General features: G+C 39.5%; 1 protein-coding gene across 1 annotated transcript; it reads right to left on the bottom strand.

Annotated features, from left to right (window-relative positions):
- Positions 1-31,352: 31,352 nt before the first annotated feature.
- ST8SIA4 (ST8 alpha-N-acetyl-neuraminide alpha-2,8-sialyltransferase 4) lies at positions 31,353-137,402 on the bottom strand. Its single transcript, XM_063295391.1, has 5 exons — positions 137,177-137,402; positions 119,373-119,504; positions 98,913-99,170; positions 84,128-84,421; positions 31,353-34,872 (listed from the first exon to the last, which is right to left on the bottom strand). Exons 1-5 carry the CDS (start codon positions 137,287-137,289, stop codon positions 34,590-34,592), a joined length of 1,080 nt encoding a protein of 359 aa, XP_063151461.1. The 5' UTR covers positions 137,290-137,402; the 3' UTR covers positions 31,353-34,589.
- Positions 137,403-144,179: the final 6,777 nt, after the last annotated feature.

The raw sequence follows: 144,179 nt of genomic DNA, 5'->3' as shown, positions 1-144,179 counted from the left end.
GAAGAATAGTATGCAAATACAGAGAAAGCTGAGAATGAGTAAAACCGTGCCAAATACAAACTAAAAACCCTCGCTCAAAACATAATCCCGCCCCTCGCCCTGCCATTGCAAACTCCCCCCCTCCAGGTGCTGGTAACCGCTTCTACTGATGTCCTGGGAAAATAACCTTGAATACATGAGATAACCCAAACACATTCCAAACCAGCAGCCAACAGATAACAACCCCACGAGATGGAATCCTCCTCCCTTCCCAGATGAAACACGTAGCAGTGAAATGACATGCGAAACGTTACGATGTACCAGCAACATTGGAACGGTGAACATGACATAAGGGATGCTTAACATGAGTGCCATGGTCCACATAAAAAAACCCTATATTTATTTCCTTTTTAGTGAATTTAAATGTAACTGGAATTGAATAAAATGATTTAAATAGAATTCACACAATTACTCCCTATATCTTTTTTAATTTTTCCCCTTTGGTCACATTTCAAATGGTAATTAGTAGCAACTTCTGTAGTAGCCCAAGGTTTTCAGTGGGCCATATGTACTTTACGATCAAAAGTTGCACACTGCTCTAGTTGGTGAACATCAGGGACCTATTAAGAAGAAATTGGCTCATGGAAGCTGGGAGTATGCTCTTCTGCAAAAGGAAGAGTTGGCAATCTTGTATGTTATATGATAGATTATATAATTAGAAAAAAAGGAAGTACTGTGTTTCTAACTGGATGGAATGAAGGGACTTTCTGTATACCTCCAAGTCATTTTTTTGATCTGGTACTTCAACTTTCCCAAATTCTTTCAGCAAAAAATTTCATTTCTCTTATAGTTAAAAGTTTTTTAAATTTGAAAAATAAACAACTAATAATTTTCATCATTCTAGGCTGCAATAAACTCAGTGGAGTAAACTCAGCAACAATTCAACAGAACTTATCTATGAACTGCCCAGAGTCCCCCGATGGGAGGAGATGGGTGGGGACAAATCGGATAAATAAATAAATAAATAAATAGAATAAAATGCAATTGCATAATCTGCCACTTGGACTTCCTTGATGCTTCTTTTCTCTGGCACATCCCCCTCCCAGATACAGCCCATGGTCTGCAAAGAATATTTGGAAATATGGAAGTGTCTCTTCTGGTCTTAATTATGGCCAGTTCTATAATTAGGCAAAGATGGGAGCCCTGTGGCCTTCCAGATGTTAGTGAACTACAGTTCCTGAAGCATTGCCAATGGAAAGGGCAATGGAGAATTGGATTACACCAAGATCTGGAGGACTACTGTTTCCCTATCTCTGCATTAGGCAGACAGAGGCAGTCCCCTCAGGCAGCAGGTGTTCAGTGGTCTGGAAAAAGCAATAGAAACAGCAGATCTTGCCCTTCTTCTGTTCCACAGGGGTATTTAATCCATAATCCCTCAGTCTCTATCACCAAGATTGTGCCACAGAAATTTGATGACAAATCATCAAATTCAGCAGTACAATTTTCTAGAGCTTTTCATTTTTTAATCAAATAAAAAGCAAACAAGGTCTATTGAGCTTCCACTGAAACTAACACAGTTATTTTGTTGAAACCTCTCCTAGCACAACCTCAAAATCAAGATATTTAGCTTTGGCTATTGCAGTGAATTCTCTCCAACCCCCAAAGCTGCTGCTGATGATAACGACAATGACAACGATGATGATGAAGTATGGTCCCATCATCAAACAGTTTGTCCATCAATGCTGCTGGAAGACAGAATCATATTGTTCCAGGCAGCTTACCCCAAATCCCCTTGCCTGCTTCCTCAAGTACAGTGTTGATGGACTAGTTGGTAGATGGAAAGGCAGCTCAGTGTTTTTCTCGGGCTATTTAGGGGCTTTGCTGATTCTTTCTGCTTGCTGTATACTTGTACTATGCTCAGTGCATGGGGTTTATGGGAGATAAAGAATCTAAAAATTTGATATTTAAAAAGAAAATAGGAGAAGAAATCTAGATAATTCCCTTGATGTTGATGTTGAAAAAACAGATATTCACTCTTTTCCAGTTGCTTAATATCTGCTTGCATTCTTAATATTTTATTAAGAATGCAAGCAGATGTTAAAGTGATTAAAATAAATGACGTTATTTATTATGGGGTAGGAGTGTTACTAATTACATTATTGTGAATGGGATGAAAATGAGAAGTTCAAAAGGGACACAAGCAGCTGAAAAAAAACTTTGTTGAAAATCTGTAGCTGGTGATGTTTTTGGCTGTGCCAATGTAAACTAATCATGAGGATGTTGCAATAAATAATAACTTTTTGCTGAAAGAAAGAATTAGATATTACAATCTGGCACTGCTGTGTATTTAAAAAGCAACTGAAGATGGGAATACAAAGAATTCTATATTAGTTGATGAATGTTATAGAAATGAAAGTTGGAGTGAAAAAGAAAATTAGGAAAGTGATATCATCAGTCAATGATGTGGAAGATGCAATACACAAATTGGCAGTTGCGAGACCAGACACTTAAAAGAAATAAAGAATATACAGTATGTGTGTGTATGTGTGTGAGAGAAGAGTGAATAAATATATTTGTATTTGCAAAGAGTCAGCTATTGAGAAAAGAAAGCAATAAAGGGGACATTCACACTAAACACTGCCGGTATAATTATACCATCTTTAGGGTCATTCATGTGGTATGAGAAATCAACCCTCTTCAGGCACAGAAGGTTGCATGAAGAGAACAAGAGGTCTATGGCACTTCAAAGTTTTCCATTTTAACCCATCCCATATTGATGGGGAAAGTCCATAGAGAAGAGCCCCATGTAGGCAATATAAACACCAGAGCAATCACTAAGTAAGCATTCTGGTTATTCTGTGTCTTCAGAGGCCATGAGGCTTAACCAGTTTAGCAGGGTGGTGGTGTCTCCTTCTTTCCCTCCACAACCCAGACATTTTCCTCACCATTTTCAAGTCCAGGAAAAAAAAAAACTTAATTGTTTTCTTTTTTAAATAAATAAAACAATATAACTCATATTTTGGGAAGCCTCCTCAGCTTTAATCCTTCATATCATTGCACCAGCAAAGTCATGCTCTGTTTAAATGAGAGATAGTTGATGATATGTCCACTATTGCTTCGAAAAAACAGCTCAGAAGGAGGACAGAAGATGCAAATCAACATGGAGATCAAATTGCAACTTAAAGCCTTTCCCCTTTGCTGGGTTAACAAGCCATCCGCCCATTTTTGAGTGAGCAGAAATCTATGCCATGCTGGCCCCATTCATTTAGTGAACGAGCCACAAGGGGATTCATTTGTTCAGCTGGGAAGATGTTTGGCAGGATTCTGATCGAAAGGGTACAAGAGGCGACAGCAGGGAAAATTTGGGAAATGCGGATGGCTTGATGTTGGACAATGACTTGATTTCAACAAGTCACTGAGAAATCTGTGAGTATAAGAATGTATCTTGATATAGAGAAAGCATATGATAGAGTGAATAGGCTTGAATTATGGAATGTTTTGTGTGAATATAGAGTTAAAGGTTGGTCCTGTTTTAACTCTGAACAGAGAATAAGAAAAAAGTTGTATAATGACCCCTTGGTTCCTTAATGTATTTGTAGCCTCTGCTATAACATAGAAGCTGAGTTCAAGAGCTGACTTCCCCTAAAGAATCCAAGCAGGGTCTTCAGCTCTTAACAGCGATTAGTCTCATCAGGACAGCTACCAAACCTCCCACCAGCAGGGGGGCAGTCTAAGGAGCAACTACTTTCCCTCCCGAGATGTCCAGTAAGAACATGAATATCACACCTCTAATTGTGAACTCTTTTACGGCATGTACTGTATTGATATGATTTGAAAAAACCCACAGACATATGAACAGTAACCCAAAGGAATCGTAGTAATTTTCTACAACATTAAGCTATACAAGTCTTCTTAAGAGATGTACTACATTTCTATAGATCTCCTCCCCACCCATCCCCCAAAATATGTTCACAATAATTTGTCTTGGCAAATGTCTTGTGTAGCAGTTCTTCTCTCACTCCTCCAAGTTTTCTCTTTTTGTGCTGGACCTCCAATCCGCTTCTCTCAGCTTTTCCTCTTGGCTCTCCAAAAGAAACTTCCAGCTTTCATGTTCCCATTGGCTGAACTGCCAAGGGGTGTTCTGAACTTCTTTGTATAAAACTCCCTGCCCTTTCTTTTTTACCTGTTACTCATGATAGCCTTTCTGCCAGCAGAGGCGCACTCCTCACTCTGCTGGTTTCCAACACCCTTCCTTCTTTCCCACTCTCCCCCTTCTCTTGTTACATCCAAAACTGTTGGAGGTTTCTGAGCTTGCTCTTTCTCTTCCCTCTCCCAAATTAGCTTCCTCCCTCCATTCTATCCTCTAATTGTCTTTAGGATTGGGGCTATTTAAGTTATGACCTGCAGGCAGGAAGAGCTTCCCGACAACATCTCCCTACCCATCTTAGATAATTCTGTGTTTTGCACCTTGCAAGTAACAACTTTAATTTTCTTTACTTGCACCAACTTTATTGTAAACCTTTGGGTTGAATATTTATGGATAAATGAATAACAAATGGTTATGTTCTTAAAGGAATATGAACTGTATTTATTTGTATATATTTTTGTATCTATGCAGTGTGTGTGTGTGTGATTGCAAACAGAGTGTGTATACTTTGTATGTATGCAGACAATGCTATGCTGTTGTTTGAGAACCCAAGTTATTTGCAGCAACAGTTACAGTATGAATCTTGAGTTGACAACAAACAGAATGGGTAAGGACACAGGCTTAACAAAGAGATTTTCCAAATATGTTAGGCTGTGAATGGGTGGGTTGTTATTTCCAAATGAGGAAATGGCTGAGTGCTTGTTTGGTTGCTGCTAATGTTTGCTATTTGCTAATTGATCACTTTTAGTAGCTAGCCCCAGGTTTTGTTGTCTATTTAAATAAGTATTGCTAGTAGCAGTGTTGCTTTGGCCTCCATTCGCTTCCTCGCTTCATTCATTTTCTCAACTTCCTTACTGTGGCCAGCCAGCCACAAACATTAACTTTGCCCTCTCTTGTGTGAAAGAAGGAAAGAAAGAAGGAAAGAAAGAACAATTTTTCTATGCTGGTCTTCCCACTGCACTGGGAACTCAGTTCTCTCTGAATATGGGGTCAAAGCTGATCATATGCACTGATAAGTTTTGACTCAAACTTTACTTTTACATTCTGCATGATTGGGGCAAGTTGGAGTCTCTCCATATTAGTGAGTTAATTTATGCAGACACTGGTCCAAATTTATATTTCTTTTAAGAAAGAGAGAGGACAAGATTATGAATGCCATTTGTTCTACACTAGCCCATTTTGCTGCCTCTGCATTATATTGCTTGCAAGCTACAACCAAGAAATGAGTGTTGAGGGGGGCCTTTCCAGGAGAGGCCAACCTTACTAAACACCTTCTTGGTACCCCAGAAAACTCAGGGAGGGATCAGAGGCACCAAAACTACACCATCCCACAAGGGCAAGAGGGTTCATTCTTCCCAGGGCTGCCCAGAGAAAGCTGGAGTTTGCTGGTATATCCTGCCCAGCCTAGTGCACTTCGCAGAGTATAGTGTTGAGGTGCTCTTTCCAGGAGGGGCTAAGCAGCTGTGCCAGCCCTCCAGGCGCTGCAAAAATCCAGGCTTACAGGCAGCAGCAAAGCAGAAAGTTGTGAAATCCCCTCCCTTTGAAGTGGAAATATAAGCTGGAAAGCTTTTTAAAAAAACAAAGAACAACCTTTTAAAACAGTTTTTAAAAGTTGGGAGTAGGACACTGCATTGGTTAGCTAACTTCTCTGTAGACTAATTCTGACACACAGGTCAGTTTGGAGGCTTGTTATAGGGAGGGTGGTATCCTTTTTCATTCCTCTTCACTCCTCCCTAAAGGAAGGGTTACAGGGACATGTTTAAAAAAACACAGAATTATTATGATAAAACCTGAAAAACAGCTGATTAAAACTTGGGAGAATTAATAGATCTACCTTCCATCTATTTTCATCTCATTGTGTATGTTATGTGGGAATGACCAGGGGAAGAGCCACAGCATACGGTCTGATAAACAAAATCTGAGCCTGAAGGAGGAAGTGAGGGGGAGAGAAAGCATCTCAGAAGGGACCCTCCCTAGTTTTTGGGACAGTAAAGGTAAGGGAGGGGAGAGGTCCTTTGAGACATGCAAGATTGATGTCAGCCCTTCAAGGTAGTCCAGACAAGAAGTACCAACCATGAATACCAATACTACCTTTATTGTAAGGTTACACTAACAGAATCTTGCAAGTCTTGTAATGAATAGAGTCTGCTGGTAAGACTGTGAGAGAATGTACTATCATTCTCACTGATGGCCAGAGTTTAACTCATGGCCATCTTCCCATCATCTTCTGATCCAATGTTACGTTTACATTCAAAATGGATTCAGACAGCAAAATAGGCTTTTATTTCCTACAGATTATGATAGCACTGCTGGGATGTCACTTCTCTTTTCTTGGAAATGGCTTGTAATCATCCTGTCTGTTTCTTGCTGAGCAACTTGCATCGATTTCTTTTTGACAGAGATCTTTTTCTACCCTCATGTCTTTCTAGCATGCACATATTTTCTGTGCTGTTCCTGGCATGGATCTCATTCTTTATTTTTCTCTTGCTGTGACAATCACAACAACAGCACCAACAACAATAATCAAGGTTATCAGTTTTAAGTTCCAACAATGACCACTGCAGGATTTATACGGAGTTGATGAGACTAAAGTGAATGTTTAAAAAACAGAGGTCAATGTATGAATTGATGTATGGATGTGATGGACATGGTGGTAGCAAAGATGGCTTGCAAGGATAGAAAGGCATGGGACATTGGGTATAAAGTAGATTCACTTAGATTTCCTTCCTTTTTTTATCTCCTGATTTTAATTTTTTAAAACTTATTACCACTCGCTGTTTTCCATGCTTTTGTGACACCGCTTAACCTGAAAGGGAAGAGCATTATGAGCGTATGTATGGTGGCATTTTACAGCTGATTCACATCGTCCTCTTAATGAGAAAAAGCACAGACCACCTTTTGATAGAGCATGTTTGACATGCAAACACTCCCAGGCCAATCCTTGCCCTTTCTACAGGATTTAGAAAGATCGGTAATAGGAGGCCCTGGGAAGAGTGAAGTCAGCCTTGGTCTCTGTTGGCACCTTTGCCAGATGCTGTAGTTATGGCTTGAAACTCCCTTTGTAGCACTTGTTCTCCTTTTATCTAGCTTTCCTTGGCAGCAAAGACAAGATGTCTGTACATAGCTGATTTAATTTCACAGAATTTCTTCTCATTTATTTATTCCTAAGATTGTAGTTCACTCTTCTTCCAGGAACTCAAGCAGATAAATAGTTCTTCACCTTCCGTTTTCCCATATGACAGCAGTGCTGTGAGGTCAGGCTGAATGGAGCAAAGACCTTCCTTTCATGATCTTCCATGGCTGAAGGAGGATTTGAATACTTCTCCCTCCAATCCTAGCACAATACTTTGTGTACTGTTCCACACTGGCTCTCCTTCATAGGATGTGGCTTTTCTCCTGGTAACTCTTGGGTCTGTGCAAAACAGTAGCAGCTGCTAGAGCTCCAAACTGAACCCTCATTATTGGGTTTGTGGTACATGGGGACAGAGAGAGTTTAACTCTTTCCTCTCCTGCCATGGTCTTGATGATGGCTTCTACTTTGAAGCTATTATTTTTATTGGACAGAAATCTACCAATGATTAAAATCCCCTCCTCATCTCCTACTATCATTTGGACAATCATCTGCTTCCCCATCACTGCTGGAGCTGCTATTTGCATTTTTTTTTTTGTAAGTACCCATTACATGCAAAGACACATGTTATGTTATTATTGCTTTGGCCCTTAGACAATCCACATACTAAGAGATACTTTATTTTTTTAAAAAAATAAATGTACCAGTTTGGTACCTTGCAAGTTTTGATTTCTTACTTCACAGGCAGGCCTACTTTTTAAAGAAAATGTTCTTCATTTATTCTGTCTTTCATTTATGAGTTTTTAAAATAATTATTGGCCTCTTAGGTTGCTAAATCTCTGAGGGCTCCATGATCGCTTCACTTCGTTGAGTGATATATTTTATCCATGAATGAATTCCACCCAGCTTATTTTTTATCAGTTACATATTGAATGTTCCATTTTATCTAGAGGAAAAGAATGTTAAATTTCATCACTGCTGTCTGATATCATCTTGTTCTTGTGATGAGATAAAGAATTTACAGGATCCGTATAGGCTATGAGCTATACTTTAATGCTCCGAAGATGAAATACCGTAACTAGCCGTAAAATATAGAAAATAACCCAATTTAACCTATTAAAATACAATCTCTGTTGTTCTTGCTTCAGTGATCTTAAAATAACATGATGAAGTCAAAGCTTTTCTTCTTGTTCTTGCTGTTAATTGAGCCATGTGCATTTCCTCTTAAACAGAGGGAAGCAGTGAAACAAACATTATTGCTTTGAAGATTTTTTTAAAGAGCCTATGGTTTCTGTAATCCTAACGTGACTATCAGTGACAGACCATTGATATGTGTTTTTCTGTATCTCTGTCAGGAAAGTTAAACATGCATTATCATGATTTGCTGCTTAAAATATACTGAAGAAAGCATTAGACACACATCAGCTACTTCTAATTACTACTTAGAAAGCTCCACTAACTCTTTTCTGTTTGTGTTTAATAACCTCTAGTAATAGTTTTATATTATCTTCAAATTAAAATAATTTTCCCTTTTTTAATACAAAAGACCCCATTGTAAATAGCTGAAATATGTGATACAGAGGCTAAATTTTACTTGCTTTTCTGCATTAATTTGCTTTGTTATTTTTAGATTACCTGTAAGCCTAAACCTCTCCTTCTGTTTGGCCTAAGTTCTGCTTCCTATGATTCTCTCTCTCTCTCTCTCTCTCTCTCTCTCTCTGTATGTATGTATGTGTTCAAATCCTAGCTGATACCTACCTCACCAGTAGGGGTCCTTGGGCAAAGACCCCCTAACGCTTCACCTGCTTACCTCAAATATGAGAGTGATAAGAGACTCATGCAGGCTCAGACATTGCCCTAATTAACAAGGTATGCATCAGCTGTTGGGGAACCAGGACAATCTGACAATAAGTGGGCTACTGGAATAAACCATACATGGATGAGACAAGAGAACCTGGAATTGATGGAATGCTACTACAACAACAGACCTAATGAGATATATGAAATGCATGAGGGAACTATGGATGGACAGAAGACCTACATCCACACTAACTGAGAAACAGCTAGTTACCCAGTGCTTCAACGTAGTGAAGAGGAAGCTGCTCTCACAACTTGAGATAGACCAACTACACATTATACCCCAGACTCAAGAAAACCTGGAAGAACAACTGGAGGTGCAGCCAACACCTGAGGCTGGAACGTCACTGCCACTCTCTCCATTGCAAAGCACAGCAGCTGATAAAAGGCAAAAGATAATGGACAAACTAGCTACAGTCAACTCTCAAGACCGATTACCAAGGCTCAGTTGAGAAGCACCATCAGATAGAATGCTAGAAAATACCAACAAAGACCTCACGACAATCCCTACTACCACCATAACTCAAACCAATGAACTGGTATCGCTACAGCTGCTGTAATCCTGGGGATGCTTGGCTACATGATCAAGAAGAACAGCAGTACATACCACCTCCCCTGGAAAATGAGGTTGGAGGCTGAGATCAAGGCAACTTGGAGAGAAGTTAGTCAGCTGGTGGAACTGTGGAGAAGGGTGTGGAGATTAAGGATAAGACTTGGCTGCTGAAAAAATACAAGGGCCTGACTCCATCTGAAGCCCTAGAGACTGCTAAACAAAGACTCACAGCACTGGCTACTAGGCTAAAGAGATACACTAGAGAAGCAGAGGCCAAGAAGATAAATGCCCTGTTCGCCAAACAACCATCCAAGGTGTACTCCCAGCTGTAGTGCAACAACACAGTAACAGCAGAGCCACCAACAGCAGAAACTGAACAGTACTGGAAGAACATATGGGAGAAAGAGAACACATAACAACAGTGGTTGCAGGAGCTGAGAGCAGACCACAGCAATCTCCCAGAACAGAAACCAGTCACTATCACAGTAGCAGACATCCAACAGCAGGTTAAGAACATGAAAAGCTGGGCAGCACCTGGCCCAGACATGATCCACACCTACTGGCTAAAGAAATTAACAGCAGTACATGAACGCTTAGCAGCACAGATGAATCAGCTGCTAACAGACTGGCTAACACAAGGTAGGACAGTGCTGATCATGAAAGACCTGCCTGCCAATAACCTGCCTTCCCACAACATGGGAAGTCCTATCAGGCATCATAGCCACCAAGTTGCAGGACCATATGAGCCAGTGCATGAGCACAGCTCAGAAGGGCATTGGGAACAACACCAGAGGCCCAAAACACCAGTTGCTCATAGATAGAGCAGTTGCCTGAGACTCAAGGTCTAGATAGACCAATTTGAGCACAGCCTGCAGGAAAGACTATGACTCAATGCCCCACACATGGATCTGTGAATGCCTGGTGCTATACAAAGTCAACAGGACACTAAGGACCTTCCTCAAGAACTCAATGGGACTGTGGAAGACAACACTGGAAGTCAACTCAAGACAGCTCGCACAAGTGGCCATCAAATACAGCATATACCAAGGTGATGTGCTGTCCCTGCTGCTGTTCTGCATAGGTTTGAACCCCCTCAGCCAGATAATCAAAAGGACTGGATATGGATACAAGTGCAAGAATGGAACTAACATCAGCCATCTCCTCTACATGGATGACATCAAGCTGTATGCTAAGAGCGAACAAGACATCGACTCACTAATCCACCTGACACGGATCTACAGTGAGGACACTGGGATGTCATTTGGACTAGAGAAGTGTGGCTGGATGGTAGTAAAGATGGTAGTAAAGAGAGGGAATGTAGTTAAGACTGATGGGGTGGAACTACCAGTGGGCCACATAGCAGACATACAGTCCAGCTACAAGTAACTTGGTATCCCACAGTCACATGGGAACCACGATGAGGAGGCAAGGAGGACAGAAAAATTCAAGTACCACCAAAGGATATGACAGGTCCTAAAGAGCCAGCTCAATGGGAAGAACAAGATTCACACCATCAACATGTATGCCCTTCTAGTCATCAGATACCCTGCTGGTATAGTTAGCTGGCCAAAGGAGGAAATGGAGGCTGCTGATGTGAAGACCCAAAAGTTCCTCACAATGTACGGAGGCTTCCACCCAAGTCCAACACCCAGAGACTGTATACCAGCCGGAAAGAGGGCAGGCGGTGTCTGATGAGTGTCAATGCCACTGTCCTGGATGAGACCCAGAGTACATCAGTAAGATGGCACCCAAAGATGAGCTGCTGAGAGAATGCCTGAGGCAGCAGCAGACATGGAAAGAAGATCAACCAGAGGACGTGCCGTGGCAAGACAAGACCCTGCATGGGATGTACCATTGACAGATAGTTGAGGTGGCTGATCTTGGGAAATCCTACCAGTGGCTGGAAAGAGCTGGACTAAAAGCACAGAGGCACAAGCAGCTCAAGAACAAGAGCTGGACTAAAAGACAGCACAAGCAGCACAAGAACAGGCACTAAGCACCAGATCCATAGAAGCAGGGGTCTACCACACCAGACAGGACCCAAGGTACAGACTGTGAAGAGAGGCCTCAGAGACAGTCCAACACATAGTGGCAGGGTGTACAATGGAGGCAGGGACAGCATACACTGAGAGCCAGTTTGGTCTAGTGGTTAAGGCACCAGGCTAGAAACCAGGAGTCTGTGAGTTCTAGTCCTGCCTTAGGCATGAAAGCTGGCTGGGCGACCTTGGACCAGTCACTCTTTCTCAGCCCAACTCACCTCACAGGGTTGTTGTTGTGGGGAAAAGAGGAGGAGGAAGGAGTATTAGGTATGTTCGCTGCCTTGAGTTATTTATAAAAATGATAAAGGCAGGATAGAAAATAAATAAATAAATAAAATAAAAAATAAAATACACTGAACGGCACAACCAAGTAGTGTACAGGAACATCTGCACAGTGTATGGCCTAGACCTTCCCATGTCCAGATGGGATATTTCACAGAAGGTCATGGAGAATGACAGGGCTAAGATCCTGTGGGACTTCCAGATCCAGACGGACAGGCAGGTACTGGCCAACCAACCAGACACTGTGGTAGTAGACAAGGACCAGAAGACAGCAGTGGTGATAGATGTAGCAGTGCCAAGTGACAGCAACATCAGGAAGAAGGAGTATGAAAAGCTGGAGAAGTACCAGGGCCTGAAGGAGGAACTAGAAAGGATGTGGAAAGTGAAGGCCAAAGTGGTCCCAGTGGTGGTAGGAGCACTCAGGGCTGTGACTCCTAAGCTGGGAGAGTGGCTCCAACAGATCCCAGGAACAACATCAGAGCTTTCTGTCCAGAAGGGTGTAATGCTAGGAACAGCTAAGATACGGTGCAGAACCCTCAAACTCCCAGGCCTCTGGTAGAGGACCCGAGGTTGAGGAAGACACATACCACCCCTATGGGTGAGAAGGGAATTTTTATATATGTATGTTTTATATATAAACAGCACAGTGACCTGGATATCTGCTAAACCTTTGTATTGTCCTGCTCAAAATGACCAATGCACGTGTCTGCATGTATATATGAGTGGCAAGACTGATTTCCTGGACTATTCTAAAACTTATATACTCTGTTCTGTGTATTTTTTCAAAGTGAGCTAATTAATTTTTTCTTGATAAATGTTGTTGTTACTGACACTTTATTGAATCAGACAGGTCCCTAGGACAGTTTAATCGTTAGAAGTCTCATAGATTAAAATAGGTCATCCTGGAGAAAACCTATCCATGTGGTTGCTAAGAGTCAACATCAACTTGATGACATATAATCATCATATAAAATAGGGCTGAACTACAATACTTTTGCTAATTGCAAAGTAAGGTGGAAAATATAACATAAAATAGAAAACAAGTCTGACTTTTTACTAAAACCACTACAGTGGTCTTTTTCTTTTTCCCGATCAATTGTGCAAGGCTCACCTTGTAACTCATCAGGCCAGTTATTGGGTGGCAACCATTAATTGTAGACTGTAAGATTCCCCAGTCGTCCTCCTCCTATAACTACTGCTTTTGCAGGCAGAGACAATGAAATCAATTTTTCAGATCTTAAAGTGTCCACAATATCTGAGTGGCAGACTGCTCTGAGCTTTATAGTTTACTGGCTAATTAGTAGATGTGACTGATAAGCCCTTCAAGATCCAAGTTAGGTTCAGAGGCTTTGATCTATAACGCTCAGTATTGTTTAAGGTTTAATTATTTGATAGAATCCCTTTTTCCAGGTACATCTAAAGTCATCTGTTAAAATCCTTCTTTAAATGCCTCTTTATTCTCTTGGAAAATGGCAACAGATTAAAAAAAAACATCTTGTGGTGTACACCTGGGTATTTAAATTGAACTCTTCTTTTATCTGTTTTTGAGCAATTATATTAGCTATTTAGATTCACTGATTGAATCCCAACAGTTTAGTGTCATGCTGCTTTTACTTTGGTTTTATTTTTATAGTTTTACTGTATATTGTGAATCTGTTTTCATTGGAAATTTATTGTGTTGCATCATGTAACTCTTAGAGAATTGTGTGGATAAGATGTTTATATATTGAAAAATTAAAAAAATAAGTCAACCAGTTATTATAAAAGTATAAATTGATATAATAGATATAACATATAATAAAACAATAGAACCACAAAATCAATGCATGATAACAAAGGAAGAAAGAACAACAATGGTCATGTCCCACACAATGTACTGTTATTTAGTGATTTCTCAGCAAATTCCCAACCTCAAAAATTAGTAGTGCTGACAGTCTACAGAGCCTTTGGTATACCTCTGTTGTGAAGATTAAAGAGATGCTAGACTCTGATCAAGAAAGAGAAAAAATTGCTTCCTACCAAGTCATAGCAATGGATTATTTAATTCAATATTAACTACAGCAGGATTGACTATAACCTTTTCTTCCAACTGCAAAGAAAGTGGTGCAGCCCAATCCAATCCCCAAGCACCTTCCAAAGGCTTTTGAACTGAAAAAGAAGAAAAGCATAGCATAGTACTAAAAATGAGAATGAATAAAGAATGTAAGAATCAGGAGAGAAGGAAGGGAGGAAAAAGAAGATGTCTTGCAAACAATGGAATGAAATCTTCCTTTTCTATTTCTTTCACTTAGTTCTCATATATTTCTACAGCTTAGCTTCTTATTAACCTCATATTCTCAACTGCATAAAAACATAGTTCTCGGTGCACCACTTTTTTTCCAACAGCACAAAATGTGTCTAGTTGCACATTAACAAAAACTCAGGTCTACAGTTCTGTGGATTAGCCTCTTCTGGCCTACACTGACCAGCAAAGCCTTCTGAAACATGCACTTTTATTTAAGCTACAAGCTTCTGCCATTAGGACCAGCCCAAAGCAGTCTTAAGACAGGTGTGTTCTCATCTGCCACTTCACCCACATAAAATGGCAACTGAATCTTACTACAACACTAGTTTAATACATCATCCATCCCACCTGAAAGCAACAGGCTAGCTTAGAGGGCTCAGAGCAGGCTGCAAAACATATATAGCTCTTTCCCCCCAAATCCACCTCCTTCTTTCTACCTCTATTAGCTATCTGCTCAGCTTGCCTAATGTTTGGGCTCTCATAGTCCCCATTATATGACTGTGATTTTCTCCACCATACAACATGCCCTCTTCCAACTCTTTTCTAATGTATGATTAAACTGTAGTACTGGAGTTAGTTATGTTATTCCATCTTTGATTAAAAAAAAACACATTATAACTATTATCCTTATGTTTGGCCATATTTCACTGCTATCTAAGAGAGCCAGTTTGGTCTAGTGGTTAAGGTGCTGGGCTAGAAACCAGGAGTCTGTGAGCTCTAGTCCTGCCTTAGGCATGAAAGCCGGCTGGGTGACCTTGGGCCAGTCACTTTCTCTCGGCCCAACTCGGTGCAATGTAGACTAGCCGCCTCGTGGTGCACCCCTGGCAACGTGACTTGTCAAGGCTAAATAGTCTACACATCTGTCTGCTGGACCTCACAAGGATTTCCCAGCAAGAAAAAGCAGCATGAACACTGAACTGCTATGCCATACGATAAAAAAAAAAGTGCTATCTAGAGCCAATGTGAGATTGAAATAAAATGAATGTGGTAAAGCTAATGCATTGAAAAATGCAGTATTTCAACTGCTTACCTTTCAAATATCAAGATGTTACAGTGAAAGATGTCAACTGTTTTGAGTATATATTAGCTTCAGTACAGCGTCTACGTGTTTATTTCAGGAAACAGAAATATAATTTTACAGACCTAATCAATATTTCACACATTTTCCTTTGATTTGAGCAGTGTTCTCGGTAGTCTTTAGATTCTACCAACCATAGTGCAGTTAATGTTCCAACTGTGGATTGTGGCAGGTCCACTCATTACAAGATGAGATCATATATGGGTATGATCTCACACTCATTTCTTATAATTTTTTAGCTTGCAGACAATAGCTTGGGCTTTGGGAAATAAAACCAAGGACTTCATACATATTGCTGCAGGTAAAATGGAATTTTCTCCTGGTAAGTGGTCAAATTTGGGGTACTCCCTCTTCAAAGAATATTTGCTTACTCCAAACACATTTCTTTTATATGCTCTTAGTGCATATTGTTCATTTTAGAACAACACCTTCTTAAAGACTGAGTGTATACATTTTAGCCCTTGCAAGCCCTGGCTAAACACAAGGAAATGAAGGAACCTAAATTCAAATGTATTTGAAAATAATAGAACCCTAAAAAGTGATTACATGCTTTAATACAAATCTAAACTTTTTTTTTTTGCTTATTACCTTTTAACATAAAAGAATGTTAATGGGAACGATGTGCTTAGTGAAATAAGGCATTTCTGATTTCATTCATTCAAACTTTTACTTCAGAAATGTATCATTTGATTTCAAAAGATACAGGTTTTTCTTTATTTTGTTTCATGAATAAACATGATTATTTTGCTTGGTGAGATGAGAATATTCAGATAGTGAGAAGTAACTGAAGACTCATTTTATGTGGAAGAATAAAACAAAAGCTGCTGATCAAATGCCCAGGGCCAACTTTCCAGCTAATGTAATCTCATAGATACTTAATAGTTTGCATTTGGCATGTATGCAAAACAACCACCCTTTTTGTAATCAACTCTTTTTTCTTAGTCTGAAGCAATCAAGACCAAGTAATCCCTGTAAACCACTTAATTTGTTAAACTAAGCCATCTGTTCATCACTTCTATAGTGAAAGAAGTTTTTTAAAAACCTAAAATAATTTAGTAAAGCTTAGTTGACTAGAGAGAGAAAAAGGGCTAGTCAAGGGAATCATAGTTTCTCAAAACTGAAATTCCTAATCCAACCTTGCAGAATAGGAAGAAATGCACAATATCATTTCCCTCATTTTCAACTTTTTGAATCAGTCCAAGGAAGGACCAGATGTCCAGAGAAACCAGTTCAAGTCCTAAGATCTGTTCTGTTCCTTTCCCTGTTCCTTTTTCTCAAAGCTTTTTATATATTTTGAAAATATAAATGGAATGTGTATATTCCACTGACTTGCATATGTATGTATATATTTTTGTATTAAAGGCATTTGACCTCAAGAGGTAGACACAAAGAATAAAGCTCATAGAACAAAAAGTCTATGAATGATTGTAGAACTCATACTAAGCACAAGGGAAGAGCTTTAAGATCTCAGTTGATTCTCCAAGGAAATAAAGGTTATCTCTGTGATCCAAGAACAGCAATCAAAAAAATTAGTTGGTTTAGATATTACTGTAGTAGTCAAAGGGAAGGAAGGTGTTGAAGAAATATCTCTTGTGACAGTTTTTCTTTATATCATTTGAGCAGGTGGGTCAAAAAAGTTAAGATTGTGATTATGCAATCAAAGACCACCCCCCTTTTTACATGTGTCACACATGCAACAACATTAAAAGGGGCAGGGCTTTGTTTGCATGATCACAGCCACCATCTCGATGTTTTTTCCCTCCTCATGGATGCCTCTGCATTTGACAGTAATATTCCAATTAAAATCAGCTGTTTCAATACAATACACATGTATTGCAAATCTTTTCATAGATAAAGGTATCTTAGCGAAGACTCATTAGGTCCATAGGAAAATGGCAGTCTCTAAGAATATTGCGAGAAAACTCCCTGAGGAACGGTCATTTGCTGAAGAATAGTGTAATTTTGAGCTTATATGTAATAGCAAATATCAGTCACTAACCACAGAAACTAACACTTATGGGTTATATTAGCAGCATTATTGAGTGGCAGCATCCACAGGGAGGGTCCAAATCTGCAAGATGGCAGGGATTTTACCATATGTTTGTTCGTTTATTCATTCATTCATTCATACACTGACCTGTATACTTCCCACTCCCAGAATTCTGTGTTGTGTACAAACAAGCAAAATACAATCACAAAGAATAAAAATAAAACCTAAGCTAAGAGGCCATGGGTAAGACATAGCCTACTTATGTAACCTTATGTAACCTTTCTAAATTCATTTGCTCAATTTTTAAATGAACTATATACATATTCTGGTCCATTTACAGTATGTGTCAATTTAAAGATAAAAATAAATTACCTTGTTATTTTAAAAATAAATTACCTTGTTCAAGTGAGGTGAGGTTCATTTGGACACCTTACATGGGTAAAATCACCACTGTAACTATATGTCCTTTATAAATCAAGCATATGAAAAATGGTGCTGAACAATTAATATCTTAGCTAATCATTTTGTATCAGGAAGTTCATAAAAATAAATGTGTTTTTTAAAGGTTCGGCATTACAGAGGCAGAGACCAAAAGTTTGGAAATAACATTAATAAACTACAAGACATAATAATAATAGGCCTTATCCGTGAATGAAATCACATTGAAGCTTAGCAAAATAATGGCCAATTATGACTTTCTGAATGCGTTGTCATTTAAAATAAAAGGCAGTGGATGGGAAAGCAATTTTTATGTTTATTCTGGCACCATATAGCTTCTTAATTAATGGTAGAGCCAGGAAGCACAATAGAAGCAATTTCGGTGTTATTATATAAAACAAGATTTTAAGAGCTGTAATTTTATTTTTTTTTCTTGTTTTTTTAAAATTAAACTTCTCTATTATTCAAAAATAATCTGGCCTCAGTTATTCCTCAGAAAGTCCATTCAACATTGAATGTTCAACCCCAAAACTGATTGGTGTTTTTCATAAATGAATGAAAGAACAAAAGCAATTTTAGGTAAATTAGATCTTTTTTTACATTACATTTTGAAATACCTTCATTTTGACAGTTGAATGAGCTTCTGTAAATTCTGTATTTTCACTGAGCTGCCTGCAATAACTACAAAACCATCTGTCAAATGCCTACACTGTACAGCAAATCATTAAGACATAAATTAATATTTCAGTGATTAGATAGGTTTAATCAATACCATCATTTTTAAAAATCCAGACTATAGAGAAAACACGACCAGAGGGTTACCTTGGAGTTATGATATTTCTTACAGTTAATTGGAGATATAACCACCATCACACATCTTGAAACAGCCACTTGGTAATGAATATCATACAGTAGCTCAGTGGTAGAACACATACTGTACTTTCCATGCAAAAATATCTTTGGCATTTTCACATCAAAGGATCAGGTAACAGGTGAGACGATAAGCATCTGCAAGAAATGCTTTAGAACTGTTGCCAGCTAGAATAGACAGCTTCAAGTGTCAACTATACTACCCAATGCCAAAGATGGCAGCAACTGTAGTTAAGGATATGTGACAAGTGTAAGTAAGTGACTCTCTTTCCCAATTTAATATTGGAGCTGATACCTGTTCTTGAATGTTCTATATGTGAAATTCAATATTTGATTGTGCTATGGCTATGATGCAGCATGGGACAAATTAAAGCACACGTAAACCTGTAATTTGGAAGCATTGTAATTAAAGATCAAATCTCAAACAAACCCATGCATCCTAACTCTACTATTAGCCATCTCTCAATGAATCACTCTGGAAGCTGTACAGAAATTGGTTAACATGAGTTCTGCCTTCCTATTCAGCAACTTGACTTCACTGCAACTAAAACTGAATTGATTTAAAATCAACTCTCAATTTTGAATTTCAAGGCCTCTAGGAGAGCATTTTATTGAATTCAAATTATTTCAGCTTTAAACTGGAAACATTAGTTTCACATAATTAAGGAGTAGGAAAACTCTCCAGCTCAAGATTAGTGAATCATCACAAAACCTAGACGGATTAGCCTCACAATGTTGAGTCAAATAAACTTCCAAGAAACCATAGTAAAAGCTATCTGAGCATCCAAAAACTGCAGCTTCTAGATCTTGTCTAGTTTGAGTTAAAGCAAGAACATACATGAAAATTCTGATATCACAATAAGCCTGATAGCTCTGTATAAATCCTGCCTGTGCTGGGTGCACTGTCATTGCAGGAATACACTGTAATCAATAGGCTGTAGTAGTTCTTAAAATCTTGGCATCCACATTTATCAAGAAAACAGATTTATAAGTAGAACAAAATCCTTGCCTACAGGGCTGCAACTGGGGGGGGGGCAAGCAGGGGTGTGTGCCTAAATGAACACTGGGGAGGGGAGGAATCAAAATGGGCACGGAATCCATGTTTGCCCCGGGTGACATAGACCCTAGTTGTGGCCCTGCTTGCCTATCTTAGAAATAACTTTAGTATTGCCTCATTAAAAATGAAATGCTGTAACTGATTCAAAAAAGCTTCACTATATGCTTCTGATAAATAAAATCCCACATTTATTTTTATACTGACCCACTGGAAAATCCTCAGGGCCATGAGTCTTCCCTGATTTCACAGATTTAACTGTGTAGTGACAATTCCTCGAAGCAAGCAACCTAGTTCTCTGATAAGTATGATGGAAGGGAAGGGAAGGGAGGAAGGAAGGAAGACTTTATCTCATATTTTGTTGGTAAATATAGTTCAGAATATTTTTTTAAAAGGTTGATGAATGAAACTGGAATCTGTATACAACATTCCTTTTGTATGCCTAATAGAAGGCACAATATCACATTGCTTAATTTATTTAATCTAGAATCCAATAATGTTCTGGATTTCTCTCTCTTTTCCCAGTGTTGTCTTGTACAATGTAATCAAAATTCTATTTTGGAAGTGTAAAGCTAATTAAGCTCATGTTTGCCTACCACAACCCCAGAAAAAGCAGAAAAGACTTCAAATCTTTAAATTCCGCTTTGGAAGGCTCAGTTTGCAAATCTGCTTCCGCTTGGTAATCCAACTGTAGCTTTGTGAAATTTATCAATGATTAGAACCTTCATATAGTACTACCTGTTACCAAGTGATGTGGCCCTCACCAACTCTCACTTTTTCCTCACCACAACCCTGTGAGAAAGTGGCTGAGATTGACAATGTCCTCATGTATCCAAATGCCATCAAACTTCCTCCCTCCTTCTCTCTCTCTCTTTCTCCTGTCAAAAGAATTAGGTCAGTGCAGAAGTTCCAAGCTTTAAAATTGAATTTCATATTGTTAAGCTATAATGTATTTCCTCAAAGAGCATCTCTGACTTTAAAGAGGCCTTTGAATAAAAAAGCTAGTATCTTCAGAATTCAGTTACTGTATTGCTTGGGCACTCTGCTGTACGAACTTGCCAGCATGAGCTCACACCCCATCCATTTGTCCAAACTTCACAACTTTGGCATGCCAGTCTAACAACAGCTGAAAAGGCATCTCCTCTGAAGTGAATAGCATTTTAGGATCACTCCCTACCAGGCTAAAATTGTAATCAGAAGTCTTATTGTTACTTCAGCTGGAGCACACATATGTCTCCCCAAGTAGCTGTGTCTTTTTCACAGTCCCCTATGAGCCACCTTGCAGCAGACAGTGCAATTATAGGCAAAGACCAAGAAATGCAATCATATGTTCAGGCTGCTGATTAAAAAGTGGATATTGTTTCCTTTCAAAAGCATCAGCTGCATTGCTTCAGACAGGATATGGCTGCTTGCCTTTGACAAGGCCTCATTCAGTTAAATACAGAAATCTTTCTGGAATGCTAATTAAGGGATTGAGGCAGGACAGATTTATTGCTGATGTAGTCTTACGGCCGATGATATAGATATGTACGAACTGTATGGGATATGAAGATATGTATGGGACAATAAAATGGAACAGCAATAGAATCAAAGCATTCTCATCTAAATGCTGCTTTTCAGCTAGAATCCTATTTGTATATATAGGTAGGTGATGTGGTAGGCCACATATTGTTTAAATGGTGAGGCACAGACATAGATAACAGCATTTTTTCACCTGCTGGTGAGCTTAGTCTAGAGGTGTTTTACCTAAAGCCTCTGGGTCACACAAGCCCCACAAATCAGAGACCATCTGACAATTGTCACCAAATTGTAGATCCGTGTTTTTCAAACTTGGCAACTTTAAGATGTATGGACTCCAATTCTGGGAGTTGAAGTCCACACATCTTAAAGTTGCCAAGTTTGAAAAGCACTGTTGTAGGTTGTAATGTGACAGAAGGAGAATTTATTTAATGCATGGCTGGAGGTAATCATAAACAATAATTTAAAGTTGAACTTAAATGAAATCAAACATTCACAAAAATGAATGATTGATTTCCAGTCCAGCCCTGAAAAGGCCTATATCATACCTGGGCTTTTCTCACAGTTTTCTTGATCTTTGTGTGTCCGCAGGCCAATTCTGGGGAATGCCTATAGAAGCTACATCCCTCAGGCACTAGTTCCTGTCTCTGCTTATGGCATTGCTTAAAAAAGGGTTGGTTCACCCTGAAATGTGGTATGACTCAAGGGTGTTTGCAGCAGGGAGATGTTGCAGACTAGTTAAAAGCCAGTGTAAGAATGATGATCAAGTAAAACAGTACTTAAATGACCTACTTAATAGACAGGAAGTACTATGATACTTGGAGGGGCATACTGCCAAACAAAGCCTGCAAGCACACATAATTTTTATTTGTTAAGAAAGTCTGTTGAGTTCATTTGGGACTGAAGGATATATTTGAAATGAAAATGATGCTGAAATTTGGCTCTTTAATTTGCAATACTCTAACTTCCTATTTTTAAAGTTAAAGCCTCTGAGAACTGTTTTGATCATGGTGGGATATAAATATAAACCAATGCTTAACTATTTCTTTGTCAAAAATATAAGAAGTCAGCTGGAGCTGGCAGATTTGTCTGCAGGGAATTTTTGCCCACTTTGGGGTCCCAGGACTGAGCAATGGTCCTGGTGGGTGGGACTTTCTATCCCAACTGATATGGAGGGTACCACATTGGAAAAGGCTGTTATACATTTATTGCCCTTTTGAATTCTAGTTTAAAGCTCTCCTGACCTATTTAGCCAAGGATGACCTTGTTATCCAAGGATGTACAGTACTTTCCTTCCTAGATGAGATGTTTTCAAACTCTGCAAAGCAGCCTATTGTGCCATTGATGGAAAACCCAAACCTTTATTGATTTCACCAATGCTGCAACCCGGAGTTCACTTGCATAATGTTTTTTTCCCTCTTGCTGGACTTTTGCCTTTTATGGGAAATGGTGAGGAGAACACCAGCTGAGCCACAAGCAACAAAGTCAGTTTTGATATACTGGATGTCATGACTTCTAGTGTCATTTGTGCCCACATGGATGAATAGGAATCAGCACATCTGACGAGCCTCGTCGGTTTTTCCAATCACATCTCAGATTGGGTACTTTGGATACATGTCTTGTTGTTTAAGCCTAACCCTGAAGGCATGTGTGCTTTCTGCTTGAGGTGGCCACAGTGACTTCTACCCTCTTCCCAGAATATGCAAATGATGCCCATGTGCACCTTTGAAGGAGAATCTTTTTGGTGTATCATATATAAATTGTATACAAACATATTCTGGCCTCAGCCACTGTTTTGTTCTGTACAGAATAGGCCATGTGTTCATTGTTAAAAATAAATGTAAAATCAATAGTAAGAGCAATATATTATCTCTTTTTAAAAAAAAAATCTATTCGTTTTCTAGAAGCATGAAACATTTTGAAAAGAGGATGGTGACTATCTAGAAAGGAATGTAACATATAATTTATGTTCCATTTCACACCTAGGCCAGAAGAGGTCTGGGCTGTAGTAATAGCATGAGTTTTGTATACTGAACATTTTTTAGAGGAATGTAGCAGAATGTGGCACTGTTTTCTTTCTCCCGGGCAAACTATTTGAGCTGTATTTTCAAGCAGCAGTGATTGACATCCCCTGCTGGGGAATATATGTCCAGATTCTTGTCAGGAACAAGGAATAATACACCAAGCTGGCAACCTCCTGTGAAGCAAAGACAGAAACTACAAGAAAGAAGCTGCTTGCTGGAATGGAAGCAGAAAAAGTCTCACCATTTCTGTATCTCCATTATTCTAAGATGGCTCTGGCCAACTACCTGAATCCCAATATGCAAAAGTCAGTTATGCACTTTGGTGCCACTAATTATGTTTCTTTTTTATCTAATGTTCATTTCTTTGGGATTATCAATTTCCTTTGCTCTTTATCTCTTCAGTTGTCCTCTGTTTCTTTTGGTGACTTTATCTTCTGTCCATATCCCATCGATTCCTACTCATTTCAGTCATTCATTTCCTCCTTTTCTCCTTCTCAGGTGCCTCCTTTCTCTTTCAATGACCATCTTTCTTTTGCTGTCATCTCGGTGCTGATTAACTTCAAATCCATATTTCTACTTCCTCTGATTTATCTTTGCAGGTCCATTTGTCTTTTTTTTTTTCTTTCAGTCCTTTTTTCTGCTAGATATCCTGCTACCAACACAGTTAATATAGATAAGGACAAATCAGTTAATAATGTTTGCCTACCAAAAGGCAATTGGTTGAAGCTGCTGCCCCACCTTCTCTTGCTCCTCTCCCAGATACTGTGCATTTACCATTTATTTTTATGGGGCTCAGAGATGTGCTTAGAAAGGAAAATGAGGATGGTTGGTGCTTACCTTGGTAATTAGCAAACTTCTCATTCTCCCATTTTGCTTAAACAAACAAACAAACGAACATTCACACAATAAAAATAGGAGCCTGGAGGCCACTAAGGTATCTGTAGACATACTAATGCCATGGGTACCATACTGCCTAAGTCAGCAGACAGGCTGGGTAAGTTATTCTTTCCTCTGCAGAAGCAAATGAATTAAACTAAACTGAAGATGGCAGTTTAGTCTACTGGACACTGTGCATAGTAGTCAGGTCAAATAGCTTATAAGAAAAACTACCAGGGACATGTGTGAATGAAGCAAAAGAATGATATGTTATTAGCTGTGCATTAGCAACCACATCTGTGAACCAAGAGCCTTCAAGAGAGAAGAAAAATACGGTACTAAAAGAATTAATGTTAAAATAAGTGTAATGTTATACCTGGACAGTGATAAACAGTCTCTACATTAGATATAGTTGTCTCATTCTTAGAAAATGATGGATAGCTCTGTAATTTCTCTCTCCACACTAACCAGCTTCAAAAATGATAATTTCTTTGAAAAAGCATTAGGCACAGGGAGAAAAAAAAATCTGATTGAATCATGTATTTTAGAAGAAAAGGTGACATTAATTCTCTAATTTAGCAAAATTAAGAGTTATCTGAGGCAGCCCATCATTTTATACTGTTCACTCATTTGTCAGCCTAATGGATACTTAAATATTCTTTTCTCTATTGCTCCAAAAAGCTATGGTGTAAGCAAAGAATGCTTAAAGTTAGAAAAGGGATTTTGCTCAGAATGCTGCTCTTGATTCTTGACAAAGACTGGGAATATTACAGAAGCAATCAATGCTGTTCGATACTGATTTTTGGCTTCGAATTGCACTCCATTCTTTAAGAACTCCTGGCATACATGATCAAATCTGACTTTCACAACTCTTCCTCTTCTGTGCATAATAATTAGGTTTTGGGGGTTTAAATATCATTGGCATGACCTAGGAATCACTTTATTAGTGGTTTTGTGAGTGTTTAAGAGATGTTTGTGATCCTCATACGATAAAGCTCATCTTCAAATGGCCAGGTTCTCCCCAACAACTCATGTGCAATTACCTGGACAGTTTTTCCAGAATTATTTTAATAGGCAGTTGAGATACTCTGCCCCTTAGACAGCTAATATGGGGAATCTTAATGCAGACATGTGCTCTTTGCTGCAACTAACATTTAAATAGAAAGCCTAATTAGAGGCATATTAGGTAGCGTAAAAGCAGGAATATAAAAGTGTCAAAAAAGAATCCCTACACTAACTGTGACTACATATATAACCTCCTGGAGTGAGAAAATGCAAAGAGGCAATGCATATAGAAGTGAAATTGGATGATGCTACTACACCCTGGCAGCTGTACTGTGCAATGCCCACGACTGTTTTCTCCTGATTGTTATTTAACATCTGTATGGATCTGCTGGGGGGTTATCATCAGTTTGGGGGTTGAGCTGATGTTACTGAGCTCTACTTCTCTATAACATTTGAATCAGAATGATTGTGCATGTTCTGAACCAGTGTCTGAATGCATTGAAATGTTGGAGAAGACCAAGAAATTGAGGCTGAATCCTGATAAGAGCAAAAACTTGTAGGCATGTGGTTCCTAAATATGAGCATTTATTAGTTCTAAGCTAGATTGCATTCCTTCAGAGAACTGATAGTTCTGTTGGAGGTGTTCCTAGGGTTTTCACTGAGAGCCCACATGACTTTAGTGTCCAAAATTACTGTTAACTTTGGTTGTATAACAACTACAACTGTTCCTTGAGAGGGATAGCCTGGCAATGTTAATGCACTGTCAAACTCATGTTTAGACTACTATAATGTATCCCAAGTGGTGCTACTTGTATGCTTGTTCTGAAAGTAAAGCAGGAACAAAATGTGGAAGTGAGGTTGAGTGGAGCACTTGGCCATGTACACAGTGTGCTTCTTTTGAAGCCACTGCACTGGACACGTTAGCTACTGAACCAGGTTCACAGTTTGCTTTTGACATATACAGCCCTACAATTAGGAACAGGTTGGTTGACAGACTGCCTTCACTATTATAGGCCTGGTCAATCACTAACAACAGGAGAGTTCTTGCTGATCTCCTGACAGAGTGCCAACTTGTCATTATTCATAGGTGAACCTTCTCTGTGATGATAGTGCCTGTCCTCTCCCTCTTGTAATTTAGGAGGCATCTATGATTATACTTTTTGGATTCCTGTTGAAAACCATTCTCTTCACCTTAGTTCTTCATCCAGGTCTCCCTTGGATAAATGGTTGTTTTTGCTTTCTTCTCCCTGCATCTTTTAATGATTTGTTTTTAAAGCATTGCTTTAATGTATCCTTTTTATTATTTCAATTGTAAATCATGCAATTGAAATGGGAACTTGTATATAAACGTATCAAATGAATGAATGAATGAATGAATGACTTAAATGAGAGCTAATGTGGTGTATTGGTTAAACTGCTGGACTAAGAGTGGGAAGACACAGGTTCTAGTCCTCCCTGAGGCACAGAATCCAGCTGGATGACTTTGGGCTAGTTACTCTCAGCTGTAGACCAGGAAGTCAAAAATATCTGTCCACCAACCTGCACTGGACCAGTGTGGTAGTCCATGACCTTCAACAAAGAGGACCATCTGGAGTGGATTGACTTGGGTCATTGTCATCATCACCTCATGCCTACATGCAGGTTATGAAATTGCCCGTGGTATTTGTTTCCTCAAAGGAAACTTACAGAAACAAAGAATATTGACCATATGCATTCTTCCAGATAGAGTTCTCATAAGAAAAAAGAAAAATGGCAGCAACTGGAACTTGCTGTGCTTTTGGTCACCCCCACCCCCTACTTTTTACCACCTCATATTCTTCCTGCAGCTACAAGTTGTGTGCCTTACATGCATGCTGGGCATTGCACTGCAATATTTAGCATGTATTTTCTGAGCTACCACTGTGTTTTAGAAGGCTGCTGCTTCCACTACAGTGCCTTATACACAAAACTGGTATAAAGTGTTCTAAGCAAATGTTCAAAGGAGAGGCTAAATTACTTGTCAATGAATTCTTGAATGTATTAAGGCTTCAGAACCTTAATGCATCCAGAGCCTATAAAAATAATACACAGAGGTTTTTAATCACACTGACACTTATGTATGAATAAATGAACTGCATTCCATAAAAGATATCAGACTGGATCTTGATGTTAGTGTGCAAAACATTTCATGTATTCTAAACTAGAGCATTTTGAGTATAAATTCCACTGAATCAATTGTCTTAAGACTCTACAAAACATTATGATTTTTAAAATAGTATTTCTCTTTTTGGATATTTCATATACAAATTCCATTAATGCCTTCCTTTCAGAAAAAATAACAAACAATAGGACTGGAAAAGGAAAGAAATTGACTTTATTTTACAAGTTTTACAAGTAACAAAGAATTAAACAGCAACTCCGGTACACAAAATAATATTAAACTGCATTAAACAAGATGATCCTGACAGAATACATCTCAACAGTGCACACAAATGAGACCTGGTACGTTTAATAGCAGTAGTACTGTCTAGGAAGGCAGTTTCTGCAAACATCCTTCCTCTAATATATACAGTTAAAACAATTGTGCTTTTGCCTGTTCAGGACAACAGTGCTCTTTTTTATAGGATGAAACAATAAGGATGGGGAGGAAAAAAGGATATAAAATTGCACAGCCCCAGTGGCATGTACCATTTCATGCCCAGTGGAGAAAAAGAGGTGCTTTGGAGCCTTATAGTTATTTTAACTTCTCTCTCCCTTGGATTGAGACATACCTTCAGTTATAATCAAACTTTTGGGGTGTTTTGTATTTTAAACTCCTTTCCAACTTCATTTGCAAAACCACCACAACAAAAGAGGGGTTGAAAGGTATACTGAATGCTGTGCAGATCTTTGAAAAGATACTTTCCTTCAGCGAAGGTTTGACTGTTCCAGTGAACCTTTCCTTCAAAGTGCCACAGTAGTTCATTTGGCAAAAATGGCAGCTCTTCCACTAAAGTGAAGTGGCTGATCAAGTCCATTTTGAGCAAGCTTACCACAAGGTTTTGTGGGGACAGATGGACTCACTCCCTGAGGCACTTCACATCGAGGAAGAGAGATGTGCCTCAGTGGGGAAGATCAACTGCAATCTGCTTGTTCAGATGTAATGAATGCAAAAAACTGCTAGGTTTTCACCTGTCTTAATAGATGACTGTTCACTGGACTAAAACCTAATCCTTGGTCTCCTACATAGCTACACAACTTTTATATCTGATGAACTGAATGGAAGTTTCAACTGGCATCAAAGTCACAGAGCAGAGTTTTAAGAATTGTTGACAAGATTTTGAGTGTCCATGTCTCTTTATCTGCAAATTGAAAACTATCTGTAAAATGTGATCATTTCAGTTTAAACTAGACACCTCTCAATTAGCTGTGGCTAGGTTCCCGACTAGGACATGCTTTGAAAAAAATGAATGTATTCATTAGTCATTGCTAGGAATGAAGGAGAAATGTATTTGATCAGAATTATATAAACTTCCCAGTGCATACCCTTGAAAGTTAAACATAAAATAGAATAAATCTGTGTGCTGTAACTGGTGCTTTTACAGTTTTGCAGGGAAATACACAACTGAACATTGCACACAAACTATAATTATTCAGGAACCCATATAGAGAAATCATTTGCAAAAAAAAAAAGAGTATATAATATACATGAAAAATACGGATCTGGAAATGTATGAATTTTGGAGCATGTTTCATTTATAAAAAATTAAAAAACTGATGCAAAAATATTTAGAAATGAACTTAACCAATACTGAAATATTTTCCAATTTCTACACATGGCTATTTTAAATTAACAAGTATAATTATCAAATTTTATTTATCAAGTTACTAATTTTTACTACATTGTTTTATTTCTTGCATCAGTTTGTGATTTTTTTTAAAGTATTCCTACACATTTCCTTGCAAAAGTTTTCTACTATATTTAGACACACTTTTCCTAATATAGGCATCTTTTGCAAGTGATTTATTTATCTCAATTTCACCAATATAGTGAACTTTCCCAATATAGGTATTATATAGTGTACTATCCCTAGTATACACTTTCTTATCTTTTCTTAATTTTTTTTTTCTGAGCTGCTTCATAAAAATTTTTTGGATATTGTTATACACATGAATTTTAGCCTCCCTATAAGTTTGGATAATGTAAGTTGAACAAATCTGCAGTAAATTGTAAATCAAATTTATTCTGCATTCTATTGCTTTTAATGCATCTATTTCAAGTAAACATGACTTAATCTAGATTCAGTTAATTGTATTTAATTTTGTGAATCTCTTTTGTAGGAGTTATAAAATAGGTATATATCAGGTAGGCCCCAAACTAAATGAAATGTTCAGAAGATTTTACCTTTTAGAAACAGAGTGAGAGAGGGAGAACATTCCAAGGGAAAAAAACAAAAACAGTAAAACCTTAATTAACTGGATCTTGATGAAACAGACTTTACATGGAATGGACCAACTTTTTACATTGATTAACATCATTTGCATAATGATATCATTATGCAAATAATATAAATTGACACAAATAATGTACTTTTCATAATTTACATAATGGCATGTGAGAAATCTCTAATTTAACAGACATTTCTTAATAACCCCTTCCCTGTTAGTCCATTTAAATGAGATTTCACTGTACATTTATCTTCATTAATCTCAGAAACTCCAGAGTTCCTAACAGAAACACCCTCCAATTTATAAACACTGATTTATGATTTACATTCATAAGAAAAACATTCTTGAATGAACACAAATTCCCTTTCTAATTTCATATTTTAAGATTTCTCCACAGATTTTGCATCAAGTGATCCAATTTTGCCACTGGATAGTTGGTGATAGTGCTGGGCAATAATAATGGGAAAAATATTGGAGGGTCTATTCATTCCGAATCCAGGTAGTAAAACATGGGACAGAAAAGAGTGAAAATGAAGAGAAATTACATTTTATTCTTTACAAGCATCTGAAGATGTCACCTATTATTTCAATACATTATTAGTATGTATGACCAAAAACTTTCTGTATATTTTCTGATTACCCTTTCTTCTCCTGAAGCTCTAGCCAAATTTTCCCAATTAAAAATGGCTGAAATTTCAGGAGATCATCAAATTTAGTAATATCAATATCCCATGGGTTTGACAGTCTCTATTTTTATTATTTTATTTTATTAAATTAGTTTTTAATTTAAATTTGGAATCCTGTGGATGACTTGTGAAACACTGTATTTTAGGGTGCCTGCAAGCATTTCTAATCCTACATTTTAGATGGTGGTTCTACTTAAACAGCTTTCAGTGACAATGTAGGTCTGCATAAGGGAAAAACTTGCTGTAGGAGTTGCATCACAAGAAAGAATAGTAATTGCAAAGTAATCTTAATTTCAACTCATATAAAAAACAAAGCTCAGGACAAAGACATCAGGCAGGATCTTAGACAAGATTTTTCTTAAGATCAGCAGACTCACAATCAAGAAGAGGCATGGCTGTTCTATGGGCTGAATTTATCATATATAAAATAAGAAGGGAAGGTGAGCAAGTTGACAATGCCTATAAAAAAGATGACAAATTGATTTATAGATAATTTCAAACGTAATACATTAGGTGAAATACATATAGAATCTGAAAGATACTGTGTTCTTAAGAAACTTTCTCATAGTTTCAATTGCTTCCATTATTTTTAACTTGGAAGCATTTATTCTGTTTTGCTGTTTTTATAGTCCAAGTCTACACATGTTTATGTATTTACTCTGTCTTCAATGAGGCTCATTTTACACATAGGATTGCAATGTCTTAGAATGAAAAGAAAAGTTGATTTTTTAAAAAAAATGTAATATAGCAATATATATTAATCTATTTTGAATTCTACCTTTTTGTTTTCGATTTGGAAAATTGAAATTTCCCTGAGATGAGAAACATAAATGGGGTTCTAATCAGTATTTTAGCCCTTTCTTTATAATGGATAGATTGAAATAGTCTGCATAAGGAAAGAACAACACAAACCACTGACAGGTGAGTATTAAGATTCAAGGTAATGCAAGATGATTATAAAGGCACTAGTCTCAACATCTGTAAGATGGTTGCCTGCAAGTTTCAAAATTTATAGGCTGTCAGCCTATTCTGATTAGACTGCTCTAAAATTGCATTTTAAAAAATGCATGCATCATTCTTAATAAAGTGAGTAGTGCAGCCTGCAAAAATATCCTTTCATTTTTATGAATTAAAAAAAATTGCTACAAAAACCAGTAGTTAACATTGCTGACACTCTTTTTAACGTATTTATTTTCTTACTGTGTTGAAAACAAGTGAGTTTGCAAATAACCATAAATACAAATTGAACTGTTTTGGTTAGGAAGATCAATCTTATTTAGTGAGTGAACAAGAAAGAATGTAATTCGCTCACCTCATTCCAAATGCCTCACTGAAACCAAAGTTTGTGCTGGACTGAGTGGACTACAACTCATGCCTACAAGTTTTGTTTTGTTCTGTTCTTTTAGAACAAGAAAAGGAAAAGAGCTACCCATTAAAACATACTGCAGGAATCAAATACTTTTTCTAATGAAAAAAGAAGCAGCAGCTAAATTCTTAGTATTGTGATGTATACTTTTTTCACAAATGTGCTACTCAAGTTCAGTAACACCAACAATGGCATAATGTACTGCTGTGAATTGTTTACCATTCTCATCCAATTTACCAAGCTTAAATAACTTCTTTGCTTTAGTCAAAAAGAAGAGTAATAACAGTTATAGGATAGTCATCATGGGAGAAGACAAATGTCTGAGCTATCCAAAGACATTTCACTGATTGTTATGGAAAACAGGATACTGGACTAGACAGAATATTAGAATGATCCACCAAAGTTTCTCTTTTGGTCTTCTGAAGGGACAGTGATGCCTTGTCAACTCATTAGTAAGTGGAAGAGATGAATAGCTGATCTTAATTAAGGCAGGTTTTAATCTAGAAATGAAGTAAAACCTTAAAGCGGATTGTTTAAGCAGCACAGTGGGCATCTATTTTTTGTACACAGATAGGTAAGCAGAAAGGAAACAAGTGAAAATAGAACTTAGGGCCTGAAAGTTTCTTGCATGAGCTCAAGATTTTTCCAAAGGTGAGGAAATGACATTAACAGCCCATTCTTCCTTATATATTCTATTTCATAAAATCCAATTAAAGTGTATTCTGTGTTTGCTTTTCAGCAGTGTTTCTCCTTTTGCTCTTACTTAGAAATTAGGGCTAAATGAGGCGACAAAGAAATGGTACTTTGTTCACCCTGTTGCAATTTTGACATCACTCTTTAAATGTGCTTCAAATACTAAGGTTTGCAGCGATTCCATTTACAACCCTGCTTGACGGTAGTGGTTCCACTAATAATTCTCTTTATAAAACCTTTCAGAGCAAAGGGCAGCAACAGAACTTCTTCAAAATTGTACAAGAAAAAGAAGCTTCTAAAAAGGAGAAAGGCAAAGGAACTTAGCAGTGAGGTTTTTCATTTACGATTTATCAGAATATTATAAGTCAAGAAAAACAGGCATATTGTCCAGCACTATAATGAATATATTGTATAGCAACTAATGATTAGTGGGGAAAACTGCCAGTACAGCATCTGAACTAGGTATTAATGTTCTTTTCATTATTTCTATTATCCTAATTAGATTAATGAAAATTATGGGCATATTCTAATTAAGAAGGGAGAAGAATCTGTTTTGCTCTGTTTAAAATATTCAATATTCAATACAATATTCAAAAACAGAACCAAGTTAAGGAATTTGTCATTCAAACAGAATCTAGCTAAGTTAACAGGAAACAGAGATGATCGAAAGCAGTTTCCTCAGCAGCACAGCAACACAGTGATAGCACTAAATGCACATGTTTCTGTCAATACAAGGAAAATAAACGTACATCATCAATTACAAAATCAGCATAATCTTTGGTACCAAATGTAAGGGCACCTGCTTGTTAATGGCATTCTCTTTATTTGCCATACAAGAAAACAATCTTGCTTTAATAACTGCTCGAAATATCAAATGCTTTGAGGGTGATAAATTTATGCCCTAGGGCCAAACTACATGGATTTCTTCTCCATTTAGCTCATCCTTTATCAAAGCATTGGCAGGAGTTGGTGATAGTCAAAAAAAAGTCAAGATAGTGGCTGCAGCCATGCAATCAACATCTTACCCCTTTTCTGACAGCCCCCATCCCATGGATACTCCTGAGCTTTAACATATGATCTATTATCATGAATGTGCTTTAAAAAAAAACATGCTTAAGATAGTTGTTTTTAACATGGCAGTTTGAAGAGAAAGCCATGTGAAGCCCTGAGCCAGGACGTGTTCCCAATCAGATTCCAGGGTACAAGCCAACCTCCCTTTGAAAATCTTTCCTTTTGTTGCTGTTTGAGGCAAATAATATTTGAAAGTAGATGCATGAGCCCAAACCTGGAATATACATGCCATCTGGATCAGGACCTCACAGCTGCTTTTTCTTTAAAACAGAGGAGACCAGGAAGGATGTTTTTCATTTGAAAGGATATTTATATCATTCCCTCCAACAGAAGCACATAAAGCAACTGGGAGATTCTAAGCCCTAGTAGTCAAGTTATACTGCTTGTTATACTGCTCAAAACAGCCTCTCTGAGATGACTCTTCCACCACTGTCCACTCTGTATAAGAGGAGGATATATGGTTTAAGTATCACTCTTGCAAGCTCCACATCTTCCTGGCAGTGGTTAATGCTAGTATAGAGCATCTTCCGGGGCCTGCAAAACCAGGGGAATGGCTCTGCATATTACAGCCTCAAGAAGGCCTCACATGGAGGCTGTTTTAGCTGCAATGCATATACCAAGCTTAAGCTGAACAAGATGGTACAATACATATTTTAAGTTTCAAGGTTTTTTTTAAAAAATAAGACATTCTTCTAAGACCACTTCTTGAAGTTCACTTAGAATGTCCATATTACTGTCTTTTCAAAATCCCTTTCAGAGTTCCAATACCCAAACACCATGAGAAATGCATGACAATTTCAAAAACAGGAAAGAAAAAGAAGAAAGGGTTATAATACAAAGCCAGGCATTCCTCTGACTAAGGATGTTTTGCTTGATCTTTGAGACATGATCCACTGCTCTCCCAATTCCACCTTGATTTTGGTTCCTTTCATTTCTCTACGGGCACATCCCAGTGCCTGGATATTCCTTTGGACGTCGCCTGACTTTGTGTGGAGGCAAATGAGCAGTGAGCAAATCATTTGCTTCTTTAACAAGTGATGAATGCATTGTTGGATCTTGTAAACACTACTGATTGTATACATTCAAGATTTGTTCTTAGCAAAAGTGGCACTTACTTGAACCATTGCACTCAAGATTTAGCACTTCAACAGGTAAAACATTAGCTGGTAATAGAGTCTTGATGCACTTCCTTATTCTCTGATGGCTTGGTACAGTGCACTGGGGTATATCCACTGCTTGGATCCCATTGCTGTTCTATAAAATCTGAATTTCCTGTACTTCTCTTTGTACTTGACTTGTGCATTATTGCTGTATACATTTCCCTGTTGTCAATTTAAGTGCTCCTCTATTATGCAACATGTTCAGTGTTTTAAACTCTAACGGCATCCTATGGGGACTGGCGTTTGAAAAGTACCTGTACTTTAGATCATCATAATAATGATATTTGACTGGTTTTCCGTTTATATCCTTTGGGAAGGGCCAGAATCCGTAGAGGTGAATTTCATCACAGAATCTCGTTGCGAGGGTATACATAAGGAGTCCTGTGCTGGGTCGCTTGATGTAAACTTTGTTGGTTAGCCAGTAGCTGTAGAAGAAGTTAAAAAGCAAACAGAAGTACGTTTCATTATTAAGACGCTCCATTTCAACTTCAGCAAGAACTTAAACAACACAAACTACACACATATCTGCGTTAAACTATTTTTTCCTCAAAATATGCTTTTTAAGCCTTTTATATCGAAATAAACATATTAAACTGCATTTTGATACTGTTTCTGAGACAAGAACTTTGTGGTAACATTGAAGTAGCAAAAACCTAATCCACAAAGTCTGAGAGATGGCAACCAAGTCACGTGTAAGAATTCATCAAGGTTTAATTTTAAGGGTCACAGCTCAGAGATGGGAGCATTTGCTCCCAACAGCAGGTGTTTGTATATTGAATTAATACTTAACTGAGGATTTCTAACTATTCCCCCCCCCAATAAAGCATGAGCATCAAATATAGTTACATATCCAGAAAAGGGCAGATATATTAAAAATTAAATCATGCTACTGGCTTAATTTATAAGAACAACATGGCTCTTATTCCCCTGTTCACTAATTTGTTCTCTGTCCCACCCACGTTATTGCCCATAAAAAGAAGTACTTTCAATACAACATGCCTCCCAGCAAACAAGTTTAAAACAGCAGCTCTGAGAAAGTCATATTGCTGGAAATTAACAGAATCATTGTTATTCAGAGTAAACAACACAGCTATAATATCCAGCTCTATCACTGGTCTAGCTTAATCTAACAAACATCTCTGGTCTCTGAGTTCCATAACCAAAAATATGCTAAATGGTCTTAGGCAAGGTCCATTTCTTTCAACTTCATCTATGCACCTCCATCATCTTGTACAATAAATCATTGCTGTATCTCGTATTTCCCCTGAGAAACAGAAATATATCTTCTGTTGGGAACTGACAGCTAAACTGCTGCCTGAGGCAAACGATTAAAGGCCGGGGTAAGGGGTGTTCACAGGGGATGGTCAAAAAAGTCAAGATGGCAGCCATGACAGTGCAAAGTTTCATCAATCTTTAATGTGGTACTGTTATGGTGGTCTTTTTTTTTTTAACCATATCCTGCAGATGCCCCTGGCTGGGTTGAAGCAGATTCAGAGTAACAAGAACTTTGGGATTGATTTCTTGCTTTGGCTCAGGATTAAAGGAATCCTGTAACTAGAATTCAGTCATCTTATTCCAGAATTGACCTAGAGTTTTAAAGCAAGACTAGGAAAGTCTTCCTGGAAGGGCCACCATCTCAGTGCAGAGTTTTGTCTCATAAATGAACAGTGCTGAAACTGCTGCCTATGTATACTCCTATCCTGCATCAGTTCACTAGATGAAACAAGATAAAAGCAGCCGTGGGGATCCCAAACTAGATCAGAACTGCAGCACTGGGTGATGAGGAGTTGAACCCTTACCCTACTGGTCTCACATATACATCTGCCCCTCATCCTCCTCGCAACCTACCATTTGGGAAAAGATATACAGCCACCATACATCTCTCCCCATTTAGGTAGACAGTAGCTGGTGAAAGAATCTGTATCAGTAATATGGTCAGAGAAGAAAAGAAAGATCTATCCCTGCCCCTGCTCACTCCCCTCCCCCAATTGCTGCAGGTGGGGTCTTTGTGGCTGTTTTAAAAGGAACTGAAGGATATTGAGATAGTCAGTTTGGTCTGGTGACTAAGAGCAGAGAAACCTGAGTTGTAGCCTTGCTTTATGCATCAAAGCCAGCTGGGTGACTCCACGCCAGTCAGTCTCTCTCAGACCTAGGAAGAAGGCACTAGGCAAGCCTACTTTCAAAAATGTTGCCAAGAAAACTGCAGAGACTTGTCCTTGTAATCACCAGGAGTCAGGGCTGACTGAAAGCTATGGAAGGCATGAGTACAGATACCGACTCCCTTTTTATATTCGAGTCTCTCAGCTGTTGCTTTTACAGTCTGAATGTAGATAGAGAAATCTCTAACTTAGAAACATACTTCTGCTCATGCAAGAATGCTTAAGCACACAGAAACAGATTTTGTGGGAAACCAGACCTTCTCCAATCGAATTAGCGATTTTTCTAATGCAATGGCACACTCATTTCTTGATTTTCAGAAATGGTTCCTTCTTAATATAGCAACAATAAAAAATTGTTTTACTATCTTTAAATGTCATTAATCACATGTCTGATAGATTTTTTTAAAAAAAAATTGTATTAGTTGTGAGTTGGATCCTTAAAAAGCAACTGTTGTAGCAACAGGGACAGATGGGGATGGGTGAGAATGAAAAGACTATGTGGAGGATTTGCTAATTTTAAACTTATTTTGTTCTTTGCTAAGGGAGATAAAGTATCCTGTCTAGCAGCAAATCTTTTAATAGATCTTATAGGATGACTTTTTCTAATTCAGCTAGAATAAATCTGAAATAACTGTATCCTGCAGTTATTTGACACTTAACCAAAAACTTGTCCTAGAAAATGCACACGAACACATATAAATTCAAGCCTGCTAATGTGCCACAAGATACATGTGGAAATTTGTTGTTGCTGTTGTTGCACAATATGAAATATATAAAACTATACATAAATAAGTGTTCTGGATCACATTTGATTTTTTCCAAAGACCAGTTGTAATTGCTTTCAAAAGCAGCCATTAATTATACTAGTAAATCACTCATCAGTCAAACTTAAAACAGACTAATAAAAGCCAATAAAAGCCAATGGTCAGTAGAGTTCTGATGCATGTATTGATAGATCTCGGGTACATATTGCAATACTTTTAACTTTGAGAGAAACAGTTTGCAGACCTTCATTATTTTGTAGCCTGGACAGAACTCTTTCTGACTGCCATATGTGTTTGCATGACAGAGATGCTATGATCTTTCCTTAACAGAAAAGGGCAGAAAACTGTTCTTGTTCAAGCAAGAACTATGTAGTAATGACAACTTCTTGCCAACATTGGCCACACACTGAGTTGAAAATGTACTGAACCCCAAGCAGTAATGGAAGGTCATATTTAACACCAGAATGTAAAAAGGTCAACCATATGTGGATATGGATTCCTAGTTGGGCCTCAAATTCCCATGAGGAACTAGTGTTGGAAAAGGTCACTGTTACTCTGCAGAAGCTGGATTTTTGATGTAGCAGTTGCAGCATGAAAATCTCAGCTTGCCAGGACACAACAGAAGTTATTTTTATGGCTCAAAACCTCCTGATATTTATTTCACCAGGAAAGAATAAAATCAACAGCCCTCTTTTGTGTTGTACCAACTACTGTACGCTTATGTAATGGTTGCCTATTCTAAAACACTATCAGACTCATGAGCAGGAATTCAAAGATATCTGATTTATTAAAGAATAGTATGCAGGATCACAGAGAAAGCTGAAAATGATAAAAGCGCACCAAATGCAAAATAAAAACCCTCGGTGCAAATGAAATCCCTCCCCCCCCCATAGAATCTTCCCAAGTTCACAATCCCAGGTGCTCCTAACGGTTTCTGATGGTCTGCGGGAAAAGTCCTTGAACAGAGAACATAACCCAAACACATTCCATTGTAATAAACACAGATACAGAGCTTGGTACAAGGTTTCACAGCAGCTCCCTCCCAAACAGAAATGCGCATCAGCGCCATGGCATGTGAAACGTTACGATGTATACTGTACATTGAAACAGTGAACATGACATACTGCCCCCCCAAAAGAGAGAAAAGACTAAGCAGCAGGCTTTAAAGGGTAAGCAAGGTGGAAACGGCAAACTAAATCAGGAGCATTAACATGGCAGGCAGACACCCATTCAGGATGAGGAAAGTGTTTCTATTGGACCAGATACTGGAGGGTGCCTCGAAGCTTGCAAGAATCAACAACCTCCTTGACCTAAGTGCTGTTGGCTGTCAAACATGATTGGAGCAGGAGGAGGAGGTTGAGGATGCCAGAGGGAGGAGTGGTGGACAGGCCTGAGCAAGCTGCAATGGAAAACAGGGTGCAAGCATTTCAAATTGTGAGGCAGGTCCAATTTAACAGTAACTGGATTGATAAGACCAACAACAGGGAAAGGACCAATGAACTTGGGAGCAAGTTTTTTAGAGGGTTGTGGTGACTTGATAAATTTGGTAGATAGATACACCTGATCCCCAATCTTGAAGTCGTGTTGCAAGGAACGATGCTTATCGGCTTGAAACTTGTAAGCTGCCTGGGCATCAGCCAAAGCTTGTTGAATCACCGGCCAGGAATCAGACAGCTTAACAGCCCAGTCCGATACAGAACATGTTTGGAAAGGGGGTTGTGGCAGTTCAGGGATGGGAACAAAGTCATGATCAGAAACCACATGAAAAGGGGTTTGCCCGGTACTTTGATGGACAGCATTGTTGTAAGCCACTTCAGCAAAAGGTAGTAACTCCACCCAATCATCCTGATGGTAGTTAATGTATGCTCTAAGGAACTGTTCAAGAGTGGAGTTTAAAATCTCAGTAGAACCGTCAGTCTCAGGATGAGAAGACGTGGACAGCGCTTGTTTGGTGCCAATCAATTTTAAAAATGATTTCCAAAACTGGGAAGTAAACTGTGTCCCGCAGTCACTGACCAAACGGGAGGGGCTACCGTGGATATGGTAGATGTGGATGAGAAATGGGCCAATTGTGGGGCCGACGGGATGGACACACATGGAATGAAATGGGCTTGTTTGGAGAAAAAATCTTTTACAACCCAAATGACAGTTTCCTTCTGACTGGGAGGAAGATCCACAATAAAATCCATAGAAATCTCACCCCAGGGACAGGACGGGGTGGCCACTGGCTATAGAAGCCCCTATGGTTCCCCCCCCCCCCCTTACATTTTGACATGGCACAAACAGGACAGGAAGCAACATAGTCTTTTACATCACGTCTCAAGGTAGGCCACCAGAATTGACAATGAACCAAATGCAATGTTTTGACAAAACCAAAGTGTCCAGCAAGTTTATCATCATGGGAATGCTGTAAAATCTCAGCTCTTAAAGTTTCGGGTACATAAAGGTTGTGTTCCACCCACGCCAGACCGTTTTCAAAAGAAACAGTATCTTTATTAGCTAGCAACCAAGTGTCAGATTTCAGAGCCTGGAGAAAGTCCTTCTGTAACTGACAAGGAACTTGCACCTTCCGCTTTCCAGACTGGGCTGGGGGCGGGGTTCCCCGCGCTCGGGTCTGGCTCCGAGTGACAGCAACTAAACCCAGTTGTGGTTCAGTGAGAACAGTCCCAACCACATATGCCCCCTGGTCAAAATCCTGAGGTAAATGCGACAAAGCATTGGCCAGAAAGTTTTTCTTTCCTGGGATAAATTTTAACTGGAAGTTGAAATGACTGAAAAATTGAGCCCAACGAATTTGTTTAGGACTGAGATGCCGGGGGGTGCAGAGGGCTTCCAAATTCCTGTGATTGGTCCAAACCTCGAAAGGGCATTTAGCACCTTCAAGGAGGTGACGCCAGGCTTCCAAAGCGGCTTTTACAGCAAACACCTCCTTTTCCCAAATGTGCCACCGGCGTTCGGTTTCAGAAAATTTCCTGGACAGATAAGTGCAGGGTTTTAAGTGATTTTTAGAATCTCTCTGTAACAAAATAGCCCCAACTGAGGAGTCAGAAGCATCAACTTGGACCACAAAGGGGCGTTCAGGATCGGGGTGCTGTAGAATAGGCTCAGCAGTGAAAAGGGATTTCAGTTTTTCGAATGCTGCCTGGCATTCAGGCGTCCAATTCAGCACTGCTCCAGGATGTTTTACCTTGTGTGTCTCCCCCAAGCCCTTGGTACAGAGTAAATCAGTGAGGGGCAAGAGCTAAGAAGGCGCTGAAGGATCTTACCCAGGGCCAAATGTCTGTAGCTGATTATGTTTAGGGCTCTAGCTGGGAAAATCCCCGACTGGTATCAGTCAACCTTAATAGAACGGTTTAAAGAGGGACTCAACCGGGACGTCCTACGGTGGGTGTTGTGTAGAGACGACCCAGAGTCATTGTACGAATGGATCTGTCTGGCAGGCATACCTTTGCTCAGCATACCATCATGCAAGCTAGAAGATCTGAAAGACCACCTGCCATCATGAGGGCACCCAGAAGTGCTGCGACTGCTCCCTGGCCAAGCTATAGAGCCTGGGATGAGGAGTAGATCGGCACTATGTGAGGGGTCAGTGTCTCCGATGTGGACAGGAAGGGTATTGAGCAGCTGATTGCCCAAAAGCCAAGGCTGCAGATCGAGTGGGCAAGCCGCCAGCCAAATTGCCCCCCCCCTCGCGGCGGATGACAGCAGCCAAGGGCGCAGCCGATGCTGAGGAAGTATTCTACTCCTTGCTGAAAGCAAAGCTGAAGATGACTCTAAGGAAATCCACCAATTACTTTTCTTACCCTGTCCCACACTAAAAATGTAAAAACACTACCATTCACTGGCCTCATCATTGAAAGAGATTAGAGAACAGCTGTCAGGACAAAGCAAATTTTGCCAGGCTACTTTCATGCTGGCATGCAGACTGGAAGAAAGCATATTAAAGTGGCTGTCTGGATGAGCCCCAAGTTTCTATCTTCAGTTAGCTGTCTTAGCAAGGCTGGTGCCAATACTTAACTAGTGAACCGATGTTAATGAAAACAGTGCTCCATTTTCTTTCCCTGGACCACTTCCTACAATGAATAACTGTAGGACTTTTAATTTGGTCTATATTTCTCTAGCTTCAGGTTTACCATATTGATGCATCTATCTATCTATCTATCTATCTATCTATCTATCTATCTATCTATCTATCTACCTACCTACCTACCTACCTACCTACCTACCTACCTACCTAATTTGTCCTCACCCATCTCCTCCCGTCGGGGGACTCTGGGCAGTTCAGAATAATCAGTTAAAACAACAATAATAAAATCCACAATATAAAATTACAATAATAAATAATATAAATAATAATAAAAAATAAAAAAAGTCCAAGTGGCAAAAGAATCTAAAGCAGTCCAAGTGTGGGAGGAGTGGTCTATAGCAGCCATCCCCATGTATATCTATTCCCCTCTCTGCCCCAAGCAAGGCCGCAGAACTGGTGCACAGCACGTAGCTGCGCAAAGGCTCTCCTGGCCACGGCTGTCACCTGCTCTTTGAGCAGGAGCTGTGAGTCCAGGAGGACCCCCAGATTACGCACCGGGTCTTTCTGGGGCAGTGCAACCCCATCCAGAACAAGAGATGTTAATGACCCAGATACGGAAAAACCATTAACCCACAGCCACTGTGTCTTACCAGGGTTCAGTTGAAGCCTGTTGTTCCCCATCCAGACCCCTACAGCCCCCAGACACTCAGGGAGGGCAGTCACGGCGTCACTTACTTTATCCGGGATGGAGATATACAATTGAGTATCATCAACATACTGATGATACCTCATCCCATAGTGACGGATGATCTCACCCAGCAGTTTCATGTAGATGTTGAAAAGGAGCGGAGAGAGTACCGAACCCTGCGGCCCCCACAAAGGAAAGGCCGAGGGTTGGACCTCTCACTCCCTATCACCAACAACTGGGACTGGCCCTGGAGGAAGGAGGTGAACCAGCGCAAGACCAAGCCGCCCACCCCCAACTCCCTGAGTCACCCCAAAAGGATACCATGGTCAATGGTATCGAAAGTTGCTGAGAGATCAAGGAGAGCAAGGATGGATGCACTGCCACCATCCTGCTCCCACCAGAGATCATCCATAAGTGTGACCAATGCTGTTTCTGTCCCATAACCAGGCCTGAAACCTGACTGAAAGGGGTCCAGATAATCTGTTTCCTCCAGGACCCTCTGGAGCTGCAAAGCCACCACTTTCTCAACCACCTTTCCCACAAAGGGAAGGTGGAAGACTGGACGAAAATTGTTCAGAACAGTAGGGTCCAGTGATGGCTTCTTGGGGAAGGGGTGCACCAACGCCTCTTTAAAGGCAGCTGGGAACACCCCCTCTCCCAGGGATGTATTAACCATCACATGGACCCAACCACATGTCACCTCCCGGGCTGCTTTTACCAGCCAGGAGGGGCCTGGGTCTAGATGACACGTGGTGGCATTTACTGTCCGTAGGATCCTGTCCACTTCCTCAGGTCCAACAGGATCAAACTGCTCCCAGATAACTGGGAAAGCCCGTTCCCCTGGTATCTCAGATGCTCAGCAAATTCCTCTGCATGACCCTGTAGGTGGGTCACTGAACCCATCTTCCCCAGAAGGGATCGAGTGATCTTAAACAGGGCCGTCGGGCGGCATTCTACAGACGCAATAAGAGTGGAGAAGTATTGATGCTTCACCGCTTTTATCGCCACAAGGTAAGCCTTAATAGTACCTCTAACCTGTGTTCAGTCGAATTCAGTCTTTGTCTTCCTCCAGCAGTGCTCTAGGTGTCTCTTAATCCTCTTCAGAACCCTCAACTCCTCCGTAAACCATGGGGAGTGCCAGGTTCAATGGGACAAGAGAGGCCACCCAGGCACAATCCTGTCCAAGGCCCCAGCCGCCTCCCTATTCCAGGCTGCAGCTAGGGCCTCCTCTGGACCGTGCAGCAGATCACCGGGTATAACCCCCAGTTCCTTCTATAACCCTACCGGGTCCATCAGTCGCTGGGGGCGGACCAATCGAATAGGTCCTGCCTCCCTGTGGTGGGGGGTAGCACAAGAGAATCTCAGGGCCACCAGGGCATGGTCTGACCATGACAAAGGGGACAGCTGTAACCCTCCCCTCAGATCACATTGCCACTGCTCCGACAAGAAAACCAAGTCCGGGGTGAGGCCACTGTCTCGAGTCGGGTCCCAAATTATCTGGGACAGGCCTATGGCTGCCATGGTAACCATGAACTCCCAAGCCACCTCTGAGGCATGCCCCAGGGATGGCAGGTTGAAGTCCCCCAGAACCATAAGCCTGGGGAACTCCACCGCCAGCCTCGAGACGGCCTCAAGCAGCTCAGGCAGGGAGGTTGCCACACAGCAGGGAGGCTGGTACAGCAGCAACTCTCCCAACTGTTCTCAGGAACCCAACTTGAAAAACAGGGTCTCACAGCTAGCCACTTCTGGAGCAGGGCCCCTGAAGGCGACAAGAGACTCTCAGATGACAACAGCCACTCCACCTCCCCTGCCCTGGGGTCTCGGCTGGTGCCATACCATAAACCCAACCAGGCACATTTCCAAAAGGGGCAACCCCCCTTCGGGGCCCAGCCAGGTCTCGGTAATACATGCCAGGTCTGCCCCCTCCTCAGTGATCAAGTCACATGTGAGGGGGGCCTTATTATTAACTGACCTGGCATTAAAAAGCAACAGCCAAGAACCAGGGCCCCTGTGGACCTGCTGACCAGGGCCTGGGTCTGAGCACAGAGGGCCGGAACATGCCATCGGTAACAAACACCAGGGGCATCTTCCCCGAAGATGGCCCGCCCTCCGGCTCCTGCCATAACATCCCCTACCCATCACCATCTCAATAATGTGTCCCGCCCTACAGCCCCCAGTGACTCCTAATCCATTAGCCCCCACTCCTGGATCTTGGGAGTCTCTAAGTAGGGCTCTAAGTAGGGCTCCCTTCTTCCATTCATACATCCTTACAATCAATCACCCACAGGGCAAAGGTAGGCCCTCCAATGCACCAGCTTCCGCTCTCGGCGCCATCAGAGCCCAACCACCACCACCCCATTCACTATGCCCCCCCTCGAACTCTCTCACTGCTCAACAGGGGGGCACTCATTCATTCCTCACCCACCCCCTGTCTCTCACTCATGTTCAACAGAATTGCTTCCTGGTTATAGTTGGGAAAGACGTTCTGATAAACTGGTCCATTATCAAAGGTCTGAGATAGGGTTGAAATTTCCTTATAACATCTATCCATTCATATGTTTTTAAAATATATGCTTGTAGGTTAAAGGGGAAATAACATAATAACGTGCGTATGCATCATGAATGACTATCATTTATATGAATAATAATATCCTTATGTATTATGAATTACTAATCTCATCTATCCAAATACCACACTGGACTCTGTCAACCCTTCTAACTTTTTACATATGCTAAGGGAGACAAGGTAAGAAGTTATCTGCTTAGCAACATACCTCAGTACTCAAATCCTGCAGTCTGGTTTTGCTGATCTGGGTACCCTAGTACATGTACAGATTATAAATCAAGCTGACTTGCATGCCAGAACAAAGAGTAATAGACCATGGTAGTTTTACTGAAATTTTGCTATCATTCTTAATTACATTGATATGGTAGAGGATCATGAACATTAATATGACCAAGGCAAAAAAAAAAAAAAAAAAGAATCAGGTAAGGAATAATAACCATTCCAGTTCATTTCTTTGAATGTTGCTCTACCTGCCCTGAGTCAATTTGGATTGAGATAGAGTATAAATATTGTGAAACAATAACCAACCAAATGTAGAAGCTCAGATGGGGATTTTGGGTCAGTCACTCCTCTCAGTCTAGGTAGCTCTATCCTCCACATTTTCATTGGGAAGAAATGGAGGAAGGAGTGCTATGTATACTACTTTTAACTCCTAGAGGGAAGGCAGGATATAAATCCAAAATAAATGAACACAATATTTCATGGAACATCATAAAAAATATAACATTCAGCCTTGGAAAGGTGCTGACTTCTGGTTCCTGGAATGTGGCTTGGAACCCAAGGCAAGAGGGAGGATTGTCCATGCTTTTGCATTTCACTTTCTTTCATGACTCCAGTCATTCCTTGCAAATGTTGGACTTAACTCAAAAAACAACTTTAAGTGTTCTCTGCATGATTTTGTTTTTTAAGTTTATTTTTATGTAAATCTGTATAGTGTTAATAACATATGTCTTGTTTGGATTTTAGTCTGAAATCAATACAATGCGATCTATGAAACGGTAATAAAGGGAGGACCTGACAATCGATGAACAGATAAAATTAGATTTTCCCTATTTGTTGGCTATATCGAACTGTCAGCAAAATCACTGGAAACAGAAGAGGACAGCCTGTGGCTCCAGGGTCATATGGGACCTGCAAGCTCTTTGGGGACCCCAGAGCACACCCTCAACCTAATTACTGAAAAGTAGTGGTATGATTTTCTGCCATTTTGAAGCAAGCTACATATGAAAACTGTAACATAACCCCTAAAATAGGCTTGATATACTTTGAAATAAAGAAAAACACTATTAACATACAAAATAAAACAAAGCTAAAAATCATAGGGCCACTCACCTGCATCATCAGCCCACCCACTCCAGATTCCTCTAGAATATTAATGAATATTAAGAAAGGCCCAAGCAATCAAAGGTTGCTCAACACTTGGTTTTGGAAGAGAATTGAACTTTTAATGAGTAAATTAAAAGAATTTGGGGCATTAGAAGGTTTCAAGATTAATAAACAGAAGTCAAATATGTTAACAAAAAACATGAAAATACAAGATCAAACAATTGATGAATAAAATGGGTTTTAAGATTGAGAAGGTAAAATTCTTGAGTATAACTATGACAAATATGAATTGTATGTTATTTCAAAATAACTATGTTAAGACATCTTCAGCAAAGGATCGTTACCTTGTCATGGTGCTGGAGCTTGAGCACCTCAATGATGCCATGAGCTAAACCGTGAAGGGCCACCCAAGATGGGAAGGTCATGACAGAGAGGTCAGACTAAATGCGATCCCTGGAGAAGGTAATGGCAACCCACCCCAGTATTCTTGCCGTGAAAACTAAATGGATCAGTACAACCAGAGATATGTCGGTATACCATCGGAAGATGAGAACCCCAGGTCGGAAGATGGTCAAAATGCTACTGGGGAGGAACAGAGGATGAGCTCAACTAGCCCCAGACGTGATGACGCAGCTAGCTCAAAGCCGAAAGGACGGCTAGTGGCCGACGGTGCTGGTGGTGAACGGCGAATCCGATGTTCTAAGGATCAACACACCATTGGAACGTGGAATTTAAGATCTATGAGCAAGGGCAAATTGGATGTGGTTATTGGTGAGATGTCAAGATTAAAGATAGACATTCTGGGCGTCAGTGAACTGAAATGGACTGGAATGGGCCACTTCACATCAAATGACCACCAGATCTACTACTGTGGACAAGAGGACCACAGAAGAAATGGAGTAGCCTTCATAATTAATAGTCCAGTGGCTAAAGCAGTGCTTGGATACAATCCAAAAAACGGCAGAATGATCTCAATTCGAATTCAGGGCAAGCCATCTAACATCACAGTGATCCAAATATACGCCCCAACCACAAATGTTGAAGAAGCTGAAGTAGAGCAGTTCTATGAGGATCTGCAGCACCTACTGGACAACACGCCAAAAAGAGATGTTATTTTCATCACAGGAGACTGGAATGCTAAGGTGGGCAGTCAAATGACACCTCGAATTACAGGTAAGTATGGCCTGGGAGAACAAAATGAAGCAGGACATAGGCTGATAGAATTTTGCCAAGACAATTCACTCTGCATAACAAACACTCTCTTCCAACAACCTAAGAGACGGCTTTATACATGGACTTCACCAGATGGACAACACCGAAATCAGATTGATTACATCCTTTGCAGCCAAAGGTGGTGGACATCTGTACAGTCGGTAAAAACAAGGCCTGGAGCTGACTGTAGTTCAGATCACGAACTTCTTCTTGCACAATTTAGGATAAGACTAAAGAGATTAGGGAAGACCCACAGATCAGCTAGATATGAGCTCATTAATATTCCTAAGGAATATGCAGTGGAGGTGAAGAATAGATTTAAGGGACTGGACTTAGAAGATAGGGTCCCGGAAGAACTCTGGACAGAAGTTGGCAGCATTGTTAAGGAGGCGGCAACAAAATACATCCCAAAGAAAGAGAAAACCAAGAAGGCAAAATGGCTGTCTGCTGAGACACTAGAAGTAGCCCAAGAAAGAAGGAAAGCAAAAGGCAACAGTGATAGGGAGAGATATGCCCAATTAAATGCAAAATTCCAGAGGTTAGCCAGAAGAGATAAGGAATTATTTTTAAACAAGCAATGTGCGGAAGTGGAAGAAGACAATAGAATAGGAAGGACAAGAGACCTCTTCCAGAAAATTAGAAACATTGGAGGTAAATTCCAGGCAAAAATGGGTATGATCAAAAACAAAGATGGCAAGGACCTAACAGAAGAAGAAGAGATCAAGAAAAGGTGGCAAGAATATACAGAAGACCTGTATAGGAAGGATAACAATATCGGGGATAGCTTTGACGGTGTGGTCAGTGAGCTAGAGCCAGACATTCTGAAGAGTGAGGTTGAGTGGGCCTTAAGAAGCATTGCTCATAACAAGGCAGCAGGAGACGACGGCATCCCAGCTGAACTGTTCAAAATCTTGCAAGGTGATGCTGTCAAGGTAATGCATGCTATATGCCAGCAAATTTGGAAAACACAAGAATGGCCATCAGATTGGAAAAAATCAACTTATATCCCCATACCAAAAAAGGGAAACACTAAAGAATGTTCAAACTATCGAACAGTGGCACTCATTTCACATGCCAGTAAGGTAATGCTCAAGATCCTGCAGGGTAGACTTCAGCAGTTCATGGAGCGAGAATTGCCAGATGTACAAGCTGGGTTTAGAAAAGGCAGAGGAACTAGAGACCAAATTGCCAATATCCGCTGGATAATGGAAAAAGCCAGGGAGTTTCAGAAAAACATCTATTTCTGTTTTATTGACTATTCTAAAGCCTTTGACTGTGTGGACCATAACAAATTGTAGCAAGTTCTTAGTGGTATGGGGATACCAAGTCATCTTGTATGCCTCTTGAAGAATCTGTATAACGACCAAGTAGCAACAGTAAGAACAGACCACGGAACAATGGACTGGTTTAAGATTGGGAAAGGAGTACGGCAGGGCTGTATACTCTCACCCTACCTATTCAACTTGTATGCAGAACACATCATGCGACAAGCTGGCCTTGAGGAATCCAAGGCTGGAGTTAAAATCTCTGGAAGAAACATTAACAATCTCAGATATGCAGATGATACCACTTTGATGGCTGAAAGTGAAGAGGAACTGAGGAGCCTTATGATGAAGGTGAAAGAAGAAAGTGCAAAAGCTGGTTTGCAGCTAAACCTCAAAAAAAACCAAGATTATGGCAACCAGCTTGATTGATAACTGGCAAATATAGGGAGAAAATGTAGAAGCAGTGAAAGACTTTGTATTCCTAGGTGCAAAGATTACTGCAGATGCTGACTGCAGTCAGGAAATCAGAAGACGCTTAATCCTTGGGAGAAGAGCAATGACAAATCTCGATAAAATAGTTAAGAGCAGAGACATCACACTGACAACAAAGCTCCACATAGTTAAAGCAATGGTGTTCCCTGTAGTAACATATGGCTGTGAGAGCTGGACCATAAGGAAGGCTGAGAGAAGGAAGATCGATGCTTTGGAACTGTGGTGTTGGAGGAAAATTCTGAGAGTGCCTTGGACTGCAAGAAGATCCAACCAGTCCATCCTCCAGGAAATCAAGCCAGACTGCTCACTTGAGGGAATGATATTCAAGGCAAAACTGAAATACTTTGGCCACATAATGAGAAGACAGGACACCCTGGAGAAGATGCTGATGCTAGGGAGAATGGAAGGCAAAAGGAAGAGGGGCCGACCAAGGGCAAGGTGGATGGATGATATTCTAGAGGTGATGGACTCGTCCCTGGGGGAGCTGGGGGTGTTGACGACCGACTGGAAGCTCTGGCGTGGGCTGGTCCATGAAGTCACGAAGAGTCGGAAGCGACTAAATGAATAAACAACAATGATAAGACATGGAATGAAGTTAAAAAAGATATGTCAAAATGGAACAGCTACAATTGTCACTGTTGGGTAGAATTTCTGTGATTAAGATGAATGTTTTACCTAGAATGTTATTTTTGTTTCAGACAATTCCTATTTTGACAGCTGATGTTATCATTTAAAAAATCGCAGGAGGACATAACTAAATTTGTATAGCAGGGGAAAAACCATGAATCAAATATAAGGTACTACAAGATGCAAAGGAAAAGGAAGATTGGGTCTACCAAATCTGAAATTATATTTTGCTGCCTGTTGTTTAGTTTGGATGAAAGAGTGGGTGTTGTTAAAAAATAGAAGGCTATTGGAGTTAGAAGGATATGATCTGAGATTTGGGTAGAATGGATATATCTATGCTATGCCAAAGCTAAGGTTAAGGTAGATTTCAAAAACCACTATGTCAGGCAGGCCATTCTTAAGAGTATGGAATAAGTATAAATTTAGGTTCTGCTCAAAAACACCTTTGAAGCTTTCAGCGCAAGAAGCATTTTGTAGATAAGAAATGGAAAGTGAACATAAATGGTTAACTTACTGTGATGTACCAATAGAAGCAAATATTTGTAGCTCAGGGTTGAACTGTGGAGTCCTTGGTGCTCTCTGAGCCTTGTTGTTTTCTTGCAGACGTCTCATTGCCAGACTAGGCAACGTCTTCAGTGCGAACAGGGAGAGGGCCTTGCTCTCTGATTATATACCGTGGCTTGCCCTGCTTGTGTTGGTGGGGGTGTTGTTCTTCCCTTGGGAGTTCTTTGATTGGGCTGTTGTTTGCTGCTTGGTTGATTACCTGAGTTAATAGGTGCTTGATTAGGGTGTATTGTGCTGTTTGATGGTTCACCTGGTGTTAATCCTAGTGTTGATTTTTGCATATCTGGGTGTTGACTGCTGGCAAGGGAGTATACTGGTCTTTTGGCTTTTCTATTGTCTCTTTTGAATGGTATGTAAATGTTGTTTACCTCTATGTGTCTGTTGATGGCTGCTTTGCCTGAGTGCCAGGCTTCCAGGAATTCTCTGGCGTTTTTGGATTTGGCTTGGTTTAATATGCTCACAGTTTCCCAGTTGAAACTATGGTTGAGTCTATCCATGTGTTGTGAGATTAAGGAGTTCTCATCGTGTCTTCTGACTGCTAGCTGGTGTTTGTGGATACGCTCTGCTAGTCTTCTGCCTGTCTGTCCTACATAGTGGCTGCTACAGTCCTTACGTTGTATGTTGTAGATAACTCCTGTTTTTTCTTCTTGGGCTATTGCGTCTTTTGGCTTGCTTAATATGTTTTGAAGAGTTTTAGTTGGTTTATATGCTACGGTGATGCCATGTGGTTGTAACAGTCTGTTGGTGGTTTCTGTGATGTACTAGAATTTTCTCAAGGGGATTGTAAAATAAAATCAAGAAAATATTTGACAATAGAAGGATATCCTTGTCAATGGTTTTCTTATATACAATTATCAGAAAGATTTAAAGTAGATATTTTTTTTATGGTTTTGAACAATGTAAGACTGAGTTTGAAACACAATTATGTACTAACATGTTATTGCTAAAATGTATAAACTTTTGTTGAAATATGAGACAGAAGAACAACAAGTGAAAGAATGTATGATAAAATGGGCTAAAATTTTTGGTTACAATATACAAATGGAACAATGGGAAAATATGTGGCTGAAAAGATCGAAATGTACATTACGTTCTAGTCTTAAAGACAATTTTTATAAAATGATGTATCATTGGTATTTGTCACCAGAGAAATTGTCTAGAATGTATAAAGGTATTTCAAATCGTTGCTGGAAGTGTAAACATAAAAGAACATTTTATCATGTTTGGTGGATGTGTAAAAAAGCCAAAAAAATTTGGATACAAATACAGACATTAATTCAGAAGATTTTAAAGAGTAAAATACAATTGGAACCAGAGGCTTTTCTTTTGGGACTAATGGACAGGTGACTAGAAAAAAGTCATGGAACTTTGCTTTTATATATGACAACTGCAGCGAGATTATTATATGTCCAAAAGTGGAAAGGCTGGACACTACCCACAATGAAGGAATGTTTGGTGAAGGTGATGGAACTTGCAGAGATGGCTAAATTAACTTTTTTGATTAGAGAAAAGATACTATCTACATTTATGGCTGACTGGAAATTCCTTATAGACATTTTGCATGAAACAGAAAAAAATGCACTTATGACTTTTGATTTTGATGATTAGAAAAAAAGAAAGGATAATAGAAAAAAATGAGCTTTTTTGTAATCATAGAGTAAGAGATAACTTTGTAATCATACTTGTATTTGCTGCAAAGGAAATTGGAAGCTGCTTCTTTCTATTTCTTTTTATCCTTTTTTTCTGCACTTTTGTTTTTTTCTTTCTTCTTTTGGTATATCTTTCCTTGTTCTTTTTATTCTGAATTAGTTTATGTTAGTTTTTATGTTCTCTTTAAAACTTTTAATAAAATTTATATATTTAAAAAAAAAAACAAGGTTGCCCATCTCTGTCCTCAAAATAAAAACTGGTTCATGGCATATGGAGAAATCTTAGAATGATACACGCAATAAGCTAGCAATAATCTCTGCAACAGCTGCTTCATGATTTAACATTTTCCCACTTGGCTGTTAATGCATATACACAAATGTATGAAGAAATACAATCTTCTGAGTTGGCTCTTATAACAAAATTCAGAGATGAACAAAGGAAAGAAGCACTTAACAAAAGAAAACAACTCCTTTATATAATATATGAATGGGTAAAGTGTTGAAAATCTATTTCAATTTCTGTAATTCTTGGAAACTGTGAAATTCACAGCTACATTTTGCAGCATTCAACCATCTCCAAGAGAATCCAAGGGCATCCAAGTAAGAAAATAACTTGAGGCATTTAACCTGCAGTTTATAACGTACCCTTTACAGAGGCTGATTTTATTCTTAATCAGCCAATACAGTAATACATCATACTCCAATATATCCCTGGCTTCTAGTTTCTGCTTAAAATAATTTTAAAACTGATGCACAGATTGAATTAGTATCTACAATTTCTTTCTAAATTATATGACTGACCTGGTTACTGCATAGCCCTGACATTTTATTAACTGATCATTCAAAGCTGAATACTGGAAAACTATTAGAAAAATAATTGAGTCATAGATGCTTGCACTAGAACTATCCTATGGATAAACCAAGAATTTTTGACCAAGAAATCTTTTTGTCAGGTTGTAGTTTCTTTGGAACGCACAGATTATACTTTGAGTACTTCTTTCCTCTCACAAACAAAACCATGTGGATCCACCTTGTTAGCAAAAATGTGCTGGTTAACTTCACTTACCTCTGATTTCAATCAATCCCACCAATGCTGACAAAATCATCAATAGCTTGTACTTCTTAGTAAAGCTGTACCTAACTGTGTGTGGCAAGAGACTTTTGCTTATGCATTTGCAACCATATGAACATCATTCAGCCTGCAAACAATGGCCACCCTTTTTGCACATTTGGCTGACCCAAAGCATTTTGCTGCAATTTTCAAGTCAAAATGAACAGCATCCAATATTAATAAAATTATGTTTACACCTTGATCTGAATATTTCAAAGGATCCACCCCTACTCTGGCAGTAAAACCAGAAAAAATAATGTATTTGTTATTTAACACTAGGCTGCCTTTAATGATACACCAAATCAGCTGAAAGAAATAGCCACCTAACTCTGACAAGGAGTTGGAAAACACCGGCACATACTCTGAGGCACATCCTGTAGACATATTCCAAAAGATCAAGAGACTTTCTGTGACGTTTTGAGGCTGCCATGATTTCCATTAAGAAAGAAAGGGAGATAGTACATCTTTTAAGAAAAGAGAAATGATACATTGATATGGTATCATTTTTACAATAGAAAATCAAATATAAGTGTTGGGAATTTGAAGACCCTAATATAACAAGCATTTATCAATCACCAGAGGATACACTTGCCTTTTGTCACAATTCGTTAATCTATGCAATAATAGTATATTAAATCATATAATTTGTATCTGGCACTGCATAAAACTCATTTGGTCTTGATATCGTTTCCCTAAGGGGAAAGACATACACTTAATGTAGTACTTTGTTCAGCAATGTTGTTGTTTTAAAATTGGTGTTATTTCTTGGAGTTGAAGCAAATGTGATAGCTTTTAAAATGTGTTTTTGGAAGGTTTTGCAGCCTTTCAATTACCCCAAAGTAATTGGCCTTCTGTGGCACATGTCCATTGAATATAATCATATATATTCTAGTATATAAAGATCATGTGAACCACACTGCATGAAGAAACGTTCTGCAGAAATATCCAATATTGGAGCAGGTGAATGAAAAAGCAAGAGCCACCATCAGCATGTCTTATTTGATGCTCTAATCTAATCTAAGCCCTAATTAATGGATTCTGTGCATAGTTACTTAGAGAAATAAGCTCTTCTGCACAAACGTGTGTGTTATAAGGGGAAAAATGTGAAATATGCAGCCTGGACAATTTATCATCCAGAGTCATATTATTAGGAGTTGAAAGCACAGATTTATCTTGAGCATAAATATTACGATGATCAACACTGGATGCTCTGGATAAACTGACTGTGTAAGAATTCTGAGGCTGCATCTGAGAAGACAGAAACGCTCAGCATGTCAAGCAACCATTATACAGTGTCTTTAAAAAATCAGTGAAAGCACAGAAACCAACCACCCTCCTTGACTAGAAGTGCGTACTTCCATTATTCAAAGAGATGCTAAGTTCAGATAAATTGCTCTTTCTTGATACCTCTAACAGGTGGCAAACCTTGTCTAAGCATTTACATGACATGCTGGTAACTGGTTCATAGTACAGGATATGCCTTTATGGAAACACCTGCACTGGTAACCAGTTGTTTTCTGGACTTTGCTTAAGGAGATGGATTATCCTCTGAAATTCTATACTGCTTTGACCTTGACTATCAGAGTGACTGCCTTTCTTATAATGAAGCTGTCCAGATATTAAGATCACTAAGAAAGGCTCTCTTGGAAATGGCCTTATTTTCTGAAAACCATGTGTGGGAGAGGGCTTTCTCCTATGTTGTGCCCAGGAGAGACTTTGGAAATCTGATGCCCTTCACATGCAATGGACATCTAAGAAATTCCCCAGGAATTTCCCAGCCAATGTGACAGACAAATGAATAAATCCAAAAATTTACAAACATACAAATAAGCCCAGGCACAGACAAGAAATAGACTGAGCAATCCTTCTTACCACAAGGAAATATCTAAATTGGGAAGAGGGAGGGAAGAGAGCAGAACGTTCAAATAGGGAGATATTTTTTAACCATGTTTAAATCATAATCTAGTTTAGGCTGTTGTTCAAATGCCATGCTGCCTCAGGGACTATGGAAGATGATATGTAACGCTTCTGGAGGGCATCAGATTAGATAAGGCTGTTCTAATTCTTTCCTATAGTGACAAAATGCCATATGCACCCATATTTCTTTTAGACTGAAGATTCATGGAAAGAATGCACTTTTCAGTATTGACTGAATACTGAATAATTCAGCATTGACTGAAGTACTTAATAAGGGACCAGGTTAAATAAAGATAAATATAAAGGATAAAAAAATAGACCTCCTTCGACTTTAAGAAATCAAAATTCTGCATTCAAATGCCATTGGGGAAGTTTATTTTATTTTTATCTATTTATTTGTTTTCTATTCCTTGGATTGAGTCAAATGGAGACGGATATGTTGACAAGCAGACCCTGCCATAGCGCGGGAATAAGGCTAGGAAGAAGAAGAAGATACGTTTTCTATCCCACCTTTATTATTTGTATAAATAACTCAAGGCGACGAACATACCTAATACTCCTTCTTCCTCCTATTTTCCCCACAACAACAACCCTGTGAGGTGAGTTGGGTTGAGAGAGTGACTGGCCCAAGGTCACCCAGCCAGCTTTCATGCCTCAGGTGGGACTAGAACTCTCAGTCTCCTGGTTTCTAGCCCATTGCCTTAACCACTAGACCAAACTGGCTCTCTCTGCCAGGGAGGGATGAGGTTATGCTGATGGACTTTGCTAGCCAGGTCCAGGCTGCTACAGCTGAGGGGACCAATGGCCTGCCTGGTTTTGTGACATTGAAAGCAATGCACTCAAGGCAGCTTATATCATGCTTCTGAAGGAGCCCATCATCACGCTTTACTCAAGACTTGTAATGTTCTCCAAACACAATGTTTCCCCATATTGGCTAGTAATTCTGGGAACTGCAGCCCCAGCAAAACTAGAGTATATGAAGTTGGGGAAGGGTTAGTTTACTTCTTTGTCCTTCCTGTCTAATGTTTAATATTAACTGTAAACCTCACCAGGCGAAGAAACTTGCTCTTGTGCTTTGTAAAGCACCCTGAATATATAAACAATAAAAAGTTGCACTATAATAAGTACAAAGATGTAGTAACAAAATATAGTTGTAGATATGTCTTTCAATATAAGTCTGAAGTAACAGTAACAGTCTGTCCTGGACAACAAATGTGACATCATGAAGATGCCCAAACATCTGAATGGAGGCATATGCACGAGTTTTCAGTGAGTAGAATTTCCTCTCCTCAATACAAACTTCTTGGCAGTTTTATTCACTGTTCTCTTTATGCTGTCCCAGTAACCGGAGTTGCCTCTCCAAAAGTACACGGTTTCACTTCCAGCAGGAGACTTTGAAAGCCCCAATGTGCAGTTATGTCATTCATTACTTTGATTGTTGGCCTTAAGTTTATTGCCAGGATAGATGATGTGTTATTGAGGGGATGATTTCACTAGCCCCTGAGTGTTGAGTGGTACAAAATAAATATGTGAAGAATTCCTAATGTCAAAATACAAGCATCACTGAAGCACATTCTCAAAAAGTTAATGTAAAATAAGACAAATAGCACTTTTATCAAAGGTCAGAATGCACTATAATAAAAGGAGATAAAGTCAAACATTCAATCTCTTTTAATGACAAGTTCTACTCAGTCGATCAATACTACTTTCTCCTCTTTCCCATTTTGACCTCAGCCCTGCTAAGCATTTCTGCTAAATATTTCAGGCACAGCAAGATTTCTGTTTTCAAATCAGATACTGGATGAAAAGACCATTAGTATGGCCCTTAATTTTAATGTCTTTGTTTCCTACTGTATCTAAAAAAGGCTAAGAGAATACAGCTTTAAAGATAATCAGAGTATTTTGTTTATGGCAATCTTATGCATGTTAATTTAGAAATAACTTCTATTGTTTCTAACAAGTCTTACTGCTTTAAAAGCTATGTTTATAGAAAATAGGGTATCTTGGAACCAGTGATTTAAAAAATTTTGAGCAAGCATGATTAGTTTTGGAACAAAGCAAATTATAGCGGAAAAGAATCAAATATATGGAGAATGCATGTGCCTGATTTAGACGTGATTTAAGATCTGATTCAACATGTGAACTTCAATCTACATAAAGGACTTAGTCCAATACCAAATTCCATTTAATTAATTGTTAGAAGAGTGTTTTTATGTTAAGAGTGTTTCTGTGATTGCTTTCAAATGCTTTATAAGGCCTACTTCTTATTATAAAACAATATGCCTCATTATGTCATGCCAGCCATCTATGCTACTTTGACTATTCTCCTTAGAGGAGATCTAACAGCAATTAATGAGTAATAAAGTAATTCAAAGCACTGAATTCCAGACCTCATACATTTATTTCTATGTAGAACTATTTCCACTCAGATATGTTTTAGGATGAATCCTATACATTTGTTATTTCCAAGTCACAGAACATTTGGAGGTAAGTTCTCCAGAGTGCCCTAGGAACACAGTGTTAAAACTATCAACTATATATAAAAATAGTGGAAAAGTCTATAATGTAATCTACAAAGCAGTTGTCATACAGTCAGACAAAGCAGATAAAACAGTCAACCTCTGTATAATAAGGGTAAAAGAAGCATCATCGTTCCCTACGGATACAATGCAAGCCATTTAAAACAGACCTTAGTTAGGTCCCAGATTATGTACAGTGAAGCCTTGATTTAATGGATTTCAGTTTAGTGGACTTCAGATTTAATGCATAAAACCTGCTGGATATGAGTTTTGTCCAAATTTCAGGTAATAATGGATCCTGCCCCCAACAATGGACAGTAAACCATTCCAGACAATGTTTGCTGCTTCCCCTCAAAAGGGGTATTCACCGTTATCAATAAAATAGGTTTTTGCATGTTCAAGTATGTTTGGGGGGCTCAAAAAAGTTATCCAATTTGCCATTTAATGGACATTCAGTTTTAACAGCCACCTCTTCCCCCATTAGCCCATTAAACCAAGAATTTATTGTACCGATATTCCCTTAAACTTTTCTTGTAATGAAATGAGCTAAATGTCTAGAGTGGTTTGAAAATAAAAGAACAAATTAAACAATGCTGTTATTAACATAGGGGCCTCCATGTTAACAAATGATTGTTTCATACAATTGATTGTTTCATATGCAGGCCCAAGTCAAGATGCTGGATATTACATTTAAAAATAGAACTTATTCACTGTCACTTTCTTACTTTAGAGAAAAGGCCCCTATAAGATAAATGGTCTTCCCACAGCTGGAACTATCACCTTTTTCCTAGTTGCATTCAGCACTGCTACGGAAACTTGTAAGAGCATTGAACTAAATCAGCAACATCAGATAGACCTTTGAGAAGACAGTAAAGGGCTTTAATTTGTCAAGAGAAGGGCTGAAATAAATTGGATACACACCAAAGTATACTTGCATTCTTGTGCATCTCACACTTACTTGCTTTTAGAGGAGAGTTCTGCTGTACTATTTCCTAAGTCAGCTTCTAACCTATGGAAGATTTCATTTCTTTACATAATAAACTCCCAGTGAAATTGTTAAATCTTGCAGTTGTACTGAACAATGACTTCCTTTTGATCCATCATAATATCTCCCTTGCTCTTGCCAGTAAAGCAAGGGCAGAATCCTTTTGCCAAAAAGCATGGGAAAGACAGTATTAGAAAGCTGAGATGGAGAGAAGGCTAACACATACTAAGGAAAACTTAGAATTTTTCATTTGGCAAAAAGCAATCCTAAACACCCTTCCCTCTAAGGAAACATTATTGATTTCCGTTGCTTTAATCAATGCCTTGCTAACATCAGTCATTATACCAGTATTGACTCCCATTTCAGATCTGTGTACACATTTAACAACCTTGAGAAAGAAAAGGGAGACAGAATATAACTAAAATCATCCTGCTAGACATGGTATCTGGACAGGCAGGGAAAAACAAAACCCTAAACCTGAAGGATAGTGGAGAAGCCAATATGGCTACATGAAAAGTTTAGTAAAGATCTGAAAAGAAAAAAGGACACATAAAAGAAATGGAAAGAGGTCCAGGTAACAAAGGAATACAAGTAAGTACCCCAGAACTGTAGGGATGAAGTCAGGAAAGTGTAAACTGAAAATAAGCTATGTTTAGGGAAAAGATGTAAGGAATGACAAAAAAATATGTTCAAAATAAAGCAAAAAGCTGTTCAACTAGCTGATGGTCTGGCCACATCCTTTTATCTTGGAGAACAGAAGACATGCTAGATGCGTGGAGAAGAAATGGTATCCTATCTTCAATAAAGGGAAAAAGAAAATCCAGCTAAGTATGGACCAGTTCATCTGACAGTGATATCTGAAAAGATTTTAATGCAAATCACAAGGTTATTGATCTGTAAGCATCTTGAAAACAAAATGGTAATTGCCAGCAGTCAATATGGATTTGTCAAGAACAAAACTTGCTAGACTAATTGTATCTCATTTTTTGATTGGGTAATTTCCTTAATAGATTGTGGAAATGCTGTAGACATCAGATATACTTTAACATCAGTGAACCATTTGACAAAATATCCCATGACATGCTGATTAGCAAGCTACTTAAGGGTGGGCTGAAGGGGTTGACAATTAAGTGGATTCTGGAAAATCATACACTGGTATATTGCCTGTTGGATGACTTTATTTATGCAGTAAATGAAGCAATCACCAAACCTTTATGTTACTTGTTCACTCAGATTCCCTTTATATATCAGTGGGAGCCATGTGAAGCTCTGATTACATTCAGTGGCAAATATATGCAATAATCCAGAACTCTGACATCAAATTAGAGTAAAAGCACATATTTACACTATAGTCTAGTGAGTCCAACTTTAATTCCAATAAAATGGGATAGGATTGCAGTTACAGAGCCTTGTAAAGCCTGAAGAAATCAAGCTATACAGCACCCTGCAAAAATCAAATTACTATTCTGCATATAAAAACAGAAACACTTTGGAAGAAATGATAATTAGGATTCAGGGACTGAAATCTAATATTTCTCTTCTTAGCATCCCTCACCAACCTCCGCCAAATCACTACAGGGGTATACAACCCCTTGCAACAGACTCTGAAAGTACACGGAGGGCTTTAAGAATGGTGTGGTATTCTGTATTCTCTCCCTGAAACTAGAGCATTACTGTATAAAAGCAAGGATGCAGTAATATATACATATACCCACACTGCAAGAAAAGTTGGAACTGGTTATTCATCTGTAACTATGATGCCTTAGTAACGGAGCTTGTTTTTATTTTCCTCTATATAATAGAATACATGAAATATAACACTGCAACATTATTATTATTCATCTTATATTTTAGAAATAAGCAAGCTGTCAAGTGTTTCTGGAAGTCCAACTATAAGCTATGTATTTGCTTGGCTGTTGGAAGACTAACTACATAGCCCAGCAATATTAGACACAGATTCACTCTATTGTCTTCTCATCCTTTGAATCTAGAGACTTCATTAAGCTATAAATAATTTCTCCATTTAATTATCCCCCTCCCTCCATTATATACACATAAAAGCCTCAAATACATTTAGTCCTTTGATATAGAGAAGTCTGCCACCTTCCACCACATGAACAGGAAAGTCCATGCATTATTGTTTGATGGGAGTGGGGTAGTGTAATGGTTGCCTACTCCCATATACTCAGTCTCACAAGCCCGAGCTTTAAGATAACTGATTTATTAAAGGAATAGTGTGCAGATACAGACAAAGCTGAGAATAAACCAAAAGCGCGTGAAATACAAATCAAATACTGTTGCTTCAGGCCAACTCCGCCCCGTGCCTCATCGTAGCAACCACCCCATCCCAGATGCCAACCATCGTCATACACCGGCCTGGGAAAGTAACCTTGAATAGAGTCACCAACCCAAACATGCATTCCAGAGATTACAGCCTCGCAGGGTTGGAAATTTCCAACAGGGAAACACGGATTAGAAGAGTGACATGTGAAACGTTACGATGCATACAGGACATTTCAACGGAGAACATGACAGGTAGATAGAGGGTTCTTTCAGCCACGTACGATAGCAGTCCGAGAGAACGAGAGAGAAAGAGGAGCCAATGGCAGAAAATACTAGTACAACTATTAAAATTGATTGCTACACTAACGAAGAGGGAGGGAGGGAGAGGGACAGTGGGTAAAAACAATGTGAATGGATACAGTGGCATTGGTTTTCATTTGAATATTGTGTTGTGAATGTCAGGGTTAGACAAAATACAACAGTCAAGGTCATTCTTTGGAAGTATTCCAATTGTTTTCTTAATTGTTTCTACATCAAGAGTAGAAAGACATCTGTTTCTTTGAAAGGCTGACTTTTCCAGTCAGATAACTATGCAAGCAAAATTCAGCTAACACATACAAATAGCTCTACGTTTTCCCCACATTTGCCTGCTTTCAGTATCTGCCTTCAAAGAAGGATGAAACATAGCCAGGTTTTTAATGGCCAAATTGCTTTACAGTTTTGAAATTAACTCTCTCTCTGCTGGCAGAGACTGCTTTGGCTGAAATGACAGTATGTCTATCCTAAAACACAGCAGTACTAAATTCCCCCAAAGAGTGAATAAAAGGCTCCAGTTAATACTTATCAGGCAACCTGTTGTGGCTGGTAAAACCTAGATCTTCTCTGGATCCTCTTTTTCCTCTGGATATCTATGCAAGGTAGACTAAGCAAGGAGGTCATGTGACTGTGGGATGTTTTAAGTGTGAGCCAGTTGCCAAGTGCCCAAGTGCTCAGTGCCAAGTGCCCGAATCACGATCACGTGATTCTGGGGAAATTGCGATGGCCACAACTTCAAGGATTGATCATAGTCCCCCTTGTTCAGCGCTGTTGTAACTCTGCAAGGTCACTGAACAAGTGGTCACTACGTGATACACTACCTTTATATCAGCTTCTTTAACAGCATTTGCATAATGCAGGTATTTCATTCATCATCCTCCCACAGACTTGTATGGGTTCTAAACAGCACATGTACTTTCCAGTCTTGCAGCATGGGCTGTGCCCAAAATTAAATAAATAAAAGATGAAGTGGAGCAATAAAGTGGGTAAGAAGATGGGCTATAAGTTTCAGTTTATGCAAATACTACTTATTTTTTCCAAAGGTATGTCATAAATTAACATTGTATCATGTGCCCTGGAAATCCTGAAGTATTTGTATGTGCATGCATGCACAGACATGCACACAGTCCGATCACCCAGATACACTGAACCCTTTAACTTGCTGGTATGCTTCATAATACATTAAAAAATAATATTCACTCTTTGCAATACAAATTGCTGTTCCAAAGATTTTATCCAGATATTATACACATTCTATAATGTATTTATTGGGTAAAATTAAGTTTGAAAAAAACTGAGCACAAACCACGTTTTATGAAAGATCAGAGCTCCATAAAAGTAAAGATAAAGCCTCCCTTAAGTTGAGTTAGATTCCTGGTAACTTCATGGATAATATCTATATGATTTCCTTGAAAGTAGCTTGTCACTGTCTTTTCCCAGCATGTTTTTTGACCTCCTATTCTAGAATACAGGCAGGTATTCTCCGGTACTCTTCCACCCAAGAACTAACCAGGTCCAACCCTCCATAGCTTCTGAGCCCAGACCACAGAGTCAGATGCTGCCAGCTGCCATCTGCTAAGATCCCACAGCTTTGGGATGAGATGTAATTAATGGACGTAATTAACTCCATGGCCACTTTTATTCCAATGAAATCCTGGAAAGAAGTTGTATAAAAGGGCATGGTACTATGTCCATTTTTTTCTGCCTGTCTGCCAACAGATAACTTCTGAAAACTGAACAATATAGGACCATATTTGGTGCGGGAGGAAAGCTGCCAAATCAAGATGGAGTTTGATAATGAGCTGGGTCTGGCCAAGGTCTATGGAAAACAAAAACAAAAGCAATACATTCTGATGGGAGAGCCAACTGGGTAGTGCTCAGAATATGGCAGAATATTCTAAGACCCCTTCCCTCTTCCTTCCTGGTCCTAAGAATAGAACATTTATTCAGGGGTTGGGAAGAATTCCACAACCATGCTCTGCATGCTTTCCCTACTTGGTTTTTACACTACCGTTGGTAATCAACCCATTGTGAGAGTTAAAATCTCATCTGGAATGCCCAGGAATTGACTCAAGAAATAGTTACAAAAAATTGCTTGATCACCTTTCCTACACTTGAAAACTAAATGTATGTTTATTTAACTGCATTGAACCCCATTCTTCTATTTAGTTCTGTAATGAGTGCTGTTTCTAATTTAAACAATGGCCAAGGTGAAGCCACCCCAATTGCAGGACTTGGGGGGGGGCAAAATTAATTCTCTATTTCTATCAATATTTTCCCCATCACACATACAATTCCCTCTCAAAGGTTTCATGATATCAGCATGTCAAGAAAAGTTATCTTGTACAAGTGAGAGTAAGTAATAATTGATGGAAAGGTTTAAAAGTAGTGTTTTCCAATGCATGTGGCATGTCCTTTGGAAGATGCACATAAAGGACAAAGTTTCATTCTTCTGGGATGCATATTTGAGACTGATTCGCATATGAATATATATCAAACAATTATACACCATACAGTGATTTTTGATTAAATGCCTGAACTAATAGCATTGGAAAGTACTGTGCTGGAAATGATGCCAATTGGTATGACATTTTAGCTGCGGTTTTGCTATGTGGTAGCTACTTAGTGGCAGAAGGGCATTTGTGAATACATTCTTGATTAGGTCAAGTGCCGCAGTGTCAACTTCCTCCCCTATTAGACACAAATTAGATTAATACTTCATCTTCCCAGTGAGAGCTTCTGCAGGCTCATGAACTGAGTTTCTTACAGCATCCTCTATAGCCTTTTTGAAGGCTGAGGGAGATCTTTAGCATTTGAAGCCACTACAAATGTGGCACTAGTCACTACCCTAGTGGCACCTGAATTTTCTGTTCAGATATAATACCTGAACAAATCTATTGTCCTGTGCAGAAAATGGTGCTGAGATGTCATTTAATAAAGATCTCCTGGCTGAACCAACTGATGGTGTGAATGAACCATAACCGAAGAATGCAGACTTGGTACATCCTGAGAGGCAGGGTATTTCCTGTGCCTGCCCCTGTCTTAAATCCAGGATATGCTGGCAGGTCCCAGGATATATTCTAATTTATAGCTAGACACAATGCGCGGAAGTGGAAGAAGAGAATAGAATAGGAAGGACAAGAGACCTCTTCCAGAAAATTAGAAACATTGGAGGTAAATTCCAGGCAAAAATGGACATGATCAAAAACAAAGATGGCAAGGACCTAAGAGAAGAAGAAGAGATCAAGAAAAGGTGGCAAGAATATACGGAAGATCTGTATAGGAAGGATAACAATATCGGGGATAGCTTTGACGGTGTGGTCAGTGAGCTAGAGCCAGACATCCTGAAGAGTGAGGTTGAATGGGCCTTAAGAAGCATTGCTAATAACAAGGCAGCAGGAGACGACAGCATTCCAGCTGAACTGTTCAAAATCTTGCAAGATGATGCTGTCAAGGTAATGCATGCTATATGACAGCAAATTTGGAAAACACAGCAATGGCCATCAGATTGGAAAAAATCAACTTACATCCCCATACCAAAAAAGGGGAACACTAAAGAATGTTCAAATTATTGAACAGTGGCACTCATTTCACATGCCAGTAAGGTAATGCTCAAGATCCTGCAAGGTAGACTTCAGCAATTCATGGAGCGACAATTGCCAGATGCACAAGCTGGGTTTAGAAAAGGCAGAGGAACTAGGGACCAAATTGCCAATATCCGCTAGATAATGGAAAAAGCCAGGGAGTTTCAGAAAAACATCTATTTCTGTTTTATTGACTATTCTAAAGCCTTTGACTGTGTGGACCATAACAAATTGTGGCAAGTTCTTAGCGGTATGGGGATACCAAGTCATCTTGTCTGCCTCCTGAAGAATCTGTATAACGACCAAGTAGCAACAGTAAGAACAGACCATGGAACAACGGACTGGTTTAAGATTGGGAAAGGAGTATGGCAGGGCTGTATACTCTCACCCTACCTATTCAACTTGTACGCAGAACACATCATGCGACAAGCTGGCCTTGAGGAATCCAAGGCTGGAGTTAAAATCGCTGGAAGAAACATTAACAATCTCAGATATGCAGATGATACCACTTTGATGGCTGAAAGCGAAGAGGAACTGAGGAGCCTTATGATGAAGGTGAAAGAAGAAAGTGCAAAAGCTGGCTTGCAACTAAACCTCAAAAAAACCAAGATTATGGCAACCAGCTTGATCGATAACTGGCAAATAGAGGGAGAAAATGTAGAAGCAGTGAAAGACTTTGTATTTCTAGGTGCGAAGATTACTGCAGATGCTGACTGCAGTCAGGAAATCAGAAGACGCTTAATCCTTGGGAGAAGAGCAATGACAAATCTCGATAAAATAGTTAAGAGCAGAGACATCACACTGAAAGCAAAGGTCCGCATTGTTAAAGGAATGGTGTTCCCCGTAGTAACATATGGCTGCGAGAGCTGGACCATAAGGAAGGCTGAGAGAAGGAAGGTCAATGCTTTTGAACTGTGGTGTTGGAAGAAAATTCTGAGAGTGCCTTGGACTGCAAGAAGATCAAACCAGTCCATCCTCCAGGAAATAAAGCCAGACTGCTCACTTGAGGGAATGGTATTAAAGGCAAAACTGAAATACTTTGGCCACATCATGAGAAGACAGGACAGCCTGGAGAAGATGCTGATGCTAGGGAGAGTGGAAGGCAAAAGGAAGAGGGGCCGACCAAGGGCAAGGTGGATGGATGATATTCTAGAGGTGACGGACTCATCCCTGGGGGAGCTGGGGCTGTTGACGACCAACAGGAAGCTCTGGCGTGGGCTGGTCCATGCAGTCACGAAGAGTCGGAAGCGAATGAATGAATAAACAACAACAAATAGCTAGACACATTGGTACAGGGTCAAATATTAATGCAGTGTGAAATAGTTTTTGTTCAGTTAGATAAATGAAATTTAAAATATAGCTATGTTGTTTCTTCAAAAAATAAGCTACAAATAAAGATAGTTTGAAGATGAATACTGTTTCCTTTCCTTTCTGTCTTGCTCCACCTGCTAGGCATCTGCTGCTCTTTAATGCTATTAAATTACTAATGTAGTTTGGCTTGAGTTTCTCTATGTCAAAACGTGATGGCATTCTTTTGTAACTATTTTTGGTACCTACATAAGATCAAAATGAGAACAGCTAAGAAGAATAGAAGTACAAACTTTTCCTCAAGATGAAATGTAAAATACAACAAACAAACAAACACCACTCTGCCTTTTCTTTGGAGCCCAGTAAGAATTGGACTAGATTACAAGATTCCAGTATTAAATTCACAAATAAGGAGAACCTCAAAAGAGTGTGGGAAGGGCAGTTGTTACGTTTCTGCAGTTTTGAAGTTCTCTGTATCTGAAATCCTATGTCCCTTTCCTGTTATAAGCTGTTGCAGACCTGTAGTGTGCCTGTGCTCCCACGTGCTCTGTGACAGCTTTTGGAAATAGAATCTGAAGCACAGCACTAGTCTGGACCAATTTTTTTAAAAATATATAATTTTTATGAAGAATTGTTATTACAATAGTAAAAGCTAATACAAACTAAACTTAGAGAAATAGAGGCGTATAGAAAAAAAGAAGAAAAAGTGTAGGAAAAAAGAAAAAGAAGAGAAATAAGGTAAGAAAAAAATACATAAAAAAGTGACTTCCAACCTTCATCAATTTGTTTAACTTCCATGTAAGACTAGCCTCGTAGACTCCACACCAGATTTTTCAGCAGAGATTGTTGCTGATAATCATCCAGTTTGGAAAGAGACCACAAGTACATTTTTTTTCACCCATGTTGATGACGACTCTTCTAATTTGTCAGAATTCACTGATTAATCACCACAATTAAACTTGTGGATGGAGAGCTGATCAGCCTCCCCGTTATGCCTTTAACAGAGGGAAAGAGGTTCAGTACTGAATAATAGATTAATAGAAGGAGGAAAACTCATACTTCATCCTACCAATAAAATGGGGAGAAAAGGGGAAGGTGTAACACCTTACTTCTATGTTATATTCAAGACACCTCTGTCGTCCTTTTCCCCCAACACTCTTAACTTTGCCTCCTATTTCTATTACTTCTAACCTGCCCATATCTTTCCCTGTTCATCCACATTTTTCACTGAGTTTAAAAATGTTTGGGGGTGGCTGCTATGCAACAGGAAAATTAACAATACACTCTGAGAAGTGCAAACCCCTATTTGATTAGCTCCCCAGAATTGGTGCTACATTCACTGTACATCGGATGAGCTTGCCAGAGGACCCTAATTACTTCTCTTTCAAAGCACTGATTAATCTTGAAGTTACAGGCCATACGGTATAATTGTCAGGATGATGGACCTTCGAGACACAACTGACATCAGGACTGGTCTTTTTATTTTTAGGCAACAAAAAGCTGCTGAGGGTCTGCATCACATTTCACAGGTACAATGTGATCATTAAGTCTTGTGTACATAAAATGTGCCCTATTGATCAAGCAGATTATTGAAAAGTAAAACAGAACAATCTGCATACCTTTGCTCTGTTGCTACTCTTCAATCAACACATATTGCTACCGTAGCACATCTATGCTCAGAGGCTGTAAATGGTGCCAAATTATGACTGTGAAGTAAACACATCAGGGGCCTTTGGGCTGGTTTGAGCTACTAATCTAAATCACAATGGTAGATGTTAAAGGGTATAATTTACCTACCAAACCTACCATGCTGCAGGGTGCCAGTCCTATAATTTACTGGGTTTCAGTGGAGTTTAAGTTGTAAAACTAACAGTTTGCACTGATACTGTTCTCTTTAGATGTATAAACTGTGTGAATTACAGTGATGTTGAGCATTAATGCACAAATATGATCCACACTTCTTTCACCTAGCTGCTGCTCTGAAAACACTTGGGACTGACCAATGCCTTGAGCTGTCCAGTGTGCATGTGGAATTTGCACACACACCCATAAAGGCTTTCCCAATATCTCAGTGTATATTTCATATACATAACACAGATTATCTTACAGAAGATCACAAGGTAGCACCTGCATTTGAGGTGGTCTATACACACACACCAGATCCTCCACATAAAATCAGCATTGGTCTATAAACTAACATAAGCAATAAGAGCAAAAAGACATATGGTGTATGTCTACAAATATCCTGTAGGTGTATCATTTTAAGAATTAAATTTATGTGGGGAATCATAGGACTGATTGATCTCTTTGCATTTAGAAAAGTAGCATATCATACAGAGAACTTAGGCTGGCACTCTGATTCATAGGATGCTAACTTTTTATAGTTCAGAAGTGAGAGAAACAGAAGAGGTATATCATCTATTTTTTTCTGATCGAGCAAGGTGGCTCTAATTTTATCATGCAGCAGCAGCACTATTTTTTTCTTTCTTTCTTGCATGACTATATACAGAATATAAGAAAAAAGAATGAGACCAATGCAGTTTTAAATAATGCACACTACTTGTTGCTTAGGACTCTTCTGAGTTTATCATTCATGCACAACAAATAAAATTAAGATATCAATCATGTAAAACACATTGCAAATTGTTGGATATTTATCCTGCTATAGCAGTTAATGTATGCACAATAATTCATGCATGCATAATAATTCATCACATTCTGGGATCCACAAAACAGACTTGTAACAGCTGAGTTTCCATCCCTATTAGCATGTAGTCTGGCAGCATGTTCTACTTACTGAATTACAAATTACAGAAGAACAGTAATTGATAAATCATAGGTGGTGTTTGCGAGGGACAACTGACAAAATGTGCGTCATGATGTAACTTCACCCTCTTACATACTTTCATGCAGTGCCATGATACAAGTACAAAAGGGCAGAATTAGGTTGTGATGTTACAATTCTTGTTTTGTCATTTCGGCACTATTGTGTTTAGGAACACAAGTGTGTTTTATAGGGGATTTTAGTGTCTGAAACAGAGACTACATTTAGCCTTTTCCACTGTTGATTACACAGAGAATGTAGTAATGGGAGGCCTGTGAATATTTAGAATTCTGGTATAGACGCAAGATGAGACATGGAAAAATAAATGACTTCAATATAATTGTAGAGCAGTGAATTTCTTCAGTATAATTGTAAAGCAGTGGTCCCACCAGTCATACTTCATGGACTCATATACTGAATTTTAATTTATCATGTCACTAAATCCTGACTTGCTTTTCTTTAATCAGTGTAACAAAAAACCTACAGTATCATTTCAAATATCCATTACACATGCTTAGATTTTAATCAGGTTAAATCATCAGATACAAACATATTGATTTTACTATTACATATCCCACTAGGGCCTTGATGCATTTGCCAACAAGAGACCTGCAGTACATTAAAATAGTAAGTAATCCTTTAAACAATCAAAGGGGATATTCATTTCTGTGAGAGCAAAGCACTCAAGCATGGGAATTGGCAATGGGCAGAACAGCCTGAGTAATATTTGCAAAGCTTTGTATGAGGCTGAAATCCTTTATATCAGTAGTTTCCAAGGAAATAGCAGTGTGCATGTGAATGGTCAGGGGATTGACTCCAACAGGGCTATAGCACTTAGTTTCAGCTGGTAGATCAAACTGTGGAATTGTATAGGCAGCACCATAGTCTCTTATCTAGCCTAAATATGCATACAGAAACACTTAGATACATTTATGATTCTTAACTGTGGCTTGATGTTGCTGCATTTGAGACTCTTATTTGTCCTTACTAGCAAGCTTTTCAATATGCTAGGTCCTTTCCTATTTTTATTTTCAAAAATAGGGGTTTACTCTCAAATCCTACTCATCCAAATACAACATATGTCAGAAGTTTCATCAAGGCCATTGATAAACTGAAGCTTACCCAGAAAAACTCTTTCTTTACTACACTATACTCTTATCTGTGTACATAAGCTCATATAGAAACTTCTTTTCCACAATAGGTAGATATGGTATTCTCTGTATGATAGCGTATGGACAAGCAGTTACTGTACCCATTGTGGGAAGGCACATAAAGATGTAAGTTTTTGTGCTGTTTTTTTTTCTTTTATTCATTAGGGCTTACAAAATGAAGTGATAAGTCATAACAAAGCTGTGCAAAATGGTGATATTGAAAATTACAATGAACAGGCACTATAGCCTGGAATAAGGTTCTGCAAGGTCTACCACTAAGAAAACCTAATCTCTTATACCTGAAAGTTTAATTGTAGGACATGTTGATCCAATGTGAACAAACTGGCATGAATAAGGATAATTCAAATAAGTGTTTAGCATGTTAAGTAAAGTCTGTGGAGTCCTTGGTGCTCTCTGAGCTTAGTTAGGTGAAGTCTGAAACACATAGGCAACCAATAGCTACAACATAAACGAAATAAATCCAGTAGCCTAGTATCTAGCAATCTCTGATGGTCACAGACTACAGCTGAAAAGCTCCATACAGAGTACATTACAATAAAGTAAGCTAGATGTCAGTGTAGACACTGTAGACACTGTAACAGAAAGAACACTTCTTCTGGCATTGGCACATAAGCCTAAATTGCTAGAATAATTTTACAATTATTATGTAGCTTACTTGCAAGATTTTCTATTAACTGATGAAGACTGTTATTGTGAGTATGCACATGCTCATTTTAAGAGACCTGCTTAGAAAATATAGATTCTGAAATCTGAACTCATTCTCAACTTACAATTCAATATCTAGACTCTATTTTTATCTCTTATTTTCTTAGATACTTCTGCTTTTTCCCTTTGAAAGATAGGAAACCTTTTTAGAAACGTTCTTTCTTTTGTAATTTAGAAAGCAACCTTTGAGATCACTAAAAAACAAAAGCAAAACAGCAAATTGCAGACTTCACTGCAGGATGCCAAGTATTACCACTCTTCTTAATCAGACTCACAGCCTGATCCTCAACAAAATCAATGGCAAAACACATTTTACCTTGAGGAGCTAGAGAGATTGAAGGTGATTTATTTAGTAACCAACATTAGATATGTAAAGGCTGGTATGAAATTTCCAAAAGGGAAGGAAAACCATGGACAAATCTATTGCCACTCTGCACCTGCTGTTGAAAACTGTGATCTGCCTCCTTCCAATTATCTTGTACAGTATATCTACAATTATGTCACTGCATTTGTAAATCTATGGGCTGTGTTGATATATACTGCAAACGTATTTGCTATTTTTCCTTTAATTTCTGAAGAGATGCAGGAGCAAACCCACGTACCCAACCCCAGCATTTGTGCATTCACATCCCTGATGTCATATTTAGCAGAACTGCAGAAAGGAGAAACAATAAACTTAAACTAGATTAACTTTTAAATATTCCATGTAATATCCTGGGATCAGAGCATTAGATGCAATTGTACAGAATGCTATTTCATGAGATGCTATATCATGCCTATTGTCCTTTTAACTCCTACACAATTCCTTACAAGCAGCAGAAGTCTAAATGTTTAACAAGGACCTACAATTAAGCCCCTCTTTCTTCTGATTGCCTTTTAATCTTGTCTGCCATCAAAAAATAAACACATGATCTTCAAAAAGCCATTACAAAAAAACATATTGTTCCAATGCTAAAACAAATTTCACATTATCCTCAAGTTCTGAGTCTCTGTGCCGGACTGATATGGTATCCTACAAAATGAATCAGCCAGAGTCTTCTTGAAAAGTAGAGGCTTTTGTCTGCTAGACACTCTGGGAAATGACTCTCAGTCAATATGCATTTGAATCTTAATTTGGGTTTATATAAAACATACTGGGAAAAATCAGCAAATCATAATCTTAGATTTGATTTTTAAAGTAAGCTCAAGTCTAAAAGTCATTCATTCAGTTCAATCTGTATCCCATCTTTTCACCAGTTTTCAAAGCTGTCAGATGAGAAAAGAAGCATTTTGCAGTTTTTCTTCATGTTTGATCCACCGATTAGACCTGTGTTTCAATATCTGTAGTCTATCATAAAAATACAACCTGTGCTTTTGTTAAGACACTAAGACTGTACTTTAAAAGAATCTCCTGGGCTTAGACCTCTATGGGGTGATTGATTTGCATGAGAACAAGGCATGAGGAGACTGGAGTATTCAGTCAAGCTTGACTTTGTACAGTTTCTCTCTTCCAGTGCTATCTAATTTCTGCATCTGTCTGTCATGTTCACTGTTCACTAGAATAGGCAACCATTACACTGTCTCTATCATAAAAAGTCTACATAAACATTTTTTTATTTTTTAGTTTTGCAAGTAATTTTTTTCCTACTATAAAATACCTTATATATTCTTTTCATACACATAGACATGATTTTGCCTGCACTTTCTCATAACATAGAGATTTTTGTGTATCAATTTATTTTTCAGAACACTGCATGACAAAAACTGAGGGAAAAGCAATGCTGGTTTTGGAAGTGTGCTTGAGATAAGTTAATCTCAATGTATGAACAGAACTATTTTTCCCCACATATAAAGCTCTGTATGTGGGGGCATGACATAATGTAACATCTGTATCTTTCTGGTCTGAGAGCTTAAGGGAAAGAGGACTGGATAGACCGTTCTGAAAACTCTCACATCCAATGTAATACGGAAAGAAGGGAAGGTCACAAACTAAAGTTTTTCATTTTTCTCCAAACCCATATTCCCATGGCCATCTTCTATTTTCTCTTAGGGCATAGCCCAATTTCTTTATAATTATCCATAACTCATAAAAACATACGTTAAAATGGGATGACCCAATCCTCTCAAGTGAATAATCTGTGACACAGCTGTTAATTGAATTTTTGCAAAACAATAAAGAAATCTGCCTGGAAAGAAAATAATAAAAAGCTACAGTCTTCCTGATTGGATTCAAGTAACCTATGAGCAGCATTTGATAGGAAGTAAAGGTATTAAATGCTATTGTCTTTTACAAATTATTTTTGGAAATATATAATCTTATTGTAGAAGGAAACAGGATACCCTTTGTCCAATCTCAGGTCAATAAGAATGAGTAGTATCAGTATTGATGGAAAAATAAAATAAACAACCTTTTTTTTTTTTAAAGGTAGAAACAGATGTTTAATTATTTCAGGAAGCAGGCAAACAAAACCAAACTGTTCTTCTTGTTTAATAAACAGAGATGTATATGTGAAGCTGTGGAGATTGTACCTAACCCTATCAATACCTTATTTGTGGCTGCCACAAAAATTGGACCCTCTTTCCCCCCCCCAAAGTTTTAGAAATATAGAAAGCAAAAGGACTGAAATAGTCTACATGCCACTAAGCAAGAAGGAATGTGGAGAAAATCTCTTTAAGGTGATAGAAAGAACAAGAAGATTTATTCTTCATATTACAAGCCAAGTGTGCACAGAAATAGGAACAATCATAGATCTCTTCCTAACTCTATACTTTTCTGTGATTCTACCAGATGAATGGGCTACCTGTTTCCTATCTATTAAAGCACTGTTTCTGAACTATCCTGCTTTCCCCCCCCCCCACAATCCTATTCCATATACCTTATTCATTCTATTGTCACATAGACACCCCTGGGAATTTTATTTCAAAGGTTCTATGAGGTTTACACATTTGGAAGGGAAGCAGAAAACATATAAAAAGGAAGGGATGAAAAATTTTTGATATGAGGCTTAAGCATATTCATCTATGGATTCTCTATATATATTTTGATTGATATTCCAAATGCACAAGGTGGGGTAAGACATGCAGACTTCACCATTTGCTTCAATGGGAGAAATAGCTCTATGATCTCCCCTTGTGTAAACTGTACGGCTGCCATTGATTTATTGATTGATTGCATTTATATCCTCTTACAGTCCCCAAGGACTCTCAGGGATTCATAGACATCTAACAATTAAAACATCAATGGTTGGGTTAAAATTAGAACATGTATCTACAGTATATAAAACATAAGCAACTCAGCAGCCAACAAAGTTTCTGGCAAACTGAAATGCTATGTGCAAATGATAGACTTCTCCCACTGAAACCTAATTTAAAGGAGGTATGAGTGCAATGAATTTTAGGATATTTGTTGTTATTTCATGTACTTGAAAACTTTGTTATCAAATTTAGCATATGTCTCAAAGCTACAGAATTGGAATTACTTTGCAATTAACCTACCTGGCACTGAAATCCAGCTATAAAAAGTAATCATTTTAATTTTACCTTTCAGTTGCAGTTTTAATTTCTCACAGTTAATCACGAACATGGCAGTACACTGACCACCTCAATTAGTTTTGTCAATAAGACCCAGAATTATATAACAATGCTCAGCAAAAAGCTATTAGAAACAAAATGAAAATATTGTGCAATTTTGCAAAGAACACTTGTAATGCAAAGAGGAAAAAGAAGTTCAGCTCTGAAAACTGAAAAACAATTAACCTAAAGCAAAGCAATACCTCCAAAGAACTAGTGATATCTGTCAGTAAAATTATCTTACTGAATATAAATTATAAAAAGACATTACTTCAGATATACTATTACTATAAAATATGGACTAGTGTATTGAATCTGCTGTGTCCATATAGAACTTTGAATTCTCAGTGAATTCTGAGTAATGGTTTTACTGACATAATTTTTAAAGTGCCCTTGCAGTAATCAATTAATGCTGTTTTAGTATTTTAAAAAGGTATCCCGGTCTGTCTTTCTGTATGTCTCTCAAAAGATTTCTTGGAGACAGTTTTCCTGAGTATCAGCATTATAGTGTGAATTAATGATGAATGCTAAGCAGAGCAGCTGAGAAAATTGTAACATGTCTGGTAAATCAGTGTATATTTGGAAAAGAAAAAAAAGTTCAGATTTTGGTACAGAATTAGTAGAGGGACAGGCTGGAATTTATTGAGGCAAAGGCACTCATGGGGTGGGGGAGTCAATATGGTAGTTACAACCACCCAATCAAAGCCACTCAAGCTTGCCTAGATCTTTAAATCATAAGGCATGTAAAAGGGAATGGGGCTCCAGTCTTGCAATCACAGCCACTATCATGACTTGTCTGATTCCCCACTCTGGATAGCCCTGTGCTGAGGATTTCAAGGCTTCTCCCAACAGTTCTTCCAAACATAAAAGATGGGGCTGTTCTCTCTTCCTTACATTTTCATAAAGTGGGAGGGGTTAGGCAATGTTCTTGCAAAAGCCAAATCAAATCTTCATTATGGTCAAAGACCAGCGTACGCAAAAGCCAAGGATTCTCTCCAGGTTTACAGCATAGACCTGAAAGCACACCAGACACCCAAACTTCAAATTAAGTTCATAGGAAACATACTTAAAAAAAAAAGTTCTGTTGCTCAAGAGTGAAATAAATCAGGGGTGTACTACTTCTTTCAGGTCAAGGGTAATTCTTGGCACTTGAGTGACATTCCAGGGCCACATTCCCAAAAGTAGATGGTTCAGGGTCAAGAATGAATAATGCTAGTGTAAAAAGCTAACCTTATTTTGACCAAATTTACATGTGATTAAGCATAGTTAATCTGAATACTTCTCCTTTGCTTAATATTTACCCTCTTCTGTTAGACTAAAATCAACATCTGGGGATAATTTTCATAAGGGAAGAGCTGTGGGGTTTACCTGGGTGGCCATGGTCCATAGGTTGGGCACTTCAGAAATATTCTTTCAGTTCTCAGGGTTAATGTTGAATAGTTTGACAACACTGAAGCATCCAATGTCCCATTTCTTGTTCTTAGACTCTGCTATGTCTTAAAAACATGCCACTATACTGGTGTTGCTTTCAATCCACTCTCAGCCTTCAAGATGATCTGATTATGAAGGGCTCCCCAAAGCATGACGCCTGAAAGTGAACTCTAGGGTTAGGGTGCTGGCTTGGGAATTCTGAGAGTTAAAGTTCACACATATTAAAGTTGCCAAGTTTGAAAAACACTGCACTAGCTGAACCAATGGTCTGATTCTAATACATTTTTCTGTGTTCATGAGAAAGCAAACATCTTCTGTACTGCAGTTCATTTTTTTAAAGCATGCCTTTCTTCTCAAATAATTGATCCAAGCAGGATCCTTATCTTGAAAACAACTGCTTTTGCATCAAAAGATTTATAAAACAAGTTATTCAAGTCCTTTCAAAGAATCGTCAAGGCAGAAGTAAATACAAGATGATCTGAAAAAAAGGGCTGCCAAAAATAATATTATTTTACTACTGATGTATTTAGTTTTATGCCCAACCTCCAAAAAGTAGAACACTCCCAGCTTTGACATCACTATTCCATAAATTAGTAACAAGTCAGTTCTGTTACTATATTCTGGGTTGCAAAAACTGTGCACTGCTTTTTTAAAGCTGCAATCCTTATACAAATATTACATGAAGATTGGCTAAAATATAATTTTATTTTATTGAGAACATCTACAGAACAGCCAAGTTGCTCAGATGGTAAAACTGTGTGTACTGGAGAGACACAAAAGGTCACTTAGCTATAAAAGATAAATATTCTCTTTTCTCCCGAACAGTTTAATGGACTCGCTTAGGCTATTAAATATAAAACGGTGCTGTTTATTTGTTCCCTAAAGTTGTGCAGTTTATTTGTTCCCAATTCATATCATATCTGAGTTCAGGTTGCTAGTTGAGGAAACAAAGCACTTAGGTAGAGCTTTTAAAAAAACACATCCTATGTTCCTTTTATTTTTCTTCTTTTAACTATAACATACATTGCATTAAAGCACATCATAAAAGCCTCTGTGACTTTGCTGACTAACACTATCCTCATTAAACTCTAATTCTTTAAAAATTACTCCATAGATGGACATTCTATGTAAGTGTTCCTATTAAAAAAATACAAGGCAGGGAGTGGTCATCAAACTGAATTGGATGGAAAGTACTTGATAATGTTTAACAAAACTGTGTGTCCATCCCCATCTTTTGGCTAAAATTAATTTATGGGGAGGTACAGTATATTAATTTTAGAATCATAGTGGTGCCAAAAATATGATGTAGACCTATAGCAGCAATTATTTTATCAGCAGGTTGGCACATAGGCACTGTGATTATTGTCCTGCTATGTTAGAACCATGGATTCAATATCCTTCCAGGATTTCAGAATTTTCATATAAATAGAATTAGAGAGTTGGATGGGGTCATTTATTCATTTATTTCCCACCTGTATTATTTTTATAAATAACTCAAGGCGAGGAACATTCCTAATACTCCTTCCTCCTCCTCTTTTCCCCACAACTACAACCCTGTGAGGTGAGTTGGGCTGAGAGAGAACAACTGGCCGAAGGTCACCCGGCCGGCTTTCATGTCTCAGGTGGGACTAGAACTCTCGGTCTCCTGGTTTCTAGCCTGGTGCCTTAACCACTAGACCAAACTGGCTCTTTTTTAAAAAAATAATTAATTAATTGATTGATTGATTAATATTTTTTATTTATGCTATTAAGTCCCACCAGTACAGTACAGGAATCCAAATTACAACATTCTGAGAAATACCTATTTAGCTTGAAGACATTCAGTTGGAGGAGACTCTACTACCTCCCCACGATAAACTGATCTTACAGTTAGGAAAACTTGTTTACCATTCAGCCAAACTCCTGATGAGTAGACTATTATCCCATGTTTCTTCACAGAGAGGATGGAAAGAAACTGATATTTAAAACAGCAGCAGTAGAGGAATCATATTTGCCTGGGTTCATAAATTGCACTGTGCAATTTATATGTGCTGTTTGGTTTTGGATTAGCTCAATATATGAACCCAAGCACTGTGGTCTGTAAACTTGTTTTGTGACTTAGTGTGTGGTTTTAACCAAGTCAATTATGATTTATTCAACATATAATGGTTAAGCAAACCTGGCTTAGTAAAATCTATGAACCTAGCCTTTAGCTCTTCAAAATCCCCTAAATGAGGATTGATACCCCGCTCACCCCCCTCTCTCTTTTTCTTTTATAGGCTCCCCACTGCAGGGCAATTGTTCTCTGTGCCAGCTATTTCTGTGGAGCTAGTAAAAAGGGAGACCCATTAGTCACTTCCATGCCTCCACTTCTGCTAACCAGGAATCTTTAGGACTAGATAACAGTATCTGCAAGTTTCCTTCATTGTCTTATTTCATAAAGCCTGGGAAATTCCTGGGCTGGTGGGTGAGGAACAGAATAGCTTCAGCTGCTCTCAAGTCACCTAGAGTAGGCTTGATGACATATGTTGTCACAGAGTTTAAAATTAGCTTTCCAGCAGCTGATGAACTGCAACCTGAGTATTTTGATTGGGAGAAGAGAAGCAAGTATGAACATTCCAGAAAATTCAACCTCTTTTTTTCCCAGGAATGAGCAGTTTTTTGGCGACAAGGAGCTACACTAGTCTTCGGTGAGGTGGCACAAGTCTAAATGGGATGCAAAGTGGGCAGGCCTATATTACTCAAATGGGCTGTGAGAGGGTTTTCTCATTATTATTTGGCTTGTGGGGAGTTGGGGGAGTTAATTTTTCTTCATATTTATATCATCATCCTACATTTTTATATATAACTCAAGGTGGCAAACATACCTAATGCTCCTGCCTCCTATTTTCCCCACAGCAACAACCTTGTGAGGTGGTTGGGCTGAGAGAGAGTGACAGGCTCAAAGTCACCCAGCTGGTTTCCCTACCTAAGGCAGGCCTAGAACTCACAGTCTCCTGGTTTCTAGACCAGCACCTTAACCACCACACCAAACTGGCTCTTAATTATACATATCATTTAAGGCCACTATATCACTCTGACATCCAAGAGATGAATTTTCATCATGATCACCATTCAGAGCAGTTTTTCTCAACCTTTTGATGATGGAGGAACCCTTAAAATATATTTCAGGCCTCAGGGAACCCCTGAACATTCAGGCTCAAATACAGGCCAGAAGTTACAAAATTATATTTGTTTCATGTGTTGGCCTGTATATATGCATTAACAGTGTTCTTAAACTAAAAATAAAGAATGGAACTTACTTCTTTAATGTAAAGTTGCCCGAATTTGAAATAATTTTTAAAATAAATCGTGATCTCCCAGGGAACCCCTAGTGACCTCTTGTAGAACCCTATGATTCCACGGAACCCTGGTTGGGAAACCCTGATTCACAGGAAACACAGAAAGTTATCTTCCAGCAAGTAGCGTAACTAGTCCAGTACTATCCCTACTGAGAGCAGCAACTCTCCAGATATCTTTTCCCAGAGCCACTAACTAGTTCTTTCCACAGAAAAGTCAGGAAGATGCAAGGCAGGCAATATTTGGGATCTACCACAGATTCCTTTACATACTCTCCACAGAATATATACAGTTAATGCTAACCGTAAACTGGTAACAACAATGATGAGGATATGCTTGCAGCTTTTAAACCTATGCAAGCATTCATTACAGACTTATGGAGAGTTAAAATGTGGAAGGGTCATGGGCCAGCTTATAAGCCCTGCTTTGTGTACCAGGCTGTTCTTCAAGACCTTCACGTAGGGTTCTGAAAAGGGCCTGTACATCAATTTGCTGAATATTCTTTCAAAGCATTCTATGATCTGAAATCCTGTTAAGGCAGGTTTCACAAACTCTGAGAAATCTTGTTATGCAAAGATTTTTAACAGTAGCAAATATAGGAAGGCAAGTCCTCCCCTAGGTCTCACATGGCAGTCAAAGTCTAGTCCAGAGTTCTGCAAAAAAGTTCAGAGTAGTCAACATTGGAACAGGTCAAGAGTCTGGCTAAGGTTGGTTTCAAGGAACAGAGCAGGCTAAATCAGGCTATCTCAGATGTCTCAGTGTTTGAATGAGCTCAAGTAAAGGCTTACATCTCAAAAGCTCCTGCTCTCCACTCAAGCAGTTAATGGTGTTTAGAATGAATTATGGTTGCTGGGCTACTTGTGACTAACAGCCTACTTAAAACAACCACCAAATTCTGAATAGATTAATACTTCCAAGGCACACTTCCCAGCAATCTGGTTCTGCCTGCTCTGTGGCACTTAACTTGGAAGCAGATGCGCTCTCAGTCTTTGTCCTTTCTCCAGAGCCTGAATCCAAGACTGTGGCTGTGAAAGCAATTCTGCTAAGACCGAGCCAGCAAGAGCATGGCTCCTCAGGATTGGGCTTGCCATACTCTATCTTCATGCAGAAAACTCCTCTAAGACAGCCACAACCGGGTATTTGAGTTGCAGGTCCTCTGCAGGTTTAACCCTTTAGGGGTTGCAGATACACGTCTGCATGACGCACTAGTCTCTCACTAGTCAGCTTAATCCCTAATTCAATGCACCGTTTATGATCTTGATCTTGTGTGGGTGTTCTGTGCACCTACTGATAAATAATTTGTCTAATGGGTAACATCATTCTGCCTCTTCACAGCTCCTGTGTTTTTTCTTCATTTAAAAGGCAGGATCTCAGTGGGTACATACATGTCCTTTCTCCTCATCTTGGTAGGCCCAGCAGTGATTTTCCACTTCCTATTGTACTCTTCCTTATGCCTCTTCTAAGTCTAAGCATATCCTAATTTGCCATAAATTGCTTATTAGACAGTAACTTACAGGCTCTTGTTTCCAGCATCTTGCTGTGCACAATAACTGTTAAAGCTTATAACAATATCACTCTGTTTAGAAAAGGAAATTATTCCTCTGATGTGCTGCAGTAAAATACACAATCATCTTCAGTTTACACTGGACCTGATTCACATTAGTCTAGAATGAGGCAGAGTCTGCGCTAGCATTATATCCTGGGGGACTCTCAACCTAGTATCAATCTCATATACACAGCCAGCACATAGACTTTTTATACCAACATTGTGATTGATAATTCATATGACTTATAATTTAGATTCATAAGGATGCCCAACTCAACACAGGCTCTGGGTGGTATACAATTAAAAAAGAAAGCCAATAAACATAAAAATAAACCTAACAGGAGGAACAGCATACCATAGCCAAACAAACACTGCAGACCAAAGAGACACAGCACCAATATATTAAAGAGCTTTAGGCAACAACATCCACAACAACAGCTTTTTAAAGATTGTCTAAAGGTATTGGGACGCGGTGGCGCTGCAGGTTAAACCGCTGAGCTGCCGATCGGAAGGTCGGCGGTTCGAAACCGCGCGGCGGGGTGAGCTCCCGTTGCTAGTCCCAGCTCCTGCTCACCTAGCAGTTCGAAAACGTGCCAATGTGAGTAGATCAATAGGTACCGCTTCGGCGGGAAGGTAACGGCGTTCCGTGTCACCATGCTGGCCACATGACCCGGAAGTGTCTACGGACAACGCCGGCTCTAAGGCTTAGAAACGGAGATGAGCACCGCCCCCTAGAGTCGGACATGACTGAACTTAATGTCACGGGAAACCTTTACCTTTACCTATGCAGTCAGGGTGGTTTGAACCTCCAGCAGAGATGCTGTCCCAAAACGCAGGTGTTGAGATACAGAAGGTGCACTTCTTGGATCCCAAGAGACAAGAGTGCTCCCACTCTGTTGTATCATAGAGGATAGGCAGAAATACAGGTAGTTCTCATTTAGTGACCACAATTGGGACCAGCAACTTGGTCATTAAGTGAAGCAGTCACTAAGTGAAACCATGACTGTGCTTACAATCTTACTTCAGCTTTCCTTTACTTTACAGACCTGCGAAGGTGGTAAATGTGAGGATTGGTCACACGCTTACTTTTTCACATCACTGTTGTAACTGCAAATGGTTGCTAAATGAGGCAGTCGCTAAACAAGGACTACCTGTAATGGAAGAGAGGCAGTCCCTCAGGTAGCCAAGCACTATGCCATGAAGGGCTTTATAGGTGATAACTAGTATCTTGAATTGCACTCAAAGCTTAATGGTAATCACTACAATTTATGTGGCAAAAGTGTTACATGAGCCTACCTAGGTGTGCCCCCAAACTGCTCACATTGCTGCATTCTGTATTAGCCACAGCTTTGAGTGGTCTTCAAGGGCAGCTCCATGCAGAACATGCTTTTGGGCCTTCTGGTGGTAAATAAACAAATAAAAATGTAGGGCAAGTTGCAACAATCCATACCTGAAACTAGTGAGATATTGAAGTGGAAGGTATAATAAAGGAATCAGCAGATGCAACATCTGTTTCAATCTGATGTTTCCTTAGAAGGTGTCCATGTGCTTTAGTTTGCAGAGGATAATTTTGCGCTTGAGGACAATTCCCTAATCAAAAGACTACCCAACTCCAGTAAAGGAATGAAGAACAAAGGAAGAGAGCATGGAATTTTTAAGCTGCCCATCAACTTTAGACAACAAAGTGTATAGACATGCATGTTTTATCAGTCTCAATCTTCCCACTGTGGTAAAATTTATTTAAATATAATATTTTCCTCCTACAGACTAAGAAAGTGACAGTCCGATACATCAGGAGGGAACCATCTTAGGCAAGGTTCTTCTTGCTATTCCCAAGATAGATTTCTGAAAATTGCAGCAGTAGTTATGCAGATCCACTGTGAAGACTGCAGTTTCATTTAGTGTTTCAGAGAATAAAGCTATTACATAAATCGGGATAGTTATTTTTACTATTGATAGGTACAACTGCTTTCAGAATAATAAGTCCTATAAATTTTCACCACCACATAATACCCTATGCATGTTCTTATTTGAAAAGTAACGTTGGAAAAATACTAGTTATATTGTATGATATTCTAATAAACAGAAAGCCAGTGAAAAGCAGAATACAGCCAAAATAATTACTATAACAAGGTGGTTCTCTGTCAAAGAGGCAGTATGCTAAAACTCTTAGGTTTTGGAGAGCATCATTACTGGAACTCATGAATTGACAAAGCTTTTGCTCAGATAGTTATCTAGTCTGAGTGTATAGTACACTGGTCATCTAAGGAAGCATATACTTTTTCTCTGTTATGGATTTTAAGTCAAGCAAAAGAATACTAATATTTTAAATTTTGCTTTTCTGCAGAGTGGTGTTTTCATCAGCTGTGAAATCTTTTCTTTAGCTCAGAAAACTTGATTATCTCCATCCTCAAAGGTCTTGCTCTGGTGTACCCAATCTATTTTTTTGCTGTTTTTTTTTTGTTTTTTTTTTTGCATCCTAACTCTGGAATAGCTATTGTTGCTACTCACTCATTTTTCTTCTCAGAACCAGATGATGATTTTGATTTTTAATCTTCACTTTTTGGTAGAATTGCTTGCACTGTTGCTTAATGGTACTATATGGAACACAGGTCAGTGCAGAGTGCCTACTTGGATCATAGAAGTCAACTACTGCCTGCCCTATGGAAAAGCATTCCCCCTCCCCACTCAAGATTCAGATGACCCTGACCCTGTTAAGACTTTTGCAAGCAACTGAACACCTGTCTGTTTCCCCAGGCATTTGGGTCAATAGGTTTGGTGAGCTCTGCTGTTGTTGATGTGGGTTTTGTTGTTTGTTTTTGTGAGTGGAGTTATTGTTTTATCCATCAGTGCTGGGGGTTGTATTTTGCAATTTTGTGTTATGTTGATATTTATGGTAATAATTTTTCTCGGCTGTTATCTACCTACCTACCTACCTACCTACCTACCTACCTACCTACCTAGATATCTTGTATTTGATTTTAACTGATTTTATGATTGTTCGCCACCCAGAGTCACTTGTCTGAGATGGGCAGCTATAGAAATTGAATTAAATAGATACGGTAAGGTAAGGTAAGGTAAGGTAAGGTAAATAATCTCATATAACAAAGTGACTAATATGATTCTTGATGTTTAAACTAAGGAGGCAGAAGAATAAAATTATTTTATACCTGAAAAAAACAGCTAGGCACCTTACTAATACAATATGAATCTCCTACTATTCAAAATTTCTAAACAGGATGAAAACTCTGAGAAGGTGTAAAGAAAAAAGAGACAGAAGAACAATTAAGGACAAAAAAGCCCAAGAGATATTCCATGTTTCATCTTATATCATATCACTTAACAGATTTTCTTTATGTTTGTTCAATTGCAGAATGAAAGAATGTAGATTCTCAAGCCCTGTTTCATCATAGTAGAAAAAATACATATTGAAAACAACGGCATACATTTTCAAGTCAGAACCTACAATATTGGCAATGGTTGGCTCTGCCACACATTAAAGGGGTGGTGCGGGGAGCAAACAATACCTGATGAGGATTCACATGCTTTTGTATATAAAGTGAAGGAACAAATATCAAATCCAATCAGTCCAATGCTTGCCTTTGAATGGACTAAATAAATGGGAAATGTTTGCTTTCAAACAAGTATGTCTTTATCAAAAATATAATCCATTATGACTAGGATGGAATTATCACAAACCTTTTCTCTCTAGCAGAAATTTTAGTTATGAGTTCCATTGTGCCAAGGACAGACCAGTCTTTTCCAGACACTTACCCTCTGACAGCATGAATAAGTCTCAGTGATGGATAGGCAGTTCGCACTTTCAATTTATTCTTAAGGATTAATGCATTAACCCACTCCACATGCTTCTCTCCGCCTTTGACCATGAAAGCAGGGATCCAAAGGACACTGTCATTCAGCATAGATAGTCTATGCACAAATTTTTCTCTGTCACTCTCATTCCGAAAGCCTCCAAATGCTCTTTGTACAACTGATGGGTTCATGGTAATAAAATCTGATTTAGTTCCCACGTCTGCAGCAAACTCCACCACAGGAGCTAGATTGCACCTGAAGAGGAAGAGATTAATGGAAAAATAAAAATAAAGAAATGAAACATTAACTCAAGTAAAAAGCATGCATGAAATAAAAGCTGAAAATGAAAATGCAAGGCTATTTCAGAGTGAGCAAAAATAGTGATGCCATCTCACAGGTTTAAATTTACCCTGTGCTGAATAAAGTATTGTCCTAGTCATCTTAAAAATCTAGATAGAATCCAGAAGCAATTTCAATTCTGCTGATATCAACAGGTACAGTTTACTTAACTGTGGACTTAAATCTCATTAAATTCTACTTATTTACTCAGTAAATGGACCACCAATCTAAAGGACATTTCTAAATAATTCAAGTAATGAATTCCAAAGAAAGTTTTATTGTGCATGAGATGTAGGCACCACACCAAAGGTTTACAATCTTTTCAGCTGGCATACCATATTCCAGCAAGAGGGCAAAAATGAGATAAATTTGGATGAATGAAAATGAAAGTAACATAGTTCATGGGTTTATTTCTCTTCTGTAAAACTGTAATTCAGTGGCAATTTTTGGAAGTGCATTGGGGACTGCAGCAAAAGTTTTGAGACTACCAGCCATAGGGCTTTGGGTTGTGCAGCTCTTGTACAAAACGGTGTTCCTGTACTAACACAGTGCTCCTTTACAGAAATACACATGCATATGCAATGTGCAGTTAATTTCAGGATCAATATCAACTGCTGCATGAGAATCATCCAGATGAGCATTTTGTGACTGGATTTTCAGAGCCTAATGAATTCAGTTTAGATACTGAACTATGAAAAAAATATAGTTGCCCTCATAATTTGTCAATGTTAACTAGTTATTAATTGATCATGGTCCAATATCAAATATTCCATAAAGCCTAGAATGCAATTATGTACAAGGTAGTTTCTTTTCTTCTTCTTTTTTTTAATATCATACTGCATTTGTTAGCAAGAGGAGGAACATGGATTAGTAGCCTTGCAGCAATCAGCAACAATCCTATCTTCATAGTAAAAGTTTTCATAATCTTCAGATATTCAGGTTTATCCATGCAGAGGAACTTAAACAAGAACACCACAGTTGTTAGTCGCCAAATCCCTGCCTCAGACTTCCTATGACTCCATCCTGACTGCAAAGCTGTTATAGGTCTGTGTGGTTTGTCTTCAAGGATTAGTCCATTCTGTGGTGGTTAATTCTTTTAAAAAGGAAACAAACAAAGCATGCTCAGCTCAATTGTTGGACACAATTTTCCCATATAAGTACATTTTTCTACCCACCTTTCCCAAGTACTATATATATACGTGTTTGAACTGAAAAATACTCTGAGGCAGATGATAATAGACTCAGAGAATTGTGCCCATCTATTCCACAACAAATTCTGTTGTGGTAGATCACAACATTTCACCCGAAATTTATTTTACAACCTTACTCAGGAACCAGGGAGTAAAACCTCTCTATACAATCTGGCTACTTTGTAAAGTTCCTGTGAAAAACTGGATTCTGCTGTTTTCAGCTGCTGTTAAGAGCAACAGATGGCACTTGTTGAAGTGAAGGATGTGAGATACTGGTGAAAATGAAATATTAAATTCTACAGAGGCAAAGGAAGCTAAAAAATTTCATTTGGAATTATGTAAGAAGAGTGTGTGGGTTATCGGTGAGAGATACTAGCAAAATCTATACTTCTGAAAACATGATACTTGAGCACAGAATGAAGATGTACTCGTTGAATTCTTGTGGTGGATGGCCAGCTACTGTGCAAAATTATTAAAGCCATTAGGAGACTATCTAATGTTCCCTCATTACATTTATGAGCTCTTTGTTTATATATCTGACCCCTCTTACACACGCACACACACACAGACACTAATTGATTATGTGCCATCAAGTCATTGTTGGTACTCTCAGCAACCATATAGATAGATTTTCTCCATGATGATCTGACCCTAATCTGGTCTTTCAGATCTTTCAATGGTGCAATCGTCGCCACTAGAACTGAGTCCATTCATACATCAAATATGCATAAATTATATATGTGTATAAATGCATACACACACATAATATACATATATACCCTCAAAATAAATATAGAAGAAATTATGCCACTTCTGACCAAATAAAACAGTTTCACCATAGGTTCCTTGTTAACTTTTCCTGTATACAGCATGATGTATTTTTAATGATTTACTGGGTTTCCCTTGTTTTTATTATGCTTGTTGATTATTTGTTTTAAAAATGGCTTTCAGCTGTATCTGATGCTTTTAAGAATAAATATGTCCATTGACTGTACTGCCAACTGCATTATACTATTTAAAACAGTAAGGAAAAAAAAATAGCAACACTTTTGCTTTTTTCCATAATACATTTTGACACCTTAGACTGTTTTGGTAACATATATTAAGCAAATATGAATATAATTTTTAAATTATGCTCACAGCACTCCCACATTCAGCTGTTGAAAATTCAGGTTAGCAGTATTGTAATGTTCGTTCAGTTTTCACTGCTAATATTTTCTGAAAACCAAGAAAATACACTCAATGCTATTTTTCTTGGTTAAAACCTAAAAATAAAACTAAACTAAACAAGAGGACATAGAGTAAGTCATATATCTTTAAAAGATGAGACTGAACACATAATTCAACTATTCTTGTTATCTCCTCAGTTTTTAGTACTACTGCCAGAAATCCTCCACACAGATTTAATACATCCTGTGAGGATACTTTTGTTTTATTCTATTTCTTTACTCTTTCAGGCATGGGAGACTAGTTTAAAGCTCCTAATAAAAACTGAGGAGTCATTAGCAAGATAAAGAACAGTGAGCTCTGAGCAGTCTATAGGAAAACCAAGAGGCCCCTCCATCAAGTTAGTGAAAACAGAATGCAGAAGCCAGCAAGACCCATGTGGTATAAGCACAGTGATTCCCTCAATCATTGGCTATGTTTCTCCAAAAAAGGCAGCCAGCCGCCACATGAGTGTCCCAGCAAGATCCACGATGGGAGAAGAGGGGAGAAGTAATCATGGGAGGAAAATGACTATAGGCTCCAGAGCCTAATCTCCTTATAGATTCAATGTTTCACTATTTGCAACTTAATCATCTGTGGCTTTGTGCTGAAATAGAACCTCCAGAGATAATGAGGGCAACCTGTAATGTCCTGTCAGGTGCCTTCCAAGGAAAGCTAGGAAGCTGTAGAATTACCTGGGCTAACATAAGGAGGGGAGGGGAGGGGAGGGGAGGGGAAATGTGGGAGCTGCTGGGAAGAAAGTGAAAAGACTAATCTGACAGAGTGCCACAAAAGTATGAGGAGTTACACTAAAAAAATGGTAGTTGGAATGACGAAAGGAAAATGGTGCTGCAAAATGAGAATGAGAGAAAAATATTGTATAATATGTATTTAGAAAAAAAGATAGTTGCAAAGAGAACAAGGAATGGTCAAGATTAAAAGAGTAAACAGGGACCAACACCTAAATCCACACACCTCAACCAGAGTTTATGAAAAATATGAGTACTGCTATAAGCAGTTACTTTTTGTAAAATGCAGAGAAAATGGTAGAGTTCGGCCCCTGGCAATATTTTCCCCACTCCATGAAATGTTGGGGCCAATATTATCTTAACCTGCTACCAATGGTCTAAAAAGGTAGTCTTCTTCAAATTAAGCTCAATTCTTTTATGGAGACACCTTTAGCTACATACAGAAATGCTTCACCACTGTCTTCTTGCAGGGTGTTTTCAACTTCCCTGTTTAACCTCTAGCTCTAGGATTTCCTAGTGGCTTCCATCCAAATACTAACTAGGTCCAACTTTACTTAGTTTTTAAGATCAACAAGGTGCTTCAGCCTTGCTAGGCATCTTTGGCCTACTCAGGCTCATTCCCCAAGACATACTTGGGGAATTAAATTTGAATAATAAATAAAATAAACAAATAATAAACTGCAATGGGATGAAGAAGACATCTATGCTCATTAACAGCTTTACCTCCTCCTGGGTGTGATAGATCTTTATACCATCATATCAACCATGCCCTTTTTGAAATATGTGTAAGTGTTTACCTATCATCAGGGAAGTAAATGCTTGTAATGGAATAAACCCCCATCAAATAAACACTTGTAAAATATGAGAACTCTGTACTGAACAAATTGATTGATAAAATATGCTCTAGCTGTCAATGAAATACAATTTTTCCTCCACTTTTTCACACATTTGCCTTTTTTTTTTTTTTACTATTCTCAAAAAGCCAAAAATTCCCCTAGGTTCTCCTGCCCTCCTGATTTTCTGCATGACTTTCTACTTTATAGATAATTTTCTAATTTCCTTTCCAGACTCTCATCCTGATCTTGCCTTTCTTATCAAGCCTGCAGCATACGTGCGTATCTTACCTTGTTAAAAAAAAATGAGGGGATTAATTTCAAACAAATACAAAACCAACCAACATTTTATATTCCTTGACAATAGAAATGAATGGTACAATAGTGAAGAATTATTCCAAAAGATAAAGTGCCAAAGTACCTAGGCATGTAAGATTTTGGCTGCCTTGATATTTCTCATCCTATTGCTGCAAAAAAACAAATGAATTGTAATCTAAGATTTATATTCAATGAAAGTATAAGCTGATGTATCAACGAACATTTCAAATGGCTGCTAGCTTTGGTTATTGGTTATTGTTTATCTGAAAGATTAAGAAGAAACAGCAAACAATAACTAGATCAAGATAATATATATGGGGAATTCAAAATGTGAGAAATAATAATAATAATTCAATTTCATCCTCCTTTCTGCATAAAGAGCACATATTCATACCATAGTTAATTACAAATATTATAAGATCAAGACAATAATGGAGGTAGTGATAGCTAAGAAGGAATTATAATCTTTTGTGGTGGTGGTGGTGGTGGCAGTGATGATACGGATGGCTTCCTAGCCCTTTAAGGGGCAAGGCAGTGACGTTTTCAGTGTGTTTTTGTATTTATTTTATTTTAAAGTTATATAATATGTGTGATAATTTTCCTGTGTTTCCATCAAATTTCAGCAGCACAATTTGGAGGTTGCATCATGTCTCTTGAAAACTGTTCCCCTGTGAAGGAAACCAAGAAAATGAATATTTCTTACAACTTAAACTTTTTGTGACAGTATGCCTCAATTGTTGGCGATTTCATTGCTAAGCCAAATAACTGGGGAACAGGACCCTTTCCAAGCTGACACTGGGCCTCATAGTGCAAGCTCATAGCACAGATCCACATTGTTCCTCATTAAGTTGTTTCTTGCAATACAGACAGGAAAAGTTGGAACAGATTTGGAAAATCAATGTGCCCAAATTTTAAGAAACTTCAAATATATTCTTTCTGACCTAGGAATAGAGCCAATTCATCAGCAAATATTGTTCTCTGTTGATCTGCATCCTTGAACAAAAGTTTTGTTTTGTTTTTAAATGAATATCAGATTTTGGGGGCTGGTGTTGTAAGAAATTTGGGGGGTCTCTGCTTTACATGATTTGGCCATGCTGTTTTATGGTTCTGTTTTGGTTTCAAGTCATTCGATACATTAATACAATCCTGGTGAGAAATATAGCAGTTTAAATGTGAATATGAATGCAAGGGGCACCTGAAGCACAAGCAATGATACAGAAGTTGCTATTCTTTGAAAACCTCTAGGTCTACTGAGCCTGGAGTTCAGCAAAAAGAATTATTCTATGTAGGTGTAAAGAAAGCAACATTCCAGATATTAAAGAGTAGATTCAAATCATGTGGTCCCTTAATTTTTAAAATATCTTATATTGTAAAAACGAGAAGTTGGAGCAACCGCCCAGAGTCCTCTCTTGAGGGAGATGGGCGGTAATTAAATGTGAAAAATAAATAAATAAATAAATAAATAAATAAAGTTCTATATCGACTCATTTTAATAATCTCAATGTACTGAGTTAATTCTATATTAATATTATATGGATCTTTTCTTTTTGATAGTTTTTTTTTAATGTTAATCAGTTATGTATGTTATCTGATGGTATTATCACTGTCATGTTGTTTTCGTCTTTGTTAAATTTCACTAATTAAAAAAAAATCATCTTCCACTAGGAAAGGTGAAACCGAATGATGCATTGCATGAAGAGCAGAACATTTTCTACAGAATTTGAAAATGAAAGAAATTATTTCCATGTGCAGTATCGTTTGCTAACCACAAAACTTGTTTTTGAATTCAAAAATGAATTGGCTTGGGGGAAAATATCCACATCCTCTTTCAAAATTGTAACTGGAAACCAGAACTATGATTTTACAGAAGTTTTGATTTAATCTTTTTTACAGAACGGAGAAGTTGTGGCCATCAAGGCAAGATTTTTGCTTTGTCATGAGGCTCTATCTTCTTTTTTCATTCTGAATATCATCATAAATATAGCTGGATGCTAAATGTTGAAGCAGATTTTTTTTTTAAAGCCATCATTTTGATCAAATCAAATCTTTATTACAGTCAAAGACCAGCATAAAGAGGATGGGGTACAGTCAATTAAAAAGCATAGAAAAATACATCAGTGTCTAAAAAATAAAACAGAAAGTATATATAAAAACAAAAGTCTAAAAGGAATCTAAAAGGAGGGGTAGGAGCATTAGATCGGTATAGGGGAGCATAAAGGTCAGTATGTGGCAGACTATATCTATCAAATTACAGAGTACTCTAGTATGACGAACTAGATGCTCATTAAGACTAGCTTATGGCACAGGTCATCATCTGACAAATCTTAAGCGCTGCTGTGCAGAACCTGGCAACATTGTATGTTGTAGCAGGGTTGGTATCTGAAAGCAGCAGGGAGGTATAGAATTGTCCTGTGCACCCTGGGTATTTATGCAATGATGATGAGATGAGGCCAGTACCAATACAGGCACTGGAGAAGCACATGCTTCTGTTGTTTCTGTATGTCCAGAGCCACATATAAAGAATCTTCCTATATCAGCCTTCAAGGACAGCTGAGGGGAGGGCATGACATCATGCCAGAGTAAAGGCCCTCCAGTAGTTAGGTACTTTGAGTTTAATTAAGTATGTCATTGGGGAGGCAGAGTACCTGTAGGATTCAATGGCAATAATGGTTGGGGACCTGGCTAGATCCAATTGGCGCTCTGTATCTGCTACACGCTGTTTAATAAGTACTTGGGCCGGATCGGATCCCATACCGCATAGAAGACCTGGAGAAAAGCCCAAGGACAAGATTTTAGTTGCCACAGCCTGTTTCCATGTGGACTGAAAATCATCCCTCATAGTTAATGCGACAAGGAAAAAGGGATAGTCTGAGCCAATAGTTAAGTACGGTCACCCATACTCTAGGCCTGTCTCTAGTCTCAGGGTGACATTAGAGGGGACATAAAGGGCTGATCTCAGAAATTTGGATTGTACAAGTTCCAATGGTGCAAAATTGGAGAAGGGGCCCAGCTGGGCACCATAAAGAAGTTGTGCGATTCACTTGGCTTTGAATAAATTGAGTGCTGCAGGCATATAGTGGCCAACTCTTGTCTTGAGGAATTTAAGGATGGCGGATGAGCTCCTCTGTGCATTTTCAGCAACGTAGTCCCCATGGGCTTTCCTACTGCTGGCAGAATGAAGGATTACTCCCAGGTATTTGAAACAGGAGACCTGCTCAATCTTGGGACCATCTATGCTCCAGGACGTCATTTTGAAATATTTTGAAAACAACTGTTGCACAAATAAATAAATTCAAATATCCTTTGCAGTTAACGTTCCATGTTCCATAAATGCATGTAATCTGGAATAACAATTCTGGTGTTCTTGTTGGCACACTAGACTTTGAAACTGAAGAAAAACATTTCAGTTCTGCTGACAACTGAATAATGATCACTCTGTGCAAAGTTGATCTAATCTAAACAGATTACTAATGTTAATTATATAAATCAGCTGCTGAAATCCATAAAAATATATCAAAATTTATATATTTACATCTGGAGGTTTATTAATAAGGAATTGAAGAATCCATTTTCCTAAGCATGAACTATATAAACCAGGGTTCATGATTTATGTGCAAAACAAATTTGGGCTGCCTCAAGAGCATGAATTTGATTACTAAATGACCCCATTTCTGGATTTCCTGAGAAAGGACTGCTTTGCTAGTTATATCAGCATTGGTTTGGCATACTGGGAGGATTTTGTTTTTTTTGACTAGAGAGATCAGAAATGAAAAACAAAACAAAGCAAAACAACCTCACATTCTCAGTTCCTAGTTGCATGACTATGTTTAAACATAGCTCTCAGACTCCCTCCTTTGTTGAAGGTATACATCTAGCAGTAGTTGGAAATGACATGAAAGACTAAACAAAATGAATGTATACAAATTTCAGGGGGAAGAGAAGGGGCACCATATTTACCCTTGTATTAAAAGCTTATTTTAGCCTCCTGAGAATAAAAACTCTCTATATCCTGATATCCTGGCAAAATTAAAATCTTGCCTGTAAGATTGTGCAGTATATATAGAGAAATAAGTCAACGTAACAATTTTTGTCACTCATTTAATTCTCTTTCAAGCAGTGGCATTATTGGGTCAGGAGTTTAAGACTCCCAAATGCAGCAGAGTTAACTTGTGACCTTTTGGAATAAGTGAAATACTAAAAAATACTGTCTTTGTAATGGTATGTAGGAATGATTTTGGTAGACAGGGGCAAGAGTCGCAGCCAGGGCAATGGCCAGACAAGCGGCAGCTTAGCCCACAGAAGAAATATGGGCATGGCAAAGGTCTCAGAAGGGACCCTCCCTAGTTTCTTGGGCTGTAAAGGCAATGGGGAGGAAATGTACTTTCAAACTTATGTATCCTTACAATAAAAATAGAACTAGTACTTTGGGGTTTGCTTCTTGGCTGGACTACCTCACAAGGCTGATAGTCTTAGAAGACAGAGGTGGAAGGACCAATATTAGATACAGGTCTAAATTATCTAAATTGCACTACTTTCAAATGTATGGGATCTTGACTTGAAAGGTCTCATTTGTAGGGCTAACAGTATTCTCATTTGTTTTTTCTGTTCCCTGAGAATGACTTTTTAAAGATCTGATGACATTCTGAAAAGGCTAGATTTCCATCTGAATAACACATAGTGGAAATAACATTCTTTAAAATTTTGATGTTAATATTCCTTCTTCCAGATCTAAACCACTTCCCAATGATATTGTCAATATTGGTTTTATGGTTTTAAGTAGGTATCTCATGATTTCATTTTCATTTTATTTTGCAGTTTGTATGTAAGCAATACAGATTCTTAAACCTACAAGCGCATTCACCTTCTAGAAGATATACTACAAAGAAATTATATAAACAAAGAACATCTATATGAACAAAATAGAAATGAAAACCTGGAGGCACTGTTAGCCCTGGAGGTCGTAATAATGCTTATATTGGTAAGCTATCCCCTACTGCAGATTGACTGAAGATGATCAGTAGCCATAAGATTCTCACCCATTCAGAATCAATGAACCGGTGAGCAATCAATGGAAATGCTAGTTGCAGAATATCAACATTCCTAGTGCTCTGGCTTCCACAATTTGGTGTAACATGGTGTAATTCTAAAATACTTTGACGGCAACTCAAAAAAGTTGAAAACAGGAAATATTAATTGCAAATATATGGACTGTTTTAGTTACATTGTTGTTATTTAAAATGCAGTTGTAGGACTTCTGGTGGGAACATGGAAGACTGAAGAGCTATGCCCATGGGCTCAGTGGTCAGAACTAACAATGTAGCAGTTTTCAGGGCTCCGGCAGGTTTTTCCTGAAGCCCAGGAGTGTTTTTCTGGAAAAAGGAAAACACTTGTAATCACCCCATCAGTCCTCCGGATGGCTGCTTGCAGCCAGAAGATCGCAAACAGCGTTCGCGTTTGACTGGTAAGACTGGTAGCTTTGTGTCATTTTCAAATCTGATAATTATTTCCTCAGTCTCTTCATCCAGGGTATAGATAAAAATGTTGAACAGCACAGGAACCAAGGCAGAGCCCAGTGATGCTCCCTTTGATATTACTCTCCATGCTGATGTGAAGCCATATATGAGTACTTTATGAGTGGGGTCATTCAGCCAATTGTTAAATCATCCAATTATTACCTCATCTAGCTCACTTTTCACAACTTTATTAATGAGGATATCATGAGACAGTTCCTCTCAGGACCCCGGATCTTGCCTGAGCTTCCATTCTCAGACTTTGGAAGGAAAACTACAGCTATTATAGTTTCACTGTATAAAAAATAAGAACAACAAATGGAAATGATAGATAATAAAGGGTTCAGATGGTAGAGTCATATGCTTTTTGGATCCATTTCTGCCAGTGATCACACAGCAGGTCTGTTCAAAAGCTTCCAAGCTCTTAACATTTCGAGCTAAGAACAAAACACCCTGTGTTCTGTCCCGAGCTCAAGAAAAAATGGAGCATTTCATTTCATGTTGTTTCAAGTGTTCTGCCACAGGGAACAATGAGACTTTGAAACAAGCCAATGCTCTCTCATTTCTCAACTTAAGTCTCCAAATGTGCATAAATCAACATAAATCTCAGAATAATTGAACAGATAGTCAATCTTTATTTTCTCTCCCTCACACATACACACACACACACAAACACACATACACACTTTAAAAAACCTGCATGAACTTATCCCACCTACTTTTGTGACTTCCAGGATAAAAAATATAGGGAACAAAGGCTTGTTTTGAATTCCCTATAGTAGAACACTCAAAACATTTCAAATTTTGTTCTGTTGGAATATACGACGTTTGAAACATAAAGTAACATTTTAATTGGGGCTGTTACATTTCAAGCTCAGAATAAAATGTTTTGTGCACACCTCTACTGCTCAGACAGTAGACATGTTTACCTCTAGAGCTAATTCTGGCTTGCAGCCCAGAAGCGTTCACAAGATGTGATGTTTATGAAGTAACACTATGATACATGCATGTGGTTGGATAGTGTATATGAACAGAGTCTGAGTCACCCCCTTTTCCATGATAAAAAGGAAGATTTTATATTATGTGGAGAGATACCTACCTATCTACTATCTTTAGGAAAAAACAGGAGGGGGCAAACAGCCTTGCGGACAGCAACATGGGTTTCATGTATTTAATGCATCAATTAAATTGTGTTACCCTATTCATGTTCATATATCTCATTTTTTCAATGTTCACCATGGATCCAGAAAAGCAGCCCAAAAATGGGCCAGATCTGGCTTGGGACTATAGAGAAAAATATTCCAGAAAAAAAAAAATCCCCAATGCATCCCTATGGGAAAGGCAGTTGTACAGTGGCTTAGAATGCTGCTACCTGCCCTGTTCGTTCTAACCCATCTTCCTTCTTGGTTAGATGACCCAGAGCAGGGCACATCCATCTTATCCTGTGTTTTCCAGTGCAGACTAAACACCAACAAACACATAAACAACACAAAGGGAAAGCAGAAGTACACAAACTAACAGAGACACAACACGATAATTATACAGAAGAAAATACAGACTCCTCCTATGGCTCCTGCTGGTAAAGGGAATGGAAGGAATTCAAGAAGCCATGTTCTGCATGCTTTTCCTAACTGGTTTTTAACAAGTAAGGCTGCCCTATGAGAAAAAAGAAAGTATTTTCTAACTCTCCATAATATAGTTTGTTAGTAGGGAATAGACCCCAGGGCAGCTTCAGATATGAAAACCAGATTCACATAGAATCTGCCAGCCTACCCAGTTTTAGCACTTCTGGATATGGTGACTGGCTCCCAGAATTCTCAGCAGTGGGCATGTTGCCTGAGGAATTCTGGGAATTGATAATTACATGTCTACAAGTTATTCAGAAAGCGGAAGGCTGATATATCATACACTGAAGATCACAAAGGCATGGAATGCAGTAGGTTTGAATCTCTTAGATACAATGCAGTTGTGCTCTGGCAAATTCACTTCTGCATGAATTGTAGTAATTCCTTGAGGATTCATACTAATCTGGGTTCCCACATACAATACCAACTTCAGATAACGTGTCTAGTACACTGAGAAAAGACTCATATTCAGTGTGTGAAAAGTGACAAGAGTATCACATTTGATTCCAAAGGAAAAGTTCTTGAATTAAACTCTTTGGCTATGAAATGATTCCCTGAGTTATTCCTCTGCCTCCACTAATGCAAAAAGAGAAACAGTATACAAATAACTAGAATCTCATATCTGAATGACATGCATCAGTCTGTTCAGACTAGGAGGAAAGATGAATACATCACAAGACATTCCATTCTGAAACAGAGTAATAGGAGAGTTCCTTCTAAATTATGACAATAGATGGTAGCACTGATAAAAAGTCCAATAAATTCTATTCTATTGTGGTGGTACTACTAGCAGATCCCCAAGAATGCTGTACTGTTTTTTATATGTTTCTGAAATGATCTGTCTAGAGATGATGGATTAAAAACACATGGATAGTGATTATTTACGCTTGTGTCACATAATAGATATATGGTGAAAGGTCCCCTGTGCAAGCACCGAGTCGTGTCTGACCCTTTGGGGGGACGCTGCTTTCATGACATTTTCTTGGCAGACTATAGTGGGGTGGTTTGCCATGGCCTTCCCCAGTCCTCACCTTCCCCAGCAAGCTGGGTACTCATTTTACTGACCTCAGAAGGATGGAAGGCTGAGTTGGCCTGAGCCGGCTACCCGAGAGAGAATCCAGCTTCCACTGGGATCGAACTTGGGTCGCAGGGAGTTTTGGTTGCAATACTGCCACCTACAACTCTGAGCCACGCAAGGCTCCTTAATAGATATATACATCCATATATAAATTTTGCCATTTTTTCCACTTATATATGTTACTCTTAAGATCAAAAAGCATTCTAGAGATTAGATGGATTATGTTACATAAATTGCAGGATTATAACTCATTTGTACTCCAGCAACAATTGACAATAAACGGGGATCTATTAATTGTACTTCAGAAACATCTGCAAGACTGTAGATTCCTCAGCGTAATGGTGACAATAGGGTCTATCAGGCCATCATCCATCCTACATCATGGATGAAGAATCTCTTTTGACTTAAAAAAAGTAACCGCCCAGAGTGCCTCTTTTGGGGGAGATGGGCAGGGGCTAAATTTGAGCAATAAATAAATAAATAAACTAAAACAGCAACATTTTTTTTTTTTAAAAGTGGATATAAATGGAGCAAAACAAGCAAACTGCAAAAGTTCTAGGTCTTTTAAATAGAACTTTCCACTTCCTACAATGAATAATGTTCACTTTGAAAAGATAACTGCCAGAACAGTAGTAATTTACACAGCTTTTAAACTGTACTTATTTATAGAACTTCAAGTATGTGTACAAAGGCCTGAAGCTATGTTGCACCATTTTAAATATGTTAACCTAGAAGTAAACCTACTGAACCATGACATGTCTCGGTGTACAGTATATACTTCGGAAAGCTGAATTAGTTGCATAAATTTCAGTAGTGGAGCAATTCCTTCTGAAAAAAAATCACAAGGAAACAAGGAACTCTCACATCTGATAGCCACCCTTTATTCCCCCCACCCAATTCTTTCTAAGTACTGCAAGAAGCCAGTGCGGTGGTGGTGGTGGTGGTGGTGGTGGTGGTGATGATGGAAAAGATGCTATCTTTTTTTATATTTTGGAGGGAATTTATAAAATAAGTACAAGACTTGCAGAAACTTAACACAATTATTTTACTTCATCCCCTCCAAAATACAAAGAATTACACCATCAAAGATTATTAATACATCAGTAAATTTAGTGATATAATTAGCAGGGGGGCACAGGGTCTGCAAAGATTATGGAAATATGAAGCTTAAAATTGCTTAATTTTGACTGGATTGCTCTACTTCTATAATTTGATATGTATAGGCCTAGCAAACTATTACTTAGAAAAATACAGTGAGCATCAATTATATCTAATTAATTTTATTGGCTCATTTAATTCGCAATGCTTTGTATTTTTTAATTAAATTTGTATTACCTGCATTTTAATTTCTCGCTGACCTTTGATAATGTATAATATTTTATTTTGGAGAAAGTAATTATTAAAACAAAATATATGAACATATTTGCACATGGAATCAGTGCAGAATATAAGCGTTTAGATGTGTGACTTCCAATTCCCTTAATGGGAACTATCTAGCTAATCCCCAGTGCATTTCATGTAAACTTAACCCCATACAGTGCATGTGTAATAAATAAACGTAATTTTCTACTATGATGACTGGCAAGAGGAAGAATATGAAATCATTTTCTTTTTGTGGAGCCAGTTCTCTATCGAAATCATTGTTTTGCCTGTGTAAAGAGCAAAGGCAGATCCTACAAACAGCATTACCAATCTTTCTGCAGTTTCCAACAGTGCAATCTCTCATTCATAATATATAGACAGCCCTGTTCTTTTCATACTGAAATATATTTAACTTTGGGCATCATACAGTGAAAGATATCATCCAGAAATTCTTAGCCATCATTCTAGGTTAAAGCATTTCTGTTCATTACTGCTGAAGCAATAGGCAATCTGTCAAGCAAAAGATAAATGCTCACCTTATAACAAACTCATGGTTGTCAATCTCTTTTCCACACCCACTATCCAGAAGGATGCCAGAATTTCCTACAACAGCACATGTCTTAAACCGACGATTCTTCATTGGAGAAACTTCAGGAAGGAGGCTATGCAAATCCCGAGAAATATTTAGTGTACGGCGTCTGTCTAACACATAGTGGATTACATCTCCAGGCTTGAAACTGCTTTTGACGACTGAGATGTCTCTTTCGGCATCCAAGAATCGAAGAATATTCTTCCTGCATTATAAACAAGAAGGCAAATATATTGTACCTCTTTAAGAACTTAAGAAGATTGTTGTTGGATGAGGCCTGGAGCACAAGAGAACCTGTTGTTCATGTATCACTTCTGAAAGATTTATTTCAGAAGACTGGTCTGTTTCTTTTTGGAAAACTCACCTCTCAACTTTCACAGTCACTTCAAGATAGTTCATACTTCAGTTGCCTAATTCAAATATCAGACAAAATAAACCCCTTGCTGCACGCCAGGAGGAAATCATCATGTAGGACAGAGGAGGAAGGAGCACAAAAGACTCTGATTTTCATTGAAATGATACCAATTCCTAGTTTGAATTTTGTATGGAACCCCCATTTCTGCAAATCCTCCATTTTTCTGATCAGATTCTGGTAGCCAACAAGTTAGTACTCAAAGGGTGGAAACACTTCTTTTTTCCAGCAAGATATGACATTTCTTCAAATGAAGAGTAAAATTTTATTATTTGTGGGCTTTGTAAATTGTAATGAAATTGCATTTGTAAACCTAAGATTAAAGATTACAGTATAATTTTAAAATTTCTGGTCAAGTTACCACACACCCATTTTATTGATTTTTAAAAAATCAATAGAGTAATCAACAGTCTTTGAAGAAAAATCAGATTCAATCATATCTGTAACAAAATAAATGTCACCCATACAAAACCAGGTTTCTACACACAACACAATAAAGTACCTTTAAACATTCCCACTGATTTAACAAATCAGTGTTATATAATGTACTAAATTATAGCTGTATGTACTATATTAATAAGAAGTTACGTCAAGCTGGGGATGCAAGAACCTCTGTTTCTAATAGATGGCTATTTCTCATGTTTTCAGCTGTAGCGCCACATTAATGTATATTTTTTAAAATAAAATTCCTCTCAAAATATATATTTTTCAAGACAATCCTGTAAGATCTACTCAAAGATTAGTTGTAGGATCAGGCTTTATCCATGAAGAAATGACACCACTTTGTTTCTAGAATCCCTACCTCTCACCCTGCCCATTGCCCGAGTCTAGATGCCAACAAGGCCCGTGTGTTGTAAAGGGAAAATAACGCTCCTGAATAACTGCCCCGACAGAGGATTTTCTTTTCTCCTCTGCTTGGGAATGCACTTACTGTGTGCTTCTCTTCTTTCTTGAAGGGGGAAAGTGTTGCTTAGGGCACTGTGTGGCTACTTCTTAGGGATTGGCTTTGGGATACAGCAATAGAAATGAGATTAGTAGTGAGTAGAAAATACAAAGAATCTCTTGAAAGATCTAAGAGACTTCTGCTGAAGTTGAGAGTCTCTTGCAGTCTGTGAGATAATGCAGTGGGTTTCAAGGAGCATGTGGGCTTGCAGCCATATTGCCCTTTCTCTCATCTGCACACATGCACAACATCCTCCTCTCCTTCATCTCTCCAATATGAAGGAAGGAAGGAAGGAAGGAAGGAAGGAAGGAAGGAAGGAAGGAAGGAAGGAAGGAAGGAAGGAAGGAAGGAAGGAAGCCAGCCAGCCAGCCAGCCAGCCAGCCAGCCAGGCAGCCAGGCAGCCAGTTTGGGTGGCGGGGGGGGGGGGGGGACCTCTGCATGAGATCAGTCTAAATCTCTGGCAAGAACTTGGGTGGAAAGGAGTAAAGAGAAGGATACAAAGAAGGACTTGGAAGAAGGAGAGGGGGGAAAATGGGGTATAGTCCCTGCCATTTTGAATTCTAGCTCTACCCATTACTGCCTGTAGAAGGAACACTGGAAACTGACTTATGTTGAATCAGATCATTGCTTAATCTAGTCCAGTGTTGTTACCCTGAAAGGCAGTGTTCCTCCAAAATTTCAGGCAAGTTGCTGCTGCCACTTCTACTATGAATCCAACTTGGTATCTTCTGCAGGAATCCCGTTATAAAGCTTTTCTTTTGAAAAGAGTGTGCTATAACTCAGCATTGAACACTGAAATACAATGTTTTCCAATATGCTCTCCAGCATATCTCCGATTCCTCTAAGTGCATGTCCAGCCCAGCATGATAGATAAGTGTGTGCAGGAGCTAATCTTTGCCAAGGACCTCTGAAGGGCAAAGCAATCTGAGTAACACTTCCTTGATTACTTTTTGATACCTTACCTATCTAGACACAAAAAACGGCCTGAGATTTCCATGAGGACAGGCTGATGAGTCACCTTTCAGAAACAGCTATGTGCCCCAGGAAGCTGTCTAAGATGTGTTATCTCTTCAAGCACCGCACACGTCCTGCCTACCTGATTAATGCCCCATCTTTTAGAAAGATCTGTCTAACTTGACAGTTATTCCTTTCCTAGCCTGTAGCCTTTTAGTAATTAACCTTACACTTGGAACTCAGCTTCAAAGCTATCATCTCCAACAGCCTATTGTTTATCTTAAGCTAGGAGTGGGCAACCTTTTAGTTCCAGAATGTATGTAATAGTTTTTCTGGGGAAGCAAAGATTGCATTGGCAGATGATGCAAAAGGGTTGGGGCTATGTCACACGTGAAGATAGGAATGATTCATGCATGTGTGCAGGTTTTGGGTGGGTGGAGTTTTCTTTTAAAAAAACTACATGAAGCCTGGTTTATGTTTTATACCCACCTTCCCCAAACAGAGTATTCTCCAAATGTATGGACTCCCCAGACAACATGGCCATTACTGAGACTTCTGGAAGTTAAAGTACATGCATCTGGAAGGTGCCAAGGATGGGTAAAAATGGGCTATATCCTGACTTAAAATGGAAGGCAAAAGTACTGATGATTTTTGGGCATTATGGTACTAAAATGTAATGGTAAGATTGAAGGAAGCTTATAGAAGATGCAAAGATGCATGTAACCGGGACTGCAGGTTGCTCATTCCTGTCTTCATGATGTCCTAATTTCCTGATTAGCCAAAAAATCCCTGAAGAGAATCAGTAGTAGCATTACTGGATACTGCAATAACAAGTAGCAGCACTGGAGAAGAGTGGATGCCAGAACCGATAGAAAAATTAATTTAGCTTTTCCCAATCTGGTACCTTCCAAATGTGCTTGGACTACAACTTCCAGATTTCTGAGCCAGCATTATGGAGCTGTAGTTCTAAAACATCCAGAGGACATCACACATTTACTCATTTAAGCTATGAATCATTGAAAGGAAATAAGAGCCTGGCTGGATAAGACCACTGTAGACCTGAATTATCTTCCCATGTCCAGTCCTACCATTAGGAAGAGAGAGAAAGGGAGGCAAAAAGCATTCTCAAGATCTGGAAAGACTGTGTGAAACAGTTTGCTCTGTGTTGTCTAAGCAAGTCTGTTGATTTCAGGCAAACTGGAAGTTGTTCCCCACTCTCAGTAAATTACCAGTATTTAGTCATATCAGCTGTTGTACAAGGTGGAAGTGTTACTTTGTTCTTTTTCTTGGAAGCAAACTAATTTGGGATGAACCAGAAACCTCTTGAGAAATCAGTGATGCAAGCTATGACAGCAATAGTGGTTAATACTTAAGAGGCATAAAACTTGGGGTCCACCAAAGCTTCTGTGAATCTGTCCCAACCTGTTTTTAAGGTCATCTAACTTTATAACATTTTATTTTATTTTATTTTTTGTCCTGCCTTTATTAAAGGTAAAGGTAAAGGTTTCCCTTGACGTAAAGTCCAGTCGAGTCCGACTCCAGGGGGCGGTGCTCATCTCCGTTTCCAAGCCCTGGAGCCGGCGTTGTCCATAGGACACTTCCGGGTCATGTGGCCAGCATGACTCACGGAACGCCGTTACCTTCCCGCCGAAGCGGTACCAATTAATCTACTCACATTTGCATGTTTTCGAACTGCTTGGTGTGCAGGAGCTGGGATTAACAACGGGAGCTCACCCCGCCGCGCGGTTTCGAACCGCCGACCTTCCGATCGACAGCTCAGCGGTTTAACCCGCAGCGCCACCGCGTCCCCCTGCCTTTATTATTTTATTTTAAAACCCAGTAATATCTTGTGGCACCAAATTCTACATCAACTCATTCCATGAAAAAATTCCTCTTTCTGTCTGTTCTGAATCTGATGCTAATCAAAATATTTTGTTTTGATATTTAAGTAAAGGTGAATTGTTTAACATTTAGCAAAGAGAATGGATAAACTACCATGTAGTGATGGCTAACAACTTAGAGGACTAAAAGGAAATGAGTAAAATTTAAAGGATAATTAAAAACTATTAGTCATAATGACCTCATGCTACCTTCAGCTGCATCTACCAGGTGTTGAAGAACAGCTGCAGGCCAATGTTTCATATTCTGCTTAAAAGATTAATATGGGGATCTGATTGGTCATATGAGTAACAGGATATGAGACTAGATGATCTGGCATTGCTCTCTGGTTTGTAAATAACAATCCCAGCAGATCTACAGACTTCACAACAACATATACACTCTGGGAAAAAGAAAGGACCGGTATCCTTACAGAGAGGGCGCATAAGAAAGAATGCCATTAAAACCTCCTGAGCATCCATGTGAAGTGCTTTAAATCACAAGAACATTCCTTACATTCTAACTGAAAGTTGTTTCAAAGTGAGGTATACATACTGTACATACATACATGCATATATACTTGAAACTTAAATATTTCTGAAAGTGGGAAGTAAAATGTTTTTCTATTTCTTTCAGGCCTTCAGTATAGAATTAAATCAGTTTCAGGACAAAAAAAGAGTATGTATGAGGGTCAGAGTAATGAAGCAATGGAGCAAATTGAGAAATATTAAAACCCGAAGTGCCTAGAGCTCCTAATAAATGGTAATAAAGTAAGGCAAAGGTTTCATTTCCCTATTGTTTCACTGATGCAACATAAAGACATTTTTTATCCTTAATGCAATCTTGCACACAAATGGTTTTAAAAGCCTTTCAGGTCCAATATACCTAGATTGGCAAATTGTGAGAGTATTGGAAAAAATGCATTAAAGAGAAAAATAAGCGAACAAACTAACTGCACTAATAGCTGCAATAAGACAATGCAGTGAATTGCGACAGATATGTACAAGACTCCCAGTTTCTGACTCAAAACAGGAAGCTGCATTGTGCTGAGTTAAACCATTGCTCTAACCCAGCAGTATCAGGGATGGAGATCCCTTTTTCTGTCAAGAGTCTTGCTCTTGACAGGGACTGCATGCCTGTTGTCAGTGAGGGGGAATCAAGAGCAGGCAAGGCAACACCTTCTTTGCTCATCTCTCTCTCTCCCACTTCCTCTCTGTTGAAAAAGCTGTTAGAGAAGGAACAAAATGTTTCTGCCATCAGGACAGACAGCTTAGAGAGAGCTTTTGAAATCAAAATAAGCCCTAAAGCAATCAGTTGACCATCTTTAGCCTTATACTGGCAACTGCGCTGCAAAGTCTGATAAAAGTCATTTCCACCCATAGCTTGTGATGAACATGGGTTTTTTCTGTAAGCAAGGCATTATTTCCCCCAAAAGCTCATGGTGGTATACAGTAGGGTCCCTTGTCTAATTTTCTCCACAGAAACAATACTGTGGGGTACATTGAGCTGAGAGATAGTTCAAAATCACCCTGTAAGCTCCCATAACTGACAGTGGTCTTGAACCTGGATCTCCCCAGTCTTAATCCAATACTCTAATCACTGGCTCTACTACACTGTTACATCCCTTCCCTACATTGTCTTCCAAGGTGAAAAACATGGTTTGGTTTCCTCCCTGTCCTGTTATTTACACAACAACCCTGTATGGCAGGTTGAGGTAGGAGAATGACTGGTTAAAGGTCTTTTTATGAATTTCATTGCCAAGTGAAAATTTTCAGACCTCCAATTTCTTAAGTGCATTATACTGTGTGTACTAATAATTGTGCATTTGCAACTGTATTGTTCTTGGCAACCTAGGGCAATTTTTATGGAAAAGAGAGATATAATGTAATGCAGAATAAAGACAGGGCTGTGCCCAGCATTTGAAAGGGCATTTTGAACAGCATGTTGCTGTGAATGAAGGAACCTTCCTTGAAACAAACATTTCAGAAGCTTCACCAGACCTGTTTTGAGGACTTCCAGGTGGTTTCCATATACATCTGGAAACACTTCCCTGCCACTCCCAATAGAAGTATTGTCTCTTCTAATTATTTTGATTGACTGATTATGAGTCACAAAGTCAGTGACAATTCTTAGCAACCACACAGATAGGTTTTTTCCAGGACAATCTGTCCCCAACCTGATTCTTTAGGACTTGCAACAGAACACCCGTTGTTGCTGTAATTGAACCCATCCATCTTGCTTGAATATTTTATACAATCCTAATAAACACATTTACTTCTAGAGAAAAGTTTCCTAGAAGATGCTGAAACAGACGTGGGATTATTTCCATACAAAGCATCTAAGCTAAAGATCCCAACCACCCTGTTGACCTTAATGGCCTCCAGTGCTTCTCTGATTCACAGCTGTTAAGGGTAGCAAGAAAAAATGTGGCCTATTGATACTACAGATGACTTTGTAGGATCGAAGATTAATTTCAAAGGAAGCATATATTATATAATAGATAAATTGTATAATATATTATACAATTATATATAATTATAATATATAATATATATAATAAAATTATATAATATATAATTATATATTATAATTATATAATATTAAATATTATAATGAGAACCAGTTTGGTGTAGTGGTTAAGGCATCAGGCGAGGAACCAGGAGACCTGAGTCTAGTCCTGCCATAGGCACAAAGCCTATGACCTTGGGCCACTCACTCTCTTTCAGCCCTAAAAAGAAGGCAATGGCAAACCACTTCCGAAAAACCTTGCCAAGAAAACTGCAGGGACTTGTCCAAGGAGTCTCCGAGAATCAGACATGATTAAATGGTGTGTGTGTTTGTGTGTGTGTGTATATATATATAAATATATATTACATTACATTATATAATTATCATGGATTTCCTTTGAAATTCATCCTTGATATAAATATTAATAAATATTGCAATATTTATAAATATATGGTATACTATATTACTTTTGTTATGTTATGACATCAAAGTACAAACAGAGCTCAGGTCTTTTTGCTCTACAAGCAGGGACAAATATATTACAGTTCCTCAAGAAGTTTGCATAACCCTACCATTTTCTCATCTTTTAACCTTGAAACTGCCTTTGCATCTTGGAAATATATACATGTGCCAAGAAGTCTCCACCATTCAAGTGCAGTTCAGATTGGAGTTATCAGGCAATGCTACACTTCCTTCAGTCTAAGATCTACCATATGATGATAAGCCTCATCAAGTTGCCTTGTCTTAGGAGACTGCCTTAATGATTACTAAGATAATGTACACATTGCACTCAGTTATTTGAAATACAAAATATGGGTAATGAAGTTGTAGTAATTATGTGCAGCTTCTTCTATACTCTGGCAAACTTTAATTCTGATTGGCTCTCATGACCTAGTCCTTTTCTTGGACATAAATCTTCATTTTTAAAGCTAAGTCATTGTCATGTTCACTGTTTCAATGTATAGTATACATCGTAACGTTTCACATGCCATGGCGCTGACGCGCGTTTCTGTTTGGGAGGGAACTGCTGTGAAACCTTGTACCAAGCTCTGTATCTGTGTTCATTAGAATGGAATGTGTTCGGGTTATGTGCTCTGTTCAAGGATTTTCCCCGCAGACCATCAGAAACCGTTAGGAGCACCTGGGATTGTGAACTTGGGAAGATTCTACGGGGGGGAGGGATCTCATTTACACTGAGGGTTTTTAGTTCGCATTTTGCGTGCTTTTATCATTCTCAGCTTTCTCTGTGATCTTGCATACTATTCTTTAATAAATCAGATATCTTTGAATTCCTGCTTCTGAGTCTGATAGTGTTTTAGAATAGGCAACCATTACATAAAGCTGAGAAACACCAAAGTTGTACCGTTAGCTCCTACCGAGATTAGTTTCTTGTGAGGGAAAATAGTTAATGATGGCCGAGTCTAAGCTCACATCCGGGGGACTTGAGGAGATGGCTAGTTTGATGCCCGAGTCGACGGTCAAGAGCAGAGAACTAAGCCTCACCCCAGAACCTTCAGATTTCCAGGAGGAATCGAGTTCCAGTCCTGAGGTAGAGGAATCTGATGATGGGGAAGAACCAGAGCAACTGGCACCCAGTGAATCGCCTGCAGAGTTGATCACCTGGGATGAAATGGGAGAACCCCAGCCAGGGACGTCCCAGGCGTCCTGGAAGTATCAGTTCCCGCTGACCCCAAACATAGAATCTACCACAGTATCAACAGAGAGACAGCCTAACACGTGAGGGAGGGAGGAATCTCAACCCCCTGAAAGGCTAAGAGTGATGGAGGCCAAAATAGAATCGATGGAGGATATGCTAAGAAACCTGTCTCTGTCATTGGCGGGGGGGGGGGCAGGGGAGGTGTGGAGGAGATCCCAGCTTCAAGCAACCATCCCCTATCCTCCCATCCGGACCGCCGGCGGAGTGGGGCTGGAGACAGCTCCGGGATGAATCTCCACCCTGCAGGGCTCGGCCACCAGTTTCCCCACCCCAAAGAGGGAGAGCTACTGTAACCTGGGGCCCAAGCACTCAAGCAGCCACTGATTTCGCTCCAACATGAGTGGGGGTGAGAGACTTTTCTGTCAAGTTTGATGGGGATCCAACCAAGTTATCTTTCTTTCTAACTAATGCTAAAGGTTACATGAGGCAGTTTGGAGCATACTTCCCTTCTGAAGAGGCTAAGATAACTGCCATTGCCACCAAGTTGAAGGGTCGAGCGGCTGACTGGTATGTTCAATTAAGTGAGGCTGACTCCCCTGCACTTGATTATTTCGAGGACTTCATGTGGGCTTTAAAGCTACATTTTGAGGATCCTCTGACCAAGGCAAGAGCTAAGAAGGTGCTGAAGGATTTTACCCAGGGCCAACTGTCTGTAGCTGATTACGCCCTGGAGTTTAAGGCTCTAGCTGGGAAAATCCCCGACTGGTCTCAGTCAACCTTAATAGAACGGTTTAAAGAGGGACTCAACCGGGACGTCCTACGGTGGGTGTCGTGTAGGGATGACCCAGAGTCATTGTACGAATGGATCTGTCTGGCAGGCAAGGCTGAGCATGCTCAGCATACCTTCATGCAAACCAGAAGACCTGAAAAACCACAAGCCACCATGAGGTGCTGCGACTGCTGCCCGGCCAGGCTATAGAGCCTGGGATGAGGAGAGAGATTGGCGCTACGTGGGGGTCAGTGTCTCCTATGCAGAGAGGAAGGGCATCGAGCAGCTGATTGTCCAAAAGCCAAGGCTGGAGATCGAGCGGGCAAGCCACCGGCCAAATCGCAGCCCCCTCGTGGTGGATGACAACAGGCAAAGGCACAGCCGATGCTGAGGAAGTATTCTACTTCCCAGGAGAGGCTGAAGACAACTCTAAGGAGCCGGCGGGAAATGCCAGACACCTGCCATGAAGAGCACCTGCGGGCAGGTGGTGGAGGATGGGTGCGAGGATGCTATGGTGAGTGCTGACTGTCCCACTTTAGCAGTAAAAGTGAAATTGGGCTCCTGAATAAAAACTACAGAAGTCTGGGCTTTGGTTGACTCTGGGTGTTCCAGGTGTTTAATTCACCCTGATCTTGTTGCTGCTTTGGACCTGCCTAGCTTCCCCCTCCAGCAGCCTTTGATCTTCACACAGTTGGATGGTTCAATGGCGGCGGCGGGGGGGGTGGCAAACCATTTCACTGGAACTGTCGCAATGCAAATGGGCAGCCACCGTGAGACTTTAAAATTCATAGTAGCACCTGTTGGCAATCCCTTGGTAATTCTGGGGAACCCCTGGTTGACCTATCGAAGCCCATAGATAAACTGGGAACACAGAACTGTGACTTTTAAAGATGAGTTTTACCAAGCTCCTACAGCGGAGAGAGCTGCACGTGCAGGGGTTGGAAGGGCTGCAGCCACCACGCCGCGCCCTAACTTGGCACATTTAGAAGGCTTGCCCGATCGATACCAAGACTTTGCAGATGTTTTTGGGGACATGGAAGCAGATCAGCTACCCACCCATTGAAAAACTGACTGTACGATAGAGTTGGTTCCCAATGCTCAATTGCCCAAGCCAAAGATTTATCCAATGACTCAGAAGGAGCTTGAAGCATTACGGGACTTTATTGACAAAAATCTATCAAGGGGGTTTATTGAACCTGCAAATTCCCCAGTTGGCACGCTTCGACTCTGTACGGACTATCGAGGGTTAAATTCCGTCTCAATTTTCAACAAGTACCCTCTTCCGCTCATGAAGGACATGTTAGCTCATTTGTCTAAGGGCAAGATTTTCTCCAAGCTCGATCTTCGTGAAACCTATTTCCACATCCGCATACGAGCTGGAGATGAGTGGAAAACTGCTTTTAATTGCCCATTGGGTTCATTTCAGTACAAAGTCCTCCCTTTTGGGTTGGTAGGGGCGCCCGGAGTCTTCATGCAATTGATTAAAGAAGTATTACATGATCATTTGTTTAAAGGGGTCCTGGTTTATTTAGATGATGTTCTCATTTACACTGAAACCGAGAAGGAACACGAACGCCTCCTCAAACAGGTGTTACGCAAGCTTAGAAATGCCAAACTCTATGCCAAACTTTCCAAATGTGAATTCCACAAGACCCAACTTGACTATCTGGGCTATAGGGTGTCTGACAAGGGCATTGAAATAGACCCTGCAAAAATCCCAGCGATTTTAAGTTGGGAACTTCCCAGCACCTGGAGGCAATTGAAAACTTTCCTCGGGTTCAGTAATTACTATCGGCAATTTATCCAGGGGTTCACTGAGATTGCTTTGCCCCTTACTGATTTACTCCGTACCAAGGGCTTGGGGGAGACACGCAAAGTAAAAAACCCTGGGGCAGTGTTGAATTGGACGCCTGAATGCCAGGCAGCATTTGAGAAATTAAAAACCCTTTTCACTGCTGAGCCTATACTACAGCACCCCGATCCTGAATGCCCCTTTGTGGTCCAAGTTGATGCTTCTGACTCCTCAGTTGTTACAGAGAGATTCTGAAAATCACTTAAAACCATGAGCTTATCTATCCAGAAAATTTTCTGAAACCGAACGCCAGTGGCATGTTTGGGAAAAGGAAGCATTTGCTGTAAAAGCCGCTTTGGAAGCATGGTGTCACCTCCTCGAAGGCGCTAAATGCCCTTTCAAGGTTTGGACCGATCACAGGAATTTGGAAGCCCTCCGCACCCCCCGGCGTCTCAGTCCTAAACAAATTAGCTGGGCTCAGTTTTTCAGTCGTTTCAACTTCCAGTTAAAATTTATCCCAGGAAAGAAAAACTTTCTGGCCGATGCTTTGTCGCGTTTACCTCAGGATTTTGACCAGGGGGCAGATGTGGTTGGGACTGTTCTCATTGAACCACAACTGGGTTTAGTTGCTGTCACTCAGAGCCAAACCCATGCGCAAGCAACCCTGCCCCCAGCCCAGTCTGGGAAGCGGAAAGTGCAAGTTCCTTGTCAGGTACAGAAAGATTTTCTCCAGGCACTGAAATCTGACACTTGGTTGCTAGCTAATAAAGATACTGTTTCTTTTGAAAACGGTCTGGCGTGGGTGGAACACTGCCTTTATGTACCCAAAAGTTTAAGAGCTGAGATTTTACAGCGCTCCCATGATGATAAACTTGCTGGGCACTTTGGTTTTGTCAAAACATTGCATTTGGTTCGTCGTCAATTCTAGTGGCCTACCTTGAGACGCAATGTAAAAGACTATGTGGCTTCCTGTCCTGTTTGTGCAATGTCAAAATGTAAGGGGGGGGGGAACCACAGGGGCTTCTACAGCCCGTGGCCACCCCGTCCCGTCCCTGGGATGAGATTTCTATGGATTTTATTGTGGATCTTCCTCCCAGTCAGAAGAAAACTGTCATTTGGGTTGTAAAAGATTTTTTTTCCAAACAAGCACATTTCATTCCATGTGACTCCATCCCGTCAGCCGAGCAATTGGCGCGCCTATTTCTCATCCACATCTACCACCTCCACGGTAGCCCCTCCCGTTTGGTCAGTGACCACGGGACACAGTTTACTTCCCAGTTTTGGAAATCATTTTTAAAATTGATTGGCACCAAACAAGAGCTATCAACATCTTCCCATCCTGAGACTGATGGTTCTGCTGAGATTTTGAACTCCACTCTTGAACAGTTCCTTAGAGCATACATTAACTACCATCAGGATGATTGGGTGGACTTACTACCTTTTGCTGAAGTGGCTTACAACAATGCTGTCCATCAAAGAACCAGGCAAACCCATGACTTTGTTCCCATCCCTGAACTGCCACAACCCCCTTCCCAAACATGTTCTGCATCGGACTGGGCTGTTAAGCTGTCTGATTCCTGGCCGGTGATTCAACAAGCTTTGGCTGATGCCCAGGCTGCTTACAAGTTTCAAGCCAATAAGCATCATTCCTTGCAACACGACTTCAAGATTGGGGATCAGGTGTATCTATCTACCAAATTTATCAAGTCACCACAACCCTCTAAAAAACTTGCTCCCAGGTTCATTGGTCCTTTCCCTATTGTTGGTCTTATCAATCCAGTTACTGTTAAATTGGACCTGCCTCACAATTTGAAACGCTTGCACCCTGTTTTCCATTGCAGCTTGCTCAAGCCTGTCCACCACTCCTCCCGCTGGCATCCCCAACCTCCTCCTCCTGCTCTGATCATGATTGACGGCCAACAGGACTTTGAGGTCAAGGAGGTCATTGATTCTTGCAAGCTTCGAGGCACCCTCTAGTATCCGATCTGCTGGAAACATTTTCCTCATCCTGAATGGGTGTCTGCTCGCCATGTTAATGCTCCTGATTTAGTTCACTGTTTCTACCTTGCTTATCCTTTAAAGCCTGCTGCTTAGTGTTTTCTTTCTTTTGGGGGGGCAGTATGTCATGTTCACTATTTCAATGTATAGTATACATCATAACGTTTCACATGCCATGGCGCTGATGCGCATTTCTGTTTGGGAGGGAGCTGCTGTGAAACCTTGTACCAAGCTCTGTATCTGTGTTCATTACAATGGAATGTGTTTGGGTTATGTGCTCTGCTCAAGGACTTTTCCCGCGGATCATCAGAAACCGTTAGGAGCACCTGGGATTGTGAACTTGGGAAGATTCTATGGGGGGGGAGGGATCTCATTTACACCAAGGGTTTTTAGTTTGCATTTGGTACGCTTTTATCATTGTCAGCTTTCTCTGTGGTCCTGCATACTATTCTTTAATAAATCAGATATCTTTGAATTCCTGCTCATGAGTCTGATAGTGTTTTAGAATAGGCAACCATTACAGTCATCCTTCACTGCTTTACCTTTTAGATCTAGCTTTTAAGTATATTAGGCTAGGTTTCCTCAAGATGGTCAATTCCAAATGTGTTGGACTGCAATAATTTTAATTTAGCATTTTTAATAGTCATATTGATTAGGAATTATGGGAACTGTAGCCCATCATACATATATCTGGCATCATATCAGGAAAGGCAGATTTAGATAACCCCTTGAGGCTGCTTTTGCTGGTCTACTTGTTTGACATTTTTTACGCTACCATTATTTTTGTTCTGTTAGACTTGAATTGGCAATAGTTTTGTCCCAAAACTATTTTATTGATTTTAAATAAACTTGTTCATAATACAAATAAAAAGACAGCAACAATCAAACAAACCAAGTCATTGAAGTACTATCATTTTATATTTCATTGTTACAATGCCCTGGATGTTCTTGACTAAGTCCTTTCAAATAGATAGTTGTTTAAGCAACAAAAAAGTTACTTTAATATATTTTAGATGTTTAATAAATGGAAGCCAAGTTGTCAGAGAAAGCTCTTTGCTGTTGCCTGCACTGTTCAGCAAGCATTATATCCCACACATTTAGGAATATCAATTTTCTAGAAGAAGGCTTTTTTCCCCACTTTTTAATGCTATAGTAGTTTGGCTTTGTCAATCATTAACAGTAATTTAAAATAGATCTTTGTGCTGCACATATTTTTGTGAGCTTAGACAAATAGATACTAACCCAATTAGAAAGTCTAATTTTAGCCATTATTATAAAGTTCTTGACAGTTTACAACATATTCTGTGTCAAAACAATTGGACAGGACATGTGTGAAAGTATTAAAAAATTGTTTACAGCCTCTCTAAAATTCTTGACTGTGATAGAAGCATAGAATCTACTGTACTGCAAGTCTCGGATAGAGAAATACAGCCTGAAAAAAAAATATTGAAAGTATTTAACTTCCTTACGTGAAATCAGAACACTGAACTAGTTCAGGAGTGGGCAGGGTTTGCTTTTACCCCGAATCAGTCAATCAATCAATCCATCAATCAATCAGCCTCTGAAGGCTACACTGACGTGATGTTGATGTTACTCATTTCCAAAATGAGTAAAACTTTTTGGATCCTTTCTGGTGATATGGGAGATTTTGGGGGTGGAGGCTAGACAAAAAAGAAAACAAGAATGCCAAGTGAAGGCTTAGCTAGTGAACGTTTAGCTCGTTTATTTTCAGTTTTATTCTCACACACAAAAAGCCAAACATTGTGCAACTAAAAAGCTATGTTTTGAGTCACTTGCAGCACAGAGTTAGGGATAAATTTATGAAAGACAGGTCTCAATGTCTGTCACTGAGGGCTCAATGTTACTTATGGGTTGGGGCAACATATAGCACTTCCAAATACCTGTTGCAAAGAAACAGCTGCAGGGACAGCATATGACTCCATATCCCATTTGTGAGTAAAGCATTCAAGAAATAAAATATTAGGCCAAGACGGGCCTTGAACTGATCTAACAGAACTATCCTAATGTTCTTATGTTAATAGAAATTGAACAGATAGTATAGGGGCCCCCAAACTTTTTGGGTCAGTGGGCATATCTGGAATTTGGGCACTCTTATAAAATGGCTGCCTTAGTAGTTATGGCTAGTTATAAACCACACATTCATTAGAAGACAAAGTGAGGCAGTTGCTCCTCTACACTCCTTTTAGTCATCAGTCTGCTTTGCCTTTTTTCAAGGGAGATGGGCATATTTCCAAACAAAGCACACACACACCCCTTTTTAAATACTTTCTAAAACTTCTAATGGGACATAGGTATGAGTCTAGAAGCATTTTTGGTATGTATGGAGTGTCTGTGGACAATCCCAGGTCCTCTCCTTGTCCAGAGAGACCACAGAGACCACAGTGGAACGACTTCTCATCCCACTATGGTCGGCAGCTCTGCTCTCAGCAGAACTGTCTTCAGTTTGCCATTGCTTCCCTGGAAGTGAATCTAGAAGCATTTTTGGAAGTAAAGATGGTAGCTTCCTATCATCATCATCATCATCATCATCATCATCCCTGTTATTATTATTTTCCATCATCATCATCATTCCTGTTATTATTATTTTAAAATAATAAATAATAATTTTAAAAAGTCAAGGAAGACCTAGCAATAAGCAGGCCAAGGGAAGTATCACTGGCATAATGATACCCAGTTGAGAATCTGGGACGTGGGGGTTTTGAACTGCTTGCATTAAACCTTCTTCACTGAGTTTATCAATGGGAAAAAAATCATTCAATTTTTTTTAATATCCTCAAGCTTGCTACTTTTAACAAGACATAATGACGTTGACTGAGTGATTAGACACAACAGAGTGACACAACTTAATATGAACTTGTTTTTTTAAAAAAATATGATTTCTCACTTTAAAAATGCAAACTATATAGCTCAGTAGTTAGGTTCAGATCCCTGAGAGTGTCAAGAAGACAGATGGTCCCAACAAATCTTCACAAACCATGCTTTTAGAAAAGTCCACATATTCCATAGTTGCAGTTAAATTATTGTGAGGAATGAAAATTGAAGATTTATGTTTATATTCTCCTAGGAGTTATTGATTATCAAACAAATGGCTACTATTATAACTAACTCCACCTTATTTTATTTATCCTATGAGGCATCTTTGTAAGAGCAAAGGCTTCATTTTTTAAAAACTTTATTGATCATTTTTCTAACAAGTAAAATCACTTCCTTTAAACAGAATAAATCACAGACAATAAACATGTGAACCCATTTTTATCCGAGCCAACTCTTTACAGCTTAGGCTGATGGTTTAACTGGATCTTAGGCTAATTTGTATAAACAATAATAGCTCTTTATACTTAATTTCTTAACATGTTAAGAAATGAGAACACTACAGAGAATGGCTAACAATATTGCTGTAATTGAATTACATTGCACATCACAAACAAACCATGGTTAAACCATTGCTTAGCATGAAAGTGTAAATCTAGTATTGTTTTTCATATTAATGCCTGGCAATGCCTGGAATCCAATTAGTGTAATTAGAATAATGTATAAAATGAACAGACTGTTATAGAGGGTTTTTTTTCCTAATACTAAAATACTGTCAGGTTTTTATTTTTGGCACTTAAGAAGTTGCTTTCCCTTTCTCATATCAAAGAACAGGGACGTCTGGCTGGAAGGGAGAACAAGGAAAATGCCTCCTGCATTACCTAACCAACTATTTTCTTCAAACAAGCAGCTCCCTGTGAGGCTACAAACTCAATGCAGATTCAATGCAAATTCAATCCCTGTGAGACTACATACTTAATGCACATTTACACACCATTAAAAAGAGACAATAAAAAAGCTAAGAAAGAAACAAAAAGACTAGAACAAATCCATTGCAGCAGCCTATACCCAAATAAGCAGGGACTAACACCAGGCAAACAATCAAGCAGAAACCAATACGCTAATCGAGAAACTACCAAGGAGAAAGCCACACCCCCACCAACACTGGCAGGGCAAGCTACTGTATATAAAGAAGGAGCAAACCCCACACTCACCAGTGCTGATGATGTTACCTAGTGAGGTAATGAAATGTCTGCAAGCAAACAACCAAGCTCAGAGAGCACCAAGGACTCCACAGTTCAACCCTGAGTTACATACATTCTCTTCTATTGGCAGAGTCAACTGGTGTTGAAAGGATGAGTAGGGCTCCCATTAAAATTTTGTTATCCTATATTCTTCTTTGTCAGGAGCCTTGGGGGGGTGGATGATTTCAAAAAACAAACAAAAACAGTTTTGAGAATACATGCAGACCATATTTTGGGAGTGAGGGTAAGAGCTCTGGACAAGTTATTCCCAAGAGCAAAGTCAGGGAAAGAGAATTACAGCCACTGTTTTAAGAATGCTAGATAGTTAAAGAATACTGGGACTTTGGGGAATTATTCTTGATGTCTGTCACTCCCCCTTCCTGCTCCCTTCTAAGTAGAAGAAAGTAGATTTAAGGACGCCTCTTCTCTACTCATCTGGATTTTTGTGGCTAAGAACCCCTGGTTGTTCCACTGTATATGCCACACTTGCATTTAACAAATAAAGAATAAGTCTTCATGCGATTCTTTTTATAGGTTACAAATGTTACCTGTCCCACAGATGAACCTTCACGGCTGAAAAACTGCAAGCAGCTCACATGGTTTTCATCTACACTTAGCTTGAATGTTTTTTGTTGTTTCCTTTTTTCAGAAAAAAAACGGAAATCCCCACCTCTACTAATTATGTTAGAGCCTCTGTGGTTATGCAACTGAAAACAAAATACGACTCTTAACAAAACAACACCCTGGTCCATATGTTTTTAAAGTTTAGCTTTAAAAGGGTTAAGATTAGGTTTTCATAAGGATTAACAAAAATTAAAAACAAAAAAGCAGCTCATCATAATGTATCAGATAAAAACACAATTTCAGTTCAATTTTTCAATTTTATATGATTTTTTAAAAATATTTCAGATACATCTAAGGCAAATTATTCAACAATGCAAAAATAAAAGCTTTATATATGCTTGTATAATTTAAGCATATTAATGAAAGAAATAACCATGCATAGTTAAATATATAGAAATAAGATTTCTCTCTACTTTGCCTTCTTTCACCAATTGTGGTCTTCATCCTCCTACCTTCCACCAACCCAAAACTCTCCGAAAGGAAGCAAGATATACTTTATTGAAGTGATTCACTCCATGAAAGCAATGTGATTTCATTTCTCTGAAGCCAAGCGGTGGCATAATTCACCTCATCAAAGCAATGTGGGCAATTTCCTCCCAGGGTTTTGCCCTAGCACTCACCAAAGAATCTCCAAGCTGGGTGGTTCACAAGTATGCACTGAAACAATCCAGCCCAGAAAATCCTTAGTACATAAAGCAGTCTGGTGGGGGCAAGCAGTGCCTTGTCCATGCCACTCACCAAAGCAGCACACCCTCCGGACTTCTTTGACCTTTGGCAATCACTGTGCAGACATGCCCCCGGCCTCCCCCCATGTGCTGGCCAAAGCTGAGCAGGAAAAGGTGACCAGCATCTTCTCTGCAGCATGTCCAAAGAAGGAAATAAGTTGTATCTCCTCTGCAGTGCTCACCAAAGCTTCTGGCAAGTGGCCCAAGGATGCTCTAGGCCAGAAAGCTTCAGAGCTCAGTAAGAGAATGACTGCAGTTTATGCTTAACCTGCCCAGCCTGAAATGAATTTCACCAGCACTGCAGGAAAAGGCTTGTTTCGGCCTTCTCCTGGAGCACTTCTTAAGAAGGCAGATCTCAGCCTACTTCCATACCATGAGTTCCACAGGACAAAGCTGAAAGGGGCTCTGAAACAGAGCAACGTAAAACAACATAAGTACTTGCTTTTCTCTTTGAAGCAAGAGACCGTGTTGCTTTGTGAAGCAGCTACAAAGAGGTGCTTCATTCAAGTCTTAATCAAAGTGAAGTACTGTCAAAGTTATACACACTTCCGATATCTGCTGTTATTTCTTGTTGATTTATTCCCAAGAGATTGTTCGGGTATTCTGTAACTAGTTAATCCATGTTCTCAATCTCAGGGCAAGGTATATTTAATTTTGGAGCAGCAGTTCATGCAACTAACATTTGATGGCACACCAAGAGACTTCCCCATATCTTCAAGTTCTCTACCTGTACCAATTTTTTATGGAGGTTAGGTGCTATTCACTCAATGCTCAGATCAGCAATTGATAGATAGATCCTTTATACTAGCATCCCATAACATTACAGAACTTAAATCTTTAATATAGAACTACACAGATTGTGAATCAAAAATACTTTAAAGACTTAAAATATCCTGTCCCTTGCTTTCACATCAGAGGAGTAATTTTCAGATCCCTCTAATAAAAAATAGTATGTTCTATTCCTCTGTAGTTTAGCAGAAGATAAACTTTTACCCCAAATCATCAAACTCACCATTAACTATGATCTTGATTATTTCCAAGACAGATTCCTCTCCCCATCTTCACAACACTTTTGGTCACATGAGTACATAACTATAGAGACATCTCTGGTTTCAACAAGTACTTTCTGCTTTTTTCTGATGGCAATTAAGAGGAAGAACTTGGGCCATTCAGTTAACATAGCAAGAGTCATGGGCTTAATATATTAGAAAGAAGGTATATTCTCTGACTTTTGAAACATCAAGAAGTGCTTTGCAAGGACAGATCAAAGGTTTATCCAGAAGATAAAAGGTTAATCTTCAGCAGTGGCTACCAGATGCTCCTAGGAAGTTGATGTGCAGCAAATGCCAAGAGTACCTGTCCCCCCCGCTACATAAATTCAGAGTCCTAGTTAAAAATCAACCACGCACATTCGTTCTTTATCAATATCATTTATGTTCATATTTCTGTTTCATCAGCTCTGATTGAGGTAGGTAGGTAGGTAGGTAGGTAGGTAGATAGATAGATAGATATCCATTCAATTGTGTCTGATTCTTGGAGACTGCCTGGATGAGTCCTTGTAGTTTTCTTGGCAAGGTTTTTGAGAAGTTGCTTGCCATTGCTTCCTTCTTAGGGCTGAGAGAAAATGATTGGCCCAAGGTCACCCAGATGGCTTTATGCATAAGGCGAGACTAGAACTCACAGTCTCCCCATTTCTAGCCTAATGCCTTAATCACTACAAACTGGCTCTTTCTGAAATATTAAATGCATGCAAACATTACATACACACTACGCTTGCTCTTAGCCAAAAGGCTGAGAAGCTATTTTAGTTTGGGACTTTTTATTGTTCTGTCAAAGTTACATTGTGACTTTTTTTCCAAGAGCTTCAAGAACTTCTGTAACTTCAGAAACCCATAATGTATTATAGTCTGAGAGAAGTTCACTTTCCCAAGATTGTTCATGCTCTCTAGAATTTTGTATCCAATGCAGCTGACAAGCATAAATAAGAAAGGTTTCCCAGTCCCACCAAAGCTTTAAGCTACCTAATTATATACATGACTATGTACATATATACATTACTTAAGATACTTACCTTATTTCCAGCACCAAGGAGGAATTGATTTTCCATCTTTCTACAGAATGCTGGAACACTGAAGAGCCACTCTTCTGGTTTATTTTATCGGAGCTATTGACCATTGATCTACTTATACTTTGCTCACCATCTCTGAAACACAATTTAAGAAGAACGAAAGATGGTTAGCTTAAAGATAGCAAGGAGCCTCTTTTGGCATCACTTCACAAATGCCAGCTGCTCCAGGTTTAAGGAAGTTTTGGGGGAAAAGCTTGTTCTTGAAGAGTGACAAAGACACCCCACCACCCCATTTTAATTCCCCATTGTGTCCTTGGCATGGTTAGAAATGAAGAGCGGTAGCTGGGAGAACCAACTAGCTTATGTGGGAAGCTGACAAAATGTGTCAGAACTGCTGGGCTTTACTATTCCGCAGAAGTTTCAGCCCTTCGATCATCTGTGCTAACACAAGATCTATATATATTCACATGGATATAAATATGATCAGTGATTGGATCTAAGTCTCCATGTACAGTATTTTCTTTTGGATGGAAAAAGAAAAGAAAAGATGATATTTGTCTACTGAATCAGTTTTGTATAGAGTGTTATGTAAGAATTCAAACTTTGCCATGGTTTTTCAAAAGGAAACCTGAAAAAAGAAACACTCTCAAATAAAACTGGGTAATGAAAGACAATACATAAAATAATTCTGCTGCTGTTATTATTTGTAGTAGTACATAATTAATATTCTATAACATAATTTTAAGTATTACAATTAGTTTATTATTTTTATTCTTTTTTAAAAGAAACTATTGAATTTTTAACATAAAGATAAAATACAAAGAGAGAAAGAATAAAGACAGACTAAAGAAAAAAGAAACAAACTAAAAAGTACAGAAATAAATAGAAAGAGATACTGAAAAAAGAGTGACTTCCTACCTTTTCCAGCACAACCTAATCATCAAATCCCAAAATCAGAACTTCATCTTTTTCAGTTACAAGCAGAAAGTCCAAAAGCGTTTTCCAAATAGAAACAAAGCTAGACAAATTTTCTCTAATCAATACAGTCAGTTTTGCCACCTCTGCCAGTTCCATTAACTTTATCATCCATTCTTCCATTGTAGGAATTTGTGAATCCTCCACCTTTGTGCATACAAAAGTCTTGCCGCTGTTATATATAAAAACAAAGTCCCAAATTTTGTTTCAAGTTGTTTGTCCAACAGACCTAAAAGGAAAACTTCTGGCTTCAATTGCACATTCATCTTAAAAATCTTTTGAATTTTAATACATATCTGCTCCCAATATTTCTTAGCTTTCTTACAAGTCTACCAAAGATAGACTAGTAAGAAAGCTAAGTGCCTTCACCTTGAGAACATTTCCAGCATACATTTGATAGTCCCTTATATATCTTTGACAACTTATCAGGGGTTAAATAACAACAATACATCATCTTGTAAACATTTTCTTTCAAATTATAATTTAGTGTAAATTTCAAAGCTTTGTTCTACATATTCTCCCATTGATCAAGCATGATATTATATCCAAAAGCTTTGGCCATTTAATCATACAATCTTTAACATATTCATCCTCCAAGTTCATTTGCAATATATAGTTTATACATCTTAGCAATAACATGTTCATCATTAGTACAAAAATCCACTTCAAACCGGCTTTTTTCATTCACAAAAGTATAAGCCTTCTCATTCAAATTAAATCATTCTGTCAGTTGTGCAAAAGTAAACCAATGACAAGTCTAACCCTCCATTTCTAATTCTTCTCTTGTTTTTAACTTAGGTTCTCCTTCAACAAAGGTTAATAACTTAGCATAAGTCAGCCATGTTGCTTTCACAGTCATCTCTCTTCCAAAAACAGCCTCTTGGGGTAATAACCATAAAGGAACTTTAGGAGACAATCTTGCTTTATATTTATTCCAGACTCTTAGTATGGCACACCTAATAAAATTATTTTTAAAATCCATATTAACCTTAGCTTTCTCATACCTTAAATAGCTGTGCCACACAAATCTCAAGTCATGACCTTCCAATTCTAATAACTTCTTGTTCCTCATAGTCACCCACTCCTTCATCCATCGCAAACAACAGGCATCAAAATACAATTTCAAATCAGAAAGTCCTAACCCCCTCTTTCCTTAGTATCTTGTAACAATTTGTACTTAATTCTTGATTTAATTTTTACCTTGCCATATACACTCAGAAATATCATTTATTGTTTATTGTTTAAATGGTATATCCATTGTCAATACTGGAATTGTCTGAAATAAAAATAACATCCTGGGTAAAACATTAATCTTAATCACCAAGATCCTTCCCAACAATGATAATTGAAATTTATCTCACCTCAGGAAATCTTTTTTAACATCACTCCATACCTTAACATAGTTATTCTGAAACAACATGCAATTCATGTTTGACAATGTAACTCCCAAATATTCGACCTTATTCTCAATTTTAAAACCAGTCTTGTTCATCAATGTCTCTTTATCTTGTAAAGTCATGTTTTTAACCAACATCTTGTTTTTTGTTTATTTATTTTAAAACCAGCTAGTGCCCCAAAGTCCTTCAGTTTCTTCATCAGATCCTCAATACCATTCAAAGGCTCTTGTAAGGTCAAAACTAAATCATCAGCAAAAGCCCTCAGTCTATAAACTTCTCTTTTTAACCTTCAGGCCCTTTATCTTTTCATCTTGTCTCTAATTAACCCTTCCAGGACTAAAATAAAAAGTAAAATGGACAGAGGACATCCTTGTCTGGAAACTATTTTTCTAAAAAGTGGACTAAAATATAATTAATTAGCTAAAGAGAAAACAGCCTGATTAAGTACAACTAAACAAAGCCCCAAAGGTACCCACACCAGTTATTTATTTATTAGTAAATACCATACTTCATTTTTATTTTACACAGTGGCTTCTCAAACATACTGAAACTGTCCTTAAAACTACAGGGTTTTTTTTAATTAACTGACAATCTTAGGCAATCATAATTTACTTGCTTGGTTTCAGCTGCTAATGCATTATAACTGCAGTTTGAAGTGTCAGCAGAATTTCCATCAAAAGTGGGAACTCTCTGACTGCTTTGATTTGTGGTACAGCTAGTTCCCGTAACTCCAGTAAGAATGTAAGTGCAACCTGATTGGATCAGATCAAAGGCCTTTATTAATTCCACACCATTATTCACCACAGCAGAGATCAAGACATTAGAGACATTCCTAAAGTATCCCATATGGAAAATAACCCTCATCCTTTGATATTCCAAATCAAGTGATATTTAGAGGCATGCTACTCTTAATATAATGTATAGTTATCATGGCCTGTACCCATTAAAAGACTTCCCCAGCAAGCATTTACTTAAATCCCCTTTTAAATCATCTAAATTGATTGACCTGTTGGTTTTCGCTAATTTCAGTTTGTCAATGAGAATTAAAACCAGACTTATCACTGTTATTTGCCTCAGTTTTTAAGAAACTTTTTGGGAAGTCAGCTTAGGCCTGTCCTACAGCTTTCACAGTAAAGACATACGGAAACATTCACTTCTCTGTTTCTTGTTGCAACATGAACTATGCTGGACCATGTCAGTAAAAATCCCTATTACTAAATCAACCCTATAATAACTGACTAGAGTGTGGCATCCATCTTGGGCTAGAGAGTGGGGCTTGGAGAGGAAGCTATGTCCAGTATGCAACCTGACATAACCCATAAGGCAGCCTATTGCCCTCAGGCATACTGGAAATGTTATTCTCTTACCAACCTGGCTCATGCTGAACATCACAGAAACCCCTTATTCTCCTTATTAATTACTGGAAGAAAGAGGCAGCATGGCTCATGTTGCTCTCTAACTGAAGCTACCCAAGTTCTAAGCATTTATCTTTACGTTCATTGTTGACTTTATTAACAATTAAGTAATCAGATAGGTGTTACTGTATGCAGAAGGGTTTTTGTCCAAAATGATCTTGTATGGAAGTAGACCATGAATGAATTCTAGTTGTAAAGTTTTTTTTAAAAAAATCCTAGAAGAAGGAAATACCTGATGCCTTCATACTGTTGCCATGATGTCTCAATATGAACTCAGAAGAAGAGACTTCACTTTGGTTTTTTCTCCATCCCAGGAGCACAATTATTTTACAATTCTTTTGTTTTTATGCTGGTTTTATACTAATTGTTGTGAGCCATCCAGAGGCTAGGACTGGGGCTCTTGTGAGATAAATATATTATCTCTGATACCTGAGAAAGTCTGGTTAGTTCCTGGAACATAAGAATCTGTCTTATACAAGGTCAGGCCATTTATCCACGTTGTCTTGTATCATGCTGGGTAGCAGCCCTCCAACAGCTTCAGCTAGGGATCTTTTTCACATCCCATAACATGATATTCTTGAAATGGGAGGATGGCCAGGAACTGCATCTGAAGTCTTTGACATGAAAGCTATAAGCACTATCATAAAATAAAAATGTTTTTCCATAAACATCACAATAAAACACTTTGGTTTCTGTATAAAACATATCAACAAAGCAATGCCTCAAAAAGGCAATTCTGATGCAGGGGTATCAAAAAAATCCAACAAATACAATCAAACCATTTTACAATAAAACCGTTTTTTTTTTTTTTAAAAGCAGCTTTAAAACTTATTGCACAGGACAGAACTATTAGAACATCCATAGTAAACAAGAAGCACTGCAGCATAAATTAAACCAAAGGCCCAGTTGAACAGATATATCTTCAGCTCAGTCTCAAAGAGGGAGGAAATTTCACAGTCAAGAAACCTATGGCTGAGAACCAGCTCTTTTGGGTTGCCTTTCAATGAATCCCTTGAAGCGCAGCATCCTCAAGAGGGCACTTCTGATATATTTTGGGCACATATACAAAGGAGAAAGCAGTTGTTAGATAGGCAGGGCCTAAGCCATACAGATCTTCATATGTTGTAATAAGTAGTTTAATCTTAGCTTGACAGCAAACTGGCAACATCAGACTTAACACTGCTATGATACATTTCACCAAAAGATTGCAGGGCTCTTAAAAAAGGATATGGTTCTCTCTGCTGCACATAGCAATCTCATGCCACACAGTGATATCCATAAAGTGTCATGTTCCCATTCCGATGTTTATGGTTCCTCGTAACGTTTCACATGTCATATCTGCAGTTGCGTGCCTGCCTCGCCACGCTGGTAAATTTCCTTTGTGCTGACTTGTGATCTTCTGGAATGTATGTTTGGGTTATCTCTGCTGTTCAAGGTTACTTTCTCAGGCCGATTCTAACGGTTGCTAGCATCTGGGGGGGGGGGTTGCTATGCTAGCCTGAGGGGAGGGTTCGCAACGGGAGCAAGGCTTTTTAAGTTTGTATTTGGCGCGCTTTTGCTCATTCTCAGCTTTATTCGTACTTTGCATACTATTCATTCAATAAATTAGTTTTCTCTAGTAACTACTGATGAGACTCCTTTTATTGGAATAGGCAATCATTACATAAAGCTGAGAATCTTTAATATCAGTCTGCTAGCATCCATCCAGTTTCCTGTGAGGAGTTTAATTAGCGATGACTGAAACTGCCCCAACCTCAACCACCGGCTCGGGGGAAAGTCAGCTCTCCAGAGGTGGGGAACAAGAGTCCATGGGACCGCGGAGAGAGGGGACTCTCACGCCAGGGTCGGATGACCTCTCCGAGGCAACGGATTCCAGTTGCGATACGGAGAAGGCAGTGAAGTCAGTGGTAGTCAAGAAGACGGAGGGACCCTTGTATGGGTCGCCACCAGCCCCAGCCAAGCCGGTGTATTCCTCGCTGTTTCCGACCGTGCAGATCACCAAAAGGACGAGAGCAGTGACACCAACGGAGATGGAGATGGAGAAATCCCAGCAGCTGGAGGCGAGGATGAAATCCATAGAGGATTTGTTGGCAAAGTTAACCTTTACCAGGGACACTCAGAAAAAGAAAAAGACGGGAGGTAAAGAAGGTAGTGACTCGCCTGACACCTCCGCATCCCCAACCCCCCCTCCCCCAGTAGACAAACAGGGAAAGCCACGGAAATATTGAGGGGGAGGGCCCCTGCTGAGCAAGCCTCCAAGGAAAGCCTCCTTACCTTCCCCAAGTAGGGAGCAGAAGGAGAGAGGACGGAGCCGGGAGGGGGGGAGACGTGTGAAAGTTCGACTGGCAGAGGCTCAAGAAATAGCGCCAGAGGTGCAGGAGGAAGAGCCACCACAGCCACGAAAGGCTAAGCAAACAAAAAAGAGACACGATAGCCCAACCCAGGTCCGATATCGAGACTTTAATGTGAAGTTTAATGGGGATCCTACAAAGCTGTCATTTTTTTTGACTAATGCACACAGCTATATGGAAGAGTTTGGGAGCGTGTTTCGTTCTGAGCGGGCTAAGATTAATGCTGTCGCAACCCAACTAGAGGAGAGGGCAGCAGACTGGTTCGTGCGACTGGTTGACATGGACGCTTTGGAGTTGGATTGCTTTGATGATTTCATGTGGGCAATGAAAATGCATTTTGGTGATCATCTAGCTGAGGAAAAAGCAAAAGTAGCCCTAAGGGAGTTGGTTCAAGGCTCCAGATCAGTCTCGGATTATGCGCTGGAGTTTCAAGCACTCTCCGGCAAAGTAGAGGATTGGTCTGCCACCACCCTTGTAGAGATGTTCAAAGATGGACTAAGACCAGATATACTACGATGGGCAGTTGTACGGGACGACCCAGCAACGCTGTATGAGTGGATACAATTGGCTGCGAAGGTTGAGCAAGCCCAAGCTAAGTATACTCAAACTAAAAGAGGTCCCAAACAACAAGCGATGGGGAAACCTACAAGGCCAGCAGCTACTGCTAGCAAACCAGTGAGACGGTCGTGGCAAGAAGAAAAAGAAAGCCGTTTTGCCAAAGGATTGTGCCTGCGGTGTGGAAAGGAGGGGCACCTGGCAGCTGCATGTCCCCGCAGGAAACCAGAGGAACGGAGAGACAGATCGGGGGGGAAATCACCAGTGGCACCGAGGAAGCTGAAAGCGACAGTAGCAGAGCTGGTGGAGGATGTGGACTTGTTTTATGGTGGGCAAGACGAAAAAGAAGCCTCCCAACCGGCGGAAAACTCCAGCCACCTGCTCTAAAAAGCGCCAATGAGCAGGTGGAAGAAGAGGGGCGCGATCATGTCTCGGTGAGTGGAAATTTCCCAACGTTAGACTAAAGCTCGGTTCCCCTACAAAAACTGTGGAACTATGGGCTATGATTGATTCGGGATGCTCACGTTCCTTAATGCATCCTGATGTAGTAGCTGCTTTGGAGTTACCCACCTTCCCGTTGAAACGTCCCATGATTTTCACCCAATTGGATGGATCTATATCGGGGGGAAAACCGGTCACCCAGTCTACAGCATTAGTGGCTTTGCAACTGGGTAGCCACTGGGAAAAGTTGCCCTTTGTGGTTGCACCGGTGGGTGGTCCCTTGGTCATTCTGGGGATGCCTTGGTTTGTTCAACAGAACCCTAGTATAAACTGGGTACACCGAACTGTTACTTTTGCAGATGGGTTCTATAAAGCCCCTCCTGGGGATGATGATGAGGAGGATAGCAATGTGGGGAGGGCAGCAGTGTCAACGCTGCATACCCTCGCTGTACCGTTGGAAGGGCTACCGGACCAATACCAGGACTTTGCCAATGTGTTTGGGGAGAAGGAGGCAGATCGGCTGCCGCCTCATCGGAAAACTGACTGTGCCATTGAAATTCTTCCCAATGCCAAGTTGCCCAGACCAAAGGTATATGCAATGACCCCAAAGGAATTGGCTACTCTTCGTGAATTCATAGACAAAAACTTACAGCGGGGCTTCATAGAACCAGCCAATTCACCAGTGGGTGCTCCAGTACTCTTTAGATCAAAGAAAGACGGAACTTTAAGACTATGCACGGATTTCCGTGGGTTAAACGCAGTCTCCCTATTAAACAAATCTCCCCTCCCGGTCATCAAGGAAATGTTAGCCCACTTGGCGGGGGGGGGGGAAATCTTCTCTAAATTGGACTTAAGGGAGGCGTATTATCGCATTCGCATTCGGGAGGGGGATGAATGGAAAACAGCTTTTAATTGTGCATTTGGGGCTTTTCAGTATAAAGTGTTACCGTTTGGATTGGCTGGGGCATCTGGGGTTTTTATGCAATTGATAAATGAGGTCTTGCACGACCACTTGTTCAATGGGGTTTTGGTTTATTTAGATGATGTGTTAATATATTCAAAAACCATGAGGGAACATGTGCAATTGGTTAGGCAAGTGTTAACCAAATTGAGAAATGCTGAATTGTATGCCAAGCTATCCAAATGTGCATTTCATCAAACACAAATTGATTATTTGGGGTATAGGATTTCAGATAAAGGCATTGAAATGGATCCTGCCAAAATTGAGGCTATTTTAGTATGGGAACCCCCACGCACACGCAAACAACTACAATCTTTCCTCAGATTTGCAAATTTCTATCGTCCATTTTTAGAAAAATTTGCTGAGATTGCCTTACCCCTGACTGAATTACTCAAAACAAAGGGTGTGGGAGACACCCGCAAATCAAAGAATCCAGGGGCACTCCTAAAATGGACGCCTGCTTGTCAACAGGCGTTTGACCAACTCAAGCGACTGTTTACCTCTGAACCAATCTTGCAACACCCTGATCCTGACAGACCATTTGTGGTGCAAGTCGATGCCTCAGACTTTTCTATTGGTGCCCTCTTATTGCAAGGCGATAAGCAAGGACAATTAAAGCCTTGTGCTTATCTGTCACGTAAATTCTCTGAGACAGAGAGACACTGGCATGTTTGGGAAAAGGAGGCTTTTGCGGTGAAAGCCGCTTTGGAGAATTGGAGGCATCTATTGGAGGGGGCGGCACACCCTTTTGAAGTGTGGACTGATCATAAAAACTTGGAGTCCCTTACTGCCTCTCGCAAGCTCAGCCCTAAGCAAGTGCGATGGGCTCAGTACTTCAGCCGCTTTGATTTTAAACTCAGATTCATTCTGGGAAAGAAAAACTTTTTAGCTGATGCACTGTCGCGCCAACCCCAGGATTCAGGAACAGCCCCAGATGTGGTGGGAACCCTCTGGACAGATTCCCAAATGGCACTAGCAGCAGTCACTCGCAGTCAGACGCGAGCGCAGCAACCTGACACTCCTGCCGGTCCTAGCGCGATACATGTATCCGTTCCTGCAGATTTGCAACAAAGGTTTCTGGCAGAGTTGAAATCGGATACTTGGTTGCAAAACAATCAGAGCGAGGTTACTTTGAAGCAAGGTTTGGCATGGAAAGATGATCGCCTCTATGTGCCTGTAACCTTGCGCAAAACCGTGCTATTCAGGTCTCATGACGATAAAACAGCTGGGCATTTTGGCTTTACAAAAACTATTCATCTAGTGCGCCGACAGTTCTGGTGGCCAACCCTGCGGCGAGATGTAAAAGCCTATGTCAAGTCTTGCCCTGTCTGTGCTACTGCAAAACGAAAAGGGGGGAAACCTCAGGGCTTTGTGCAGCCAGTGGCCAATCCCTCCCACCCCTGGGAGGAAATCTCTATGGATTTTATTGTGGATCTACCTCCTAGCCAGAGAAAAACTGTCATTTGGGTTGTTAAGGATTTTTTCTCGAAGCAAGCTCATTTCATCCCTTGTGCGTCTCTACCATCTGCACAACAGCTGGCACGCCTCTTTCTAGTTCACGTGTACAGATTACACGGTAGCCCCGCCCGCTTGGTGACCGACAGAGGAACACAATTTACTTCACGCTTTTGGCGGGAATTTATGAAACTATTGGGCACTAAACAGGCGCTATCCATGGCTTTTCATCCTCAGACAGATGGAAATACTGAGGCGGTTAATGCCACGTTGGAGCAATATTTACGTGCTTTTGTTAATTATCAACAAGACAACTGGGTAGACCTCCTGCCATTTGCTGAAGTTGCTTACAATAATGCTGTGCATCAAAGTACTGGGGCAGTGCCCTTTCGTACTGTATTCGGCCATGACTTTGTCCCTATTCCTGAATTGCCTCCACCGTCTACCTCGCCCACCTCCCCGACCGATTGGGCCTCACAACTGGCAGATTCCTGGCCAAAAATACAGCAAGCTTTAGCCGATGCTCAAGCCACTTATCAACGACATGCCAACGAAAAAAGGGCACCACAACCTCTTTTTCAAATAGGGGATAGAGTATACCTTTCCACCAAATACATCAAATCCCCTCAACCATCCAAAAAACTGGCGCCCAAGTTCATAGGTCCATTTCCTATTGTTGCTCAGATTAATCCTGTTACCTTTAAGTTGAACTTACCTCACAATCTCAAGCGCTTACACCCTGTTTTTCATTGCAGTTTGCTTAAACCATTCGTGGAGTCTACCCATTGGCATCCTGAGCCGGCTGCACCTCCCCCCATAATGATTGATGGTCAACAACATTTCGAAGTCAAGGAAATATTAGACTCTAGACGTTTCCATTCCACCCTGCAATATCTGATTCGCTGGAAGCATTTCTCTCATCCAGAGTGGGTCCCTGCACAACATGTGCGCTCTCCCCACTTGGTTGCTCAGTTTCATGCTGCTTACCCTGATAAACCCGTGCCTTAACAATTAAGTTTTTTTTCTTGGTGGGGGGGCAGTATGTCATGTTCCCGTTCCGATGTTTATGATTCCTCGTAACATTTCACATGTCATATCTGCAGTTGCGTGCCTGCCTCGCCACGCTGGTAAATTTCCTTTGTGCTGACTTGTGATCTTCTGGAATGTATGTTTGGGTTATCTCTGCTGTTCAAGGTTACTTTCTCAGGCCGATTCTAACGGTTGCTAGCATCTGGGGGGGGGGGGTTGCTATGCTAGCCTGAGGGGAGGGTTCGCAATGGGAGCAAGGCTTTTTAAGTTTGTATTTGGCGCGCTTTTGCTCATTCTCAGCTTTATTCGTACTTTGCATACTATTCATTCAATAAATTAGTTTTCTCTAGTAACTACTGATGAGACTCCTTTTATTGGAATAGGCAATCATTACATAAAGGCTATAGTTCTGCTTCATAGCATCCTGAAACTTGTCTAAGAGAACACATAGGTAAAGGTAAAGGTTTCACTTGATATTAAGTCCAGTCGTGTCCGACTCTAGGGGATGGTGCTCATCTCTGTTTCAAAGCCGAAGAGCCGGCAATTGTCCGTAGACACTTCCATGGTCATGTGGCCGGCATGACTAAATGGAACACTGTTACCTGCCCGTCAAAGCAGTACCTATTAATCTACTCACATTTGCATGTTTTCGAACTGCTAGGTTGGCAGGAGCTAGGACTAGCAACAGGCGCTCACTCTGTCACGTGGATTTGAACAGCTGACCTTCCAATTGGCAAGCTCAGCAGCTAGGATCAGTGATAATATATCTGCTAGATGTGCATCTCATCCAATATGTATGATAGATCTACAGCTCAAAGTTCAACCTAAAAAAAAAAACCAAGCAAGTTTTACTTCATACTTAGTAAATCTGAGATGGGGCAAAGAATACATATGCATATGCATATACTCATGTTATCCAAATCAAAATAAGCCATTTTGGCACTGTTTGGGGTTTGGACATGGTTAGTCACAAAGCTGAGCACAATGGAGGGCGTGAAGGTAAGATGGCAGTATTGTACACCTCATCAACTAAACTTTTTTGAACTTAGTCTGTTGTGCAAACAACTCTCTGTTTGAGAAATCCGTGTCATTTTCTCTTCATCAGGATAAGCAGTTTTTAAATCTTGCAAAATAAATGAGAATTTGGAGTATTTAATTTGAACTTGATTCTGCCTCTTGTCCTTAATTAAACATTTTTATGACCCTAATTTTGTTTCTATGCTGAATCTCTGTTGCTTTATGTTCTTTTTATCTTTTTACCTGCTTCTGTCAGCAAATGCCTAGTTAAGAGAGGCCACTTTTTCCCACAGAAACTGTCACTCAATCTATTATGAAAGGGGACTTACAAACAAACTCAGTGAAAAATAAAATCATCTGAAGAGTATCATGCTTCTAATCAAAAGTCTTCATAAAAACTCTCACCATGAACTAGCATAACATTATTTCTTGTGGTTATAAGTAGAACTCATATCATCTGAGAACACACTTCCAGATAGCTTCACATCTTCCAGTTTTATAGTTCAATACTATGGAGGTTTATTCAAATATAAATGTCAGTGCATCGTATTTCCACTGAATTGTCCATAGGTAGCACCTCTTTGCCCCAGAACTTGATTCACAGGTTCAATAAATAAATAAAATTCTGGATTTGTATCTCATGATATGTGTTTGTTACAGTCTTAATCATCGAAGCTGCCATGACAGAGAGAGAGATGGTGGGTAGAGGGAGTGAGGGACAGTTTGAATGTTCTGATTTACAGTCAAATGATCACCCTTTGCCTGAAAAGTCATTTTTTTAGTGCTATATACAATTTTGTTTGTGGAGGGTACTACTGCCATAATTTGGCCACTGAATACTATTTGACAAATACTAGTTTGCTCCAAATACAATCCTGCTTTTACTTTAAAAATTATATCAATATTCTAAACTTTTAACTAAATTACAAGTTGGAGAGCATCATAATGCAACCATGTTATTGGCTTGCTAAAGCTAACTGCAAGGAATACTTGTTTCTTCATTTTTTTTATCTTCAGAAAGATCAAACTGAACATTTCTGCCTCCTTCCTAACCAATAAGATAGAATGGATATATTTTTTCTTGTAAGGCAAGCAATATTTTTAAAATGCTTTGGACCTTACCACATTTAGCTTACATATAAAGCAATATTTGCTTTTACTGAATGCCAGAAAAGCATAAAGTGTTAATTTCTAATACTTTTACAACAAGCTACCACTGAGGGAATCTCAAAACTCAACAGTCATTTGGGACATGTTGTAGCCCAACAAGATCCGAGATCAGTGATAGCTAGAGATATGCTGGCAGTTGGGATACATTTGTTTCATTTTGCTTTTGGTGCTTGTTTCTTTATGGATATTAATATATTCCGACTTAAAATCTTTCAAACAGTTATTAAATGGACAATTACAGAGTCAATTGATATGCAGCAGGTGAAAAATATACAAGCTATAGAGATTTAGGTAGGCACATGATCATACATTATCCTTTAGCTGTGTAAATATTGCTGTAGCTCTTCAAATGCCAATCTTTTAAAAAAATATGCTAAAATCATGGAACATTCAAGTAATGTGCTTTTTTGCATTTGATTATTATTATTGCATAAGCATTGTACAAAAGTAAGAGATCAAAAATAGAGATGCAAGAAAAGTAAGATATAGTGTAATAAAAATACATTGTAAAAAGAAGTGTTCAATGGTTGACTCTCCCCCTGTTCATTTTTCCCCAACCACTAACCACTACTTAGATATTTATACTTTGTTTTAAACTTTTACAGCTATTGCTTATATCTACTTGAGTCAAATAGATATCAAACAAATAAATCAATTTGATTCAAATGACTCAAGTAATGTGCTTGAACTCAGCATAACAAGGTCAACCAGATAGTTCATGGCCTTTTTTCTTTAGCTTTGCCCATAGACAAGTTCATGGACAAGTCTTGCCAATGGACAAGAAAGGATATACAACACTGGTACTCTCAAAATGTCTCTGACTAAAATTCCTATCCCATCATCTCCAGCCAGCATGTTAATGTCCAATGGAAATTGAAGTTCTAGTTCAAAACACTGGAAGAAACTGGATCACTGCTGTAGATGGTTAATATGGAAGCAAAGAAGTTTCCAAATAAATAAAATAAAAAATAAGTGAAGTGGAGTGGAGTGGGAGAAATGGTTCCAGTTTAGCTCTGACTGAAGCCATGTATATCAACAAAGATGAGGCCAAAATTGGTAGTAATTCCACTGGATGTTTCAATCATGTTTCAAACAACTTTGTGCTACAACAGATTAACCAACCCACTCAGAAAGTAACAGAATACCAATCAACTCCCAATTCTGCATGTAACTATCTAACTGTGAAAGTAGATGGCTTATTAACCTTCTCCACAAACACACATTCAAAGGAAGGGGCAAATTATATTCTCTCACTTCTCTGCTGGTAAGTGAGTGTTCAGGAGGTCATGAATATGTATTCTGGGGAACAGTTAAAAACTCAGATTTCAGCATCATTGTGTATCCAATTCTAAACTATGTTTTTAATAAATAGACCTGCCCAAGAAAACAGTGGTTTCACAACTTATTCTTGAACGAAATGACTAGCCCACAGAAATATTTTGCTGGGAGATTTTTAATTATTGGGAGGGGAAAGAAGAATGAAGAGGAGGAGAGATAAGATAGATAAATAGATGGAGAAAAAAAAAGTTTTAAAAAGAAATTGCAGTGCTGAAATCAAGAGACAAGTTAGCCTTGACTTATTTAAACCCCATGCCTCCCCTCCTAAGGGCACTGCCTTCCTGGCCTTTTGGCCTAAGTTTCAGGGGAGCCTGAAAACCTGGATTATGGAAAGAGGCATGTTACCTGCATTAATCCTTGCCCAGAGCACTTGTCAGTTTTAAGTAGGGTCCTTTTAAACCAGGGATTTCCAAACTCTTCAGCTCATCGACCCCTTCATGAAGCTTTAGATGGTTCATTGACTCCCAAACATTTATTATATGAAAATAATTTAATAATTACTACTATTATTTGTAGTACTAAATAGTACAATAACAACAACAACAACAATGGATAGTCCCATCAAACCTTGGGGATCATGACCACTTTGGGGAACCCTGTTCTAAAGACAGGCATAGCGTTCTTTCAAAAGAATGCTAGACCTGCACTGACTGAGGATCAACTCCTCTGTCTTTCTTGCTTTAAGGAGTTCTGCCAGATGTGGGCTGCTATCTCTGTCCTCACTGGGCGCTTTACAGGTCTTCCACAGCTTCTGCTAACAAGGGGTTTCACACAGCTGGATTTTTTTCCTATTTCTGTAATTTCTGAAGACTCACATGAAAGCACTAAAACTGTCACTGTGAAAGCACTAAAACTGTCACTGTGACCCATCAACCCTCCAGGATGAATATCATGCAGTTGCATTTCCTGTGGCTGTCCAATGCTGGGGGGGGGGGGATTTTGCCTACTCCATTCTGACTTTGATGAATTGCACCCACTGGCTCTTCTCAGATGCTGCTGGCCATGTCAGAGCTGGACTCCTTGGCCACTTACAGCCAGCACTGCCATGTCTTTGCATCACAGAGCTTGTTTATTATCAGCAGTTCCCTCCCCTCTTCTTCACCCTGCATCCCCCCACAACACCTGCCACCTGTTGGCACACTTGATAGGTGGCTAAGCATGTCATTCTAAGCATCTGTCTAAACTTGTGCCCTCCCACCTTAAAGAGAGCGATTTTAGCTCAGGCAGGGGATACTTAGGAGAAGAAAGGAATCCAAGGGCATCCATCAATCCCTTTCCCTAATTTAGCCCAATAAATAAGGAAAACATAGTTATTGGGCTCTTTCCTGCAGCAGAACAGATACCGGCAATGGGAGCAGCACAATTAATGCTGGCATACTTTTCAACAAGCGTAAGGTCCGGCGGACGCACTTTAACCCGGATAGATGTGCTGCATTTCACTTTCCAGAGGGTTATCCCAACAGTTAACGAAGGCGGAGGTGACGAGCTGCCGCCACTGTTTGGCAGAAGAGAGAAAGCCAAGAATCGTGGCTCACGGCTAACAAAGAAGCTAATCTTTTGTCTCTGCCGGCAGTTCGGAAACCTTACCACCGAAGCCCAACAACAGGCGCAGCACTTTTCCTGTTCGTGCAAGCCTCGCGAAAGCCTGCAAGAATTTGCAGACCACGCTCACTAAAGAGGAAGCGCGACCGCGACGCCTTCTGCCTGTTTGCTCGGAAAGTGAAGCACAAAGCAACGAAGCAGGCTGAGGTTGCCAAGCTGGCCCTCCCTTCGGTTCGGACGCATCTGGGCGCCGTACCCCGCCAGGCGAGGAAGCCGGAGAAGGAAGGGCCACCGCCAGGCTACCGGGGTGGGCTGCCTCTCACGCCACGCTCCCACGTTTCCTGGCCAGAACTGCATCTGGAAGATTTTGCCAGCGGGTTGTGATCCGGAGCCTTTTGCAAAGAAAAGGCATCCTGGGGATGGGACTGCATAAGGGTGAAAAGGATGGGAGCAAGCCAGCCCCAGCTGCCACGCGTCCCCACGTCTCCCGCCTTTCTCTTCGAGACGCTGCGCTACTTTTTACCCTCCCCAGTTATACAGGGGTTTCTCGAGGGGCCAACAGGCAAGCATGAGAGGCGCAGGTGCGGGTGGCGGGAGCAGGAATCAGGGCGAAGGCAGGCTAGCGAAGAGCACAGGCACACCCCCGTCCCCCGGTGCAGGCGGCATCTATCTCTTGGAGGAGAGGGGAAGAGCGCGGCAAGGCTACAGTCACCCTACCTAAACGGTTTCGCCGTTCTTCTGGTGTACGTGAATCACGCTGGACTTCCCAGGCATCTCCAGCTCCCCACCCCCTCGGACACTCCTTCCTACCTACTAACAGACATGCCTACACCAAACCAGCCTGCTTAAAGATTAAGTTAGTGCCATGCCCGTCATTGTCAGCGAAAAGAATGCAGCCGCCGCCGCCAGCATCCTCCTTGAATCCTCCAAATCATAAGTCGACACGGCCGATCTCGCTGCTTTTCCTAGTCCAAAAGCCCGTCAGAATTAAATGCAACCCTGTATATTGAAATGGGGGGGGGCTTTTTTTTTTAAACGCGAGCACCGAACTGCAGTCTCGCCACAGCTACGTTGCACTAGACAGACTAAAGTTTTGTTTTGCTTTTAAAGTGCCAACGCTCGACAGACGAGACGCGTGACAATATGAATAGTACAATTGTCATAATCTCAAATGAAAAATAGCAGCACGAGGCTCTGGAGGTTGTGTTGCAATGAAAGGGCAACAAGAAAGAACCAGAGGGAGGAAATGCTTCTCTAAAGGGACGACACGCGTCCCTACACTCCTAGAAAACTTAGCCTTCAGGATATCGCGCGAGCCTCCGAGGATAAGCACAATTCCATCGGAAGGAGGGCTTGAGAACTGCCGGACTTACTTCGGAGTCAATCCTATCTGAAGGATCAAGAGATGGGGTGGGACCCAGTAGAAGCAGAAGGGAAAGGAACGTCGGGGTTCGGAATAAAGCCATCATATATGACAGCACTAACTTGTGAGTAATTCCCGCTGAATTACCATCTAGAACCAGTAATTCCCACTGAATTACCATCTAGAACCAGTAATTCCCACTGAATTACCATCTAGAACCAGTAATTCCCGCTGAATTACCATCTAGAACCAGGCCGATCCTAATCCGCAACCACGCTTAATAAAACACAGCTGAACTTCTGGAAGGAATGCCACTCCCCCAACCAGCACAATAACGGAACGGAGCCGGCGTGAGAACTGCTTCCCGCATCTCAAGCTGCTCTCGCTACAGTACTTCGGAACCGGGCGCCGCTTTAAAATCCCCAATGTGCTCCTGCTTCATTCCTCTTAGCAACTGCCCAGCCACCAAAGGACTCATCTGGGCGATCACCTTTTTCCTTCCAACTTCGTTCGAAAAAGCCCACCGTCATTTTCGCCTTGTGGCCACATATTTCCCGAAGCCGGCCGCAACGCTTAGTTACGTGAGGGTGAAATCGCAGACTGCAGATCAAAAGGAAGTGGGCGGGGGAGGGGAGAGAGACCTTCACAACATCCTCAGAAAGATACACATCTACTCAGTACAAGTTGGCGAGGTAGGATGCGGGGAGCAACCGGCCCTTGCACCTCAACGCCCTGTGCGCACATCCCAGCTCTCTTCCCTTTTGTCAAATACGTGGGAAAGCAAAGCTTTGCATTTACCCGCTGGGTTGCGCCTCCGGGTGCCCCTCCGTTCTTGCAATCTCTTTTGTCTTGTAAAAGATCAGGAGGATACTTATCGTGCAGATAGTCCACCTCTTCCTGATGGAACGCATGTCTCCCGCAAATCGGAATTCCTTCTATTTCCTTTGTTTGGCAGGATGGAAGAGAAAGGGGAGCAAAGGAGGTAAAACAAAGCAGCGTTCAGCCAAAGATGGTTTTAAAAGCAAAAAAAAAAGCTGGCTTGATGCTGTGGCAGGAGAGGCTGCTGCTGCTGCTGCTGCTGCTATTCCCCCGCGGGCGAAGTCCTCCTGCCCGAAGTCCACGAGCTCCAGCGAGCTCTCAGCAATTGCTTCTCCAAGCTCCTCTCATGCTGCCTTCCAGTTTAGGTAACAGCAAAGGCGGCAGCCGCCAGTCTCCGGGGCGTCACTTAGCCCCTCCCTTTCCCTGGCGGGGAAATGATGAGCAAACTGCGGCCAATAGGTGGCCAGAGGAGGCGGAGACCGCTGTTTCCCTAACTTTGAACCGCGTCTCTCAGAAAAGCGAAGCTCGGGGTACCGTTCGCTGCTGGGAGGGGAAGGAGGCGGCCAACGAAGGCAGCGGTGGCTTATTTCCTTAAGTCACGAGTACCTCAATGTTGGCCGTGCGGACTTAGACAGATGTAAGTCCCCAGGAGTTCACTGACGCTGATTCCTGAGGGGCGTGAGAAGGGTTTGTTTTTTTATGCGTTCGGTAGGATGGTCCGTCTCACCTCAACTGTGCATTGCTTGAAGGAATGATATGATTAAAAGATAATCTTGCTTGCTGCAAGATGATTGAATTTATTTTATTGCAAAAGTGGCGGAAAAACGGAAGAGTCTGGAACACTAAGTCCCCCACATGAGACTTAGTGTTCTTACCCGTGGTTAACTTAAGACAATGATTGCCTGGTGTCCAGCTTGATTCAGCAACAGTTAGATGATGGTTTGAAATTGCTTTCTTTCGGAATGGTTTTTGATTCTCCAGGCAAATTCCAAACCCTGATATTTCCCCGTGTCTCCAAGTATCAGCTGGGTCTGACATGGCTTAGGTTTGGATCAGCTATGGCTCATCATCCCAATGCTGAGGGTGTCCTTCAAACCCACCACTGGCTGGGTTCTGTGATGGTATGTGGGGATAACCTTGGGAGACAGGGCAGCAAGGTGCAGCCAAGGGATCAGTCGGATAAAAGGCAGGTTAGGCCGCAGCAGGGCAGGAGGCTGCAAAGAGACCGTCCCCTAGAGCTGCAAAGGAGACAGGCGAGAAGTACTTCCAGACTTGCAAGATTCTGTTAATATAACTGTACAGTAAAGTATAATTGGCTCATCTGGTTGTGCTTCTTGTCCAGTCTACCTCATAAGGCTGACAGGTTCATAAACATTCTAAGCCTGTTTTGTTAACAAAACAAAATTGCTGTATTATAGAACAGATAATGCCCAAACAAGTCAACCGTATTATGACATGATGTGATTGCTTTATTCATACAACAGGTTAAGGAAGTGGGTGGGTTATGAACACTTGCTGAACCACAAGCTACTCGTTTTAGCCTAGGTCAGCAAGTGCGTGAACACGATTTTCACCCTCCCTGCCCCTTGGATTGGAGAAGCAGTGAGGAAGGGGGGAGGGTGAAAATCATGTTTAGTTTGCTAACCTAGGCTAAAATGGCTAGCTCTCAGCATTAGAAATGCTAAGGATTGTAGAGTGGGTAGGAGCACAGAGTACATGTTGGTGAGGTAGAAGTGGGTTTGGGGAACTTTTGAGAGGTTTTCTTTGTTTCAAGCTATGATGTGCCTATTTTAACTGGAGGGTTTTTTAGTTGAAACCTGAGCATGGTAAACTTACCTGTTTTTAGTAGTTAAGACCTTTAGGCCAGATAAAGGAAACTTCAGGGCCAGACCCATCCCTAGGGTCTCGGTGGCCCAGTCCTGGTTTGGAGAAACACAGCTGACTGCCTGTGTTTAGGGTCCTATTGTGGAGTTATGTGCATACAGTACTGTTAACTAAACCTGTCGGTTAACGATACCTGAATGGATTTGAAGGCAGAAATGGGCAGTTTTCTGAAAATGATCCAGTCTGAATTATACAATCTTTTGAAAAACTAGTGCAATGTGAGATAGGGCATAAATACTGTGTGGTATGGGCTTATACATATAAAGCAGTTACCCAATCCAAACGACATTCTACAAATATTCTTCTACAAAATATAAGATGGGGTTTTTAACTGGCATAAAGATTGTAAATGCATCTATGTTTGTTAAAGATCAGGGATTTCATAAGTATTAGTGAGTTTAATGACTAAGCAATAGTTAATAGGAATTTGAAACTGGGGTCTCCCAATGCCAGAATAAATACAGAAGTAATATGTTCTGTTCTAGTGTATGAATAACAGATTGTACTCAGAATAATATATAAGATATAAAACATGGCACTATTACTCTTGATCAGGTGATTTGTCTGGGTCTCAGCAATTTACCCTCTGTGAAATGGGTTTTAAAGCAGGATCCAAAAGAAGTAGGTTTTATGTTTTTTTAACTATTTTTTAAAACTAACAAACTCCTACTTTGTGTTTGGATTCCAGAGTATCTTTAACCTCTCCAGAGTTTGAAATGTCATGACTTTAGCACCTGCTTGTTACTGTTGTATAAAATAATATGCTGCCTCAAAGTAAAATATACAATTCAACAATACAAATTGGTAAAAATCAACATCTTTACTTCAGCAGTACATTTTCTAGGATCATTCAACACATTCACCAATCTCTCGAGCAGTTTGGAGGTAATCTACAATCTTCTGGTACTCATTTTTGTCTTTTGTTCAGTATGCTGAGAACAAGGGCAAAACCCATTTGATCGCTGTTCTACCTCAAGTGTCACATGACCTCTAGTGTCAAAAATCCTCTCTATATGCTCACTCCACGCAAAAGGGAAATACATGAATTTCTACCCTTGAATGTTCTTAGATCATTTTGTATACATGTGGTTCCTTTGAGGGAATGCTGCTGAAGCCCAGATCCTAGACAGGTGAGATAAAAGTAACTACAAATTGATTACTCAGAAATTCTACACAGCTATAGGTTTTCAAAGAGAAAACTAGTTTTACTCTACTTTCAAACACACATCAGCCAAGCCAGAAACAAATCTGCTAGGCTCCTGACATCATATGATCGGAAAGGTCTAGATCTGTTTTCAAACTGGCAAGAGTCCTTATGTAGAAATAATCAGGATATCACAAAAGGCAGTGGAAACTTTTGAGTTCTTCAGAACTCTTCATCAGAAAGGTGATATAAAAACAGGAGGTAGGAAAGAAACTAGAAAGTCCTTGTGTTTTTGTAATTATCTTGACTGAACTTTAAAGCTTGCAGCCTATTTAGTGCCATATTGTTTTGGCCCTAATATATTACACAACTCTGCATTTTGGATTTTATTCCTAGTATTGTAGGATACCTTTTAAAATAATATATGCTATTTAAAAGTTCTAGGCCGTGTGACAGCAGAGAACCGGAAGCCACTGAAATTTGGTTTTCAAACAAGACCATATGTTTGATATTAGGAAAGCTGAATTTTTAACCCTAAACTAAAGCAGTTATTCAAATGAGTTACTTCTATGAATGAATGTTAAATAGTTCAATTAAGGGAATGAAGATACCAGTTGAAAAAAATCCTGTTTCATAGCTTTTAAAGATGGCACGCTCTGTTTTGTGGAGTATGGCTTTGAAAGAACAAAATGTGAATGCAGAAATAATTGTATGTTAAGCTCTTCAAATTACGCACAGCAAATTAATATGCATTTTAAGGAAAAGCGTAATACAGTATATATATTGGAAAAGCAGACTCGTGCAGAAGCTTTATCATTTGTGGTGATGACTCTTGAAGACTCTTGATGACTATATGAAGACTCTTATTAAATGTGAATAGACCCAGAGCATTGGACTAGGGCTAGAACCCTAAATTAGAATTTGGGGTCCAATTTCTCATTTGCCCACAAAGCTTACCAACAGAACAATACCAATTTGGTCTATTGGTTAAGGCAACAGGCTAGAAACCGGGAGACTGAGAGTTCTAGTCCCGCCTGAGGCATGAAAGCCGGCTGGGTGACCTTGGGCCAGTCACTCTCTCAGCCCAACTCACCTCACAGGGTGGTTGTTGTGGGGAAAAGAGGAGGAGGAACGAGCATTAGGTATGTCCACCACCTTGAGTTATTTATAAAAAATAATAAAGACGGGATAGAAAATAAACAAATAATATATGTCTATCAGAGGTCTATCTGAATTCAACAGGGAATTACTTTAGGTCTGTGGACCTAAATCTGCAGCCTGCATAATTTTAGAACAGACATTTACTTGCTTCCTACATTACTGTAAACCACCTTTTTTAAAACTACTTTAGTGGCTCACATTAACTGGGTTTGCACCTCATGCTAAACCATGGTGTTGTAACTATTTGATTTTGACTTATAGTTGTACTATCTCAACCTTCCCCAACTCACTGGGGCATTGTACATAAAATTAATTAAAGAGGGCAAACTGACAAGCAGAATGGGATAAAAAGATAATAGCTGAATTACTGAAACTATACATACTTCTGACACTTGGACTTTCTTTCCTCCTTTGTGATATATACCTTCCAGGAGAAGCTTCTAATGGTTCCCCAGTTCTGTGCGGTAAGAGGGGGCTGAAGACCAGAACCAGCAATTTGGGGATGTCTCCTATTTTAGGGAATAGCCTCCTTCTTGATGTTAGGTTGGCACTTCCCTTTTGCCATTCTGGGAATTGGTAGAAATAGAGCTTTTCCTGAAAGCTTTGGGGAAATGGCCAGTGGGCACTGGTTTTTTTAATTATGTATTTATTGTTCCATATCAGCAATCATCTGATTTTACTGTGGTTGAATAAATTATATTGTTCTGTGTTCATGTTTTTATGATGTTAGCCACCAGGAGTCCATGGCAATTGCTGTGAAATGCAAAACAAGTAAGAGTCTAAACTACTCAGTGAGGTTTGCAGTTTTAAGCATGTGCTGCCTCCACAGTTTATGACCCTAATGCTTTCTCTGTTAAAAATATTTGAATATATACATATTATATCCTTATTCATTTTTAAAGAAAAATAATTGAAATTATGTAGCAGAATGGCTTGTGGAATGTTTAATCATGTAGAATTTGTTAAAAATTAGTGAGAGCTTTTTTGGGGTAGAATCCCAGGCTCATCAAAGTTCTACTTATTTTATTAAGCATGAATTCAATCATTTTCCTCAAAATTCCCTGTAGGAAGACAAAGTTGCTACAATGATTGTGGCCTAGAGAATGAAACTTTGCATTTGAATTTATGGCAACTGTAGTAGATTTTCAGTTGCTTCAGGATAAATGAGTCATTTCTTCATATCCCAATTTTCTTTTCAGTTTGAAATACTAATCACAGAAAGGCATTATTCATTTAAAATAATCAGCAGGACTTCCTTCCAAATCATCCCAAATCATCATTACGTAAGGAACTTCCCAGTAACAGGGGACTTATGCCAGGATGAAAACTCTTGAACCACACAGCAGCGTTTGTCTGGCGCACACATTTTGTGGGAGTGTGGCAGAAGGTAAAACAAGCTTCAACCAGAACTATAGTTATATACTTATATAGTTATATACTTCCTAATACTTGATTTTAAAATGTGAGTAAAAAATAAATGGATAAGATATAAAAGAGACTGGACTATGGTGAGAAATACTGTATACCAAATCAAGAAATACACAAATACATTTGAAAAGGTAGAGAAGCAGAAAAATAAAGTAAAGTAAAGTAGGAGTACAACCTCATGTGGCGCAGAGTGGTGGGCGGCAGTATTGCAGCCGAAACTCTCCCAACGACTCAGGTTCGATCCCAGCAGAAGCTGGATTCTCGGGTAGCCGGCTCAGGCCGACTCAGCCTTCCATCTTCCGAGGTCGGTAAAATGAGTACCCAGCTTGCTGGGGAAGGTGAGGACTGGGGAAGGCCATGGCAAACCACCCCGCTATATAGTCTGCCAAGAAAACGTCGTGAAAGCGGCGTCCCCCCAAAGGGTCAGACATGACTCGGTGCTTGCACAGGGGACCTTTCAACCTTTTTTTTCAAAGTAGGAGTAGGAGAAATTGGAGGTGGTGATTTAGGTTGAGCAAGGAATCTTAATGTCAAGTCTCTTAATCCACTGTATGAAATGGTTTGTGGTTATAATTTTATTTATTTATTTAATCAGATTTGTACACTGCCCATATCACTATGGAAGTTACTCTGGGTGGCTTACAACGAAAAACATTGACATTGTTAACTGCATATCAGTTTCTGTTATAATTTGAACCACAATATGTTTTAAATGAACTTTAAAATAATTAATATTATCTTATATATTTATGGTTGGTTTATAAATACTTTTGAGCAGACTCTATTGCCTGAAAACGCAGTATATAAATAAACTAATTCTGAGAGTTGAAAATAACACATCCGGAGGATTAGGAAAAGCTTCTGTAAATGATAGTCATGCATCATACTCTAGATGTTAATGCAGTAAGAGGACCTTTACATGTTTGACTGCATCACCCAAACAGGCACATCTGTGGACTTTCCAATTCTTTATAGGAGGAAGCAAAACGTTTGATACAAAATAAGAACAACAAAGATGCAGGAGAGGGCTATGAAATCGTCATTAAAAATTCCACACTTTTTCGAGCATCAGAATAAAAACAATGTATGTCTCTTTTTAAAAGGAAAAATGCAAGAGCATGAATTTTGACAGCTTATCCCTTGAAATCAGACATCTGTGGCATTTTCTTCCATTTTGTTACTAGAATTGGATATTGGTGATCTGAAGTACAAGACATGTTTTCAAAAACAGAATATCAGCCTAGTTCTCAGTCTTGTATTGAGAGTGCTGGTAAGTACAGCAAGATTAAATTGCACTGAATAATATCTTCTGGCTGCCAGAACTGGAAACTTTGTGAAGTTTCCAACAAAAGTGAGTTAAATAGA

Source organism: Candoia aspera, chromosome 2, assembly GCF_035149785.1.
Source record: "Candoia aspera isolate rCanAsp1 chromosome 2, rCanAsp1.hap2, whole genome shotgun sequence".
NCBI lineage: Eukaryota > Metazoa > Chordata > Lepidosauria > Squamata > Boidae > Candoia > Candoia aspera.
Note: the sequence above shows the minus strand (reverse complement) of the source record. Positions and strands in the feature narration are given on the sequence as shown.

What these genes read in the sequence shown, in the direction of transcription:
- ST8SIA4 (XM_063295391.1), bottom strand. Translation starts at nt 137,289, where the DNA reads ATGCGTTCCATCAGGAAGAGGTGGACTATCTGCACGATAAGTATCCTC. An exon ending in AACCATGAGTTTGTTATAAG is followed by an intron (nt 84,422 to 98,912) that starts GTGAGCATTTAT and finishes CTTCCTCTTCAG; the next exon opens with GTGCAATCTAGCTCCTGTGG. An exon ending in CTTATTCATGCTGTCAGAGG is followed by an intron (nt 34,873 to 84,127) that starts GTAAGTGTCTGG and finishes CTTCTTCTACAG; the next exon opens with CTACTGGCTAACCAACAAAG.